The following is a 119,282-nucleotide window of genomic DNA, read 5'->3' on the forward strand; positions in this document are numbered from 1 at the left end:
GAACGACTGATGGACTCAGCGCACCTTGGTGGGGTGGGATGTTGCACCAAGTGCACAGCTCACCAGAACTATTTTATCATTTTTTCCTAATTCTGTGCCCTAATTTGACCCCCCCAGTGGCAGACGAGCTGTGCTTGCCTGGTCATGGGAGAGGGGACACAGGAACCCCCAAGGGCACACCTCTCCCAAATAGAAAATTCAGCTTATGGGATGGAGAAGGATACAGGCAAATGCTTTGTTTGCCTACCCCTTGTTTGCACCGTTCTAACACTAAGGTGAGCCAAGAGATGTGACGGTGATTTCTGAGATACCTTGGCATAAATTTGTGAATTAGTATTTTTGTTCAACACTAATGTCTGGGATGTGTCCCCATTTGCCCTTCATGCTGGGTGCTTTTCAGGCATGGGCTGCTAAGGACCACCACCCCCGTAGCTAGCACCGGAATGACTGCGGCTGGCGTCGTCTTGCAGCTCTCACCCGAGAGTAACATGCGAGTAGGTGCAGTGGGTGCCGGTGCTGGTGCTGCCGGCAGGCGCCGTGCCCAGCATGCCCGCAGAGGCAGCGCGGCCGCCCGTTGTGCCTCCACTCCGCTGGGAAAGAATGGGAAAGGAAGATGGGTTAAAAATGCAACCAACTTTGCACTTTTATATGAAGGGACTGTAATTTTTGCATTTAACACTCCGTTAGATCTAATGGAAAGCTGATATTTTTCTGTAGGTGTGAAATTAACCTTTCAATAAAACCAAAAGCTATCTTGAGCATTTTCAAGCTGAAGTTTAAAATAGAGCAATTATGAAACTTGCTGAAAGACTGCCAAGTTTTCATGTTGAAAACTGCTGCAAATGAATTATGTTTCCCTTGTGATTTACAGCACGGTGTGAGGGAACTTTAGTTTGTATTTAAATTTGCTTCCCTTAAAGACTATTTTCTGCTTAAAGAAATTTTTTTTTTTTTTTTTTGTACAAAGTTGTCAGACTCCACCAGAGAAAATTCCTTCCAAGGTTAATGCTACAAATTGCTAAACATGGCATTGTTTTTATGAATGCCATGTGTAGTAATTGTATGCCTTGATGAAAGAAAATTTTCTTTCTGAGCAAGAATGGCTGATGCTAAACAAAGTAGTTCCCCTTCTTGTGGAGGCTGCTGAAGGCAGGCAGGGGGGTGACGGGAAGTTTGTCTTTCCTTAAATCCCAGCAAAGCTGGGATCTTCCACACCATGCTCCATTATCCTTATTTAGGTTAAAAAAGAGAAGCTGAAACATGTATAGGTTTGGTACTCACACATGTACGCGTGGTGTCTGTGCAGAGGATGGTGTATGCCAACGGGATTGCTATGGGACACTGGAAAAATTATTGAGTCAGCATCCATTCTGGAAATCCAGCCAACTTTGCATCCTACTCCTACAAATAAGGGCTTAAATACCCATTGAGAGCTCGCTGCTCTCTTTTACACAGTGGCATTGTGTAATTTCACTGCAGACCGCAAGGAAGAAATTCCTGGGGAAATGGAGTGTGGGGAAGATGGTCGCTCCCAGTATCACAGCTATAGAGAAGTGGAAGCTGCTTCACTGGCCAGTTTTCTAGGAAAGGGATTGAACTTTCTGTGAAATATGGCTTATGGATATGAAGGATAGCAAAATAAGATGGGTTTGCAGAGAGGATTTTTAAATATGGAGTTACCATTCCTGTATGGAAAGGCCTTGTGTCACCCTGTACAGATACCATCATTCCACATATGTTGACACCTGGAACTTCAGTTGAATTCTCATAAGCTAACTCGGTGACCCTGAAAGCTTGACAAAGCAAGCCATACCACTAGTGCTAGGTTGTTATTAAAAGTATACATGCTTGTAATCATATATTCCACGTAATGACAAGGTAATTCTTTGAGGTATTCATACCTGAGGTCAAAAGCAAAAGAGCCTTTATCTCTTTATTTTTCTAATTGCATCCTGAAAACAGTATGGATCTCCTGCTCAAAGCCACCTCCATCCCCAGTGGTCCCAAGGCAGGAGCGGCAGGTCTGAGGGCAGGAGACCCGCCTGCCCCGTGGGCACCGTGTTGTGGCAAGTGCTGCTCCTGCAGAGGTGAGGGTGCCCACTGCCGCTCTCCCCTGGCCAGGGACCCAGCACCCGCCCCTTCGGAGGTGAGGCCGTGCCCACAGGCTCCCAGCTGGCAGCTGTGCCTGGCAGCCTCCTCCAGCCCTGCCAAATGCCGACGGGTATCCCCCAGCTTCACAAAATCAAGGCATTTTGCTGTTTATTCTGGTTTAAATAATGAAAGATGCAACTGCCGCTCCCAGACCCACAACACACCGTACACAACTGTGTGTCCCGCATGTGTGGGGTTAATCAGATCACCATGACCTGCCAGGGGCTTCCCCCCCGACCCCCATATCTCTCCTCCTTTCCCTGCTGCAGCCCGTGTCCACCCAAACCCTGTAGCACCAGCTGCTTTCTGCTACATCCACCTTGCTTCCAGCTAGGGCTGGGCTTGGGTCAGGCTAGACACCACCACAAACGGGGCAGTTTATGGCAAACAAGGCACTCGGGCTCAGTTTTACTGCACAGATGGCATTCCCAGCCTTGGTCTTGCTTGAAGAGCTTCCCCATCCTTGATGGACTGCTCTTTGGTGTGGAACAAAGCATATCTGGGGACCTGTCCTGGTAGAGACACATTAGCTCATCAACAACTGAATTATTTGCAATCACCTCTGTGCCTGTGTATCTAATTAAAAAGAAACCATTAACATGTCAAAGTAACTGATATTCTTGCAGTCCCCGTAATTAGCCTCCATAAACGTCTGTCAGCTGTACAAGGGCCGTATATTGCTATCCATCCAAACAGGAGATAGGCTACTTGCCCGGCTCATGCAGATGGGCTCGGTGCTACCAGCTTCAGCAAGGTGATGATGATTTACATCACTGGAAACCTGTTTTGATAAATGTAATAGCTAGCGGATAATTGATTTCTTGGTAAAATTCAGCTAAAAGTGTGTCATGATTCTTGAAAAATGCAGCAAAGTGGCTTCTAAAAGTGATGAATCACATTTCTGATCTCATTTATGTCAGCCTTGCTTCAATGTAGTGCTGCAGTTTGTTGGGGGTAGGTTCAGCTGTACCGGCACTGGAGTCAGCATGGATCTAAAGGATGCTGCATCTAGCTCTGCTGTCCCAGAGCTGTCTGTGCAGCCCCATGAGGGGCCGGCTCCTGAAAACACAGGGGACCTGGTCCACTGTCGATAGCGTTTGAACTGGAGTGAATCAAGCATCCAGCATAGTTACTGAGGATGGGAAGCAAGACAGTCCCTAAAAGAGCAGGAAGACACTTTTGTCATGGTACTGTTGGTGTTGGGTCAGTATAAGAAAGGTCGAGGTCACTCATGGTGTAGAATTGATTGCTGAGGGCAATGCTGTCCATCGGGGCTCCAGCACGCAGCAGTGGGCACACGGGGACACCAGGTTTCACATGCTAGAAAATCGCTAGCGATTGTAAAGGGTAGAAAAATGGAAGGTTTTTTCCTTAAAGGGGAAAAAGAAAAAAAAAGGTGCATTTTCCCCTCATGCACGTGCTCTGCAGGAACTTGAACGGTGGGAATGCTCTCTTCTCCATGGGTGTTCGGATGGGGAGGGTGCTGCCCCCGTGGATAACTGGGAAATTACTTGCTCTTCTGTCTGAAATCACTTGACTGCAGTTGCAACCATAATTATAAGTTGTCAAAAGCTGTAACAGATGCTGATTTTCTGCCAAAGTCATTACCAGAAAAAAAGACCTATACCTGGGCTTGTGCTACAAACAGCACCAAGAGCTCATCACGGACTCCTTGTTGTAATGAATATCGAAAACACTGCCGCACCAACGAACAACCAGAGCAGCAGCCACACGTTTGAACTGCTCTTGACTCATGGGGCTTTGTCAGTGCCAGGGGGAGGTTTTGGCCACCACTTCATATCTGGGAGTTTCCCTGTAATGCTTCTGTCTCCCATTCTTTTCCTGCAGCCTTGTCAGAATGACGAAATGAGCTCAAATTAGTTGCTAGGTTTTTGTGTATCTACTTGGACTGAAGAGTTTGCTATTGCAAGATGCAAGGGGAGATGTTTGTGCAGGATCTCTGAAAGAATTAGATTCTTGTAAAGCTATTAATCTTGGAAGCTGATAAAAAAGTTGGAAAATCCCATTTCCTATTTCAGGGTACAGCACTATTCTTTATGTAGTCAAGAGCACAAGAGGCCTGATGTTCGTGGAAATCACAGTTTTAAGTGTGGCCAAGGAAGCAACATTTTCTTCAACACACCTGCTCTCCCCAAGGTCCTTCAAAATTACTGTTTATGTGAAAAACCTTATTCAATAAAACACAGTTGAGAGATTTCAATCAGCTCTTGTTTTAGCCAAATAAATTAACGGAACTCTCTTTACCCTGTAGAATAAAGATGTCTTTGGTAGCAAGTTACCTGCTGCTGCCAGGTCTTTCTGGTTTTGAGTTTCTTGGGAGTATTGGTGGTGTTTGGTTGGGCTGGGCTGTGTGAAGCTGAGCTGTGGAGAGGGTGAGGGGTCTCTGCAGGGTTCTTCACCCCCACCGCCTGCACCGTTCATGGTTGCTATTTCTTATTCCCACCGCTGGATCCTGTTTATAAGCACACGTGTAACCGAGGTGAGAGTTCTGCTGATTAGATTACCTCTCCACAAAGTGGAGAAGAGGGTGTGCAGTGTGAAAGTTTCTGAATCTCCCATGGGAACAGGGGTCCCCACGGAGCTAACCAGCCTGCCTCCACTCCCCGGCAGCAACAGGAGGCTGCTTGGGGAATTTCACACGCTTTTTGGAGGTGGGATAGCTCATTATCAATTATTTCGTGGCTACCCCTAGGAAAAAAAATGCCAGTTAAAAACGGATTAAAAAAGAATAGATTTCTATATTTAACAAGGCCTGACAATATTAATATGCAAGTGCAGGGAAATGGCTAATGAATGGGACTCGTTCTTACTAAGGCAATCTATAACTTCTTTGAGTGCCACAAGTGGTGGGGAAGTCACCGCTGAAGTGACTAGAATTAATGAGCTGTCTCAGGAATTTTATCAAGTTCTCTGTAAAAGTCTTTTACCTGCTCCTGAGGAGATGTATATATTCAGAGAGGCAGAGAAAAATTTTCTTTGTACCTGCTTAAAGGCTGAATGATCATGAAGGTTATAAAACCCCTGAGCTTACGAAGCTCTTCATGCTGAATTTTTATGGGAGCTTTAAACAGCATCAGTCCCATTACTAAAGAAATACATTTAACCTCTTCAATCTGCTAGTTTACCTCCTACAGCTCCAACCCATCAGGATTCTTCGGGGTATGAGCACATTTAAAATGAGAGCGGTAGCATGAATAGACCAGACTGGGCATGGGCTTTGATGTAGGTTTTTAATAAAGACACTACTCTGCAGCTTGTACAAAACTGTTGTTACTCAGTGTTTTCCCAGGGTCAGATTGACTGAACCATCCTACAGTGAACTGATTATTTATGTAGCAATTATAGGAGTTTTAGAGGAAAACAAAAGCTTGATGATCTTAACATGTTTTGTCAGTGGCTGGATCTCAGGTGGAGCTGCCTCATTTCTTTGGTAGGTCCATTTAGGGTGGAGTAGAAATGAAACGCTGCTCTTCCCTCCTCCAGAGGAAAGCTGATGCTCACAATTGCCGTGTGAAGTAATTACCTCTCCATATGTCACCTTGCAGTTACTGGAGGGTAAATGCATATTTGCTAGAATAGCTGTGCTCTGGCTTACTCAAAGACAACTTATTCACATGCCCACATCACAAAGTGATGTGCTCTCTTAGATCAGAGCTCGTGAGGAGGGCTTGGGCACATGTTCACCCCTTTCTTTGCTGCTGAGCTCTTGGTTCAGGCATCATCCTTCTCTAAAAGTATTTCCTTCAAGAAACTGAAAGGTCTCAAAGGCTCAGGGTGCGTGTTTGAGTGTGTGTATATATGCATGTATTCATAATTTCCTGTGGCAACTGTCATCCTCTTTTTATTAAAAATCCCTCACACATATCTACAGATATATATAAATTACATGTAGGAGTTGCTCTCTCCTGTATCCTAAGAGGAGTGCAGAATAAGTAAGGGAAGATACAGGACAGAAATGTGCTTCCCTGACATTAATGTTTTGTGCCTGTGTGTAAAACACTACCTATAATTAGACAGTGTGAGCAAAGAACAGCAATCTCATTCCTGTTTTTTGCTCCTCTCTTACACTCAGGACTGTGGGTCACTTCCCAGCAAGTATAGAATAGTTGGGGATGGAAGGGACCTTCAAGATCACCTAGTTCCAACCCCCCTGCCATGGGCAGGGACACCTTCCACCAGACCAGTTGCTGCAAGCCCTGTCCAACCTGGCCTTGGGCACTGCCAGGGATGGGGCACCCACAGCTGCTCTGGGCAGCCTGTGCCAGCGCCTCGCCGCCCTCACAGAGAAGAAATTATTCCTTGTATCTAACCTAAATCTTCCCTCTTTCAGTTTAAGACTGTTCCCCCTTGTCCTATTGCTTCATGCCTTTGTAAACAGACCCTCCCCAGCTTTCTTGTCAGCCCCTTTATGTACTGGCAGGCTGTTCCAAGGTCTCCCCAGAGACCTTCTCCTTTTCTTCTCCAGGTTGAACAATCCCAACTCCCTCAGCCTGTCTCCATGGGAGAGGTGCATCAAACCTCTGATCATCTTCATGGTGCTCCTCTGGACTCACCCCAACAGGTCCCGGTCCTTCTTACGTTGGGGGCCCCAGAGCTGGATGCAGCACTGCAGGTGGGGTCTCATGAGAGCAGAGCAGAGGGGGAGAATCACCTCCCTCGACCTGTCAGTCACATCTTTTGATGCAGCCCAGGATACGGTTGGCTTTCTGGGCTACAAGCACACATTGCCAGATCATCTCGAGCTTCTCGTCAACCAGCACCCCCAAGCCCTTCTCCTCAGGGCTGCTCTCAATCTGTATATGGAAGTACAGGAACCTGCTAGACCACAGCAGGTGAGTCAGCTGAGGATCTCCCCATCCCGGCTGGGGAGTGATGCTGGAGCAGCTCTGCTCCAAACACTGCAGAGATGCAAAGGCAGGTGCCAAGGGCAGGTTTGCAAGGCATGCCCTGTGCAAACAGCACAGACACAAGCAGAGAGGAAAGTAAGTCTTTTCACAGGGTTTCTTCTTGATTATTTTTAAAATCTGAAATAGGAGCCTTGAAAAAAAAGAGTGGAAAGTAGATAAGAACCATGTGATACCTGAAGAGCTGTATGTGCAGAACAAATGAATGAATTCAGGGTTTGCCACTAGCTTTCTAAATACGCAACTTCAGGGTTCAAGGGGGTTTCTTCCAGTTAGAAAAAAAGGAAGAAGCTGTTTTCAACAGCTAGTTTCAGAAGGGAAATGCAACCTGTCACAGGAAGATTCTCTGAAGAGTGGTAACTACTTTGGTGGAACTATCTTTATAAAGAGAGGATAAAATAAATACATTCTGGACTGAAAGAAAATGTCACAGAAATTTTTAAAGTATCATCAACAGTAAATGCTTTGTTCCTGCATAAAAGCTCGAGACGGTCCTGTCACAAACATGGAAAGGAAGGATGCTGCAAATCCTGTGGGCATAACCCCAACATTCAACAGTGTCCTATACTGTAAAGAAGTTAAGACCAAGCACAGGACACTTATCAGTAATAAAATCCACCCCCCACACCCCCTGCTTTACCCTTCGGAGTGAGTATATTTGCTACTGGCATTGATTGTCACTGCAGCAAAGCCTGAAGTAAGACCTGCACTGGAAAACTTCATTATAAGGTTTCAATAATATGAAAACTAAATTCCATGGCAAATGTTGGAACTGAAGGGAGTTCTGAGATGTCTTTATGCAAAAACTGCTGCCAGTTCAAATTAACATCTGGCATAACTCACCCTGAAATGAGAAGTGATCGTCTGAGCAATGAACAAGCCCCAGTTTCTGCCCTTGCCTATGCCCTGTCCTGAGGCTAATCCTCTCTCCTTCAGTACAACTTCTAAAAAGCCTATGGAAAAGGTGTTAAAACATGGTTCATAAGGTTTAAGCAGGAAACAAAAGTATTTTAACATAATTTAAATGTCACTAGTGCCTGCTAGAAACTTGTATTTGTAGCTTATTTGGTGCCTGCATCCTTCTGCGGGAGGGAGGTGGACTCTCAGCTCTCTTGGAGAAGTCCTGCTCCGAGCCCTGACATTAGCTGTGTCTGCGGACAGCAGGTTACCACACATGTACGTGTCACCCCTGTGCCAGGCACGATGCTAACAGCACTTGCTCAGTTGCGTCTGGGTTAAACCGGGGTTATTTGTGTGGTCAGGAGTGTTGTGGCATACCCCTGCAGGTTTGGGTACTTGAGCTCTGCAGCATAGAAACCCATGCTTAGTAATCTGAGATTTAGAAAAATATATCTATGCAAAATGTAAGTAATGGAAACAAATCAGTGTATTTGTGGCATTTAAAATCACATGAAGCCAGGCAGCAACATCTGCTTCTGCAAAGGGCCACCCTCGTCTTTCGGAGGTGCGCTCCTCAGGCAAACTGCTGCAGGTGCTGTTGGTGTAAGGCTGTTGCCTCCATCCTACGACAGCTCATGGGACAAAATTTTTCAAAAGCCCTTTAGTGCCTGAGTGCAGAGGCAGGTCTCCAACCGGGATCTTCAGTGTGGTCAAAGAGGGAGGGAGGTCTCATGATTTTCTCAAGACATTTCTAAAAGTCTTGGTAGGTGGTGCTCTCTCTGCATGTAAGCATCTGAAATCTTTGAACAATTGTCCTGTGAGGCTGTGGAGGCTGCTGCAAAGGAGGCAGGTTTTGTTTCTGCTGGTTTATAAGCGAGCTAACTGGAGAGGAGGGGGCATGGTGCCCAGGGGGGCACAGGTGCATCCAGCCAGGGAGGCAGTGGCAGGTGGAAAAAGCCGAGCCGCAGGGGCTGGAGGAGTAGGAATGAGTTGGCTGAGTGAACTTGCTGCCCCAGCAGCTCTTGTGGCTGGGGTCGATGCCTTGCCCTTGCCTGCTAAGTCACGGCTCTTCCCTTACCACCCAGTCTGATACTGGGGTGCGTGATGCTGCCAGGGCGGCGGGCAGCAGGCTGTGGGTGAGAGCAGGGGGTCCAGAGCTCGCCTGCCAGAGGGACGCCTGCACCAGGTAGCATCGTGGTAGACTCCCTGCCTGACAGGCATCACATCTTATCTTCCAGTGCAAGTGTCGGCAGTGCTGGGAATACCAGTTCTGTGTAATTAAGACATGGAGCGTCTCATTCAGCAGGTTTTTATTCCCAAGTGTTCCTTCTGCTGATCTCTGCGGGGACCTTTCCCTTGATCCAGGCCTGAAGGGTGGAAATATGTTCTCAGAAATGCATGTCAGGACGGGGGATTTTCCAGGCAGTGAACTCTCTGCAAAGCCTGAGCATCCCTGTGTGTCCCCAGGCAGGGGACGAGGGAAAAGCCTCTACACCGGTCCTCACTGGAGACCCATGCTGGGAAAGGCAGGGAGGTGAGGAGAGGCCATGTCCTGGCTGGGTGGTCTTGCCCTCTGCAGCGAGGGCAGGGCTAGCTGTGTGAGCGCTGCTTGTCATTCCTGGGTCTGTCCCAGGACCAGCCAGCAAAATCCCAGTTAGCCAAGGCACGTCTGGATGATCACATCTGGATGATGAACGGCCACAGTCTGTGCAGGCCTCCCGGGATCCTTTTCTTCAGCCTGGGCTTGGCTTGAAGCAGCCTGACCCCCCAGCACTGCTTGCTGGGGGCATTTCCATCGCAGTCCTGGGATGCGCAGTGGCTGCTGCAGCATAGGAAAGATTTCAGCAGAACACTGACTGGGTGCTGCTGGTGTGTCTGGTGCCTGTACGCTCAGAGCCCATCCCTGGTTGCCACTTGGCCATGTGCTGTTGGCTGCTGTGCTCCCCTCGGCCCCTGCTGGGTCGAACAGGGGCTTGGAACGTGTGAGCCCGTGCAGGGACAGTCATTGCGGGGGGGCTCTGCGACTACAAAGTTTGGACGCTTGGTGTGAATTCCTGAATGAAGGAAGAGAACCACAGTTTGGTTCCACAGTGGCTCAGAAGCTGGGAAAGGGACAAGCTTCATCTTGTCTTCAATATTTTTGATATTTCAAACTGGTGAGTTCTTAGCCTCTTTATGCTTAATGAAGTTTTACAGCTTAAAATATATTTTTAAATGTTAGGTAATAACTAAATAAATCCCCACTGGTACTTAGGGCACCTTCTGAACAGAGTTCAGCAAAGTTCCTCGGCAGTACTGAGCGATAATGGGCCCAGTGCTTTGAAGGTGGGAAATGTTAAAGCAGCGCTGTGTCAGCTTCAGGGTGATGGGAGAAAGGGTAGAGACGCGCTGGCCTCAGGATGTCCCCACCCCACCCTGACGGAGGAGTCATTGAAAGTTAAAGGAAAGGCCACTACTCGTTAACATAAGGACTTTACTGAAATTTCCTCAAAGCTTTTCATAGGCAAGAAACACATCTCCATAAGCAAGAAGTAAAAAAGACCCCCACTTTAACTTCTGTTTTATAACTCTGCAATTGGCAATCTCACTTTTAACAGGTCTGCTGTACAGCTGAATTGTCAGCCACTGAAGATACTACTTTATAATTAAAATGCTGGCAGTCCCTTAATTATAGGCACTGTTACAATATCATTCACCACTGTAATTGTTTGGCTTTCTGATGGGGAGCATGAATAATAATTCTTCTTCAGGATCTTCAAATAAAATATTATTGGAAAGGATATGGTCAGCCTGCTGGTGGCAGGAAGGTGCCGTGCTGGCACGATGCACAGCATGAGTGTTCAGCAGGTGACTGCAGGCAGAACTGCTTCCAGAAAGAGAAGGTTTGGGGTGAGGTTTTCAGCCATCTAGGCTGATGGCAGAGTAGGATCTGACATGACAAAAGCCGGGATTTCTCTCTCCCCTTGGCTGCTGGAAAGCTGGGTGGCTGTGCTGATGGCAGGGAGGTAATAATGCTGCCCATGAGCTCAGTTCCCATCTTATGTGAAACCCTACGCAGTCTCCTATTTTGCTGCAAAAAACCCCAAGCACCAACAGAGGAACTCTTTTAACCTGTTCAATGCTTTGGCTAAATGAGCAGCACAGAGCTGCATGCTAACTTCGGTGGCCAGATCCTGGCACACAAAGTCCTGAGAGTGCAGCTGGGCTGGGGGGCTGCTGCTGAGGGGAGGTCACATCCAGGCAATGCTGCTTGGCTGGAAACCTCCAAAGATCCTAAATCATTCAGTGATCCTGTATGGCCAGTGCAGGTACCTTACTTTTACCTGTGAGCTAAGAAAAGGCAAAGAGAAGCAGGTCACCCAGTGGGCAGGAGGGGACAGGAGGGACAGGCACCATCCGTGCAGCGTGCCCAGGTATGCCAGGTCCCTTACATACACCCCAGGAATCAACACCTCAGGGTGGTTCAGTGTCTTTCTGGCTTGAGCCCACCGGCCAAGGAGCTTTGGTGCATTTCAGCACACAGACACAACCTGCCCCCATTGCTGTCACCGCTGCTGGAATTAATGAGCAGGACGGGGGGCTGAACCCAGCTCACTGCAGCTGATGTGGCTTATCGCAGGCACAGCAACAGGCAGGCAGCAATTTGGAGATAACGCAACTGGGAATCTTCCTTGTCTCATTTGCACTGACGTATCCATGTAATCAGTTCATTTTGGTTGGTTACTATTATTTCGTGGTAAAATTGCCACGCTCTGCTCTGCGTGCCTGGTCTCTTCCCCCGCTGCTCCCCTGAGAGATGAGCAATGGTAAAGCAAACAAACGGAGGGAGTTTGACAATGGGTGACAACAGGACAATGTGAAACAGCAAGGTAGCCCAACTCTCCAGTGCTTCCCAAAGTGTCAAGAGAAATAATATCGTGTATTTACTCCTGCACTGTGGCTCTGTGTTTGTCTCTCGGGTGGAGGTGTGGGAGTGGAAGCAGCAGTGGGGGCTCTGGGCTGGCTCTATCAGGAGGCTGGATAGCGATGGGCGTGCGGCTTTGAGCCACGGTCGGAAAAGATAGGAGCCACTGAGATGTGTGTGTTGATTTAATCAGTTTATGCTTCCAGAAGTGCTTTTGTACAGTGCACCTGGGAGTCTGCAAGGTTTGCAGTTGCAGGGGGGTGGGTGGGGGTGTGCGCACATGCATGTCTGCGTATACATGCACATGCAGAAGCTATAGGTCTGGTCCTGGAGAATGGGAATAAGGCAGGGACAATCAGCTCACAGTTAATTTTCTTTGCTTTTCCTTTCCTTTTTTTTTTTTTTTCCTGCTTTTTTCTTCTTTCTGCTCTTCCAAGAAAAGAAGCCCACTGGTTTCCATCTCTTGCGTGGTCACTCCCTGCAGGCAATGCAGTGGTTTAACGCTACAGCCTGCCTCCGGGATTCCTTATGTTTTAGCTGTTTCTCCCTATGGAGCCATGTCTGTCCCACAGTTTCTTTTTGCCCCCCCAGCCAGGCTCGCTCTACAGCTGGCTGCATGCAGGTTACAAGGTTTTTAAAGTCCTCTGCTTGCTGCTTGCATTAGCAGGAGAAAGTAAATATTCCCATTGCTCTTTAGCGATTCTCATCCTCAGGCACTGTTAATGGCATAAACCATCTATCAGTTGGCAGCAGCCTACAGCGGGAATTGGCACACTTGAAAAACCCATGACATGGGATTAAAAAGCATCCACAGGCCAAATAAACACTGGCAGAGCCCATCCTGAGGGAGCAGGCAGCTCCGGGCAGAGCGCGCAGTCCCTTGCCGTGTCCCAGGGCTGGGCTTGCACAGCACAGCCCTTCCACTGGCCCTGCACCCGACACGCTGTGGGAATGCTGGGCTGCCAAATGACCCTTTTGCTTTCCTTAGGATTTTGCCCTCAAACCACGATATGATGATTTTTTTTTCTCATTTTATTTTTTGTTTGTTTTGTCTGAGTGGTTTTGCCACCTCCCTGCATCGTTTTCAGTGCAGCCCCCTACCCAGGTGACAGGAGCAGCATCGTTTCCTTAAGACTTGCCACCACTCTGTCCCCACAGAACAGTGCCTGTTGGATGCTAGCTGCAGCCCTTACACCATGTGTAGTAAATCAGCATCACGTGGGAGGCCTGAAATACAAGTGAACTGTTTTGTTTTGTTGCACATTATTGTTAGCTGTAGGACGGTATAGGCATGCCAGTGTTAGTTGATGCGCTTGTAGGATTGGGTCTGGATTTAGTCCTGTCAAGCTTAGGGAATGCCTCTGCCTGCATCTTGAGAGATGTTGCAATGGAACACAAATCCCCATTTTACATCTCTTTACGTTCAGTAAATATGCTGGCTATTTACTGTGTTGGAGCAAGGAGATTACACGAGGGTTTTTCCTCGTGTACCTTGAGATCCTTTGCCACTGCCTGGTGTACTTAACGAAAGAGCTGGCAGGTTTGATGAGTTAGGCAGCAAGGAGGAGAAAGGGAGAGCACTTAAGCACAAGTTAAATACCAATATAATCTGTCTATTCAAAGAGGGATTTGCTGTCTCTTACAGCATCATCCTGAATGAGTAGCACTGAAAAATCAAACCCAAACACACCCCAGATACACATCTCTGCTCCCCCAGCTTTTTGGCACAGCCTTTAATGTCCTGGCAGGTCCTGGAGACCGTGCAGACAGCTCAGCTCCCCATCCCCCCTCGCTGCCGCCTTCTGCCCCAAGTACACAAGCAAAGGGATCCATGGGCATTGCCAGAGCCCACACGACATACAGGGAGACATCTTCCCTGGGCTTCTTTGGTTTCTGTGGGGCTGGGAAAGGCTGGTCCTGGGGGTTTTGTTCTCTCCATCAATGTGCCAAACAGTGGTGGGGAGAACTTGCTTTTATGTATGAGAAACTGCATGAATACGTGCCCCTGGCAGGATGAGTCCTGAGATGCAGGAGCTGTCTCGTTCTTTCAGTGAATCCCACTGCTGTTATGTACCAGCAAATAGTTTTGATGCTCACGTTTTATTTGACTGAGGCACAGGTCTACCCAGGGAGGATTCTGTCACCAGGACCATCAGTTTGCCTTCAATCACTCCTCAAAGTCACCTCAATAAAATGTTACACAGGTATGTCAGAAGGGCAGAGATCTCATACAGCTCTACAAGCTTTGAAAAATAACCAGTATGTATCAGTCACCCCAGGGCAAAGCTCCAGCATAACCTCTTCCCCAGCACCAGGGCATTCGTGAATGTGGGTTCTCCCGCTACGGGAGATGTTCCTACTGCGGTTTTGCACCTTGCTGGTTACTGGGGACACTAGTGACATGGGGTGTCATTAGTGCTCCATGGCCCTTCCCATCTCTAGCAGTCACAATAACAGAGTGAAGCAGAATTGATCTGAAAGTGAATTCATGCAGAATGAGTCAAAAAATACCGATGCTAACAGGCACTAAGCAAAAGAAAGAAATGAAGACATTTTTTTTCCCCCAGGTTTTCTGTCACATAAGTTAACCATCTCTACCTCCGAATTTCCACCACGTTGCAAAAGTTTCCTGAACGTATTTTGGAGAAGCAGCTCTGGACAGTGGTGGTTGTTTCCACTTGTTGTGTCTGAACTTGTCTCTTGTGCTTTGTGATCAACCAGAAGTTTTCGGTTTCAGCTTTGAAGTTTAGTGTCATTTGGGAGTTTTTTCAGCCACAATACAATGCTTTGGGGAAAGTACTTGGTTTGGAATAGGAGGCAATGCATGGGGATTTTGAGGCAGCAAGCTCAATGGAAAGATGAATTTCACGTAGGTTCACATAAGGAGATTTAAGCGTGGTAATACAAGAGCCATTGGAAAGTGGCTGCAGACAACTTGCCCTGCCAACTCATAAATTATATGTTGTTTTTTGTTCCAAATGGGCTAGTAGTGGGGCCTATTTGTTACATGCAGTACATGCTGTAATTTCCAGCATGTACCTCTGATGAAAGTGGTTTTTGTTGAGCAGAGCACGATCCTTTCCTCCTCGGAGATAAGCTATCATTTTAAATTCTCTCAGCGGTGACTTTTCCATCGCAAGCAAACTGGCAAAGCATAAAAAAGGTCATTTAGTTGGTTTGCTATTTATTTTTCCTTAATGTGCAAGCAATTTAAAAAATGCGTGCATCTGGGCTGTTGACTATTTTAGGAATTCTCACATGGTATAACGCTTTTAGGAAACTTTTGCCAAGTTTCTCGCCATGATACTGCATATTCTGAGCATCTCGGTATTGCATGATCCCGAAACATCTCTCACCTTGGCCTGGGGCTGCCGGGGCTGGGTGTGTGGGTGGCAGGAGAGCCTTGCAGGGCGCAGGGTGTCACCCTTGCTGCAAGTACAGCCAGGCTCTAGCTCAGAGGGTTTGCTCTCCATCCGCTCTTCAGTGTCAGGAGGAGAATTAAGTATCGGTGACCGCCTGCCTGTGTCATGTCACGGGGTGTTGCAGAGGTTTCAGCATTGCACTGGTTGCTCCTTGGCAGCTTTACAGGTTAAGGGCGTTTAGGAGAGGCTTTAGGAAACTTGTTGCTCCTTGGCAGCGTTTGATGTATTTTGGGGTGGTTTGGAGGCTTTAGGAGATGTTATACTCCCTAGCAGTGTTCTACGTATTTTAGGGTGTTTTAGGGGAGGCTATAAGAGACCTGTTGCTCCTTAGCAGCGTTCTATGTATTTTGGAGCAGTTTAGGAGAGGCTTTAGGAGATGTTTTGCTCCCTGGCAGTGTTCTATGTATTTTGGGGTGGTTTAGGAGAGGGTAGTTCAGGCGAGGTACGGAGCTAGGCACGGGATGTGAGCACACTAAAACCCTCTGTAGCATTCAACCACTCCTGGCACCGGTGTCGCTGTCCGCGCGTGGAAAATCGAAACCTAAAAACAGAAGAAACGGTTTAAAAAGGACTTGCGAGGCGGCGACGGAGGCAGACCGGAGCGCTGGCAGCCCCCGGCCCCGGGCAGTGGCGGCAGCGCGGTGCCGGCCTCTGGCGCCCCCTGCCGGCGGCCCCGGCTCCGCGCCCCGCGGGGCTCCGGCGGCCGGCCGGGGGCTGCGCGCCTGCGCTGCGGGGGGAGCCCTGCGGAGCGGGAGCGCGGAGGCTCCGCGGGCGGATGGAGGGCAGGGAATTAGGAACTAGTTTTGGGCCCGGGGGTGGAAGCTAAATGCTGCCTAACTCATCCTGCCCCTGCCGCGCTTCGGTGGCTGGCTGGCAGCCGTGAGTCATCCCGGGTGCCAGTCTCAGGGCTGTCAACAAGCCCACGGGGCCAAACCCTTGGGTGGTGTAAGTCAGCGCTGCGCCTCGCCGGCAGCTCCGGCCTGCCCGGGTACCCCGGAGCTGCGGCAGTTTGCAGCATGCAAACATGCGGCCCCACACAAAATCTGCACAAAACGCGAACATAAATGTAGAAAACCGAGTTTGCTTCAGAGTTCTTCCTCGCGGGTCCCTGGAGTAACACCAGCTCCTGCTGTTCAGCCGGCAACACCAGCAGCAGCTGACCAACACACCCAGTTCTGCCGGCAGCCCTCCGTCATCTCAGCCTGCACAGCGGCGTAAGGCCCCTCATCCTTCCCTCCAGGACCCTGCCAGCCTGGACAACGCCCACGGCATACTTCATCCCTGGCTTTAGGATTACTCCAGGATACCTGGGAAGCTCCTCAACATGAGGATGCCAAATCCCACCGGTGGGGATGCACCAGGTCTCCAGCCCTGGCATCCCACTCCCCAAGCTCCTTTCACCGCATCGGAGCAGCCCCCCGCAGCGATGCCGTGCCAGCTCCCATGGCTTCGTGGTGCCAGCCGGGGTGCCCACCGGGGTGCCCGCAGGCAGGCTGCGGGGCGCGCTCGGCTCGGGACACACTGCTCCAAGCCTGGCTTTGCCTCCCGGCTGCGGTGGTGCTGCCCGGTACGTGGGGCAGAGGAACAGGCTTCTTGTTCTGCCCTTTGCACAGTGCCTAGCAGCAGGCGGGCCCTGGGCTAGGAGTGGTGCTTCTAGGGACTTCTGCAACACAGATAATAACATTTATTAAAGCAGACTTAGGAAATGAAGGCTGAGGTAACCCAAGAACAGTCTGACAACTAGGATAAAGACAGAGAGCTTCTCTATTGCGAACTTGCTTTCCCTGGGGTCTGTTGCAAATATATATATATATATATATACACACACACATATAAAGTGGTTCATACACTTGTAACTTATGTTCCTAATGTGTATATTCTAGAAAACAAAAATCATACAAGTTCCCAGAGCAAAGCTAACAGTACTTACCTGTATTTATTTTTTTTAAACTCACAAAAAAAGACAACTGCCTGAGATTTGAGTAAAGGAATGGGGGGGAGGGGGGGGGGATGATGGTACAAGTCAGCTGTGACAGCTGGAAAACTTATGACAAGTATCTAAAATAATTAATAATTTCTATCTCATAAATCTTCAGGATATACTTCTTGCAATTTTCTTTCCTGGCAGCAGCTGCCTTCAAATTACCATGGTTTCAAAGATACCCCATCACTTGGCAGTGTGTCACTGTGACCGCCTTTCTCCTCCTCCTTCCATCCCTCCACAGAGCTCACTAAACCTCTCCGAAAATATTCTGCCCAAGTTACCAATTCTGTCCGATGTTCCACTCTCCCTCTACTGCTCTCACTTGGAGAGGACAGAAAAACAAGTCCTGGCATAGAAAATGTCAGCTTATCACTTCAGCATCTCTTTTTCCGCTTGTATTTTTGCATCCACATGGCAATGGCATTAAGATGGGAGTATTTAAGCATGTAGTATCTTTCAGCTCAGATAGGGACAAGGCAATCATAAAACCAGGAAAGATTTCTTATTTAAATACTGTAATTGCTGAGATCCTGAGTTTACATATGTATAGGTTTTTGATACGTGTGTATTTAAAGTCAATGCAGGCAAGCAGCATTATAGAGGACAGCTTTGCAGGCAGGGATGAACAGTGACTATCATCTATGCCTTGGAAATATGACAGGAAGAAAATTTCCAAGAGAAGACTAAAGGGGATGCAGATACACATTTCTGATATACACAGAGCAGATTTGAACTGGAACTCGGGGCTTAGGAACAGAACAGGTTAAACGTTACCTGGTATTTGAGTTTCATTTGGTTTTGTTTCTCTTTTGGTACAAATCTAATGTTCACAGGAGCAAAGATTTTGGATGTCCCACTGAGGCTGCATTTGCAATGAACTGATGTAGCTTTTGGGGGGGGGGGGGTTGCTCTCCATGGTAGTATCATGACATCACCCTTTTGCTGCCACATCGTGCTAGGACGACTTGATTTGCTAGGGCAGTAATTTCTTTTCAAGATTGCATCACTGTAATTCAAACTAGAACATACTTCTTTCTTTGCCATGCTTTTGTATTGCTTACTTTCCATACAACTTTTGTGTCTGCATATGTCTTCCTTACCAGAGGGACACACTCGTGCACTGGCATGTTTCTGGTCAGGTCAGCAGTGCAAGTTCTGAGATAAGATACTTGAGTACTTGAGTAATTCAAGTAATTTCCAAAGAACTGTGTAAAACAACGAATGGAAAAATTTGAGGTTTTCATGACAACGAGGTTACAGAGATCATTTTTAGCTGGTAAATGTCATCCACCTCTGCACCAAAATACAATTCAGGTAGCTCATGGAGGGCCTTTCAACCACAACAAATGTTAATATGCTTTAAAAGTGTCTCGGAGACTGTGATTTATGATCTTTGTAATTCATACGTTCATGAAAGTGACTCCTCCTTGATTTGGCAATATTTTAGTACTGCTGCTCTACAAAACATTTTACTATTCACTGTTGTTAGGAGGGGAAAAAACACAGAACACTAAATACCTTTTGACAGTGTATTTTTCATATTAAATCCCTTTTGTTTGCTTACCCACCTCCCTAGTCTGAAAAATTTGCAGTGCACAAGAAGCACTGCACGTCTACACAGGCTCTATCAGGCAAACCTGTGCTTCCCCTGTGTTCCGAGTTGACCAGCTGTGAACTAGGAGACTTGACAGCTTATTAGTCCAGGACTGCACTGCGCTACTGAAGCTTCTCGTTCAGCTGGCTTGCCTTTAGCAAACTTGGAATGCGAGCAAAACAAGCTCAGATATGTCTGTTCAGCCCAATGCACATAGATGTACTGCTACTGAGAGTGGGAATTATATGCATCTAGACTACAGAAGTCCAAAATCACAATCCTGGAAATCCCCCTCATCTGTCACCTAGTTTGAGGAGACTATTCTGTACATCATTATTTTATTTCAACCATGTATGCTTATGACTCAGTCTCAGCGAGATCCAAAACGCATTCCTTTACCCAAACCACTGGCAGGCTTGATGTAACAGGTGTTCTTAGAACATGGCTAACAGGTAGAGACATGATCTACTACTACCCCTTGTTCCTTCCTCCCTGCTTTACAAAACCTTAGAGCATACTCAGTTCTCTTCTCTCGTTGGGAATGTTGAAACTTTTACTTCCTACCTCCCAACAGAGTGCTCAGACTGCAGGATGATCCAGGTGGATAGATCCACCCTCCCTCTTAATAATAAAAGTATCAGAGATTCTTTATCATCACGATTGCTGCTCTACTGCTTTGGTTTGTCATCATGAGAAAGAAGGGTTCCACTGTCTGTTTAAGGACCTATGATGTATTTCATAACAGTCAATTGACAGATAAAACCCAGAATCAGATTATAAATGGTATTAGGATTAGATTCCTGGTTCTGCAAGAACAAAGCTTTTAAATTGCAGTTTTAAAGATGTCATTTCAAAATGTGACTTTTGATGTGGTTGCACAGAATACATGGCATAGCAAGGCTCGGGGGACTGCGGTTCTTTGCATCACCTTAAGGAAACAAATAAAGCTAGTACAGTATAATTTTTTTTGTTTTACATCCCTTGACAAGCATTAGAAGTAATTTGTTTTATAAGAAACTAGCGCATTCTAGTCTAGTCAGAGTAAGTTCTAAAACAGCAGCTACTTTGAAAAATTAAGACCCTAATTAGTTCAGTTTTAGGTCCCACCTGGACTAGGGTACGGAACCTGGGACTTACGCAAAGATGCACTGCCCCCAGTTCTATGTCAGGTAAGAAAAGGAGCCCTTACTATTAGGCTCAATGCCTACTAAAAATAGGACACTCTTTGTAAAGACCGTTTATTGACAATGTTTTGCAGACACCTTAGTTCACAAGCACTGTGCAGAAGCTTCAACCTTTGTAAAACAAAATACCTTTCCTGTCACAAATTACAAAGTTTGTGGATTAACACAAAGTGCCTGTCTGCACAGACCTGTAACTGATTTCTCCTGAAGCATAAGCAAAACAAGTATTTTTGTATAAAAATTTGTGGAAGCAGTAGAATACTATTTTTTGGCTCCGTCTCTCTTACTGTCGGTTTCAACATGAAGTGAAGACGGATATTCTTCAAGAGTATAGTCAGTCTTCATATTACATCTACTGTTTGGTCTCTGTTTCCATCTGAGTTTCTTGAGATTCTTCAGCTTCTGAAAGTTTTTCGTCATCTAAAATGAAATATTACTATTAATCAAACATGCTCGGTTATATTTACAGACCATATTGCAGAGCTGTCCCCCACTTAATTATTTTATGTTGATTGCCTTAAATGTTTGAGTATGTCGTCACACAAAATGCTATGTTTTAACCAAAAATAATCCTTCACTTTTTAAGGTTTTTATCTGTAATGGCTATTACAGGAAACATGGCGTAAAGCCTGTAATATCAATTCAAGGAAACAGAACCAGATTGCGTCAAAGTACATGCCTTCTCTTTGTCTATTAATGGTTTATTTATTTCAAACCAAAGCTCTGCCTTCCACTAAACTGTTAACTCCTTCACAAAGTCCTAGAAGCTGAAAGGTAATCTATACATTCATATGAAAATGTATTTTAGAGACTAATACTTAATCAAGTGTTAGTAACACAACAATAACCTTCTGCTAAAGTGCACCTAGGATTAACAGTTCATTCTGCTTAAGAAGATCTAGATGGCCTTAGAGAATGAAAATCTCCTCTTATAGCCATCTATGTATTTAATCAGGTCATGCTCAAAGGCTATACCAATTATTCAGTCTTCAGAAGACATGGCAAATATCCAGCAAACAATATTCAAAATAATATTATCCATATTAGAGCACGAAAAGCACTGATTTGAAAATACTATTTGTATGACAAAAGATGAGTATGTCTAAATTCTTGAATTTAGTTCTTGCATATGACAATTTTAGTCCCTGCTCTATTACAGACTCACTGTCTGAGTAGGCAAGTCATTTATCTTTCCTGTATTCCAATTTCTTTGTAGTAAAGCCCCAAATGATACCATGATGGCAACGATGTGTTCAAAACTACCGGAACAGGAATTACAGAAGTAAGTTTAGAAATATGCACAACAATACTTTTCTGTAAGAAATACTTTTGCTGTTAAAAAAAAAACCAACAAGTACAAAACAACCTCAAATTGCAATTTGCCATCCTCATATTTAGATAAGTCTACAGATTTAAGATTAAGCCTCCAGATTAATCTGACACTGGTCAGGAAAGGACATAGTGGCTAGCTTGTAGAAGAAAAAATTCTGAGCAGTCTCAGGCTCTGGACTAACACTGGGGGAAAAAAAAAAGATGCTGCCCATGCAAGAGGGCAACAACCTCAACTGCCCATAGCTAGCCCACTGCTGGAAGCTGTGTTTCCTCTTGATCCACCAAAACCCAGCCCAGTTATGTATTACCTAATAACACTTACTCTCCAAGGTTTGCTGAAGTTCATGAATGGTGCTCAGGAGAACATGAAACTGCTTTCTTCTCAGCTCCAACTGCAATGATAAAATACATATTTTAGGAAACTGAGAGCACATACAACTAAACAACCCATAGCAGATTCTCCACTAATTACGTTCCTCACAAATTACTGTATGAAAAACCTACCTTATCTTCAACATTTTCTTTAATGTGAGAAAGATGTTGCAGTTCTTTTCCCAAAGCTTCTAGCTGCCTAAAAAGGAATTGTCATAGTGTTTTTAAAAAGTTCTGTAAAATTCTTGCAAAATAGATTTGAACTAAGTAGAAGAAAAAGAACCATTAACTAAAGAGCATAGGTAAACTAAGAATAGCAAATGAAATGACAAAGCTAAAGCCACTTCACACAAATGTTAAACTATCATGTCATAAACTCGTACTTTCAGGACTTTTACAGAAAACAAGGCCTCCAAGCTGGAATACAGCTGTGCATCGGGTGTTTGGACTGTAACAATTCAGTCCTGCCACAGATGTATTATTTATTTGAGCATACAATGACAGTTAAAGAAGTAGGTTACATTAAACACCCATGCCATTTTCATAGGCTTTGCTACTTCACAGATTTCTTTAAAATGTTTTTATTTATTCTACTCATGTCAACAGCATCAACATGGAGAACATACTTGATAAACCTACATACCCAACACACACACACAATTACTAGACACAACAGTTGGCCAAACACAGCCAAGTACCTTATCCCTGCCAACGGCCTGACCAGACAAGAGTACTAGGTAACAGGTAGACTTTACAGCAAACATATGTAGAACAATCCACATTTTTGATGAAACTACATGATATAGCTTACACCTCAGCACACATCATTAACTCAGTGATCCATATACATACTCATTTCCTTCTCAAATCCCAGTTTTTATTTTGACTGACTGCCTCTGGCATTAAGAGATAAAGGAAACATTCAACACCTGTAATCTTCATTATTATTCATATCCTTTTGAAATACATAATCTTTCAACACGTCTCTGGGATCTTCCTGCAAACACTTGCTTTCTATTGTCATTGGGACCCACCACGGACCACCACAACCCTTTCTGAGGCAGGGCAAAGAGTAACAGGTACCATAATGTACACTAGCTTTCCAGTGAGGATGGAGCATCAACTTTTACACCCAAACCTCCAGTTTGGCCCTTCTACTTTTTATCTAATGCCTACTGTAATTTATGCTCCGTGCAATGAGAATAATCTGTTTCTTTAAACGTGAAGTGGATTGAGGCTGATGATCCCTGATTAAATAGCTGGCAGAGCCATATAATGGTCAGTAAGGAAATAAAACTTTTTTTTTTTTTTTCCTGAAGCACTTACAGCTGCTGCAACTAGTCTGGGCAGGGAACCACAAGGCCTCCAGTCCTAAGTAACTCACAATGGCTGGGAAAAAGGTCTGTTTTAGTGCTGCCTGAGGGTGTTGTCTTTTTTTGAGCCAATATGCTTGGTACCTTGAAGAGAATGCCTGAAAGAGGGTTGGGTGTGACATTATCCCTCCCTTTAACAGGAACAGGTTAACAGCTTACAGGCTCATACAGTGACTTTGCTACTATTTGGTTTCTAGTTTCTGAAACACTTCCATTTGGCCAAAACTTGGTTTACACTGTGCTGTCAGGTATAAGCAGACCGTGAGAAGACGTGCAATTTTTTGCTAGTAACATCCACGCTGTATCTGGAATTTTACTACTTTTACTTTTCGCTCCAAAGAATCTTTGCCTAGCCTTCTCATTTTTGTATCTGCTTTTCTAAGATCCAGAGTCATTTCTCGGTCTCTTAACAGCTCTTCTGATACTGCACCTAATTATGCTGCAGACACTGCTATTTAGTAGTTCAGCTCCTGTCACTTCCTGAATTGGCTCCTGTGCATTACTTGTGATTAAGCCGGTAACAGCTGCTTCTTCTTTTGTGCTGTATGACTGTTGTTCCAAGAAACAGTCCCTTAAAAGCAGAGAGAAAGTATTTTTCTGAACTTTGTCCTATTGTGCCTTATAACCTACAAAAGCTATAAATGTAACTCTCACAATAAGCCATGACATTTCTCCTCACAAGTGTTCTCAAGTGTTTTTAGTGATTAAGAGTTCCACAAAAAGCGTGACATTGTTAGTGAGGCTCCCTTCCTCCGTTCTGATTAAAGGGTGGTCCTTCTTGGTTCACAGTACGATTTTCTGTATACTTTCCTCAAACTGGAGCGAAAGGAAGCCTTGTAATTAAAATACTGGATGAAAACTTAATCTAGTACCTATATTTAAAGTCTATTCACTCAGAGAGGTCAGTTAAAGCTAAAATACTATCTATGTACCAAGCTCCCTTTAAAAATGTTCCATTCTGCTACCGTGTCATATTTCCCCATCCTTAAAATGGGGGATCATACTTGTTATAGTTCAAGTCTGTGTCTTTGACTACAGATATGGAGGACTAAGGACAAAAAGGGCATACACTGTAGCCATTCTCCCAGTGGATGAACATACTGGTATTTCAAACTGTAATATATCCTCCCAAACAGATTATAAAATTAAGTTTAAGAGAAGACAAAATGCCAAATTTACTAGCTGTAACTTACCATCATTTCTAGCTTTGCTTGAGAAACTTATGCTTGGATGTGTTAATCAAAATCAGAACAACCCCCCCAAACCTAAACAACCTGACATCCTCTAAAAAAACCCCATACTATCATTTAGCTGTTTCCATTCTTAATCAATTGACTTATCTGAAAAACTTCACTTTTGATAATTCTTTATTACGAAGCTCGGCTTGATAAGCAGCACATGCTGACTAATGAAGTTAAGAAGCAGTCAAGCCTCATGAGAATTGCCTGTAATAAAGTTGTGGCAATAAAATCAAGGCACAGCAAAACAACATACAAGAAAGAAATGTGTGAAATATTCTCAGTGGCTTATAGCTATAAAGTTGCTATTATTAGGATAATAATACAATAAAAAAAAATCTTTCTTTTGTTATGAAAGACTGTGGAATGTGAAAAGACAGCCTCCCTCTGCAATTTCAAGTGGGAACAGGATAGGCACAAACTGTGCTTAGATGAGACCAGTAACCCCATGCTTTATTTTTAATCATGTTACGAACAAAAACCTCATAGATGCAGTAAGTCCTGGAATGTTTCTGTGTATCTCCCCACCACTTCCCAAAATGACCCAAAAGCACAGCCAGTGATCCAAATCCAACACTGACACAAGCAATACCGTAAGTTACACACAAGGCGAGTTGGACAACAGGTAGGTCTAACCTGCGTGCCAGGGCAGGTTGTATTGTAATACACAACATGGTAATTTATAACCGGGCATGCAGGAACAACTACTACAAGGAAAACAAAGAAAACCTAACAGCTTTCTCCTGCTTTCTCTCATCCTGCCTTACTTGCTTGTGTGCTACATATTCTGCATGACTACTGAATCCCTTGCTGGTGCATTTTACAGCACTTCCCCACTATCTCTCTTTTCTGAGCAACTCATCCCTGGTAAACTGACATTAGATGTGCATTTACATCTGAGTTCACTTACCTTAACAATGGAAAAAATTCAAACACAAAACGATTAGCAATGCTTCTGAAGCCATACAGATGGAGATTAAGTAAAGAAATCTGATAAGGGCACAATTTTGAAATGAAACCAAAGACTGTCTTGTGTCAAAAGAAATTATATAAAACTGAGTAAAGGTCAATCTGAAACCAAGGGAATGTCAAATTTTGCGACTTCTAGATTACTGGATTATTATAATTTAATGCAGTCTCATACTTACTTCAGTGTTTCATGTCTGTCTGGATGATGCTGTATGACTTTGGCCAATGCATCATATTCTGAAAGGAATTTAAATAGTTAGTCTAAATAGTTCTGAAAGTATCGAATCAAGAACCAAAAATCAAGTACCATAGAATGGTACAGATTCTTTCTCCTTCTTGAAAAAACTGTTTTAACATTATTCAAAGTTCTACATAACCCCTTACATATATCAAAACATACCTCCAAATAGACACATATAAAAATGTAAATATACCATACTATAACATTTCAAAGTAGATTACATCAAAAGAGATTTTTGAATGAACTACAGATATGATTGTAGACCATTATCTGATCACTCAAACTTACCCAGTGCTAGTGATTCGTAAAGGATGAGGCCAGAAAACACGACCTTTAGAAAGCTCTGCATGGCTGCACACGGTCTTTTATGTGTGATTCATAAGCATTGGTTTTAGATACAATCTAATGTATATGTACAGATAATGGTGCTGTAAGATGTTACACATAACATTTTTAGTGAAAAACGCTGCATGAGAAAAAACAGGATTTTTTTTTTAAACTGTATTACACATTAAGAACAGTATTATGGTTATATAGGCAACTAACAGAGCCATTGCCTGATACTAAGATTGTACGTATGCCAACTACCTCATTCACATGGAAAAATCTGTGCTGCAGGCCAGACAGAACATACCAAAAAGCAAACACTTCAGACCTGTCTTTGTGGAGATGCAAGAACTCCACATTCCTACTGGTCAAGGTTCCTTCCATTTCCAGTTGAGTTTAAAATTACAAATTTGCTCAAACAGTTGTATTTCAAACCTTTCACTTGTTACACTTTAAAAAATTTCTTTTTGCATTTCATTTACCAAGAAAAAATGAATTCTTGCTTCTCAATTGCTAACCTTTTGACAAACCAGTATCACAGGGAAATGCTTTAAGTTTCAACTGAAATTATCAGCACATACTTTTAAAAGCAAGGAAAAAATACATCTCTCGTAACAGGTATTCAGAAAGGAGACGTACAGAGTTGTTGGATGTGTAACTGGCACCACTGCCTCTGTGTATGCCAAGGCATTTACCTTCCCTTAAAAGCTGCACGCACATACTTCCATGATCTTCAGGGCTGGGTGTAAATCTTTTCAACCCTTGTCTTGCTGTTAATAATGTACTTTAGTTCTTCTCAAGGCACCTTGTGACAGAATACTTTTGGGGTTTTTCTTTGGCCTGAAAATGCCTCTCTGAACTACTGTTTCAGGTTTTCCCTATGTTGCATGTCATTGAGATCTAGTGGTCCAATCTTACCTGCCTCATCCATCAAAATCTTTTAGTAGTGGGTGTGGAGGCCACCAGACTAAATACAGTATTCATGATGCCAGTATATTCCGTTGCACTTTCAAAAAACTGGCATCTATTTTCCAATACAATATATTTTAAAAGATAACAAAATCATGAAATTGACCAGTGTAAATACACATGTTGCTCCTTACCCTGGCGATTTTTTCGAATCCTTTTTGCTTGCAGGATTTGTTTTTTGCATTCAGAAATCTTCTCGTGTGCTGCAGCTATACTATTTTCTTAAAAAAAAAAAATTGAGTTGTATTGAAATCAAACAATACATGTGAAGAAGCCATTCTGTCAAATTATAAAAAGATAAAGAGCTGTTTGTGACATGGTGGCCTGCTAGCTCTGTCAGCTTCAAAACTACATACGCTTCAATACGTTTAAAAAGCTTTTATTTTTATGTACTTTATATATTGGTAAGATGCTTACAGAATTTTTATGTGTCCTATCTATTAAGAAAAAAAAACCCAAATCATCCATCATATGTATATATTATGTTCACTAGAACTAGCACGAGCTTGTTCATAAAAAAAGAAATTGCCAAACAGAAAACAGTAATATTTCTCATCTTTACCTATATCCTTATAGATTTTTTCATAATTTTCCATTTCTCTCAGGTTCATATCATACACCAGAAGGGTTTTTCCCATTGAAAATTCACACTGTGATAAAGTACTCAGCATTCGTTGGTACTGGCTGTAACTGAAAACAGACAAGAAACAGCATAAAAATAAATATATATATAAATAAATAAAGATACCCTCTACCTTTACGAAGCAAGAAAACAAAGCCTCATGTAGCACATGGAACAGTTAAGTAACAATTATGAAATGAAGTGTTTCAAAGATTCAATGTATAATTTTTTGAAAGTGCAGTTAGAAACATGGCATCTATTCATTCCACCATCATGTCCCTATAGGTGTGAGTATTAAAGCAAAGGGCAAATTGATCCAGGGCTTATGAACTTCCTAGTCAGGGCTGGCTCTGTGACTTCTGAGATTAGCGTTTTAATACTGCAGTGTTATTATATATTATGTCCCATGGGAATTTATATCCGGTACTAGTACAGACCCCACAGCACACCACCATGCTGTCCTTCATCCCTTACTACTTTAGCCTGGTGTTTTTTAAAAAAGAAAGAACCACACCAGCAGAAATACCAGCAGTATTACCCTTCCCTAACAGAATAAATGCAGAACTGCCAACTAAAATATTCAAGTCATGATCCTGTTATAATAGCGGGACTCCCTGATGGATCACGCAGCGGCAGAATGATCCTGAGGGCATTGGAGCGGCGCTGGCACGTTTCATGATACAGCCTGCAGCCTTCAGTGATTTCTGACCCGTCTCTCGTCCTCATCTCCTACCACCGTGCTCAGCATTTGTACTAGGAACACCACAGAACCACACTGAAAAGCTGATGTATATATATATATATATATTTTACAACGGATCTCTTCCAAAGGGATCAAGCCCAGTTTTCCACTGAAATGCAAGCTAAAGAGTTTCAAGACTAAAAACAAAAAACAAACAAAAAAAACAACAACAGACCACCAACAACCAAACAAAACCCAGAAAATAAATACCCTTCCTCTTGAGATCCGGAATTACACCACTTAATGAAACTCTTCACCAACAAATTGATCCGCCTGTCGTCACCAGCACCATCGCCATCGATCAGGAGTCGCTTGCGGATAACTTCATCTGAGGAAAAACTCCTGTTTAATGCCTCCCGCTACGGCAGCCGCATGCCGGGGCCGAGCGCGGGACTCCCGCAGGCCGCCAGGACCCGGTTCCCCAGGCTGAGGCGGGAGGCCCCGCCGCGGCGCAGGCGGACCGCGGGCTGAGGGACCCTGGGCCCAGGGCGGGGGGCGCCCCAGGCCCGGCCGTGCCCCGCCATGAAGGGCCCGGCGGCGGGGCTGTGGGGCCGCGGCCCGCCCGCGGGGTGAGAGGCCGGGGGTCGGCGCCGGGGGGCCGCGGAGACAGGCCCTGAGGCCGGGGCACGCTTTCCCGGCGGGCGGCCGGGGCCGTGAGGCGGGCCCGGCGCTGAGGGGAGCCGGGCCGGGCCGGGGTCCGGGCGCGGGGCGGGAGGGAGGAAGGAAGGAGGGAGGGAGGGAGGTCTCACCGTCGGTCACGGCCCCCATGGCGGCGAGTGCCGGAGCCGGCGGGGCGGCGGCAGCAGCGAGTGAGGTCAGCTTCCCACAATGCAGCCGGCGAGAGCGGCGGCCATGGAGGGGGAGGCGGCGGCGGCTGGGGCCTGAGCCGGCTGGCGGCGGACGCGCAGCCCGGCGGCGGCTGCGGCGGGGAGGGCCGGCGGGCGAGGCCTGCGCCCCGCGTGGAACCGGCCCCCTGGCGAGGGGCGGCCCCGCCAGGTGAGGGGCCGACGGGGGAGGGAAGCGGCGGTCCCCGCGCCGGCAGCCAGGCTCCACCTCCCCGCCCCCGCCACCGCGCCCCCGGCCCCGCCGCCCCCCGCCCGGGCCGCGCCGCCATGCCCCCGGCACATGCTCCCTCGCCCTCGACGCGCCGCGGTGGGGACGCCGCTGGGCCGGGGTGCGCCACGGCCGCCCTCCCACCGCGCTCCCTGCCTCGGGGCGTCGTCCCCGGGCCGCCGCTGCCATCGCCCTCGGCGGCCCCATCCTCCCCTGACAGGGTGGCCGCACGGCCTCGGCCCTGCAGTGATGGCGGCATGCGCGGGGGAGCAGGTGGTCGGCCCGCCACGGTGCCCGGCACTGAGGCGATGGCAGCACGAGGGTGGTGGGACCCGCGGCGGTGGCTGGCCAGGCCCTGCGGCAGGGGGGTGCGGGAGTGCCGAGCGCTGGGTGCCGGAGCCCTGGCGCGGGTGCAGGGGACGAGCCCGTGGCACAGCGTGAGGGGTCGGGCTGGCCTCTCTGGGGCCACCCGTGGGTGCGTCTCCCGCTCGATGCTGGGAAGGCAAGCAGCAGGGCCCGGGGTGTGCAAAAAGTCATTATTTTGATGCGTTTCCTGGCCAGTCTGGCTGTCACCAGCAGATAGGAACAGAAATTGTTTCCTCCTACCCTGAAGAACTAAGCTGGCACTGGAGAAGGAGGCTAGAGGTGGCTGGAGAAAGGAGATGTTAAGGTGTTACCCAGTGTTGACTTTTAGGCTCTTGGCCACTGGCCTTGACACTCGGGCAGTGCCAAAGCTGGCCCTGTTATTGTGGTATATATCATGCATGGTATGTGAGACACATGTCCAGAGCCTGACACCCTCCTATTCCCTCTTCGTTTTGGTTTGGACACTGAGGTAGGAATGGACTTGTTCTGCTCAGCACTTGGCGTTGACAATGTTAGGATGGTGGGGAAAACCAGGGTATGAAAAAAACCAATGAAGGTGTGGTATAACCTGCGCTTTCCTGGTTTTAAAGCTGTGAGTGATTGGGAGGCACTTTTTTGTTCTGGATAGCGGCATTTAACAGCTATTTATGGATTTGTGGAGTGTTTCAAGACAGTACTTTGTTTTCAGTAGACAACTGGTCAGATTCTTTGGAAGGTGCTATTGGGAAAGCGTTACAGGAAGCGGTCATTAAAACCCTGCCTGAACTTTTGGAATAAAGACTTGCTAACATAGAAAACCTGAATAAGTGATTTCTGACTTGAAAGTTTTTGTATTATTATGTGACTTGTGAGTGACATAATTTTATGTGCAAACCTAACTCTCTATTCAGTTATACAAAGTTTGGGCCAAAGAACAGGCCATGAATTCATGAGGTATATAAGCATTATTAAAAACGCTCGCTTTTATGAACTCTGAATTTGTTGCTATAGTTGGTTTGACAAAAACTTTTGTTTTTCCTAAGGCTTTGGTCACTATGATACAGTACTGAAACTAGTATTTTGCCAAAGGGTGAGAAGACCTAACTGAACTTCCCCACACAAATTTTGTAGAGTGAGGTTTGTTGCTGCCTTTCCTTGTTTACGTACTGGTTACATCTCAGAAGTCTTAAGCATCTTGAAGCATCCAGTCTTATCAAGACAGTATTTTTCTTGCCCTTCTCTGACCGCTTTCCATTTTGTGAGTCTTTTCCGTTTCTACCAGAGAGAGAAGTTGATCTGAAGACTATTGTAGCTGAAAATCCAGTTATTTATTTACACAATTATTTATTTAATCATGTTAGAATATTTTTGTCGTTTAATCCAGTGTAATCTTTTCTCAATTTTTGTTCATCATTCCGGTGTTGGTCAGATAGTCTTATTAAACTCTACTCAATGACAAATAGATAGTCCTTGAGTAATTAATTTAGAATACAGCAGTCCACATGATTAGTTAATAATGTTTAATGACTTTTGTGCTGTTCTTGTCTTCATGTGTGTTACTAATTACAAGATTCTTATGAAGTCTCTGTTCTGAGTCTTTGGCTCATAAGAACAATTTTGAGAACAAAGCCATTATTTTTCTTTTTAAGACAGGGCATCATCAATGTTCATTAACTTTTCTCTTTTAGAATGGGAAGTAGAACTTGGTAAATACATCATAAAGAATCTCACTAAGGCTACGTATTGATGTAATAGCCTGTTCTGTTTCCTGCTCTATTTTGCCATTTTAAATATCCATGAGATGTTTTTGCCCAGGAAGCCATTTCCAGCTTGCTGGATTTCTATATGCACATGAGAATTTCCTGCGTTTGGAGTCATCTTTTGATTTGCTCCATTTCCAAGTAGAGCTCCTCATCTTGTAAGTACGAAACAACCCTTGTTTCGCATGTATGGAGTATGTGTTGCACTGAGCTGTATACAAGCATGTTTTTTCCATTAACTTGGTGTCATGCGTGATGTAGATCTCTAGAGCAGGGTTGACCTACTCTTATTTGTTTGTCCTTCGTCAGTTCGTGTATTGTGTGCAGATTCTATCAAGCTATAGTCTTTTATATAATCCTTCAACTGACTGGCAGAAATACTGAGTAGCGTTGGACTTTCCTTAAGGCATCAGTATTGGAGATTCATGCAATAGGAAAAAATGTCTTGCACAGGGTATAGCACCTTACTCTGTGCCAGCTCTTTTGGAATAAGTACCTGTGTGTGCAAACTTTCAACCAAGCTAAATGCGATGTCGTTTTCCCTCTTTCCTTAAATTCCTTTATGTGTGCCATATGGTAAGGCCCTGAAGCAGCTTATACATAATAATTTGTTGCACACCTGTCCTTGTCAAAAGTGTTAAATGATCCTCTGTAATGTTTCCAGGTGATTCTGGATACAAGAAGTATAAGCTTGGTTAAGTTTAGTACTGCAAGATGTTACACGTGTGTGGAACTGGTTCAGATTTTTCATTACTGTCCTCTTTTTGTTGAAGAAATGGCTTTTAAGTACACCTTTTCTTTTTTTTTTTTTTTTAATTGAGGAAATATGTTAATGCTGAAGTTTTCTTTCCTGAAAAAAAAGTATGAGAGTCAAACTTTAAAGTGACTTTATACCTTCTCCCCTTTTCTTTAACTGTGTATATATATTCTTTTTTCCAACTGCAGAAAAAGTTGAAGGGGAAGAAGCTTTTTATAGTATTCCAAGCTATAATGAGCTATGATTTTTAGAGCCAAGAAAACAGCTTTAACTATTGATGAGGTGGATTTAAAATATTTTCCCTAAGCCTCCCTAATAATTTATGAGGTGGTTTTAGATTCCAGGTTTTCTTAGTGTTGAATAACTTCTAAATCAAACTGTTGTGTGTCACTAAATCTTACAGAGATCTAAGTATAGTAGGTCAGAAACTACAAGGTATTTTTATCCAGTCCAACCTATATTCTTGTCAGAAAGCCATACCAAATTTATTTAGTGAGACCTATTTTATGTAAGCCTATGTTTAGCATTACTTTTTACTACCATCCTTTATTTCTTTGTTGATTGTATACTGTGATTTTCTGTAAGACTGATACCAAGCTAATCTTTTGGTGTCACCCTGTTTTCTTGTTTTAAATTATGTTAGCGGTATAGTTTCTTTGCAGTGTTCTGTAGCTTCAGCATTTACTGAAAACTGGCATCAGTCTTTCAAGAGCTTGTTACCTTGTTCTGTAAAAATCTTTAGACACTAGCTGTCTAGTTCTGCAGATGTTAAAATATTCACTTCTGTCAGATAAAACTGAAATTTTTCAATCCAGTGATTGTGGTAAACAAGTAGTAGTGTTTTGTTTTTGGGGTTTGCTTTTTGGGGATTTTTTTTTAGATACTAAGCAGTGTGGTTCTTAGCCTTGTAAAAAGCTTTCCTAACATGGACCCTTGTGTTTCTGCAGAGCTAGCACATTTTCATAGAATTACAACATAACGAGAGAAGGCAGAGTGAAAATACTTGTTGCAACTATAGTGACAATAACAATAATTTAAAAATGCAACATTTTGTTATCCAGATAGTAATCAATTTTGTTGTCTACTGCCTGTGTTACCGAGATTGATTAAATGTACTGTTAATACCATACTTTAGAAACCAGGCTTCTGTCAGATAATAATTTAACCACAAGCTGTGGGCTACAGGATTGTTTTTATTTCTTTTTCACTTTGTAACTGAAAGAAGCATGTAAAATTCCAGAATTTTTTGTCAGAAGCACTTTGCAAAATACAAGTCCTAGAAATGTTTTGTTCATTAGAAAGATGTTACATGACCACTACTTTTGTCATGAAAGGAGACAAAAGCTTATCTTAGTAATTCTTAAAAACCCAACAGTGCTGCACAGTCCTTTTTGCATAACTTTTTCCTAAAGGCTCTGTCTCTTGGTTAATCTAGGTTATACAGGTAGCATTCCGATACTGCTCTTTTTCAGATATCTTCACAGGAATTATGTAACAGCTTTCTACATTTCATATCTGGATCCTACTGAATATTTATGAAGCTTGAAGATCAATTATTGTACATTTTAAGGTGATCTGTCACTATTTCATTAAAGCTTGTCAAACAAGCTAAAACTACATGATACTGGAAATTTAGGTACTCAGTGTAGAAAACAGCTTGCAAGGTCAGGGATGTGCCCAGCAAATGAAAGCATGTCTTGCATGTGTGTCAAAGGTGCTTTAATTGAGGCAGTGGAATAACCAAAAGTTAGAAGTGGTACACTGGATCCATGATACCTATTCCCAGTGGCTTGGTAGGTTCCTACTTTGCAAGGAAATCTAGATATTTTTACAGGTATGTTGTGAAACTCAATGTCATGAAACTGCTGCAAGATGGATTAGATGATTAGATTTTTCTTTTAATCAAGAAACCATTAACAACTGTAGACTTCAGCTGCCTGTGTGATGCCTTGGAGATTCCGTGTGTTGGAGTGCATTCTGTGATTTAAAATGGCTGTCAGGTAATTCTAGGGTGGCATTTAATGTATTTTGTAAGGAAGCAGCCATTTATTCTTTTGGAATTATTTTTGGCAGGTTCGTCAGTTATCTAGTACCCTCTTAGTTTATTGGCAGGATTTGTTCAGTGTGGCTTGCTATATTTTATTTTTTTTATAAAAAAGATCATATTTATATTTTTCCTTTCCTAATCCTTCAATTCATGGGTATGGTAACATTTACATTGTGCCCTGAAGATCGTAAGTGGCGTGCCAAGAGTTTTCAGGGGAAGAGGTGGATGTTGAATGAGGTTTTAGCACTAAGACGAGACTTTGTTGGCATTGGGCCAAATGGTAAATGTTTGTATTTAACTGTGGCTTGAAACATTGGATGAACAATAGGTGAGTTGTGAATATGGTATTTACTTGTGTCATGTTTAAATAAATAACTGTTAGTGCTACTGAGGAAATTTTGCACAAAGATTACAAGGGAAAACAGGCATTTCCTCCTTTGGAAAGCAGCTCTTGCCCGACTTCAGAGCCGTGTTTTCTGAATCACGTGGCCAGATGCTTTGACTTGGCTAAGAAAGCTGAATCAGAGCTATTGCGCAGCTTCTGAGTCAGCTTTTCAAAGTTTAATAAAAGTTGGTTGGTTAGTTTTGTTTTGTTTTATTATTTTTTTTTTGTAAGGAAGTCCAGGTCTGGAAAAGAAGACCTGGAAATTTTACAAGGCTTTGAGCTTGAGCGTATCATAGAGACATACTGAAAGAAATGCTTCTGTCTCAGAAGATGAAGAAAAAGAGTATCAGGTCTATACCGATAAACTTGTTTCTCATTTTAAATTGGGTTTCTATGCTGCTTTGCATTATTTTATGGTATATTTTCTTTTAATAGAGTAACTCTGGGTAGTATTTAGGCACAGCTACAATTTACAGTTCCCATAAAACATGATACACTGAAGCATGTTCTCACCCTCTGATTTCTAAGTGAGGCACAAGCCTGAGCAGTGAAACAGAAATAATAGGAGGCACGGTCGTATGTTTTGGTAACACGTGCTCAGTTTTAGGTTTTAGTATGTCAAATGTGGAATGAAAACACTGACTTGTTTTTCTGACCATCGTTATCCTACTGATAGTGACTGGAAGCAGGGTAAGACCCCAAAGAGAAGTTGTAGCCTCCTTAGGAAGAAGGCATGCCCTTCTCATTTTCTTGAGTGGGCCAAATGTATTTTCAGTTGCTGTCAGAGCAGACGGTTTGAATATATACTTCAAACCATGGTTAATGAGAAGATACCTGGTCTCTTCCAGCAGAGACTCTCAGATCCAGCAGAGGCAGATCCAGGCTACGGCACTTCCTTGCTGTTCTCAAGCTGGATGTACCAAAGGGAAGGCTGATCTAACAGAGTCCAGCTGGGTCACGTTTCCATGAAGTGGAGGGGGCCAAATGCTTTAGTATTTGCTGGTGTTTCATTAAAATTATACCAGCCAGAGCACCTTGAAGGAGATGATGAATCTGCACATTTTCTACACAGTAGCCAAAGTAGGAATGCTTAAATCCTGCCTATATCCAGGGCTAAGCACCTTTCCCTAGGGAGCATTTTGGATTCATGCTCTCTTGAAATTAGGATCATAAGCCTTTTCTTTCAAAAAGGGAGCAAAGGTCAATCTTTGCTTTCAAAACCCAGGAGGTGGCAATGGTTCTGGTTCCCTTTTCGTCATTAGCAGAGCTGTTATCCGCTACACTGTTCACCACATGTGTGGGAGACTTCAACCCAGCTATCCTCCTTCCTGAGGGGATTAATGCCCATAATTCTTTCCATCAGAGTGAGTTTTCTAATCACTAGGCTGTTGACTAGTATGAGGTAGTGTTGATGTCAGAAAAATAGACAGAACACGGTGGTGTAGCCCAACACAGAAGATTTTAGATGACTGAGGACTAAGGAAATAATCCATAAAAGCAAACTAGTAGTTTCAGAAGTGCAAGAGAAGAACATGGAAGATAATTTTTGCATTGCAGATCAGATTATGTTCAAAGATGTATGAGTGCCTTCCTGGTGATTTCCAGATTTTATTTGCAAGCAGGGATAGAATTTGGACTTGAAAAGCATAGGCAAATAGAAAAAAAATCAAATTGTGGAATAAAATAATTTGCTTCATAAACTCTTTTGGTGAGTTGCAAAAGTTAAATAGGAAAATTAATGTCAAACATTGGGAAAAAGAGAAATTCTACACTAAATACATTATCTGTGAAGTGTGTGTATATGCATATGTATTTATATATACATGTAGATTTTCAGTTGAGATACGAAAGTGCTTATATGTGTGCTCAAAACAATAAGCCCAAAATGTTACTTCTTTTAATAGTATTTACAAAACTCCCAAGGTAACTTTTCTTATAATAATGTTTTAGTAGAGGCTTGGTATAAACAAGCATTTGGGTTTGCTTGTTGTTTTTTCTTTTGCAAAACCTTAGTGCAGAATGTTTGAAAACAACAAGGAGTTCTTTTTGGTCCTCTGCCTTTTGTCTTTGTTTTAATAAAAATCTAAATGTTGATTATACATGGAGAGAATTGAACTAATCAAAGAGGCAAGGCAGATAAATTGGATTTTATAACTTAAATTAATGAAGATTGACTTGTAAGAGAGGGGAGTAAAACAAAGCCATGCTAATGATGACTGCAAGCATGCACCTGTGATTTTGTGGTTCATTGTAAATATTTTCACTTCAGTTTCATTCCAGCCTTGCTTTGGCAGTTACAGTTTGGGTTTTTTTTTTCATTTTTTGAGACCTGCTTGTGGTTTGTGGGGTGTGTGTGTATATATATGTGTGTAAAGTTAGGATGGTGTTGAACAATAAGATATTCTGAAGTAAAATTGTGTGCATGTATATTAACATAAATCACATGGTTTGTTTTTTTTTTAAGTCATGAATTTGAAATTTATTTTAAAAAGTACCTAAATTGCACTTGAGATGCAACCACTTTGTCCAAATTGGAATAGGAGGATATTTACAGTCAGGTTTTCTGGTAGAGCTTTTCTTTCCTGTTATGTTATGTTATGTGAAAGACTTGCACAAACAGGAGCAACTGACTGTAACTGTAGTTTGTCATCAAACAAATGGAAGGAAATAGCTCAAGAGCTGCTATTTTCAAATGTTTATGTTAATGAAGTCTGTCCTGGTCGTGCAAGCTCTTGAAAGGATTTTGAACTTTACTAGCCCTGTCAAATGTTGGTGTAGACTGGTAATATGACGATAATGCAGGTAACAAGTTTCCTAATTACTAGGTTATTCTTATTGAACATTTATTTGTAATTGCCTCTTTATAGAGTCTGTTCCCCATTGTGCCTTTCTAGGACTGGCTTACTAAATTTGGCACAGAGTTACGACTCTAAGACAGCCATTTTGCAACCTACATTTTCTTTTCTTTCTGCTAGTAGCAGCAAGTATAATTGCTATTCTGTGTCTTTTTTCTGGTGGTGATTCTTCTTGTTGCTCTTCTGTGGAGGTGGGTGCTAAGGGAATGTGTTGCTCCCCTGAAGAGGCCTCTTAAACTTATTCGGCAAGTATAGTTGTCTATAACTAAGCCGTTGTTCTCTGTTAGCTTCTGTGCAGGTGGTGTCTTTTCAGCAGCTGCAATACTGCTATTGCTTGGGGAAAAAAAAGAAATGGGTAGCTGTAGCACAAGACAGCTTCTAGTAGGTATGAGTAGGGTACAGGACTGTTTGTTGTGGTTGAGAGATGTATTACAGTAATTCACATCAAAATGTGAATTTTGAAATGGAAAAATCTTATCTTAACTATGTGTCACTGTAGTTAAAGAAGAATAATTTCTGCTAATCCAATTGTCAGCAGGGCCTAGGCTTCGCTAGGCTCCATTATACCTTTTAGTAAGAAAGGAGGAAAGAGTCACTGGAAGTTCTGTGATCTCTTTTGCCAAAAATCAATAGACATCAAGTCAAAAATCTTCCCAGGCAAGTGTCTTCATCAAGAGGAATGTTGAGACTGTGATACCGTTGTCTGTTCTTATCAGAGTTTAAGAGTAAAATTTGCTTTAGAAATACAAATACTTCAAAAATAGAAAGTGTAACTGTTGAGAGTTTATGCACGTGAATATATATTGCAGGATATATAAAAGAAAAAACTCACTTTTATGTGGTCATATTTTGCAAAGATTTACTTTGATACTTTCAGATTAATTTTTGACTCTTTATTTTTCTTGCCATTTGGTGAGTATTTTTCTGTTCCTAGTTCTTGAGCAGCTCTTTGTGCACCATCTCTGATATGAACAGGAAAGTGCAGAGTTTTACTGCAGGGCATTGGGGCCAACCTCTTTTTTCTATTTGTACTCACACCATAATAGTGACATTTTATTATCTCAGGAACATGGCTTGAATTTTTAACGAGATAGCAATATCTCGTATACTTTTTTTTGGTTTATTTGTAATTACAAAACACTGTGTAGTGAAGGAGTGCCTACTGTGGCCATGCTGAACTTCCTAAACTTTCTTAGACAAAAAAAATTTGTACATTACTAAGGATCCCAAGTTTGTGAAAATCAGACTGCTTGGTCTGCTTTAGTTTTGAAATGAAGTATTAACAGCACGCATGCAGGACAACAGCGTCTGTATTGAATGAAATTAGGAAAGAGGAAGTGTGTAGATGTCAGTGCAATTGCTGAAAGATCTGAAAACCGTGATGTATAACCAAGTACCAAAACAATGCAATTCCTTAGCTTGGTAAGAAGGGACTGAGAGAGTGAGGAGGCAGGTCTATTGAAGAGCTTGCAAAGCTGCTTCTGGGCGGTGGGGGAGGCTCATGGCAAGTAGGGGAAAAAACCAGATCAAATGGCAGCAATGAAGATTCAGCATGGACAAACACAGTTCTCTAGTGGAAGTATTGAAAGGTTAGAATAATCACCTGTGGGGACAACGGTGCTTCCATTGCCCGAGGTCTTTTAAGAACAGGTTGGATTACCTGTATTGTTCCCACCAGATAGTTCAGTTATCATGCCCTGGGGACAAGTGATGGACTCTCTGGCCTTCGGAGGTTCCTTCCATCTCTACTTTGGTTAACAGATCTCTAATTACACATTGCACAGATTTTAATAAGATCAGAGTACCTAAGTGATACATGCTGAAACCTATTTCCCGTGTCTCTAACCTGTTTAGCAGTTCTATTTTAACTGGAATTTGTTAAATCTGTAAGAAAGGCTATGGTAGTTGTCAACAAAAGCTTATGTTTTTCAATGGGTTTGATTTTTGGTGGTGTGTTTCTTGCATGTTATTATCCCCCAGGACAATGCTATAGCGAGTACCTGTCATCCTCCTGTTTAAATACTCTTATTTGCTGTGATGTTGCATCCAGGCCAGTTACAGAATTGTTAATCTACTTGGAAAGACTTAAGAGGATTCATGGAGTGCCTTGTGGGAAAGTGTGGCCCAAGTATGGATCAGAAAGAGCAATTGCTCCAGCTGGCTGCATGCATGCATGAGGCAGAAACTGCTGATTTCAATAGACTACAACTTGACATTTGGTTCATATGCAGGTAGCCATGTTCAACAGCAAGTTTTGTAATCCCACTTGATTTCATTTTATCTGTGAACGTTATCCCCTTAGAAAAAATTAATTTCTTAGTGGGACAAGCAGTAAAAGGACGTGTACTGTCTGACCTGGAGGTTGTGTGTCTGTTGCAATGATAAACGTGAGAAGAAATCTTGTGTTTTGGTAATGCTTCATTACCAGTCATCTTGACCGTGAGCAGAAGAGTAAGGAAACTGGAGAACTGATTTCTTCACAAGACATTATTAGCCATAGCTAATAAATTATTTCAATAGCTAAAGCTATTTCAAAAGCTAAATTTACACAGCTGTGGTTTCATATCTGTGTATGGTTTGCAGAGAAGGTAACTGCTACTGGGAATATGTTAAAATGCAAATTATTATATTCTCCGGGTAAATAATAACAAAAAAAAAAATCCTTTTATTCAGTTAAGGAGTATCTGGTGGTTGATTAATGCTTGGTATTGAGTACCCTGTTAATAGCTGCATAAGTAGTAGTAAGAGAAAGATTTTATTTTTACATAGTATAATAAAGAGCTGTGAATTAATGTAGTATATAAAGATGTGTCAAATTTACAGTGTGTAAGAAGTGGTGTTGGCTTGGGTGGGCTTTCGTAGACATTTAAGCCACTAGTATGTTTGAGTCAGTATGAATGTGTTTCTTAAAATGAAAATGTTAAGGTTTTTAAATTAAGTTTCATGCCACAAGAAAAACGTCTTTCATCTCATTAGTATCACTAATGTCATGAATGTTAAAGCTTTGTCAGCATTTTTACACAGGTAATTTTTGAAAGGTGACCATCTTCAGCTAATGACGAAATTTTGTATTCAATTTCTTAGCATAGCCTAGCATATTTCTTACAAAATAATATGAAACACAGGATTTACTTGAAAAGCGGTATAGTGATATTTTATATATATTTTCTCCACATGTACAACTGAACCATTTGTTACAAAATGCAATTGCAGGTTTTGGAGAAAAGCAGAGAGGCATCGGTCAAATGCTCATTAGTCAGAAGCCGTGCTAAGAAGAGAAACCGAAATAATTTCATTTTTTAAGCTAGTTGTAACTTTCTGGAGTGTGAGTTCTTGGTTTTTTTGAATGGGATTAACATTTCTCTCATTGCTCCAACGTTTTTCTCCTTGTTCCCAGTCCTGTGTTTCATGTGAGGCAGCGTGCTCTGACTCTAGGTGGCAGTCACTGGTAGGCAAAGGAAAAAGTCGTTCTGGGTTGTTTGGCTTGGACTCTGCAAGTCTCTGCACTTCTAGTTGGCTTCTCTAGCTGGAATTTTTATGGTGTTGGACAGCAATAAAAGTGTCACCTCAGCCTCTCTCCCTTCTGAACTGCAACAGAGATATTATGAAGAAAGGGGAAAAAAAGGCAAAAAATAAGAGAAACTGAGAAAATGTTGCAGCGAAACATTCAGAAAAGAAAGTTTAGTAATGCTGACAGTAGTGAAGAGGGTTTTTATATCAGCAAGACTCTTGTCCTAGATTAACAGAAATAAATTTGTTTATAGTGGAAGAAATACCAGTTTCTCTCTAGATTCAGTGTCAAAGAGTAAAATAGATTGACCAAGGTGCAACCAGCGATAATAGGAGTGGAGGAATGTGTGATTGTAATCTCGTTTAATTGAATGAGGATTTCCTCACAGTCTCATGGGCATGTATTGTTGGAGAAATAGTTCTCTTTTTGCTTAAGACCGTGTGTCTTCCTCCACCCCGGTGTCGCCCCCCGCCCCCCCCCCCCCCAATCCTTCCTTTGCAGTGTCCATCCTCTCTTTTAATTTCCAAACTACTTCCCATGATTTTACAGGTCATTCCTTCATATCTGTTAGCAGTGTGTCTTTTGACTCTCCACTCTGTTCCTTCTCTATCAAGTAGGATGGGCTTTTAAGCTTTTTCTCTCCCTTTCTTTATATAGGTGCTGTTTGCCTTCCTAACTGGTCACTACTGCACAGTTTGATGTAATATTTCCGTTAGAAAAGGCAGCAGCACTCAAGCAAATGAACAGCAGTTTCTCAGCACTTACTGTGTAGCAATGATTGCACTTCTTAAGATGAGTACTGCTTGATAAGAAAGCTATTGTTATAATAAATACAGTTCAAACCCAGGAATTAATCTATATATTTTATTGATCTCTGGTTTCAAACACAGTGCCAAATTACAGTCTTGTTTATGTATGTGCAAGTCCCAAGAAACTCTTTGGAAAGCACTGGAGCCATTCTGGATTTGCAGAGGTATACTTAAGATCAAGTTTTGGCCTTCAGTTTCAATAATAAGAAGATGATTTACTGTTACACTGCGTATTGTAATAACTACCAGCATTAGTAAAGGGACTGTGATCCTGTAAGCCCTTTGCAAATGTTCTGCAGGACATCTTTTGCACTAGGAAATAGTAACTGAAAATCAGATCTTGATTTTTGCTTAATACAATCCTAGCAACAAGCTTTTAATTTTTAATGTACTAGTTTAAGTGTGGAAAACTAACAGTTTTTGAAAGGGTGGCTGCTTTAGTTGCAGAAGAATGAAAAAAGTAACCAAAGCTTTAATTAGATCTTTATTTTTACATATTTATAATGAAAAATACCATTGACATTTTATGCCAAGTTTTACAATTCATAGTCAAGTACATTTCCAGAGCCAGCTTGAGAAATGTGGACTGTCGTTTGTGAGGGACAGTTTTCTGTGTGAAGTTCATGTGCAAGAAAGACAAGGTAGAGATAATTCTGGTATTATGTCAAGATTATATATTAGGATGACAGGTACCACAGGCCCTAATAGATTGCACGGTACAGAGATAATGAAGAGTGATGCTTTCTGTTCCCAGCCCTGCCTTGAGCCTGGTAGGTAACGGTGGGCAAATCACTCCTCCTTCCTCAATTTCTCTGGCTGTAAAAATGGTGATAACAATGTGAATTATTTTGTATTTCGTTTTGAGATCTAAAGGGAATACATAGAAACAGAGTGTTAGGAACATGATGGGAAATACAAGGTGGTAAAATAAGCATCTGTATTACAGACAGCTTTGTACTGGCAACTGATTATAAAATTATTGATTCTACTGTTCTTCCCTGTTGAGGATATTACTGTGTACTTGTTCACAGGGTTTTAGAAAAAAAATTTGCTATTTCTTATGCCAGCCTATCTTTCAGCTTCTCATTCAGAATTTATGATAAGGTTATTCTGCTTTTATTCTTGCTGATTACCATCCCCATGAGGGACAGTTAAAGCTGTAGTTAATGGAGGATAAGGGCAGCAAAGGTCTGTCTGTCTTTCTTTTCTCTATCTCCTCCCTTTCTATCTCTCTGTCTCTCTTTGGCCGTTGAAAATGTAGGTCATATTGCATCACCATAAAATGGAACAGTCAGAAAGGTGTTTGAAAAATGCTGACATCCTTAGCCTGGGGTGCATGCCAGTGTCCTTTGTTTACATTGAGAATAGTGTTGTACCTGTGTAGGAACCAGCATCTCTGTTAAGGTTAGTGGTATGGTACCTAAATTATGAGTCAGATTTTAAGATGACTTTCATCTGCCTGCAGTAATTTAAAATTAAACGGATAAAATGCAACCACTCACAATAATGATATACATGAGGAGCTAATTTGAAATCTAATCTGCAATAACTGTGATGGTGTAGTTTGAATAATATTACCTTTTAACAGAGAAGCTCAGTAATAAATTTTGTAAATCATGTTAATCATGTACTCTACATTGTTTTGATTAGCTGTGCCTTTCTGTCTTGAAGAGTATGTTTATATTATACATTTGTATATTCTTTTTAGCATTACTGTTTTACTTCATGCACCCTTTTAAATAAGCCAATCAGGATTTTATTTATTTAAAAAACCAGAAAAACCTGATGTCCAATGGCTTATTGCTTGCTACCAGTCTTTTATTGTTTGTGTTTCTGATGTAATACAAGTTGTAATTGGTATGAAATATTCCTTGGCATAAAATGCAGAACATACCTTTTCTTCTCTACAGATGTATATAAATACCATTTTTAGAGAAATGTGTAAATATAATTTCAACTGTCCTTATTTATCTTAGTTTGCTGCAGTAAGTTAACGTGGTTTAAGGATTGGACTTTCAAATGGTGGTATAAATCACACTGCAAGTTGCAGGTGTTTTGAAATATAAGACAAGATACTCACTTATAGAATACCCGTCATTATTTCTGAAAGTAATTTTTTTTAACGTTTCTGTTCTATGCTTTGTGTGGTTGTACTTAAGCAGTTGAAATGCAATATGCAAAGGCTTCTTATGACTTTGTTAATCTTATTGCTAAAGAAGACTTCAAAGTTAAAAGACATTGTTGGAAAACTAACATTAGCGATTACATGGTTTGTTGAGCAAAACGATGAATGCAAATCTTTTCCTGTTGCCATTAGATGAGGGAAAATGACTAGTCAAAGTTAAGACCCCTCAAGTGCACTTTGCTGTGTGTATTTACTTTGCAGTTTTTATCAGTTTATTTGGGATTATCTGAAAGGTGGTTTTGCTTCTACATTGACTAAGAGATTAGTTATGTAGTAACTAACATATTAGTTATTTATGTTTGACCCTTCTCATTATCTATGAAGATACCTATGCATGTTTGAAATAATTTCAGGCTAACTTGTATCATTGTTATATTTTGCACCCAATAGTCTGTTGCAGTTGTGTTTGCACGAGTAATAGTAAATATTTAGGTAATGCTGAGAAATATTTTATGTTGGTATGCTTAGGAACTATATGAAATCTTGAGATGCTGCAGTTTTGTAGTTGGTATTTACAGAAGTTTGCTATCTAATCTCTATGTGAAGCTTGTAGCTTGTACTTACTTTTTAATCTGCGAAGATGCAAAGAATTGTGTCTCCTGAAGGGAATAGGAGGGCCAGTTATCTAATTCTAGAGCATACAGTTCTTATACCATCTTTGACCCCCTGAGATCCTCTAGCTAGGGGTCCCGAGTCAGTCTCCAACACAAATGAGATTAACCTGAGAAGGGCTCTGATTTACTCTTGAGCTACTACCTAGCCATTACAGCAGCACCCAGCCTTTGGCTGGCCAGCTTGTGTTCTTTCAACACACACCTCCTGCAACCATTTCTCCAAGGAGCAGAATAAGACCTCATTAGGTTATCCCCATAACTATAAGATGTCTAAGTGAAGCCCAGTATCGGGGTGATTATACCTGGCATGTCCAAATCTTTGTTTATATAAATGTAGACATTGTATTTTGTCTTAAATCTGGGTATTTAGTAGCTAATAAAGGAGAAAGAATGTTCCAAGATTTAGGCATGTTCTTTGGCGTGTTCTTCTGACAGCTGAAAAGAAAAGGAGTTAAATGAGTTTGGATAGCTCAGACATTAGTTTTGATACTAATCAGTTTTAAAAGTTAGGGATTATTTATCACATACATGTACATTTTTAATACGTTGATTTGCAATTACAATTTTCATGTGAATATGCTTCCCCTTAAAGATAATACACATTAGTCATTGTAACTATGCCTTTATTAGGTACGTCTATGTAGAAACAATTTTGACTCGGATATAGCTTTTGCTCTGCCAGGCTGTGGTTTCCTGTCTTGTGTATGAGTAACTTCTCAAAGTATTACATAGCATTTGCAACTGTTTCTTTGACAGTCAGGCATCAAGAATGACATAAAGCTAAGTGTGCTTCGCTGGTTTGAAAATGCAGGCCTTTTTCAATTTTCTTGGATTGCTGTTTTGGCTATTTTTGTCATCTTTCCATCTTTGAACTAGCTCTGCCTTTTCGAGGGTGCCAAAGTGCTTGCCTTCTGGAGAGAGAGCTCCTCCCGGCTTACTCTCAATCATCCCATCTCTTCCTTGCATGACAGTTCTGGTTGTAATTGACCTGCTGTAAATTCTCAGCAAGAATCATTCCTGTTCTTTGCCACCCATTATCCAGAGAAAGAGTTCTCTTTAAAGGGTTGTTAAGCTGTCATTTTACTCTTTTGAAACTTACTTTCTTCCCTTCCTTCAAACTCAACTCCAGATGTAATCCCTACAGCAAAATTCACAGGTGGTGACATAGTATGCTCTGTTCTCTCTTCTATATGAGTAAAATTTTTGCTGATCCTTTGTTCACCTTCATTTGGTCCATTTTCTTGTACTTACCGCTTATTGCCCTTTTTCTAGATTTTTAAGTCTTTGGAGAAGTCTTCTGTTTTATGGGTAGTTTTTGTTTTCATTTTTGTATGAAACAATGTAACTTGCCTTTTGTGTAACAAATAATATTTACATGAGGATAAAAGAAAGCATTTTGCATGCAGGGCTCTCATATCCCCTAAAGAAACTGGGATAGATGTGAAGGACGGAGTTTCTTCTACAGCAGGGAGGTCATATGCTTGAAGGGATTGGGACTTTGAGGCTAAACATTGAATGTTCTGTGAAGGGGATGGTCCATATGAATTCAGAGTCTCCTGTCCCAAATGAATGAAGGAGAAAAAGAATTTTTGACACACACTGCATTGCCTTTCCTGGTGAGCAGCAGCAGGAGTTGAAGAGAAGGTTTTATACTGTAGTATTCAATGAGATTTGTATGTGTAACAAGGAAATACAATGTTTTCTGAGATGTCTACTAGTGCAGAAATTTGTTAATGATCAGTTTTATTAACTGTAAAGCAGAACAATGACTGCAGAGGAGAGAGAAAATAATATTGGACTTGCTCTCAAGTACTGCCCACTGAAGACAAGAAAAGTTTGTATTTTATGGAGTAACTAGAATATAATTAATTTCCGATGTGCTTCTTAGGATCAGGTATGTCACTGAGTAGATTAAAGCTTAGAAATAGTAAATATATCTGTAGGTGATGTCAGCCAAGATAGTGTCAGCTGCTAAGCTGCAGTTTAAAAGAAAAGAAAAAAAAGGAGGTTATCTTCTGTGCGGAAGACTAAAGACATGAACTCAGTTTGCTGACAGCTTCCCAGAGGAGCAGCAGAAGTCAGGAAAAGCTTCGTTCTGCACCTTCCACTGGGGCAGAGCCCTGCAGTCTTGAGGGATGACTTGGGTGCCCTCTTGGACTGCATTCCTCTTGTCTGGACTTTAATCCTTGGAGGGTAAAAAAATAGTTTTCTCTGAAGTGTCATCTGGTCCCAATGCTAGATTGGCTTATTTATATCTATGTACATGACTTTTAAGTAGATCCAAAAACCCCACCAGTTTTAATTTCAATGCATTTATAAAAAGCAATTATTTGATCTTTAATATAACCTGTGCAGAAGGATGTTGAAAATTTTTTAAAGTTTTAACAGGGCTTTGGTTTACCTTTAACCAATTAGGCATTGATTTATGCTAAACCAAAGCAAGCTAGGCTTTAATTTGGTTTATATGAACAGTAAGTTTATAAGCATTGAATGAAAGCATTTTAAAAACCTGAGCTTGAGATGATAAAAGTTCCTTTTGTGGGAAAGGCCTCAATCTGTACATCTCTCTGATGTTTGTTAAATTCTTCATTAGCAATACAGTAATAGTCCCTAACGACTATTACGTGAGGGATCATTTTTAGCTATCTGCGTTCTATGACATGGTGGTAAAAATGTCAATGACTGCGTACGAGAGCCCCTGTTGTTGGAGTCGTGCTATATTCTAGAAAAATCCTGTGTAGAAAATCCAGCGCTGTCGTGTTACCAGCTTGTGATACAGACACAACTGTCTGCTTGGAAATCTGGTCAGTAATAGTCAATGTAAGTGCAGTAACTGGGCTGAAGATTGAGATTTCATCCAATGCATACCTTTCTGGTAATGTCAGGCTGCCATTTAAAGAGCTGCTCTGTACATAAGTGCATAACAGCTCCCAGCTTACCTTTCAATTTTAAATCCGTTGCAGAAACTGTATTTGTAAAATTGATAAAATGCTTCATCTTAGTTTTTAAATAGATACCTCTATAGTTATGAAATGGAGATAAGGTTTCAAATGTCTTACTGCTATACTCTTTTTGTTTTCTTTCAGAATTAATCAGGTACAAGTTAGACAAAGCTTCCAAAATCTGAACAGATGAAGATCAATTGATAAATCAACCCAGCGATTCACCATACTTTCAAGGTACTGTGACATGCTTACCCAAATATTTTCCTTAACATAATATTCACGTACTTTACATGTGAGAAGTATGGAGAACAGGATATTAGCAGGGCTACAAAGCCAGTCTGAAGTGTTACCAGATGCAGTGGGGAGAGCTGGGTTTGGTTTTTTTCTTAAATGCAGGTGTTTAATATATGTTTCAGTAGGAAATAAAGCAACTTTAAAATCAACCTAAAGGGAGTTCAATGCATGGAATAGTCAAACTTAGAGTAAGCTGGATTGTGTCTCTCAATCACATAGATGAAGTGATTTGGACAAGTAAGATGTGGCAGACAGGCAATATTTTTAATTTATTCATTATATTTTAGAAGAAGTAAAATCCTTTTTCTGAATAATTATTTTTTTCTATTTCCGCGTTTCCATGATACTTTAAGGCATCTGGAAGGCTGTTAGGCTCTGGTATGTACTGTAGCCTATCACTGCATCAGTTTTGTTATCTTACAAGTTCAGAAAGTAGAATTGTAAACTAGGGCAAGGACTGTACAGTTGCCTAACACAGTGGGGTTATTCTCCATGACTAGTGTTCCTGGCAGAACGTTAGCAAAAAGAGAAAATTATGATGATAAATTGAAATTTTGGCTAAACATCTGCTAGTGCAGATTATCAGGTACTGCTAATTCATTGAAACAGATGCTGTTTCTTTCTCTGTTTCTCTCACATTTGTCTCTACTCTATCATCACATGCATTTTACTATTTTGTATATTTCTGCTTGGCATCATGAAAGACTTCACTCTAAGTTTACATTTTTCTTATGCACAGACTTGAAGAATGCAGTCTGTCATAGCCTTGCTAGTGTTTGCTGTGCAAATGATCTTTTAATGGATTTACAAACAGATTGCAGCAGAAAGGGCCATCACAATTAGCATGGAGCTGGTCTGCAGAACTTACTTAAGTGGCAGAGTTAACCTGGGCTCAAGAAGAGTGACAAATGTTTGTTGTGGTGTGGCTCCTGCAATATGTAACATTTGAAGCTGTAATATCTGAAGTTTCTATAACAAAATGCTTCCTTAGATTTTTCCAGCAGCCTGAGAGGTGGCTATGTTAGTGAACCAGAGTGCCTGGAGCTGCAAAAACTGGCATTGTTCTCGTCTGTGTCCTTGCTCCTCATCACTAAATAGGGCCACAACATCTATCAGATTTTCATATAATCATAGGAAGGTCTAGATTGTAAGAATCCTCTGGATGTCATCTGGTCCAACCTTCTGTTGAAAGCAGGTTATTCAAGGCCTGGTCAAGCCAAGTGTTAAATATTTCCAGCAAGGGCAAGTCTATCACTTCTCTGGACAAGCTGTTCCAATATTTAATTGTTTGTACAGTGAATATTCTTTTCTTGTATCCAGACAGAACTTCTGAAGCAACTTATGCCTGTTGCCTCTTGCCTTGGCACTGTGTTTCTTGTGAAGGGAGTACCTCCATCTTCTCTATAATTATGTTTTACTTATTGGAAAACTGTGATTACATCCCACCTGAGCCTTCCTTTCTTTAGGCCAAACAAACCCAGTTCCTTCCTATTTCTTCAGTAAGGTTTCCAGCCTTTTAATAATTCTGTTGGTGGTCTGCTGGACCCTGTCCAGTTTTTTAATGGGTCTCTTGAACTGGCCCAGTCCTCCAGACTGTCAGTCTCTGTACATAGCGACCCTTCCTTCAGGTGTATCTACCAGTCTTCCAAGTTTTGTGTCATCTGCAGACTCGGAGAGGATGCATTTAATCCCATTATCCAGATCATTTCTAGGGATACTGAATAGGACTGAGCCCAGTATTGGCTCCCAAGGAACTCTATTTGTGACTGATCACCAGTTTGGTTTTGAACCTTTACCACCCTTTGAGCGCAGCAGTTTAGCCAGTTTGCCAGAAATCTCATGGTGTGCATTTGTAACCTTTCAAACTAATGCTCTTAGCACGCTTGCATGCATCCTGTCAAGTCCCATAGACCTGTCCATGTCCAATTTACATGATATTTTGTTGCTAACTTGCTAAGCATGTGGTCAGTGCAGGTAGCATCAGCAAGCAGCTATCACATGTGAGAAGAATGGTATAAATTTAAATTTCCTTATGCCAGAGTTCTCAGGATCCTTGATCTGATGTTAATCAGCACGTCAAACTTCTGAGAGTATGAGGACTCAGGCAGCTTCACATCATAGGTAGGAATCATTGTGGTCTCAAGTAACTCTTGAGTCCTGCCTCAGTGAATTGCCAAGGAGCCGTGGAGACAAGCTGGCAAGAAACCAGGCAGGGTTATGAAACCTCGCGTGGTAGTTCGATTCCATCAGAAGAGTGTTGATAGCAAACTGTTCCCATTAAGTACTTTGATTTCAATAAACAGAAATTCAGCACTAATGTTTTGTTGCAATTGACCTGAATAGCTGTGTATTTTAATTATTCTAAATTCTAATATTGTATTCTCTGTGTATAAATAAGAATTTAAAAGGTCATGCCCATTTCTGATTCCTCTGATTAAAATGATTCATCTGCTTGCTTAGGTTGCTGAAACTGTTTAATCATTTTCCAAATTCTAGGGGTGATTTCAATACCTTAGGTAAAATTAATAAACATCAGTTTGATTTCCAAATAATTAACTGCATGGATTTTGTGTAGTTTTACCTACTTATCTTTAACCCTTGAAAACTTTGTGTCACTATTCAGCATTTTCTTTGTAAAACTCTCTTCAAGAATTGGCATATTTAGTGACATCTAAGCAAGGCAAAGATCTGTGTTACTGTGTTCCTTATGCTCCTTATTCAGATTTAGATCGCTTTGTCATCAATTCTAACAGAATTTTGATTTGCATTTAAGACACATTTTATAGTTAAGTAAAGAAGGAAGTGGTTGCAGTGTTTTGCGGTGTTTTGCTAGATACTGTGTGTTTTATTAACACATGGCAATTGGCTTATAATTTGGGTGTAAAAATGTTATATTATCTTCAGTAATAGTCATTGTGATGTTTGGATAAATGGATGGGGTACCTATTGCATTCTCATCTGAATGCAGAATTCTTTGCAGATTTACCTACATTTATTAGCCTCTTTCTCCTCAGAAAAGGATACTTTTAAGTTAGTCTTCTACTCGTAACAATATTGTTCTTTCCCTTGGTACAGGTGGTTTATAGTAGGTCTCCACAATAATTTCATATTCCAGTGTTTAAAGTAGCTGTATTCCAGTACTTCTGAGCATCTTCATCTCTCCCTTTGAAGCGTTGCTCATAAATAAAATTACACACATCAACCTGTTCCCAGGATCTGTGGGAAAAAGGATAATAGACTGCCATGGTTTGTTGTATAATTTTTTATTGTGTGCTGGTCACGATCATTATTCTGCATGATCACAGTCCTGTGTATAGTTGCAAAGGGAGAAGTGGCTTGATTTCACTGGAGGTGAGAGTGAACTACAGATAATGTGTTTTTCTTAATACATTATTATTTTTCTGTAGTGGGGCTTAAAATGAAATGGTCTGTTTTGTTATGGCTGGATAGTTCTTTCATCATGTGGATGTCCTGTTTTATATGAACTTTTTCTCTCTTGCTTCCCTACTTACCCAACTATATTCTTACACTTGTCGTATGGGAGATGTTTTAAAATGCACAAAATGTACTCCCAGTTCCACTGCTGTCAGCAGGAGCTGACGGGAGGGTCAGGACTTCACTTCAGCTTATCAGCTACTTGAGTTGTCATTTCATCCTGAATCTCATCTACCGAGTCTTCACTAATAATATTTGTTTTTAGTTTTTAAGCTGTTCTTGGTACTTTCATACCTTTTAAGATAGAATTAACTATTTGATTTCTTTTAATACAATAATGCCCATTAAGTCTTTTCTTTGACAGACTTTTTGGTGAATTCACTATTTTTTTTTTCTTCTGAGTACTGATAAAGTGACACCCTCATAGGTTCTCCCCCTCTCTCCCTTCACACTTCAGTTCTTGCATCCTTTCACTTCCATTGTGGAAAATCATCGGTGAATCATATCATTGTACTTCTGTTCTTAAAAGAGCTTGGCTGCAGATTCATCCTTCCTTTTTCATTCCAGTTAAGAGTTATCATATCTCGGGTCCTATACAGAGGCTGTCTTACAGATTCTTAACTGAACAGCTGAAGTAGGTGTTCCCTGTTTGATCGGCTTTCCCGGACCACCTGGCAAAAGAATGAAACTTGCTGGTACAAGTGAAAAAATGCCTGCAGTGTCATGCCACAAAATAACCATCTTCTTTAAGCAGTTGCATGCTGTTTGTAGGCACACATTTGATCATAGTATCGCCAACCATGTTTAATATGTTGCTAAATCTATTTAGTGACTTTAAAACGGTGAGTTTTCCTTTTTTGTGTGTGTTGTTTCTTCTTGACTCCTTTCTTTCTTTGCTTTTGCAGGCTGTGTTGTATTTTTTGTTTGTTTATGCTTTCTTCACCCCGTTATTGGCTGTTTTTCATATGTTACCCACTGTTTTCTGCTGTTTTCCTGCCTCACATTTTTCCTTCCCTTCTCCACTTTCTATCTGAGCTTAACTCCTCCCTTGTTTTTTCTCTCTGTTCCCTGACTACCTGTTTCATTCACATGTATGAGCAGTCTATGATTATTCAGACTCTCTGAGTCCCAATACTATTTCTTGGGCTATTTTGTTTCCTCAGACCTTTGAACTGGTAGTGTTTCTGGGCACCTTTTTCTTCTGTTAAAGGAGCATTGGCAGTACTTTCCACACTTGAGTGTTCTGCCCGCTCCTGACCCGATTCATCCCACTTAATTCTAGGCGCCTAATTTATGTGCATGGTCATCCTTGACTACTTTGGCAGTCAGTGGGAAGAGAATGGCTTCTTCAAAAGGTGCTCTGGACCAGGAGGGACCACACTGATGCCGGAAGCATCCCTGGCTCTCTGCTGATTGCCAGGGGAATCGGAGGAGCATACTCCTAACCTGGATGTCTCAGATTTCTAACAGTTGCCTCTGCTCAAAGTCTACAGCTTTTTACACATATTCTCAATTCTGATCTCCTTCAAACATGATGGATTTTTCAGGGTTTTCCCTAAAATCATCAATGCATTCATGTATAGCACCATGGAAACAATTTAAGATAATTGTGGACTTGTGTGCTTAAAAAACCCCAAACACATATTCAGCCTGGTGAGTTTGTGGGAAAAGAAAATTCTCTGCACTTCCAGTCCTTGTAAAAATAGTTTTTCATCTGCCCCTATTCCTGCTCTCAGACTAATCAGTCTTGTGCATTGAACTGATGAACCGATCTTTCTGCTGCCGCTTTCCTCCCTCTACTGGAATACTGATGTATTCACGGCGAGGTGGGAAAATGCTTTACCAGCGGGAGAAGGTTTACTAAAGGACAGCCTGAGGCCCAGGCTGCAGAATTCGATCTTGAGTAGGAATATGGGGGGGGGGGGCGAGGGGAAGAAAAGCTGTGAAAGAGGAAGGGGAAAAAATGCAACAACCAGTTTGAAATAGCAAGAAAGGGGATAATGAATTTGTATCAATAACCGTGATGTGTGCTTTACCTGTTTGGCTGGCACTTTTAAGGCAAAAGGTGCTTTGAGTAACTTGATGAGTGTCAATCTTAGAAACTGAAAAAATGATAATATATTGGATTGTTAAAGTAGTTAGCTAATCAATGTCGTTTTGCCAAATTAAGCCATTTTACTTTAGTGTAATTTGACATACCTATATCAGTAATGTTTAAAGAAAAGAATCATGTGATGTGTGAACATTAAATTGGTACGCTCTAGTAAAATCTGTCGCTATTAAAAGGTAGATGATGGTGTTCTATGGCTCTGTTTGGTCACCCATCACTGTATTTGGTTTATGATCTATGTAAAATAAGTAATAGAAAAAGCCTTTATGAATTTGATGGGCACTCAGACATATCAAGGATTCTTTTTCAAAGTGCAGCCAAGGCAGCTTTCTGACAGCTTTCTCCAGAACAGAGGAGAGCTGTATGAATTAAGTTTGTGATAGAAACTGGAATATTTGACAGAGAATATAGTTTTGTCTGTAACTTGCCTTACCCTATGGCTGGAGTCTGAATTCAGCTATGGATGTTATGTTAGACACTGAGGAGCACTTGAAGAACCAAGCTTGAAAGAAATCAGTCATAGGTTTATTTTTTTTCCCCTGTCTGGCTTCTTCTCTACAAAAAAAGCTCAGCTTCTGTTCAGAAATCGTTTAGCACCTGCCATTTTTCTTCCACTGATGTTCTTAGCTTTAATTGTATGTAGTTTTCTGTATTATAAAGTGTACTATTTGATAATTAATCAGCTATAATGCCCTCTATTCATCATTCATCTTTAGACTCTGGTTCCATAAAGACCTTTACTCATGCTCAGACTAAGATGAAGAGTTATTTCACTGTTTTGGGAAGCTACAGTACAGTTAAAGAGCAAGTCTGAAAGAACTGCCTGAAAGATCAGGGCGCAGCTCAAGAAGCTGATAGCCTTTGTTAATTAATCCTGCTACAGATGTCTGCAGTAGGAGTCATTGTCACTCTCTTTACCGAAATCTCACAGTGTTTGCCTTTTATTAAGGAGTTAAGTTAGACTTGCAGTGATCAAGAGGAGAGAAAAATCTCACTAGCTCTTCTGTATTAGATCCACAGTTTTACAAGGTACATTCTGAGTGTGACATAAATTATCAGTTGGGTGGAACACTGAAACTATTCTTATAATTACAACCTATCCCATCCCATATGACAGTTGTCTGATGAGCCTGTATTTATACATCTTCTATATGCATAAATTTGGAAAGAAACACCTATGTCTTGTGTAGTTCCACACTTCAAATGAAAAATACCGAAGCCCTAGCTGAGCCTGCATGCGTATGCACCCCTGCAGGACTGGGACCATATCCCAAACAAATGTATTTGCAGTTTTGATTTCTGCTGTCTAGTTTTGCAAATACATGTATGGGATCTGTGAGCAGTTCCACTGATGGCAGAGTCCCCTGCTCTCGAGCTTACGCATGGGCTCAACACCTATAGAGGAAGCAGCAGGCCAGATGTATGTATTTTTTTAGCTGTTCACCCAGGATATAGTTACTGACAGTGGCATCAAGCGTGGCCAGAAATCTTTGCAGATCATGGCCCGAGAGTTTATCTTGCATTGGCACTTGGGCGTTTTAGATTGAATTGGAGAGAAACCCCTGTAATAAATGGCTTCTAAACCCGGAATTTTTTAATGAAGTAACTCGATTTTGCAAAGCTTAATGTTTGTTACTAGGAGTTTGCAGGCACGAAAGCATCCTTGAATCCTGGCTTTTAACACCGCTCAGCGTCATCCCAAAGTTTAGGGAATTAAAAGAAAAAAAAAAAGAAAGAAAAAAAGCAAAAAAGCTGTTGTTTAAAAAGAAGTGGGGAATAACAGTGCCAGGCGCCACCCCCACCACCCCCACACCCCCCCCGGGAGACAGGTTACCAGTGTAACGAGGGCAGCAGCGAGCAGGAAACTCGCTCCGGGCGGGCGTCGTCGTCCAGCCCCCCCCCCCCCGCCCCCCCCGGCGTCCCCGTGCCGGAGGGGGGGGGAGTTGGGGCTGGGGGGGAAGGACGCCGCCCGCCCGGAGCGAGTTTCCTGCTCGCCGCTGCGTTTAAGGAGGCGCCGGGTTTAAGGTAGACCGGTGAGGAGAACAGGGGCGGGGCGCGCAAGCTCAGCTCCGCCCCGCCGCGCGCGTCGGTGGCCCGGCCCCCCTTCCCGGGGCAGCGGGTGCCAGGCGGGGTTGTGATGCGGCCGTTGTTTTTGTAGGGTCGCGGGCCGCGGTGCGGAGAGAGAAAGGCGGCCCATGGAGCCGGGGAGCGCCTGGCGGGCGGCGTAGCCCTACTCTCCTCCCCGCCCCGCCACCCCTCCGCCCTCCCTTCCGCTGCTTTGTTAGCGCAAACACACAAACGCGCCTCACCTACACGGTGAAGAGGAAGGGAGCGCTCCCCGTACAATAATGGGCACCCGGCTGCTGCCCCCCGGGCCGCCGCAGAGGTGAGTGGACGCCGCCCCAGGGTCGCAGGTTCCCCGCGGGGAGGAGAGCGAGCGGGCTGACAGCGCCGCGGCGCTGCCTTAAAAACGCGGCGCCACCTTAAGCGCCCGATGACTTTTTCTCGTTACATTATAGCAGCGGAAAGAATGTCGGCGCGGGCCGCGGGTGACGTCAGGAGGGAGCAGCGCAGCGCGGCGGCGGCCAGGCAGCGGCAGCGGCGGCCCCGCCACGGCCAAGGAGGCGGAGGCGGAGGAGGCGGGAGCGGCGCCGGCCCCGCCGCCACCGCAGCGGCAATGGCGGCCGTCGGGGAGCGCAGGTCCCTGCCCAGCCCCGAGGCGATGCTGGGGCAGCCCTGGAGCCACTGGGTCGATGCTGCTAAACTTCACGGGAACGACGGTGAGCGGCCGACCCGGCCCCCCCCCCTTCCCCCCCGCTCCGCCAGCCGGCCCGGCCCCCGCTCCCGGCGGGGCTGGAGGTGCCCCGGGCGCGGCCCCTGCCGCTGGAGCGGCCGCGGGGCGCCGGTACGGCGCGGCAGGGTGCCTGGCCGCAGGGCGCCGCGGGTCCCGGGCCCTGGGTGGCGGTTGGGTCCGATCCCCCCGCCCCCTCCGGCGCTGCGGCCGAGTCCGATGTCCGGTACGCGGCTCGGCGGCGGCCCGCGGCCGGGGGCTGGGGAGCGGAGCGGGCAGCGCCTGCCCCAGTTCCTGTAATCCGGGACACGGTGCGGGCAGCTCGGAGGCAGTCCCCGGAGGCCGGCACCTCCTGCCCTCGATTCTGCCGGGGCCGGGATGGGGGAGCCGCAGGTGAGGCACATGCCCCGGGGCTGACAGCGGCGCCGGGGCCGGCCCGGCAGGTCCCGGGCTCCTGCCTTGGCTGCCGCCGCCCGGCCCTGGTGTCCCGGCGTGTTCCCGGGGGGGCAGTGGGTACGGGTCAGCAGCGGGGAGCCCGCCCTGCGCCCCGAGATCGGCACGCCCTGAGACCTTGTGGCTTTTTGGTTTTAGGAACAGCATTAGAAGAAAGTTTCAAGGAATACGGAAGAAACCGAGAAGCGATGCGACTTTGCCGAGAAGGTGAGTGCGATTCGTTCCTGGAGAAAAGTGCACGGGGAAGTTTTCCTGCTCGGAACTAGTTACGAAAGGACCTGCAGGGAAAGGGAAAGGCAACTTGCAGTCTGGTCGCTTTGCATTTGGGACTTGCGGCCTGTCAGTGAGCGGTGGTGTTAGCGTTATTATTAATATGTAATCTCAAAACTAGAAGGTAGGGGCATAGGTTACTGTCTTTCTAGTTCAATTTTCTCTGGGTTTCTTTAGCCTGTAAATAGTCCCAAGGAAGCTGTGTGACCGGTGCTGACAACATCTTCTCTTGAGCTAAAGTATTTTGATCCTTAATATAATCCATGTCGGTATTTGACACTGATCCCTTTTTCTGTCATGTCAATGTGTTATGTTTATTTCTTGGTGTACTGCTAAATGAGAGTGACCTTTGACCTGTGATTAGCAAAAGCCCATTAACGGCCCAGTTCATTTCAAGAGTAGTTGTAAGCAGGTGATGAATGAAAGCTATAGCGTATTGGTAACATTGTAACAGGGAGTGGACAACAAACAGCCATGAGTCTGAGTTGTGATGTTCAGTTTGTTTATTTGCTCTCCCACTTTAACAGCTGTGTTATAGCAGCAAAACATTCTAAACCTTTCTTAATATTGAAGGCACTAGCCTGGTTCCATCGGACTTTCTGAGAAGGATGCCATAGAATAGATCTCATTTTAAATACTGGATCAGTTAGACCCAAGTCATTCATTTGATGGTGTTAGAAATGGAAGACTGAGTTTGTAAACTTGGTTTACAATCACAGAAGGCAGGACTTGCTAGGGACCTTAAGAGATGATCTGATTCAGCACTTCTGTACTTGTGAGCTACAAACAGCGTATGAAATCTAAGGCAAGGTGGCATGGGCTTGTAAGATTGGGTGGCAGTGATCCATATTGAGGCCAAATTAAAATGTAGATTTATTGTAGAATTCCTAGTGGTGCTAAAATTTGAAAAAAAAATCAATTTCTAGGACTAGTCAGTGATTGCTGACCTGTAAGAACGATGTTGTAGGCAGCTATCCTGCAGTGTTTATAATCACTTGTGCAATTTTGCCATCTTCTAAGTGTACGTATAAGTTCTTGGGCATTTGAAAAATCACTTTATTACTTCATTGCTGAGTTACATTAAATATCCACCACAACTATTAGATTGTATTTTTCTGAACAGGCAAATCATTCAAGTACTAAACCAGCATTTGTAACAGTAAGCATACACATTATCCTAGTAAAGATTTCACTAATAAGGATTTTCAAACATTCTTTCTTACTTCTACCTCTTAAAATACAAGCATCTAACGTTTCCAGATTTTAAAGATTAGCTGGCAGGGTGAAGAATAATGTTTCTTTTTTGTTGTTCTGGAGAATGATAATAAAACTGGTTTTGTGTAGGCTGACCACTGAGACACAGCTTCTCTGCACTGACTCCAACCATGTGATTGATTTGTAGGGTTATGAGTTGAAGGAAATTCATAATACACTTTGAGAATTAAAAGTGCAACTTACTAGTTCTGTCAGGTTTCCAGAAGTGTGTCTCTTTTGGTTGCTTTATGGCATATGAATGAGACACTGACTTGTGTATACCTGTAGCTCATGTGTCGGGAGCTCAGCCACTGCAGAAGAAAGAAAAAGAAAAAACAGTATTAACTAAGTTTGCACTTAAAGAACTAGTGGAGCAGCAAAACATGCCACCATAGGTATGTGTTGTGTTATCAAATAACATTTTGAGAATACTGTAACTGATTCCTTTTCCCAGGAAGTTTTGCCTTCAAAATTGGGGAACATTTATTAAATAAATGGACTGTCTAAACCATGGATCTCAACACAGAAGAGTGAACCAAAGTTAAAAATTTTCTCAAATCTACTCTAACTTCAAGATTTTTGTCATGGTACCACACAGTATTTTAAATACGGTTAACAACAGAACTCGTTGTGTAAGAAACTTATTTCTCTGCAGATCGGGAGTTGACTCAGAGGCCCAACTTCACAAAAGGATTTCAAGGTTATTTAGGCTAATTTAACCTTGCATTGCAACTCTTCCAGTTTGCATAAAAGAACTAAATATTCATGGCCCGGAGAGGGAGCGAAGGAGAGAACATGACTTTACAGCCCACTTCTTAGAGTTGGGTTCAAAACCAAGGACTATTTTCTTTATTTAACGATTGTCAGCTTTCAGGTCAGGCTCCCGCTGGCCTGTGTACCCACTGGGTTATGGGTTGTAGTTGTTTCCTTTCCCACATGCTGTTTCTCTGCACCTTCTAATAGGAATAGTTTCATTGTCAGCCTGCCTGGTGGCAAGAAGTGGATTTCAGCCTTGCAAGCAGTAGAGTCAGGGTCTCCTGAATGAAGAGTGAGTGTTCCTGTCATCATAACGCAGTGTAATAAAGGGGCTTAATATTACCAGCTTCTCCTTCTGTTATGCTTTAAAGAAAAAGAATGTTGCCAGTTATTCTTTTAAAGGAAATAACTGTGTAATTCCAGGACAACATTTGCAAGCTGTGGAGAAAGGCAGGATTTCAGACACACCTTTGTCACTGGCATTTCCTATTTGCTGATGAGGCAGCTCTTCTCTCAGCGTGCTGGCGGTTGTCAAGCCTGATGGGTCCTTAATACCTGTCAGTGATGCTAGTTCTACGTAGGGATCAGGAAACTAAAATTAGTTCATTGTCCAAACACTTTTTTCTGTATCTAACTCTCCTTGACATAACCAAGCTCACATCAAAGTAAGAACTGGAAATTGAAATTTGGCTTCCCAAACTCCCGATTTTTGTGTCTCGTACATCCCTGTTTCTTTTTCACTGCTTTTACGTGCTTTCTATTCTGCTAATCCATAATACACAGTCTCATTCCTGCTGGGATCCTTGCAGACCTTCAGCAAAGTGAGAAACTTGCTGGATGCTTTCCTGCATGTTGCTTTTTGAGGCAGTAACAGTCCATGCTGAGCTTTGATGTAGGAGGTAGAGCTGCAGAAATTAGGTATGGGCCCAATGGACTGGGCTGGCTTTTCGTACAGAAAATCGCCAGCAGATGGAAATGAGAAAAGGACATCCGTCATCATGGGAAAATTTTACTTTAAAGTACCCTTTAAAATTGACTTTATACACTGAAATCTTGTGGTGAGCAATGCTGTCAATGTAAGAGCACGTTAAGTGCAATTGTACTTCAGTTATTTTTATGTGTAGTTCACATGACAGAATCTTTTAGCGCATATAGTCACTTAATTACTTGCAGCTTGTGAACCAGCTAAAGGTGTGACTCCCCTGCCACACAGCTTTTGCTGTGATGAGGCAAGTATAACATGTTTCATTATAATCTGTAAATGCATTCTAGAACAGCGAGGCAGAAAATCTAGTCCTCTTCATGCATTTTTCTTATATTTTAAAATGAAATTTTGCTGAAGTGTATCTTTTAAACTTGTTCGTGTGATACTGGGAGCGTGTGCCACCAGTTGTATGCGATCACGCTGGATGCACTTAGCTCATCTTGGAGATACAGCAAGTCTCAAAAGGAGGTTGATGTGTGTGTAGTATCTGATACTTTTTCATCTCAAGAAAGTTATTCTTAGTATCAAACTTTGTGATCAGTGCTTGAAACATTTTGGCAAACAAGTTCATTTTTCAGGAGATTCTTGCTAACCTGTGTTGAATATGGTTTGCTGTTAAAAAATTTTTTAGCCCGTCACTGTTGTGAGGATGATCTTTAAATAGAACTGTGTTTTTAAGGGTAGAGTTCATTCGTGGTAACTTTGACAGGCTTCAACAGAGTGAACTTTTGCTTCTTGCAGTGTTTGGTTTTGTTTGTTTGTTTTTGTGTGTGTCACATCCTTTTTTGTTTGTTTTTGTGTGTGTTACATCCTTTGAGAGGAGAATCGCTTGGTACTGCCTCTTACCGATACTTCCCTAGTACTGCCACCATAGTTTATGGCTAACTGGCAACAAAGTATAGAAGGAGAAGGACAGACCATTTGCGGTTTGGGTCTTGAGCTTGACTTGATCAACTGCCATTGATCAAGATGGTTGAATCTTGGCTAAAAAGAGGTCTTTGCCACCCTTAACAGCATCCATATGGTCTGCCAGTGATTTGTTCTGAGAGTTTGTACTTGGTGCTTCTTGGAATCCCAAGGAAGTTTTTGATTGCTTTCTTTATGTAACTGAGCTGTTTCAGGTGAGGTAGTCCTCTTGATGGTCATGCAGGGAGATGCAGAGGAGGCACTTGGTTTATCGTAGGTTGAGGTTAGTTGGGCAGTAGTCACTGATACATTAGATGGTGCTTGGAGGTATCACAGGTCAGAATTGATGCTGGCTATGTGGTCATGTAGCGTGGTACCGGTCTTACAGTTTTTAGACTATACTGGTCTTAATGAAGTGTTGAATTTTATGTGGGAATGCAGGTGGTCAGTTTTTGGTAGCCACCTTCAAAAGATGCTCCAGAAGGCTTTGACCGTAGGAGTCTATCAGAAGAGCAAGTGGGAGCAATTTCTGTTCAGCATTGTCACCTGGTAACAGTTGAACTTGGACAGTTAATGTGTCTGGGGAGGGCTGGAGGGGTGGGAAAGAGACTGCATGAACCTCTAGGGCCTTCAGCAGAAGCTTTGAGATTTGATTATATTAATTGTTATTAATGGAAGTTACCAGAGCTGTGAGGGTACTGAGAGCTATGCAGTGAACCCTTGTTCTTCTTGAGCCTGTGCCTGGTAGGGTTGAACAGTGAAACCCAGGACTGGGTCAGGAGGGCTCACTAGAAGCATCTTTATCATGTAGACCCACAGTCTAGAATTTTCGCAGCAGCAGATTCAATAAATAATTAAAGCATTGGTGAAACTTCTGTTCCAATAATAAGTTGTAAATACAAGTAAGAGACAGCATCTTATTTCAAATTTAAATTTGTTTTTATTCAGCCTTGGGAGGTGCTCAATTGAGTTGATTTTTGTTGTGTTAAATCATGTCAAAGATGCTTAGAGGGCTCTATAGTCCTTGACTGCCTGCAAATACACTGTGAGAATTTTTAATAGACTGAAATAAATATTTTAAGGTAGCAGTACAAAGTGCCATGCTTCTTTTTTGACATTCTGCATAGCTATTCACAGTCTATAATCAGATAAATCTCCTCTTCATTTCATTGCATTTTAATTGACTATTTACACAAAGCATTTTAAGGATTTGTGGACTGGTTATCATAAAACAATTACAAGGAGACTTTAGAAGTGCATTGAGCTGTTTAAGAAAATTGTAGAGATTTTATGAGATAGCATCCTTTCAAATTCCATGCTTTTCAAGCTACTTTTGAGATTATCTGCAGTGACTGGCCCTCTTCTTCTTGTTATTTTTTCCCCTTAAATCCAAGTTCTGTTTACAATATTTAATTATTTCTGGTGAGATGAGTCACATGTTATAAATAGAATATTGTGATGTTAGACTGCAAGTTAGAACTGTGTCATCTTTTATGCTTTAAAGATACTTCGCATGTTTTAGATATTATCATAGTATTAGCATGATATTGCAAGGCCTTGGGGACTTTCACTGGAACTGCAGCCACAAAACTGCCTCAGTCTCTCTGTAACGTGAGGATTTTGTTTTCAGTTTTTTATAAGAACCTTTGAAATAGTTGTCTGTACATGTATGTAACAGTCAGGAATTCACTGCTATCTAGTGCTTCTTAAGTGGTATGTATGATTAGCTAGGTTATCCCTATGCAGAAAAGGTGATGTCTCGATAATACTTGATTAAATATTGATTTTGTATAGTTTCCATTCTATATTTAACAACAAATGCTCAGTAAGAGAAGAACAATGAAATGAGTATTACGTAGAAATGACTTTCACACAACTTGATAACACTATCATCTAAGTAGAGCAGGAAAGACAAAAGGCTTAGTGAAGGGTCCTTCTAAATAAATTGGGTTAAGAGGATGCAGATTACTCTCTCCAAGGTAACTATTTTAAAAGCTATTTCTTCCATTGCAGTGGATCTATTAAAGAAAATACACACAGTTCTTACACCTTTTCTGACTATGCCTGGCCTTCGGCAGTTACAGCCATAGGCTGGCTGGGGATATATGTGATCTCTTACCACTTACAGGACAGAAAAGATTTCATCATTCAAAAATAATTATAAATTATTTGTAATCAAGTATTCTGAATAGCCTGTTAGATGCTTACAAATTGTTTCTCTCCCCTTTTAATGAATAAAATCACTACTGCTGTGGAATTTGCCCATATATATGATACTCAACATTAGACATTCTTACAGTGTAGGTGACAGTACAGAGATGCATACAGCTTTGTACTTGCACTTTAACTTTTTAGCAGCAAGTTTAAAATCTGGCAAAGGGAATTCAGATTTTAATGGGGCAGAGCAGCATGACTGTAAAAGCACTTGTCATGGAAGGCAACAGATTTATTGTAGTTGGTGTTCCTGTTGCTAGAAGGCTTTGCACAGTCAAAAGTTCTTCCTGCTTATGCAGGCTGTGTGCAGCTGTGAGCCAGGGCTGGTGGTGCAATGGCTGTCAGACTGAGTCTCATGGTAAGTCAGATACTCATCGTAGCTCCGGATACTACGGGGTATGAATTCATCAAAGTAAACTGCACACACAGCTGGTCCCACATCACTTGGAGTCATGATCGCTAGCTTTGGAAATGGTCGCTGTAATGGTAAATATTCTAGGTTATTGGCTCAAGTAGATTAGAAATACTCAAATGCTCAGTTATTTGTGTGTCAGACACAAACACTACTTGTCAGCCCCTGTGGAACAAAATGTTTTGTGGTAACCTGTTTTCCCATGAGAAAGGTTGTTTATTTACAAGCTTGCCCTCACCCTGATTTTGACTTTTGATAGCTTCAGTGTAGCCAATAAACAAACTTCATTGACAATAAATGGTGAAAGGGATAACTGGTTATGCCTCCCTTCTCTTCTGGTGGGATTGTAACAGCTAGAAAATGTACACGGTGTTCTTAGTCTGCTTTTCTGTGACTGGGCAGGACTTGCATCTTTCATCGCCTGTTCGCAGTGTAATAGAAAATGCGGTCTTCTCAACTGGCACTGAAGAAATGTATACAAAGTAGCTGAAGGTTAAAATGCAGTGGGGAGCAGCTTTGATGCTGTAAGGCCATGATGTACACTTTTGGTCTGAAATCTAGAGCTGTTGTAATTTTATTTACAAGAAAGTTTGTTGGACAATTTCATGCTGATCTAGTTGCCTTAAAGACCTATAGCAGCTTGCATTAAAATGAAGTGTAGAAGCTTTAATGAGTTAAAATTGAAAAGTGGATAATATGCTGAATACACAGTAAATTGGATGTTTGTTTTCCTTTAATGTCAAATTCTGTTGTATTTTGCCCTTCATAAATTCTGTTTTCTGTCTACAGGTTTTTTCATTGACTGCATAGATGACGTAGTAGATGTCAGTGGGGAAAATGGAGTTCTGCTATTTATTAAGTGGTGTCTGAGGATGTGAGGTCCTGTCACGAGCCACTGAAGTCAACAAGGGTTTTACTTGTGACTAGAGGAGGATGCAGGACCAGGTTATGGGGCTCGGCAGGTGGGAGAGTTTGCATGGGTGAGATAGCAGTGTTCACTGCAACCTTGTGATCAGACAGCAGGCAGAGAGATACTTCGCTATGCAAACATTTTAATTGTCAGTCCCTAGATATTGTAGCCGTTGCTTTGTCAGGGTGTATGTAGCCTAAATTACACCCTCTGGCTATTGTTTCAGGCTAAAATACAGAAGAAAATCTCTATCAGTTTACACTTGGGGTGCGGTTTTACAATCTTTTTTTTTTTTTTTTTTTTCCTTCCAGTAATGCTAGATTAAGCAGCTCCTCCATCTCTGCTGAGTGAAACATTTGTGAAACAACAGTTGCATTCTAACTTTAAAGTTGTTTCCAAAACAAGGTGATGGTTGCTTAAAGCAGATTCTGAATTTTGCAGCACATATATAGTCTAGTAATCCTAGAATCCACTGGACCGTGCTTGATCATGTATCTTTTCAGAGTGAATCTGATTTTTTACGTGGCTACCTATCATGGTTGTGTAGCATAGTAGATCTTGTATCTTGGTTATTTATATAATAACACTTTAAGAGTGTTAGAAAAGCTGTATCAGTGAATAACTGCAGTGTAAATCAGGATCGGTTAGAAGCAGTGTATTGTGAAAATGAAACAGCAAGTAAGAACTTACTTATATTATGTAAGATACTGGTTAGTATTTTTTTTTTTTTTAATTATTTTCAGTAATCAGCTATGTCAGAAAGCCAAGTAATAGAAAGCAAAAGTTTCTTTGACTGAAACTTGCAAGGTGTTTCCCAGTAACCTTGTGAACTGGAGAAAATACCATTTGAGAGTCTGGGTTACTCTGCTGAGGAAGAGTTATGGCATCATTTATTTCTCTTATTGGAGGGCTGTTGCAAATTATGCCAAAAGGAGAAAGAGGCATCATCTATACAGTATATGTGAATGTGAGCCATACTATACGTTCTTCTTAGCCCTTCAGAACGAATCTGTAGTAGTGTGGAATATCCGGAGGCTTGAAACTCTGCAAAGGTTTGGGTTAACTGGCTGTAGTTTTGATAGGTATGTGAAAGGAACAAAAAGCACTCCCAATAGTTAGACAGTGGGTGTTGGATTATTGAGACAGTTGTGTAAAATGACTTGGAAAGTAGCTTTCAAAATAACAAATTTTCCCACTTTTCCCAGGAAATGTTAAAATTGTTTCATTCCTGTTCGATTAGAATGACTCTAGAAATGTATTAAAGGAATTTAACTTGGCTCTGACAAGTAGGAGGCTTTGCTGGGCTTTGGTTTGTAAGGAATATAATCTTGGGGTTTAGCATGTTTTCTTCAGATAATTTGTTTTTAAAAATGCAGAATCTGTGTTTGAATAGATCTGTTCCACTCTGCTGAGAGAGATGGCAGTCATCCTGCTCTTGCTGGTACTAAATGGAAGTATATGAGAAGAAAAGCTTAAATGAATTTCCTTATAGGCAGCATTTACTTCAATAAAGTACTTAAAGATCAATTTCAGAAAGCAATTTGGTTTTTAATTTCTGTGTGAGGTGTGTTACTCAAAGCAAGTGTCTAGAAATCATGTTTGTTAAGGTACTTCTGTTCCATGTTGTAGTTCGTAATTTACAGAGAAGACCTGAGCCAAATTCAATGTATCTGTGTTGTCTACCAAAGCTACTGTAATATGTGCTGATATAATAGATTGCAAAGTTTTGTCCTAAATACCCTCCTTCTGTTTTTTTGGGGTTTTTTTTTGGTGGCTAAGTGATTGAAGGAGGGCTTGTAGTACTGGTTGCATTATGGGACTCTGGGGGAAGTACTGATACCTGAACTATACCTGGTACGGTTTGATTGTGTTTTGTATCTAGGCTGGGCAGAGCCCTCTCCTTATCTGTTGTTCCTTCTGTAGAACCTGCTTTAATAGACAGCTGACTTGGTTTGCTTTGCCTGGCTCTTTCAACACTGCTGTTACCATGAGGTACTTGGAGAAGTCCAGAATGCATCAGCCCTTGCTTGGGAAATTTCTTTTTAGTTCTGCCTGACTGTCAGCATGTGCCCTGAAATGTAGGGGCATAGAGCACTGTGTCATTTGCTGGAATAAAACTTGCAAGTCTCTCCTCTTGTTTTTGTGGCCTGAATTTAATGATCTGAAGTGTTGGCTTGATAGCGTCAGAGATAAGAGTGCTATTTTTAATTTGCATAGTGGATAGAGCACACAAGAAAAATCTTCAGTGTGCTGTCAGTGTCTCATCTGAGGTTTGTTTAAACTGCTTGGGATGCAGAAGGGGTTCTCTGTGCAACACTGCAGTTCTCTGTCCTCCTGCCGACAGGTTTGAGAGGTGTCATGGATAACCACAGCAATGTGAAGGAAAGGCCCCTGGTCCTGGGAAAGGACCAAAATCATAGTCTGGGTAGATGGTGCTCTTTGTTGTGAAATGGGAAGACGTGATGACAACGTGCAGCATCAGCAGTTTTATTTATAATTTAATCATGCTAAGAGTTTTCCTGCACTCTTATGAGTAGTGTTGTGAGATAAAGGCTTCGCAGGAAGCGTTTTGGTGTTCGTCATTGCAGTGATTGAGGGTGATGTCACCATCTGATGGGAGCATTCAGGGTGTCCGTGCTGTTATGGTGGCTCTGCGATACCCTTTCTTGGACTCCTTTGGCATCTTTCCCCAAGTGCTCTGCACTCTTGCTGGAAGCAAAAGCTTTTGAGCAATTTCCAAGCACAAAGCGGTGCATTGTGGGCCAGCACTGGCAAGACTGGCTCAACAAGTTTGGCAGCAGTGGCTTTGGCGTCCTGCCTACCCTGGATAGGCACCAGTAGAGGCTGCCCTAGTCTCCGAGCGGGTTGGAGCTGAAGACCTCAGCCTAGGACCCGAAATTCACGCATGTGCAACTGCTGTGCCTGGCAAAGGACCCGCTTCCGTTGTAAACCACGGTTTTGTTATCCTAGATATGTTTGTAGCAGTTATCTTTTGCTTGCTTTAGGAAGGTGGTTGCGTTATTTGTTGTCAGTGTACTGAAGGGTGGTAAACTCCACAAATTTGTTATAAAATCAAAGGATCCTCTTCACCTTCCAGTTTTCTGTTATCTATTTAATCTTAAGTACCATTGACATCCTGAGCCATGTGGGGCAGTTAACTAGTGCTCCAAAATGTTCTTTTCCATGCTTTTTTTTTTTTTTTTTTTTTTTTTTTTTTAAATAACAGCTCCGTATATTCTTTGCTGTGCCTCTTGCTTAATACTGACTCCATATATCTTCTATAACATCTCTACAGACCTTTGCAAACAGGCCTGGTCTTGTAACTTGATGCATTGGGACCGCTGCATGAGGTCCGTGGGGATGCAGGACACCACTTGCCTGTGTCTCATTGCACAGTCATACACTGAATATGTCCAATCTTCTTGTATCTGCATAAGGATGACTTTGTCTTGCTGCTTGGATAATCAGGTTTATTGTTATGTCCTTTTTTGACATGAGGTGTCTAAAAATTAAAACTTATGCCCAATTTGGTATTTTTTCTAAGAGTAGAGCATTTTGCTTCCTAGCTGGCCTACAAAAGGGAGAATTCTTTATCACCCCCTGTGTGTTTAGGTCCATTCATACATACCCATATACCTTTTTCCTAAGTGTAACAAGAGTGCTGTTAACTGCAGAGGGACGAGAGAAGAGGAGTATGTAAAAAATGTGAGTAGGACCAAGCCGACCAAGTCAGTACATTAAGTAGTTTGAGAAAATTCTCTCCTTTTGATTTGTTTTGCTGAAGGCATTACCTTCTGTGTACATCACAAGTGGGCTGGTGTTCTGGTTGTGTTATAGAAGCCTAGACCATGAAAAAGCAGAGAAATAACTTTCAAGCATGTAAGCCCTTTCAAATCTTCTGCATGTATAGTATGATCTAAGTGATCTTCATTTTTGAATATAGCTAAACTTAAAAATAGTAAAAGTTGCAGTCCTTCCCAACCTGTTTCTATTTAAGAGTGAAATGGATTATTTCAGTAGCAGAGATCTAGTGCCAGATACAGAAGAATAATACCCAGTACAGATTTGTTCACTGAGTGTTTTCAGAGTCTGTCTTTTTTTTTTTTTTGTTATTATTCTTCTGTAACAGGTATATATTTTATGTGTAATGTTTGGACATGGAATTCTGGAAAATTTTATGAAGGCAAGGCTTCTAAAATAAGGCAAATCACTCTTAACAGTGAAGTAATACGTCTTGAAATAAGGATAGTGATGGATGGGCTTATTCTAAAATGGTGATGATATAGAAAAGCAAAACCTAAATTTCTTCAAAGAAGAATTTGAAATTCCATAACAATAGAAAAATGTTTCACTTCCATAAAGATTATTTTAGGCTGAACTGGGTTTGTGTTGTATCACAAAGATCCGTCAGTGGAATTACTGACCTTTACACTGTAAACAAGTAGCCTGATTTTCTTCAGCACTTACCCGTTTAGTTAATATAACTGTTGGAGGACAACTAGCACTGGTTAAAGCCTAACATTTCTGAACAGATAGATCTCCTTTCGGAAGGAAAGCTCTGCCTTTAGCGCTGTATGTACTGGAATATACAAATTGTGAGAAGGGAAGACTTAGGGTTTACTGATTCCTCAGCTAGATAATTGAAATAGTCATATCCATTTATCAAAAGGTATGCAATAGCCCCGTTTAAAATACTTTGTGTCACTACATGTGTGTTCAAATACATAAGAAGTGGGTTAGCTTTTTTACTGCACTATAACAACAAAAACATTGTTTGTTTTCCACTTTATCTTTTAATCTTATTACATATCACAGTACTGTTGGGTTTTTTTCCCACTATAGTACATTTATATGCCTGTTGCTGTGCAACTTGTTGGGTTTTTTTAAATTTTTTATTTATAATATCAAATCAACTGCTAGTAAATCTGTAAAGTAAAGGAAGTGAATTTTAATGCAGAAACTAATAGTGCCTGCCAAATTGAGGGGGTGCGGAAATGTAAGTTGGTATGTGAAAATCGACAGGCATCAGTTTCCCTTTAGCTATATTGGACATGACTGAAACAGTCTTTATTTTTGAAGTGGATGTTCCAATGCATGGAGAATGGGAGTGGCAGGGGTGGGGTGGTTTTAGGTAGTTGGGTTGCCTAATAAAAGAAAATACTGAAATAGAATTCAGTTGACAGGTCATCTGTATTATTTTCCTTAAGATTTATGTTGTTGTTTGGTTTTGGTTTTGTTTTTTTTTTTTGCATATGCTGATTTGCCTCCTCAGGTATCAGGTTCATGATGTAAAATGTATGCAGTGCATTCCTGAGCAAAGGTGCATCCTCTTTGCACAGTTAGAGAATAATGCCATGCTGCTGTCACCCAGGAGTTGGTGTGGTGGTCAGCAGGGAAGAGGGTGGAAGAGGCTAAAAGACGAGCACTATGTGTGTCCTGTGTAGCAGGGAAAATAATGTGGTTTATTATTACTAAATTTTGTTGCTTTTTCCTATCACAAAAGACATAGTTATGGGTACACTGGATTCTTCCACTTCTCAGTAAGAAAATGTGTAGATCTAAGTGAATGGTTGTTACCACTCTTAGTTCCTCAGTTACTGGGTGGCGAGATACCAGTACCCAGTTGTGTTGCTGTGATACGGCCAGTTACGTAGGGAAAGATGGCAAAAAACATGCACACCAAATTTTTTTCCTCAAAAGCATGTCTAGATAGGCGATGGAAGAGGGTGAGGAGCTTGGAATATGTTCACCATTTCCAGTCACGATGTATCAAAATACTTCTGCTGCAATGAGCAGTTTTATGTAAACTGTGAGTTTAGGTTTAAATAAAACAAACTTCCTTTTTCCTACTACAAAAGTACAGCTGCTGCAAAGTACACAGTGTGCTGTGTGAAAGAGGAGAAAAATACCAAACCTACTGATGTTAAAACAATTAATAATGGTAGCATGCTTTAGGGTATATGACTTAAAATAGAATTTAGACTAATCTATGGAAGATGTATTTAATTTTAATTGAGATTATTTGTGGCGAGTTGCTTATCCAGAACATTTTTCCTTGCTTAGATCCTGTTTTCTGCATGATAACTGAAGTGTTTGTGTGTACATTTTCATATTAAATAAGCCTATCTTTTAATTTTACTGTGTAAACTCTATTTCCTGAATTCTATTTAACTTTTGTGTCAGAATTGCAAAGTTAAACTCAACTTTGAGGGTTCCTTAAGCTATTTTAGGATTGGTTATGTAACAAATAGGGTATTTTTTTTTTGACACAAACCCATAAATAATAATAATAATTTGTTGGGTTCCCTAAAATACAGCAGTGGCACAGTGAGATCACATCACCTAAAAATAATGCATGACTTGTCATGTAAGAAATCTTCACTCAAAATTGTATGTTTAGCATTTTTAAAATATTATACAAATTGCCTGGAGAAATTTAAAATATCTTCACCTCTGAAAACTCATTAATGAGTAAATGGAAATAGTTTTTGCAGATGACTGACTTCAAATTGCTGATGAAAACGTGGTATAGCAATACAAGGTGTGGCGAGGGACTTCAGCTGCTGAAAAGCTTTATGTTTCACTGAGAAATGCTTGTGTTTCACTGAGAAATTTATTAATCTTTCTACAGACAATCTTCTGTAAACTTGCTCAGTGAAATTTTGCATTGTTCTGTGTAGTAAACTTAGAAAAGCTGTTTAATTGTTTTGAATGAACAATTTGACATATGTTTTGTGTTAATTTTCCAAAAGGTTGTGTGTAAATGAATTGGTATACAAAAATGTCTGCTTAGATGTCTGCTTTAATATGTGTTTTGTATAAAATTACAGGAACATTCAAATCTTGGGAGCCTAAAATTAGAACTCCCAGCTGCATGCTAGGCAGCAGGTGCACGTGTGCACGACACACTTCTCTTTAGTATCTGCTGCTCAGTTTTTATGGGTGGGCATGATATAGAAATTTCCCAAGACTGTTAAATTTTAGGGAGGAGACGTAGTGACTGTCAGTGTTGCGTTCTGCATCCTCGTGGAGAGAGGAAGGAAAGGCAGTGGGAGAATTCCAGTGATTGTGTGCTCGTAGCCTTGCAAAAAGACTGGTGTTTGGATTTGCCGTGGAGGACTGTTACTGCCTGCAGCATGTGGCCGACCTTTTTGCTGCTGGAGGCGAAGCTGGAGGGCACAGTGCAGGGCATGGGGTTTTGGAGATGCAGAATGGCTGAACCCATGGGAAACACAAGCCAGGAGAGGTAGGTCTTCCTTTACTCTTTCAGGTTTTGCTGGGCAAGATTTTGTCTTAAATTTGGGAAAGCAAAGTAAACACTGCAGAACTGTAGCTGTCTTGAGTTTCGCAAGGAAACTGGACAGAGAGGACTCTGCTTTTAGAGATAAAGCCTTCTAGCTCTAGTAAAGATTTATGACAGTGATCAAATCTCGTAATGCAGCTCCTGTGCCTAGTTAAACTAGACTGTGGGGCTTTTTGGTCTTGAAGTGAAAGTCATGTCTCTAAGCCAAAACTTTGAGGTTTGGGTATTCTTAGGACTTAATTAAAATGCTGTGTAATGGCTATATTTGCCAAAGTGGAAAATGCAGTAAAAACATTAAATAAAGTCTTCAGCTGGTCCTTCCTTCATCTGATCAATCAGCAACTGCACGGTGAAACAAAGTTCATGCACTTGTGCTCAGAACCCAAGGAGAGCTGTACCTTTCAAATGCCTACTCAAATAGCTGGGCTCTCAAAGCTGTATGTGCAAAACTTGTAAGGTACTTAATGTACAGAGTGGACTTGGCAAGGAATTTAAAAAAATAGGTAACCTTGCAGAAAATACTTCAGCAATTCTTCCCTCTGAACCTAAATGACACAGCTTGGGTATGGGAATGTCCATTTGTTTTGCTTTATTTTGTATTAAAAGGTTTTTTTCGTATGTGAGGCAACATGAGCACAAACAGTATGGGACATAACTCCTTATGGGATTTAAAAAATCCCTGTTTCTGTATGTAAATTTGATCAGTTTATGTTTGGTTTCTTTGATTATGCATATGTTTTTTGCAGGCACTAATTTTTATGCTTGCCCATATGGTTCATAAAATACTTGTGTTCTATTAATAAATACGCAAGTGCTCATTACTTGAAATTTTGTAGAAAACCTTCAAGTTTATGTATGTTAGAATCTCCTATTTTGGATTAAAAGTTGTGTAAACAAAGCACTCTGAATATTATATGGTTCTAGTTATTTTGTTCACAGTATCCGTTTAGCAGTATTATTTTTTATCATCTTGCATAGTAGAAAATTTGCCAGTAGTTTAATTTCATATAAGCATTGATAAGTATACAAAACAACATGTGTGTTCGTGAATGATAAGCACTTGAGTGTTTCTAGAAAATACTTTGGAAAAATATTGTGTAGAAAATAGTATTTTAGTTGCAGAAAGTGAAGTATTTTTATATAAAAGGCAAGTTTTGAGATGCTAACTTTAATTGGTATGAATATTTTTAGGAAAAGGCGATTTAAGTAAGGGACTATATGACTTGGAATTGATGGGAACTTTACTTAAGATAACTAAGTTCAGATACTTTGTGGTGCTGTTTGTGCTGAAAGCTTGCTGCCTCAGGCTTATATCTGAGATCCTCCTTGCACCTGAAGATTACTTGTTATTGACAGCTAACGTCAGCAGTAGATCCAGCAGCACTTGCCTGGTGTGCAGATTTGTTGGCAGAATTTTAGCTTTTGGGGCTGACTATAAGCTGTTGGTCTGGTTGTAACCAAGCTCAGCTTTCTGACTGAAATCTGCCTGGGTTTGGTGCGGGCTGTTTCATGTGGTCCTCAGTGCTGGTTAGTCACCTTCCTTCTCCTTCCTCATGCCTCTTTCCCCAGATCACAAGCTCTTAAATATAGTAATTTGGGAGGCTTTGTCTGCTTTCAGATATTAAAATGACATTTGTGTTCTCCACAACCAAAAAGGGCATAACAATAAAAATATTTTTATTACCTTAACAGGATCTGACAGTACCTGAGACAAGTGTTATAAGCAAATTACAGGAGGTGGCTCAAAACTCCTTTTCCTTCAAAATGTGAACTAAAGTTACTGCAGCTGTGTTGTTTCCTCCCCTTTTCGAAACTTGTTCAGATGCTAGTTATGTTATCTTAAAGAAAAGTTCTGATAAAAGCATTCCTTTAGAGAAGATCTACTGGTTAAGTTGAAGCAAGGTGTACTCGCGGTTTTGGTTTTTTTTTTACCTTAGTGTGATCAAGACTAATTATCTTCTAATGAGAAAACACAGTTAGCATGGAGCAAATCTGTCCAACATAGCTGTTGTGGACCTTATTTGAACTTGGTCCATGAAATAAATAGTTCAAACAATCCAGGTTAGGCAACATTTCAAAATAATGGGATATATTTACAAGTTCCTTATATAGTACCTTCAAAACAGTTCCCTGATGTCTTAGTGGAAAGCCTAGTGAATTGATAAAAACTTGGTACGTTTACTTAGGATGGATTTGGATCAGGCCCCAGTAGAAAGAAAAACAAATTCCATGTTTGGGGAGTTGTGAAGATAATAGGAAGTTATCTGTTGTGAGTATGAAGTTAGTAGTCTAGGGTATCATGTTTTTATACATCTAATATTAACTATAGTGATTAAAAGTATTCTGGAAGTATAATCAGGTTGGTTTGGTGTTACGCGATGTCGTGAGGATCATTGTAGTCAAAATATTTTACTGTTCACACTGGGCATCAGCATGAAGTGTACATTGTCAAATCACACTAAATGGCAAGAAGTGCATAGATATTTCTGATGAATCAGACTCAAAATTTTAAAAATAATCTCAATAAGCTGATGCTGGGCATGGATAGGGAAGAAGTGAGTATTAGCAGTGTTCTGGCTTAAAAAGTATTTCTGCACTACTTTTATGTATTCTTGTCACTTTTTTGATCAAACTTTTGTTCCTTTGCCCTAGCTTTAGTAGTTTGTTCTTTGCCTTCTCACTTCTGGCCTTGCTAGTTTTGCTTTCTCTTCCTCTGTTTCAGTTTTCACTCTCCTCTTCTTGTCCGTAGTAGTGAGCAGACTTCTGCAAAATAGGAAACTTTTGTTCTGGTCTCTGCAAACAGCCCAAATTAGGGCTCCTTTTACCCTCTTCCTCAACAGTTCGCTGTCCTGGAGAAGATGTTGACCTCGCTTTTTTTGGTGTTATTTAATTTGATTTCTAGGAGGGATGTTGTCTTACTAGATGCTAGGGTAGATGGATGGTGCAATGGTCCCAGTCTGAAAGGGACAACAAGATTTTTAGAAAATCTGTTAATTTTGGGGAATTAAAAAAAAAAAATCCAATAAAAACATGCGTTAGAGCTGTGGTAGTCACTGAATCTAGTGGCTTGATAAATGCAAACTGCCGACCTGTTCTCTAACTGCAGGGTTTTTAGCCTGTTTTATTTGTTCTGTTGCCTGTGACATTAAGTAATAGCACTGAGAGTACACAGACACTGTTACTTTTTAACGACCACGAGCATGAATTTCTGTAGTGTAGCTGTCCTGAAAGAGAATGCTGGAAATACTAATCGTTTATGTGGCTTTTGCATCCCTCTGGAGAAGAGGAGATGGCAGCTTAGTTAAAGTTTTTTAGTGTAGACATGCTAAGCCTCATGTTACTTGATGTTTGGCTTACCAGACTGTCCATTATGGTTTTTCCTTTTGTTATTAGAAAAGATGCTATATTGGTCTTTTCCAAAGAAGCAGCATTTCCCTTATTATATGCTCAACAAATAATGCAGTGAAGCCTCAGAATTGCCTATGGCAGGGGTTTGTTCTAGTCTTGCTAAAGAGTACAGCAACGTATGGTTTAAAGCTACCTTTTAAAACCACTGTAACGAAGTTACATTTGAAAGGAGAAGTGAATTCTGGAGGTCACTATGTTCAGAGGTTTCATATTATGGAGGTAAATGAAGTTCTTGATGGCATTAATAGAATTAATGTAACTAGCAGCCCCTATAACAGTATTTGTATGTTGATACTGTATAAATACTGCATTTATGGAAAAATAATTGGGAAGTTTGAGGTCTTGGTTTAATTTTTTAGTTTGACCTTGAAAAACATTCCCAGATGGAGAGAGTTAAACGAGTCCAGCTTTGAAAGAGGAACATATGAATCATGGTTGCTAGGCTTTTCCTTGTGAGGCACGGCTGTACATCTACAGTGAAGTATTTCAGAAAGTAATCTTTAAACTTAGTGCATTTGAAATGACACTGGTGAAATACTATAAACTTCATTAGACTTTTAAATACAGAATTTACATGTCATTAAATGAAATAGGTATAAAGGATTAGACTTTAGAATATCAACTGCCAGACTTGTGAAGTTTCATAAGCGGTTGAGGGGGAGACAGAGAAATTAGGCGTCCGTCTTCTACTCTTAGTACGTACTTCTTACATAAGTTTTGTTAAACTATTCTGTATATTATTTTCTAACCACTTGCGTGCTCTGATTTGTCATTCCCATAAGAGTGCCACATAAGTGTTTGCCCCACTGGAGCACAGGAACAGAAATAAGATCTCCCTGAAACCTGCTTTTGCTCTGCTCAACTAAAATGACAGTGAAACACCTTAAACGCGTGGGGCCTTACCTGCCTAACACTGAGGCTCCTGGGTTGGGAAGTGTGCATTCAGGTCTCTTGCAGTTGTCTTAACTGACGTTGGTTGGATCAGCCTCCTTACAATTTCAAACCTGTTGTTAAAACTAATGTTCAAGTCTCTGAAGTACTGATACTACTTTTTGCACACTGGGATCTTGCCTGTGGCCCATCTCGTGTTTCTGCAGTGCTCAGCATACTCAGGTTCCAGCGTCATTTGGGGCCCTATGGGTTTCTCTAACAAAAGGATTTGATTGTATCTATTTTAAATAAATGGTTTGATAATAAAAAAGCTATAGTTTATTTTACCTCATATGAGAAAACAGAAGGAATTGCATTTAGGGCTCTAACCTTCACTCTTGCTGGTTACATTTAGATGCTGCTCTATTGTAAGTACTGTGGGGTAGAAGATCATTTACATTGATTTGTGTGATCTGGCTAGAGTTTTGTGTGTGACGTCCTTTGAAATCAGGGTTGTGATTTTGGGTGTGCAGCAAATCCTTTTTTCTGTGTCAAGTGGTTTTACTCTTAGAGTGGTTCTTTAGGAGTTTGTGTATTTCCTAGTATTTTGCCATTACTTTCTGTCACTTGGAGCTTTGATTTTGAAACGCTGAAGATGTGCTTCACAGTGCAAAGGACACTCGTAAATTGCTCGGGTTACTTGTGATGCCTACACTGAAATAAGAAAACATTTTTGTTTACATCAGTTTCTGCCAGTTTGTTTTGCTTGTTTAAAATTGCAGCACTGTATTGCCAGCAAATATTCATAAAAGGGTACTTAAATAGAGTGAGCATGATGTCTCAGACTAGTGTCAAGGAGTGCTTTATCTTGCAAGAGACACAGAAGCAGGCAATCCTTTTCTCATGTCAGCGATTTCTCCCCTCTGTTCTGTGCAAGCTGGTGTAAAGTCTGCGAATCCAGTGTTGTCTGAAAGGTACAGTTATGAGAGCAGGTTACAAGGTGTGGATTTATAGTTCGTTAGACATTCTACAGTAGTAGCCTGTCCATGCACTATTAACAATGTAAATAGCAGATAGTGCGCATTGTTATTGTCCCATTCATCATGGTGTATTAGCAGTCCAATGCAAGTCACCCTGGAGTATTTGCTTGCCATGTGGAAGCTTTTTTTATGCAGGCATGCCCGAAGAGCTCCTGAATGAAATACTAGTAGTGACGTTTAAGTTTATGCTTTTTGGTTTTCCTTACCTAGCTTAATATTACATCAGAGAAAGTAGATATTGGAAAATAGAAGTTTATTATTCCTATCTGATTCCCTCCCCCGCATATATTTACTAATTTTGCCTAGTTGGCAGTGTTAGGTATGCCTGAGGTCTTAATACCTTTTTTATTTATAAATACCATAAATAAGCAAGTGTCTACTTAATGAAGAGCAAATCAGATTAATTAATTATTTATTTAATGTGACCTTGGTTGCAAAAAGGTGCCTGTGACTTCAACGAGTGTAGCTCTGATCTATCACAGCCACGTCAGATGTCCATCATTACTGTATTTGCGTCCAACTGCAAAATCCAGTTGCAGCTGTTATTGCAGGTTATTAATAAGCTGTTATTGCTTAACTTTAATGTTTCACTGGTAAGGTGTTTTGGAAATCTGGAATAGACCTTATTTTTTAAAGAAAAGTAATTAAATTCTTACAGTGAAAGTACTACAAAGGGAGCCCTTAATTCTGGAAGCCATTTGGTGTGGATACGTTCTTTTGTCTGCCAGGAACAAAGTGGAGTCCGTAGGGCTCTACAGGGCTGACAGCGTCATTCTGCCACTGGTTACCTCGTGGTATAGCACATCCACTCTTAAAATGCAGTCCACCTGATTTATTTCATAAGTGGTGTTCCATCAATGGGCAAAAATATGGATGTTGTTAAAAACACACATAGGCAAATATAGTAGCTTTAAAACGAAACTCTGGGGTCAGTTCTAGCACAGTAGTAAATAAGTTTAACTTAATTTCTAGGTTGCTGTTAAGATAAATCTATCACTTGAGTATTTTTTTTAAAGTAAATTTTCCTAAGTCGGTTTTAAACCTTTAAACCATTAGCCGCATGCTTGGCAATAATAAATTTATACTATGTTGTCAGTTTCCTTTTTTTTTTTTTTTGGTCTTTTAATGAGTAACATTTTTAGTTATGTAAATGTAATATACCTGTAAGTTGTGTAGTAAATGTTGTATTCAATGCTCTAGTAGACTCTGAATGCAGTTTTAATTACAAAAGTATATTCTTAAGAAACTGTATTCTTAAAAACAAAATTGTAGAAACCGATTTTATTAGTAAACGTCTGCAAGTATGTGTGTTATCTCTGAAATCCACACATGCTCTGACATACTGTTATCTCTGTTCCTCTCTCTTATATAGCTGTTACACAGATCTCTGGCAGCAGATGGCTGGACTATAATGCACTGTTAAACAAATAAAACCATTAGGCATGTAATACTGCCTGGTAAATGAGTGTGTGTTTAAAATGGTTTAAAAAAAATTAAATAGAAAATAAAGTTCATTTTTTATTTCATTTAATGAAATAGGAATAAAATCCACCCCCCTTTCAGAATACATAAAACATCCCTCTTACATTGTGTTTGTCATTTGAAGTCAGTTTTTTTATTACATTCTTGCATCTGGTGTAAGATAATCAGTCCTAAATCAGTTTTCTAATAGATGTTTTCTACAAGTAATCGCTCATTTTGCATTTATCTTTGTAGGAAGATTTTTGCTTTTGTAATGCTACAGCACAAAATTATCTATTGCATTATATGCTGTTTTTCCTCATTTTCAAATTTGATACAAATGTATTAAAATTATGATTCAACACTAGTGTCATGGCTCTGTAATTAAACTGTTTTTCAATAATTGTCAGCAGCTGAGAGATGCCATTTTGTCTTTTTGTTTTTAGATATGCCAATATTTGGTCTTTGCCCGGCTCATGATGATTTCTATTTGGTGATGTGTAACCACTGTAATCAGGTCGTAAAACCACAGGCATTTCAATCACATTATGGTAAGTGCTTAACTATTTTTAATAATTAAGGGTGAGGTTAAATCAGGATTAAGCCTGGCAATTTTTTTTTTTAAATTGATGGTGCATAGATCATTACATTATAAGTAATGTCAAAGAACATAACCTGTGTTTAATCATTTTATATACATTGTAATGCAGTTATGTCAAGATCTTGTTCCTTTTAATTTTTTATGCCTTTTTGAAGTGCTGCATACATACGGTTCAAATTTGAAATGACATATATATATATAGTGTATTTCACAGACAGTATGTGTAGTGTGTTTGTGTCTGTGTATGTCATTTCTTGTATATTTATACAAATTATTTTTACACAGGTTCTGTTACAGTGTGAACTGTGGACTGGAGCTAAAAGCTAAACTTACAGATTTTGTTGTAAAACATAGTATGTTTCCAATGGCCAGTAAGCTTATTTATTTTCAGAAGTATCAATTTATGTTTGTTTTACTGGTCAAATGGTTTTGTATATAAACTATGCTAGGAAGCTCTTGTTGTGTTGGTTGGTGTTAGCCAGTGTTTATAGAGGACTGAGAAAATGCGAAGTGCTGTGCAAGTTCATGTGCTCAGTTACTTCCTACAAACCTAACCCCGGGGGAGGTTGGCAGTTCTTTTTTTCACACTCCTCTCAAGACTAGAAATTAACTTCAAACAATTTCATGCCAATATTTGGATAGGAGTTTTTTGGTATTCAGCCTTTTGTTTCTTGAGAAATTCAGGAGATGTTTTCTGACTGAGTGCTAATAAAAGGAGATGGACAGAGCATTTTCTGAACTCCTCCTCCTTCCTCCTGTGTGTGCCTATCTGTACGTGTTTTTTCTAGGCCAGTGCATCTACTGATTGCCTCAGTGTTTAAAAGCATAGGAGATGCTGGATATGGGCAGGGAAGCCTCTTCCAGTGTTGAAAACAAGGGATAACTTTTCTTGCATCTTAAATAATCCAGCCCTTTGGCAAGAAAAGATACACTTGCTTCTGCTGCTTTCTTGAGACTGGGAAAGGGTCTTCCTATGCTGCGCAGAGTGTGAACTTCTTATCCTTTCCAGATCTTGCTTGTTTGTTTTTGTGTTACAATGCCTTATGGATTATACCCCTACCCTTGCGGCTGGACTCTGCAGTTCTGTCAGAGTGTGACTTGCAGGAGAATCTGAATAGGTTTTGTGACATAATTCTTATTAGTTATGCTGTGGATGGCAGTACTAATGATTTTTTTTTAAAAAAAAAAAACAACCCTACATTTTGTGGACTCCAGAGCTGTATGGAGCCAGAAGAAAAGGGTATCAGCATTTCTTACTCTGGTTGTTGTAAGACCTTGTATCAGCCAGGAACAAGTCCACCCCTTGCCAGTGTGATTCCTCACCTGTCACTGAACATCAGTTTGGGATGTACAGTAAGTCCTTCTAAAATATCACATCAAATTGATTCTGACAGTTAAAAATAAATTTATGGGGGAGGACTGGATGGTACCCAGTTCTGAGTGTTGGCATATTGAATCTTCCATCTTGAGGTCAGTAATATGGAAGTGGTTCAGGTTGGCAGTGATGGAGAGCTATGGATATCTGCAGACGCTTTGGGTTGTCTTTCTGAAGTGTGCAGGTGATCTCCAAATACTGTCTGGCAAACAGGTATATGTACTGTAGAATCCAGTAGTGTAGTTGTTGGCATGACAGCCTTATGGACAGATTGAAGAAGTAGTTCAAGAACTGAATAGGTACACCATTGCCTTTTGACCATGGACATGAAAACACGGGGTGTTGTAATGCTGCTTGTACCAGTGTTAAATGTGTTATGTGAAGTCAATTCAAACTCTTCTGTAAGCAGTGCTTGAAATTTAAAATGGGCAGAGTGAAGGGGGAAGCACAAAATGAAGGTATGGAAAATTATGTTAAAAAAAACCAACAAAAAGCCAAACTAAAATAATGTTCCTATTCCGCATCACGTTGTAGGAGCGTGATCTCTAAACATGAAACTTTCTCAAATGTAAACCTTACATTAGTGACAGATTCATATTTTGAGAAAGATGTAGATGGAGGGGATGGAAATGACGAGGTTATTCTTAGTATTTCTTAAGCCCATTCTGAACAATGAGGACGCTCAGCAAGGGCTGCAGCGTGCAGAGGAAGCAGGCGGGGTCATTCTGATGAGAAAAACAGGCTTGGGTGGGGTGAATGTCATTAAAAGGACCTTAGTTCGCCAAACTAATAGCCTCAGAAAGGTAAGAAGGCTGACTTGGTGATTTTATGTAGCACTAGCTCTCACTGCTTTTTATCAGCCTTCACATTCTTGAAATCCTAATACAGTTGTCCCTCGTTTTAACAAACTGAATGTGAAAGCTGATAAATATGGCAGGTGATTGATTACCAGGCAATGGTGGGGGCTTTTTAACACTGTGTACTTCAGGAGAAGGAAATTGCTGAAGTCTTCAAAACATATAGTTCTTTTAAAACAAAAAGTATGCTATCGTGATAACAAGAAAGTAAAACACTCTTTGGATTCATCACAATCAGTTTGCCCAGCATTACATCTTTTATTTGTGGCATTATTTCAGGGATTGATACAGGAGAAGTTACTTGAACAAGTTCTGAAAAATTGCAGTGCATCAGTGAAGCTGTACCTTTTTGTGATGTTCTTAGGATCTGTTATTTTTAATTGTTACCAAAGAAATATTAATTTCTTAACATATTCTACAGCTTCTGGTGGTATGTATTGCTTGTACTTGGTGTTCTTTGAAACTTGTCATGTGGGATTTTATTTTCTCTAGTATTAGAATATACTCTTTTAAAATGTCACTTTTGTCAAAGGAAGGCTAAACAAACTATTAGCTAAACCTAATGTGAGCTAATTAATTTCTTCCAAAGCATACTTGTGATAAACTACTTAACTAGGTAGGCTGAAAGGGCATTGCAGGACATATGCTGGCTTTTTTTCCTGGACTACAAGTAGTCAGAAATAATTTCAATGTAACCTTATTTATCAGAATATCTGACCTTTTTAGTAAAATACTTCATTGATACAAATCACAGATTTTTGCGTGGGACTGATACTTTTATATTTCATGCGTTTGTCTAGAAGGGATACTAATTCAAAATTAAATACAGCTTTCTGAGGCAATCTAAGCGTGCATTTGGAGTGTGAATTGCCATTTTAAAAATGTATTCTTAACTGTTGGTGTGTATATACTACTGCTGATTTCTAAAATTCGGTGACATATTTGGTATGCAGAACACCACGTGTAGGTTAGTTTTTAAAAACAATCCAGTATAATGAGATATCTGAAATCTGCTTGTGGTATTCCTTCTAGCTTGTGTGCAGCAGCTGACTGTCAGAACACTCAAATGGCTTTACCCACTTGGCCTAGGGTGGCAGTGATGGCAGGGATCTGGTGGGGCAAGAGCAGGCTAGTCAGCCAAGGAGGAATTGTTGCAAGACAAACTGCTTGTCCAGCCCCACAAATGGAGCAGCTGAGATCTGACAGAACAGAGGGTTTAAGTCTCTTATTGCTAGTATTCTTGGTGATGCTTTTTGAGTGATTATGCTTGCATGGTATCAGTGTTTTCCTTGGATGGCTCAAGATCAGTTCAGAGGTGAAAGACGGAAAAAAGGTAAAATGTTCAGGCATTCAGTCTTGTGGGTGGAGCACCTGAGACTGCTTATCACAGTGACCCGTTCTGAGAAAACACAGTATTTTTCTCTGGCCTGTAGTATTTCTTTACACTGGATGATTGTGTGCCAGCCTCTCCAACTTCGTGCCACAGACTCTCCCTCTGTATTTAAATCAGGTATATTTCTTAAGTCCCTGCAGTTTCCTCTCTTAATATATAAATTGTTACAGAAAAATGACTTTGCTGTCTGTCAAATTGCTAACTGTCACACTCCTCAAGAGAGCGGGATGTGCCTGTGTCCTTTTATTTCCTCTCTCTCCTTCCCACAAAACCGTGCTAGGTATGGTTCTCATGCTGCACCGAAAGGTTGCTCTTTGAGGAAGCCATTGTTGACAGTTGTTTCAGCTTGTTCGTGGAAACCCTGAAGTGATGTGGTTTTTGGCCCATGTGACCTTTCATTGGTATTTCAGCCATCCCATGGGCTTATCGCATCTCCCTGTGGGTTATCGGCCTCCTGTCTGAGGAGGGCTGCTTCTCTGCACTGTCTGGGCTGCTTTGTGGGTCAGAGAGAGGAGATGGCTCAGCAGTGTGGCAGCAGCATCGGTGTACAGATGCGAGGTTTCTTCCTTCGAATTTTTCCTAGTTTTTTTGCAGAGGAGTTTGTTTCCTCTGCACCTTGGTTACTGTAAATACAAAGCAGAGATAAACTCTCAGCGGTAATAATGAAGGCTACCTGTAAAGCTTAAACTGCGAGTGTCTGAGTCATGTAGTGATTGTGAAAACCATTAATATACATGTTGGAAAGAGATGATGATGGTGTGTTGGGCTGTTGAGTCATTAAAAAGCTATGTCTAGTGTTTTGATTAACTTCCCTGGGTTTGGCATGCAGTGGCAAAGGTGAGTAACTACTGTGAGCTCTGCTTGCTGCTGCTGTGTGAGCTGGTGGGGAATCGCACACTTCAGTTTCCCATCAGTGCATGTTTAAACCTGAAGCGTAGGATTTGGAAACAGGGCAATAATACAGATTTGCCCACCTTTTGTGACTTCTAGGAGGTTGTGAGATTGGAACAGAGAATGTCATCACACAACCTTATACTCAACCTGGAGAGACTCAGAGGGCAGGTCCTCTGAAATGTTCATTTGCAGTACTTACTTGGGGCCATCCTGCAAGTCAGTGTAAGGGTCTCTCATGAATCTCCTTTGTCTAATTGTATAACTGTACTCCCTCCTTCCTCAGCCAGTTCCCACACCCACCTTTAGTTAGGTTTGCTACTTTGGCTTGTCGTAAGGGTTTTTTGGTGGTGGTGTTCAGTGCTTGGATTTGGAGAGAAGGTGTGATGCTTGTGATTTTAATTTGGAAAAATGATGTGTTAACTATCCCTGCCAATATGATGTTGTATTTCGGATTTTATATCATATGTAATTTAAGTATTAAAGTCCCTGCAGAACCACATATTTCAGTTCTTCTGACTTAATACGAATTGAATAGAAATTTGTCCTACCCTCTTTCTGTTACCTCAAATTTGGTGGCAGCTAGTTGTTCTGAAAAGTCTGACATCAGAAGTTGCACTGATGTTGCTTGTTTAGAATAGAATAGGGTGTTTAGAATGGATTACAAAGTCAAAGATAAAGTGCCTGCACAAGGCAGCATTTCAAGCAGATAAGAAAAGAATGTACTGAATCTTGTTCCAAAGCCATTGGGACCTAAGGATTTGTTGCTTGGTTGGGGGTGGTTTTTGTGGGGTGGGGGGTCGGTGTATTTGAGGGGTTTTTTGAGGGTGGGGTTCTTCCTCCTAGAAGATAGTCTCAGCTCATCCACGTTTTGGAGGGATAAGCCTTCTTTATGGCCTGCATACTTTTGGCAGCAAACAATTTGTTTCAGTAATTAAGTGTCCACCGTTCGCTAATGTCTTTTTAAAGCAGGTGAAAACATTTTATATAAATCGTAAGAATTTTCTTGGGTATCAGTAATCTTCTCTAGTAGTCTAATAACCAAAATAAAACTTGAATATTATGTGGTGTGTCACAGATGTGCTGAAGTAATCTGCCAAGCATATTGCCAAACGTGCACAGGTGGCATTTGGCATATTATGGCTTGAGTTAATGTATATGATTTAACAAATTATCGTTGGCAGCTTCAGCAGCTTCTGTTTAAATACACAGTCCTCTCACAGTAGTTCATACAGTCCAGATTCCAGCAGTGGGATCTTAGTCTCTGGGTCCAGAAACAACTAGTTTAATTTCTTGGCAGAGATTTGTGAAATTCTGTAGCTTTTGCAAGAATCATCTTGGCGTATTCCCAGAAGGAAATGGGCTCAGAGGTCAGCACAGGATTAATTTCAGAGAAAAAAAAAAAAAAAAGTTTTGGCTGTTTATTTAGTTATTTTTAAATGATGCATCATTAAATAATAAAGTATTACCACCTGGAAAGAAACTCTGTAAATATATTTCAGGCTTTGAAATGTGTACCCCAAAGCTGAATACCGAATGTGCCATGTAGATTTTAAGGAGCAGTGAAGTTAGGTGCTGTGGTTAACTGTGACATCACAGATGGTTCATGTGCGGAAGGGTATTTCTGTAAGCGTAATGGCTGTGGTCTTTGTTTATTACATGAAAGCATAGGGAGTCTGTCTGAGAAGTTGATGGCAGTTTTGTAGTAAAACTTCCTCCTGTTTTTGTGGGTATGTGGATTTGTCAAGCTCTGGTAGAAGACTTGAAGCAGTTTTAGGTATCGGCTAACAAAAAAGGTGCTGTTCAGCTTCAGATTTAAAGAAATTCATTGTTCAGTTTACTGCTTGCCATGTAACTCACGTTATTCTACCTCTGCAGCGCTGTGTGTGCCACAACACTATAAACTTGAAGTGCTTTGGGTGTGCTTTTGGCTTTTCTTACCCTTGGTTTGCATGAATCGAATTTCATGCTGTTCTGCCATAGCAGAAGACCTACATGCAGAAATGCTTATGGCTTCTTACTGGCTGAAGAGTGAATTTTTATTTTATTATTCTATTCTTACTAAAATGATAATTTAAACCAAGTCTAACATAACAAAATTATACAAGGGTTCCATGAAAACTGCTCCTTTGTAGTGATCTTGTTGCTAGGTATTTGGAAACTAGGACTGACTGCTCCCTTTTCAAGGTAAACATTGACAAGGGAAGAACAAGTGGAAAGGAAGAAAGACAAAGATATTTGTCTCTGGGGAAAAAGAGAAAGCAGTGCCACATTCACTGTCACTTACAGAAACAGTTGTTCAGCAAGAGGGAGAAAGTATGTTGATCAATAGATTGGAGTAAGATCTGGAGAGAACAAGTAGTTCTAATAAAAAGTAGCTGTTGAGTGTGTTTGACTACAGCTTCACTTCGGAAGAAGCCAGCTGGGACAGTTGAATCAGGTCTACAATTAAAAATTACTGACAGCGAGAGAGTTCACAGATCTAAAAGTCAATATTAAGTTTCATCATTCAGAACTCATTCTGAATGATGAAACGGTACGTGGAGCAGAACACAGCTCTCATAACCATCGTTTCAGATTTTCTGCAAGTTCAGGGAAGGCCGTTCTGCATCAGCTTATGTGTTCCACATCCTTGGAAGGTTTCCTTCCCAGCTAAAAGGGCTCTTTCTAATGCCTAAGCCACTCCTTCAGGCTGGAGCCTAGCCAGAGGAGGTGGCACGCATTGCTAGGGCAGGCCGTGGGCACGCAGGGCTTGGCGTGCAGCCCTGAGCTGAGTGCAGAAGAATGAAGCTGCAACCTGTTTAAGAGCCAGAGAGGTGGAAGAAGCCTGAATTGGAGTGAAAAAAGGGCAGGATTTATGCTATTGTGGAGGAGAGCTGGGAGTGTGTCAGAGCCATCGTGATGTGAACTTGGTGGTGGAGGGTGGGGTTAGAAGTAGTTCGATTTCAATACCTAACCACACGCAGATCAATTATTTATAAGGACTTCCTCATTTATTTGGGGGAGAGAAGTATGTGTTCTTACGAATTGTGTGGATTATTCCAAGAACTGCAAACCTCAGATGAACGCCACAGCACTTCATGATTCCGGGGAGAAGTGTTCTGGGAAGCTTGCAAAACAATGTCCAGTATTGAACTGTCACGAAGAAAATAGTTTGGGTTGGGTTTTTTGCCTTTTTTTTTTTTTTTTTTTTATGGAAGCACATAGTTTCAAGTTGCACAGACTGTACCCTCTCATCCCACCAGCCAGCTCTCAAACAACTGCTGCGTTTGGAAGAGAGAGGATTTGCACATAGTCTCTTTTTCTCTGCAAGCACAGCTACAAAGGTCAGATAAGAAATCTCATCAGTAACCATCAATTACATTAATTTTTTGGCCAAGTTACCACTGCTCGCAGCACAGAGCTGTGTGGCACCTGGCTGGGGCAGCAGTGCCCAGCTAGCGCGGGCAGGAGGACGGCAGCTTTGGCAGGGCTGGTTCAGCACAGCTAGAATTAAGTGGTTTGCAGTCTGGGTGTGTGTGTGTCGGAGGAGGGGAAAGAGAGGACATGGGGGAATAGCTAAAAAGGGAAATACAAAACAAAGAACTGAAGTAAAATACATATAAAAAAAAAAAAATGAAGACAATAAGGAGGAAGCTAAATAAGGAAGGTCGGAGAAAATGACCTTGCAGGAGGGAGGATGAAGGAGGTACAGTGCTGGTTTTATTAGTGTGTATTGAGGGGGAAAAGTGGAAGAAAGAAGAGGTTTAAGCAGAGCAAAACAAAGAAAAGCTTTTTCACTAGTTTTTCCTCTTAATGTTTTGGCAGCAATGTTATTAGCGTGGTTTGTGTAACGTCGTGGTATTCTTGGATTTTGCACATTTTGTTGGGTGGCAGAGGGAACAACAGTATGTCCTACTTGACATCTCTCCTGGTCCATCAAGAGATGGATATGTTTGTTTTCTTGTACATTGCTTTTACTGTTTCCTGATGGACAAGTTTATTTTTAAATTCTCATTTTCTGTATTCTAGTATTTTTTTGGAGAGTAGGATATACATGTGTCTTTCAGCAGCTTTTCCAGTGAGAGGAATGCCTACCAGTTCTCTACAAGTGGGGAGAAAAGGAGATGGAGTACTAGATGGAAGTTACCCATGCTGGACCTATGTAAAAGCAGTGTTTTGTAGGAATTCTTAATCTGCTGCCTCAGGAAAAGTGGGCAGCATTCTGAAAGCTCGGCTCTTATCTGCAGCAAATGGTAACCAGGTGTGTGTGTGAGAGTCACACTTTTGGGGAAAACTTGAGACTATTATTCTTACCAAACTAAAGAAATCAGTAACATTTTGGTTTTAGGCACAGCTACAAAGTAGCTGCTACTTCATTGACTTAGGCATTATGTCAAGTACTTTTCACCTGTTACTTATTTACTCATTTTGATCACCAGTTTGCTGGCTTTTTAAAAACAAACTTGCAGGTATTGACATGATGCTGCTTTGCTGGTTTTTTTTCTTCCGGGCAATGTGCTTGAAATCTGACATGTGATACACATAAAGTCTAGAAACTGTGTTTTTAAGATATTACCAGAAGAGGGAGTGTATAACACTTTGTATACCATGAAATCTGTAAGTTTATTGAGGAATAGCAATCAGTAGCGACATGCTTTATGTAGTAAGTTAAAAAATTGCAGGCTGACGTTCACTTTCAAAAGAACACAATTAATGCCAACTTTTTAAGCTACTTACTACGCTTAATTCAGTTTAACACTAAATGTTTATATTCATGTAATGTAGATGGCCTTGAAGTCCATTCAGATGTTGTGTTCTGTCTACTTGTAACAAAGATGCAAACAATTTCTCAATGGCAGTCTTAGATTAGCTCTTGCAGTACCCATCTCTGTGAGAGCTCCATAACAATGTGAAACTTAAGAACAATTACAAATATATTTATAAAATGTAGAATATAACAACAAAGAAATAAATAGGGTATGAAATTTTACATGAATCTGTGGTACTATTATTGACTAAATAGGCCATCATTAGCTATCTCGGGCTGTAACAGCCAAAATACTCCCAAACCCTATTATCTGCTATTGATGAAACAAAAACATGATACAGTGCCTTGTACAGAATGTCAATATTTTTACTCTGTAATTTATGTTGATGTTCCTGCAGTTCGTGCAGCAGGACAACAGGCTAATCCTTCCAGCAACAGCAAAACAATGTAGGAGAAAAAGCCATCAGTGTGTCTAATACGTAAACTCCTGATAAACTTTGCCTATTCTGCTGCATCATACTAATTCTGCAATGTCTGAGCACAGTGCTGGCCATAAAGCTTGCAATTACATTTTGTTTCCCCAGGTTTTATTAGAGAAAGAAGGGCCATCATCAAGAGATTCTTGTCCTCTTTTCTGTTCTCTGTTTCTCAGATAATGAGTTGCCCATGTTGGTATGAAACTCTCACTTTTTACACTTCTTTGTAAAGGATGCAATTAGACCAGACTCCTGGAGAGTTGAAGCAGTTCCTACATAACTTGAGTTTTCCCTCGTTGTGTGGCAAGGTTGTTAGAAGATCTTTAACTCACAGTTCTGTATAGAGTAGCTTTTCGAAAGGAAGCCTTCTCTTTTAGCCAGATCACCTTCTTCTGTTTCTGCTCCATAGGATTTTATTCCTCTGCCAGGCAGAAGCTGTATTGTGCCGTGTCCTCTATGTATGACCCCACTGGCTGCAAAGAACCTGTTTGTCGTGTCTGGCAGTGGGAAAAGCCCTGGTTTCTGCAGCGTGGTGTGGTTAATTCTGTGGGTTAGGTAGAAGGTGTACCCCTTTCTGTGAGCCCTTCCACCTTGAAGCCTGAAACTTTTAGATGTTTGTGGATTATTTGTAGAGCTAGATTTGAGCTGATCAGAAGTTTTGTGTGATATACTTTGGTAGTTTTAAGAGCTATTCATTATTGTCTGTAGATATTCACATGGCATCCTTGGCTCCTCTCCTTGCTAAGAGGATAAATGGCTGTGTCTCCTTTGTTAGTGCATGGCTGAAGTCTTCATTTGAGTTCAGAGGCTAAACATTTTGGTGTTCTGCTGCGTTGGGGTGGACTTAGTGAAGTAATTTTCTTTCACTTTTCTAGATCGTAATGAGAAGCCTTACAGTACTCTGTAAGGCTCTGGCCCTTCTCATCATTGGCATGGGGCTAGCTAGCACTCATTTTCTTCAGTTTCATTTTGGCTTGCAGCCTCTGACAAGCCACACGTAACCATGTATATCCCTGGAAGCATGCCATGTTGGCCCTCTCCTGGCTTCTAAGGTCAAAGGAAAAGTTTTTAGGCTGCCACAGTTCAGTCCCCTCCCCATCATAGTGCCATGTACTCTTTGACCAAAGGTCATCATGTGGGTCACAAAGGTATCCACCAGCCAGCTTCTAAAAATATCTGTGACTGCTTTGATAGCTCTAGAAATTACATAAACTTACATATCTGCGTCCTATTGCAAGGCTTGATGCTAACATCTTGCTTGTTGAGATTGAGAATGACAGCTAGCATCACTCTAGATTTGGTACTGACCAGTTCCTTTCTCAGTCCAACTCTCCGTAGGATCGATCAGTGTTCAGAATGAGGGTGGGTACTGACTGTTGGGACCATACTCATCACCTTCTGTGATGTACCCAGGGAAGCTGGAGGCTTGGCAGATAGTTAGGACGAGCTGAAAGCCCTGATGAGCTCCTGGGCCGCTTGCTATTTCCTCTGCCCTGTCCCAGTTGTCCAGGTGGCAGTGGTCCACAATAGCTGTGACTGTACGCTTGAAATCTGATGTACTAAATGTCTCTTTCTGGTTTTAGCCTCTGAAAATGGCATAAGTCTGTACAGAAGTCTTCACTGTGTGTATTCATGTGCTGTATGGGTAGCAGTTATATTTTATATTATGGTATAAACAAACACGTTGTGTAAGTGGAGTTGAAACTAAGGCATAAACTGCTGTCACTTGATTGTGCACCAACAAGCCTGTCAAGTTGTTCTTTTGTACTCTGTCATCCATTTTATTTTGGAGTCACACCACTTTTCTGAAAGCTGAGGAACTTCTAAGCATGCCCACTTGAAAAGAAAACACCAAAACCAGAAATCTTACCCGATATATTTGTGTTTTCTGTAGCACGTAAGGCACACTCCAAAGTTGCAGCTGCTAGAGAGAAAAATCCACTGATTTCAAAATGCATTGTCCCGTGGTTCTCAAGGTTCTGGAAATTTCATTCATGATGGTACTTTGGAGCACTTATTTCCATCTTTGGGGGGGAAAAAAAAGGCATACAAGGCTTTAAATATAAGTCAGTAGCACTTATTTTTATATGATTTTTGCCACTCCCTTCGCTAAGGCTGGTTTCCTGGTGTCACATATCATATGGCAGGGTTCGTCCTATCCACCCCCTATAGCAAGCAGCAAAGTCGATTTTCCAAGTGACCACACTGGAGTTCTCGATTGATCAACTTTAAGAAGTTTGGTGTTGGCTCAAGGCCCATCATTCACTTCCTTCCAGGAAGAACAATAATAGTAGCCAGTAACCAAACAATCTCTTTAAAGCAAAATATTTACAACAAAATCATTTTAGACAGTACTAAATGTAAACATAAACAGGCTGCAGTGTAAGCAAGCGTAGCTTATGCAGTGTTGATATCAATCAGATGAAATTCCTTGCATGTCTGAATTTTTTATGTACCCCTCAAAACTTGTAGGATCTGGCCAGGTAATCATTCCTGCAGCTTACACCCCAGATCTTTGTCATCCCCAGTTGCTTCTTAGGCCTCCAGCCCGTTCCCTGGGATCAAGTCACACTTTAATTCTTCCTAGGCCTCGCTCTGTTAATTGCTAGCTTTGGCACATGGAGGCTTTTGGTTTGTGAGACTGTCAGGTCTTTGAACGGATGGGTTTGCTCTTTGTTACGGAGAGAGCAGATGGTGCGAAGGCTCGAACTGAGCGGTCAGGATTGGGGGAGAGGGCAGGAATCCTCTTTGCTGTGGCAGTATTAGCTTGCACCAGCCAGCTTAAAGTGATTGTGAAATTGGTGCCTGAGATTGCTGAATTTTGAGAAAGGATAAATGAGTTGTTTCATGTGCAGTGCAGATAATGAAGCTGGGTCATCCATGGCTTTGTCGTGTGTGTTTTGCCATTGCTTTTCCTTCCGTTGCAACACCTGCTGCTCTGCGCACATACATAGCTTCAGGTTTCATGTCATGCTTTGCTGGTTTTTTTTGGTTTGGTTGGTTTTTTTCGTTGTTTTGCATGCCAGTTTAATAAGACATAGGCATGTCACAGGCTGGATTGTACACGTGATAACTGACCAGTGATGCTCTTCCTGTCTGCCTTCCATGAGAGCACTAAGAGGTCCTACCTTTGCTGTCTGAATGGTGATTTTAATGGTAATGATAAACCTAGCATCTTTAGGACCTGCCTCAGCAGGAGGGTGAGAGGGTACACCATCTCAAATCCAGCTCTTTGGTTTTCTTCAAATCAACCTGATTTCTAAATACAGAACACTAAAATGTAGACAAGTGGAAGGAGACGTGGTAGAGCTGTATTTATCTCTAGCTTCACAAAAACCAGGCAAGAAAATACAATGTAAGTAAAACACTAAAAATTCTCTAGCCAATCTTAAAAATAATTTTTCTGGCAATGCAAGATGTGTAGAACACTTCAGGTTATAGAATGATTTTTCTTTTTTTTTGGCGTTTCTTAACATTCTGCAATACTTACTGATATTAGGGAGCTACTGTATGTGCGTGTATAGTGATAAGATCACAAATTATATAAATAACTTCTCATGTTACATGTGTTCAGCGAGAACATGAAGAAAGGAGGGAGTTGATATCATTCTTTACGTTGTCTTGGGTAGTAAGAAGCAAACTTCCTTGCATTGCAATGTTTTCAACACAATTCAAGTTGACGTTCTTGGATGATCTTGCAACACCAAAGACCTGGACATTAGGTTCTGTACAGCGATTCATATTAAACTACTTCTCTGTCTCCAGCCCTGCCTGCACTGTCCTTCTGATGTTAGAGCAGGGGTCTCATCACTTCAGCCTCGTTCCCTGGAAGCAAGCAGATTGCACAGGTGTATGTATCTGCACAAAGTATTACCACAGCTTGCAAGGCTGATTTTAGGCCTCTGAAATGTACTGAACTATACGCTGATGGTATAAGTGTTTATGTTGAATCTAATGTTGCTGGTGGTTTGGGGATATTTTTTTAAAAATCACTTTAAGTAGTGCTGATAGAAAATAAAACCTCTTGCGATATTTAGTACCAAGAGAACTTCCTAATTTCATTGCCTTATATAACAATTGTTTTTACTACATTAAGGAAAATTTTGCATTTGTCAGTGTACACTTGCAGCATGTGACTTAACTGTGGCACATGCACAGTCCATTTCAAGATGAAACCTCAAGAATATTTACTGTATAAAGTTACTTAGAAGCCTTTAGTTATTGGAAAATAGTAAATAAAAACAAACGCAGAGGTTGAGACAGTTGGCATATATGCTGCTGCTATAACATAAGCAGGCATAAAATCCCGTTGCATTCTCTCTCTGCCATTGTGTGCCTTCCTGTGGGCCATTGCCATTTTCCCTCTGTGTCAATGTATCGTCATGCTTCTCCCTTCCATTCCAGCTCCTGCCTTGATGCCCAGCTGCTGGGATTTCTTAGTAGTTGGTTCTTTGTCCCCCCTTCTACTCAAAAGGAAGACAGCTTTCTTTATTGTTCCATGTGGGGATTAAATTTGCCTGATCTTAGTTTATTTGTGGAGCAAGCAACAAAACAGAAGTTACTTGCCCTCTTGGTCCTAAGATGAGAGTAGGCCAAATCAAAGACTAAAGAAAGAAAAATTCTAGTTTTTAAGAAGACAAATACATCAGTGCTAGTTTCCCACATAGTAGTTTAAAGTCAAGAATTTTGTGAACCACTAAAATCTGTTGGAGACTTACCCGGTTTTAATTACGGGTGTCAAGTAGAAGAGTGTACAATAGAAACAAATCCTCCAGACACATGTATGCCTCTGGTACTAATTTTAGCGATGGAAGGAGATATGTTTTTAAAACAGCATAATCCAAGGAAATGTCTTTGTATTCCTGAGTTGTGCTTAACAATTAATAGGAAAGTGACATGAGCTGTCAACTTCTCTTGAAATCCAGAGCAAAAGAGGAGCTGATTGCTGTCTCATATTCTGAGTGCATAGACATGGGAGGGTTAGTATTTAGTATTTGTGGCTTAGGATTTTAGTATTTATTTCTAAGCTTGTTAATGGGAGCAGCAGTCTCCAGGTTTCTGCGTTCCTTTAAAAAAAGAAAAAACAACTCAATCAAAACCCAACCTGCTGAAATGATGCTCTCTGCATCTGTTCAACCCTTCTTAATGAAAGTAATATACTAATACACAAAGGTGTTTGTACAAGCCAACTGCCTTTCCTCTTGGCAGCTTTTCATTTTAGTGAAAAAGTGATTTGCTTGGTGTTAAAGATGAATTTGGATGTAATTCGGTAAGTGTGGAAAGACCAGAAATTTTAGCTTTGGTTATGGTAATGTGAAACTAGCAAAAGCCACAAGCTGGTTTTTTCTGTTCTTTTTTTTTGTCAGCAGATAGACTGTAATTTTTATGAGTGATTACTTAGCCAATAGTCCAGAAATCAATAATTTGGTAAAAATTAGATTTTAACATGCATGCACTGGCTTTGGGTGGAAATCAGACCTTGACCTTCAAACCTTGGAGTCTGGAAACGGGATGTTGAGACCTATGTGGAAGTTCAGGACAGTAGATACTGAAGTGAATTTTTGCTGCTGAGGAAGCACACGACGAGTGTCCTGTGGTGCTCTGCCGGGGTGGCAGGACCCATGTCCCCTGAGCCGGCAGCTACCCATGGAGCTGCAGTTCTGGGATGCTGGGTGCCCCCAGGCTGAGTGATGCGGCCACAGGGAAACCGTCCCCATGTGGCTGGTGGGTGATGAGCATGTTTGCCAGAGGAACTTTTCTAGTGCCGCTGGCACGGGCCTGGCAGCTTGCTGCAGGACTCATAAGAGCAGCTGTGTGGGCCGCTGCCATGGCTGTATGCGACTGGTGCCAGCGCTGCCTCCGTGGCTGCGGTGCCCACGGTCAGCAGCAGGTTTGTAGGTAGACCTGAGGCTGGCTGAGAGGCCCGGGGGCCGCTGCTGGCCGCAGGGTGCTGAGGCTGGCCTGGAGCCCCAGCAGCGGTGCTGAGGTGGCCCAGCGTGGATGGCAGCCCTGCTCACGGGTGTTGTGGGGCCTCAGCCGAGTTCACCAAGCGACGTGGATAATCTCATAGCGAGGGATTAAGCGCTGCAAGCGGCCCGCATGAGCCCTTCTGAAATGTCACTGGAGCGGCCTGGCTCGACTCCAAAAGCAGGCGGGCGGCGAGTTCACCACGAACGAGGGCAAACTGATGGGCTCTGCGCCGTGCCGTGCCATGCCGTGCCATGCAGCCCCTGCTGGGCCGGCTGCGTGGGTCCTGGCCAGGGCCCGGGGGAGGCAGCCTCTGCTCCCGGGTTGTTTCCCTGCAGAAACTTGAAAATCCTCCAAAAGCGCTCTGAAGCCCCAGCCCCGATGGGGAGAGTGCAAGGGGAGAAAACAGCAATAAAAACTTCAACAGCTGATTGCCATCCTGCCAGGCCTGCAGAAGAATTGGCAGCTGTTAATCCAAGTGTTAATTAAAGAAAGAAACTATTAAGAGCGTGTTCGTTTTAGCTTGTTTTCCTGAGTGTGCTCATCCGTGTAATTTATAAATCAAAGGGCAAATACATTCCTTGTTACGGCTCTGTGGATGGCTGGCTGTGGGCAGGATGGTCCGTGCCGTTGTATCTCGGCTTTGGAGGAAACGGGAAATGCAGACACAGCCTGGATGTGTCAAGTGCAGTTGTGTTTTTATTTAAAAGGTTAAACTTGCACAAACATTTTAGTTAGCATATCCTAATTGCAGCATCGCTCCATTATTTCGAAGTGAAATGTGAAAACGCTGGTTTACTTAATTTGAAAGACTTAATTGTGCAAGCACAGTAGGTTTGTGCCCCCGTTTGACTGCATTAGTGATTTCTGTGAGACTTCGTGCTAATGCTGCAGTAAAATTTTAATTAGCATATAGTTAATGTGGTCAGTGTTTTTAAACATGAAAACAGTTGTTTCACACCAATTGTGACTGACCAGTGTTAATGAAATAAGCTGTATCGATCCTTTTTTTTGTAATTGAAAAATGACTAATGCCTAAAAATGGTAAATTAGGGTACAATGATGTAAGGATCTGACTTAGAACAAAAACCCGAATTATTTACTCTCTCTTTTCCATTGATGTTGCAAATAGAGTATTATGTTCCAAGAGACTTCAGATTTTGGAAGGTTACTCAGCTCTTGAAACATCTTTTAGAATAATTCTTTTAAAAATACTGCAATTCACCCCACCACAGATTTGCTTCCCATCTCCCTTTTCCATCCTGTAAAAGTTAAAAAAAATAAAATATTTGTGTTTAAAACCTTGGGACAGAAAACGGGGTGTTAGCTGTGCAGGCAAAACCCCAGCCTGGATCCCTCATACTGTTTTTGTTTCTCCTTGAGGTTTTCCTGCAAGTGGGCACTGCCCATCGGTATAGAGGCTTGGTAAAGAATGCTTTTGTCCTATTTACATGAGTTGTTGCACCCATAGGGCGTGCCATATGTGTGGGGACAGAGGTGAGAGACAGGCAACGTCAGGATAGTGCCAGGAGCTTCCTTCTCAGCTCCATCAGTCAGCCTTCTCCACTGTGAGCAGTAACACCTTGGGGGAGAGGAGGGGCTGTTGTAGGTGGTTAGTCCTAAGTAGCCACGTACATGTTTATCTTGTTTTTAATCTTACAAAGCTTTCATATCGTGTGCCTGTTGATGTCACTAGTTAGTTGTGCAATATGTAAGAAAAACAGTAGTGCTCGATGTCTTATTATCCTGTAGTTCCTTAATGACAAAATCAAATAATGTGATTTGCTTAGCTGATGCTATTTTTGTCTATATCCTATGGTATGTTCTCTTATTCCCCTGGTCAAAACAAAGTAAAATGTATTCTTCTTGATCTCTTTCATATGGAGAGCTGTCCATTTCAAGGCCTTTTTTTTTTTTTTTTTTTTTTAACACCCGTCTTCAGTTCAGAACTTTATCAGTTAGCCTGTAGCCCCCTTTGTGTTTTCATTTGCTAGTTTCAGTGTCAACTTTTTTTTTTTGTAGCAGAGCCGAGTCTGATGGTCAACATATGACAATCAAAAGTTTGCTACATGTAAAGAAAGAGGTACAGGGGAAAATATTAAAATTCCTGATTGTGGCATGAATAGAAGCATTAGCAAGATGAAGGATGTAAACAGGCATTTGGATACGTGAACTCTAAATACATGACACAGTATTATAATATTATGTGATTGTGTGGTTCTTCCCTTAATTATTTATTTCCATGCTTTCAACACACAGTTCTTTAAACTTACGTTCACTCAACTTTCTATTAAACATCGGAATAATTTTTTAATTATTTTTAATTTGCTTTAGGCTTGTTTTGAAATTCTGAAGCTTTTCTTTTATGTCATTCAGGCTAAGCGTATATGAGACAACAGTTTTTCAGCTGTATTTTTGAGGAAGCTGTCCCATACTGCATCTTGGTACGCTGATCTGTACTGGTTACCTTTGTCTGTTCGATGCTTTTGTTCATTATCACTGTAGCTTTTCTGAAGTTTATTTTGAATAACATTTTTTTTAATAGCAGAAGAATGATTTATTCAATACCTGCTTTTTAATCAGACAGTGCAGGTATTGTCATGTCATCAACAGGCTCCACAGAGATTAGTGCTCATAATGTGGACGTTATAATCTCTCCATGGCCCGATTACCATCTAAGACACTCTACTGTCCTTCCGTAATAACTTTGCAGTATTTATATTCCAGCGCCTGACAGATTTACAAGAGAGCTACTGACCGAAAGGGCCAGGGCCAGTTCCCTGGGAGAGAAATCTGTCCTTTCCCCCACCTCTTGGCAAGGTGGTTGGAAAAACATTGCAGAAGTTTGATCTTGGATGTTGTGGCAGAGCCTTTTGTTTGGGATGCTGAAGCCCTTGCATTTGGGTTTACCTGAGCAAAGAGGGGCATGGAGAAGGATGGAGAAAAACATCCTTTTCTGGGTGATCAAAGGGGACCTCCCAACAGTCAGTCGTCTTAACTCCATTTTGCTTGTCGTTCTGTTCTGTGAATAATATAATGTCCTGCCTCTATCAGTTTTCCCATGTTGCTCTTGAGAGTTTTACTGATCTCCGTGGGGCTCTGAATAGCTGAAACAAACCTGATGGGAGCATCCCTAATTCCAGTTTGCTGCTGCACAAGGGAGCTGCGTGACACAGCAAAACCCTAGTCTGCCTGCAGGCTTGGGATGACAGTATATTTGTTGGTGCTTCAAGGGTTATTTTACATCTCGTGGGGGCAAACCCCATGTATTTTAAAGAAGAATTTTAAATCCTGTGGAAATTGATTACAGAACTACTCATGTGCGCTGAATATAAGGGGGTTTGAAAGGATTAGTAACAAATGGGGAAAAATGGGGAAACTAGCTTTCGGAATGTACAGAGAGTTGTGGAGAGACAGCAGTGGAGAAAGGGATGTACTTGAAGGTTATTTATTTAAATACATTTTAGTGTTGCTGGGTTTTGCTAGGTTCTTAATAATATCTACTTGCAATCTGCTCCTCGCTCTCCTTTCTGTGGTGGTAATCTTGGAGACTGGGGAGGTGTGCTGGATTTGGGGCTGTTTTGCAGCAGTTATCATAGTGGAGGTGGCCATTCCTGCCCAGTTAAGTGTTGTGCTGCTGAAGAATTACACTGCTGTCCTTGCTACGCTGTAGTTGTAGCATTTTAAAAAGCAACATTTAAATACCCTAAATTGTAGTTACAGGATTGTCTCCTCTTTGAAATAGGATTTTAACGTATTGAAGTTGACGTGCAGAATATTAGTAGTGAAAATTAACTCTTTCCACTCCTCCCTCTGTTTTCTTCAGTGGTGGCAACAAAACTGACCCTGCGTACACAGAATTTCACAGTCCTTTATCAAACATATTTTGCGCAGGGATCACTAGTGTGAGTGGATTTTGGTTCTTGAAAGTAAATCTTGAGGAAAATTATAAACACATGCATTTAGAAATCAGAAGTTGAGTAATTGGGTTTACAGTTTTCAAAGTAGCCAGTGCTTCTCTATAACTATTCTATTAACTGTTAACAAAATAATTATAATAGCTAAAGTTTGTGTTCTGTTTCTGTTCAAAGGGATGTGGTTTACTAACTGTCATAGTACCTCTTGGGAGTTGAGTAAATAATTTGCAAATATTCATATTTAAATGTTGGGAAGGTTCAGAGGGTTGCAGTGGCACACTGAATGTGGTGCAACGAGGCTGGGGAAGGTGAAATCGAGAATATTCTCAGAGAATGTTTTCCAATTCCCAACTTTGCTTGCATTTCCTATGTTAAGTGCTCTGGTAAACCTGCTTTTAAAAACAAACCAAAGTGAAAGTTGAGCTAAAATCTGTCAGTCTGGGACTTGTGGACTGGTAGGTTATGTGAAACCTTTAGTTGAAGTAGCTATTCCAAACACATCATTCAAAATGATCTGTGACTTCTGGTTGCATTGAGGTTTGGATTTCATGAGGAAGATTAGTTGTGTGCTGCACCATCATAAACATCCAGATACGCTTTATTTACATGTCTTAAATCAGTGTGAATTACTGTGGGGGGATTTTGGAACTGGAATGATACAATGAAACCCAAATGTTTGTATATATGAGAGCTTTGGGTTCTGAATTGAGCATTTGTAACCAAAGTGTATCTAAAAAAAAAAAATAAATTCTTTGTAATTATGAGGTTTTGTAATAAGTCAGTGTACCCTAGCTAAAAGCAGAGGCAGATTTTACATGCTTTTTAGGGAGGCTTGTAGCATGTGTTTTGGAGGTGATTGACTAAGAGAATGGTGTGGGAATTCATAGCTGGAACAGTGGGATCCCTGCCCTGATGAGGAAGAACTGGACAACGGAGCAGGAAGTACACACACCAATGCTGCCATCGGACAGAGATGCAGAAAACAGATAACATGTAAAGCTTAATGGTGATACAGCCCTCATTTGAGAAGTGAAAACATCCTAGGAACTAGGAACTGACATATAACTATGGAGCGTACCCAGTCAGCAATTAGAAAGGTCTTGATGTATTTGTTTTATTTGTCTGTTGGCTTCAACAAAGGATTTTCTGAGAGGAAGATAATTTCCAGAGTTCTTTGTTGGAGAGTGTAAATGTTTCATGGCACTTACCAAGCTGAAGCCTCCACAGATTGCTTTAATATGAAAGAGCATTTCAAAGGGAATTTTTACAATTGTTGGTCTCTGTAGTTATATTTTGCTCTGTAATGTATGACTTCAACTTAAATTCTATTGTTTGCCCCTAACAGGGTGATTTTTATCTTCTTGGGTATTAACCATCTCTATGTAAATAAAGACTGTCTTTCAGCAATGCTGTAGCATGTATGTGGTGAAGGTGTAATGTGAAAAGGTAAAACCCAGCATGTTTAAAGGCTGTGCTAGGCAAAGCAAACCTGTTAACATACCAAGGTGTGGAGGTGAACTCAAGGTTTTAAAAATAGGCTTCAAGAAAATTGGCTAGATATTCAATTTTGGTGGATTTTTCAGAAGAGACACATTTTAAGTAAAGTTGTATCATTGTAGCTTAACTGCCTCTTCACATGGTGGTATCTACACAGGCAACAGAAACATTCTGTACTGCAATTGTGCTGAATAGTTTTGAAGTGAGGAAGTGCAGGACGTAAGGTTACATCAGTATTGCTAACTTGGCCCTAGTCTGCATAAAAGATACTACAGAAACCTATTTCTTAGATAAATAGTTTATACCTGTTACTATTTATTTCTAATAATGAAGAACTCTGGTCAAGATACGAAAGACCATTGTGTTGATGTAAATACATACAGCAATGTACTGCTTACGTATCTACCACCCTGAGTTACATTCAATGTGCTGCAATAGAAATGATACACTTCCTTTTTTTGTTTTCTTCTGCTAAAGTGTTATTTTTCTGTGAATGGAATGCCATAAGCATCTATGACTATCAGTCAGATTCTCTTCATGGTTTTGCTAACACTAAGTGATAAACAATAATATCAGCTGCCAGTTGCAAAGCAATGTTTTTTTATGAAATAGCAAGAAGAATACTCTCTAGAGACATGACAGATTGTACCGGTGCCAATCAAGCCTTGGCAGTCTGTCATACTGATGGCTTGGACTCCATAAATATTCTTTTCTGTAACTTTCTTGCTGGAGTGAAAAATACGACTTTGCTTAGATGCTGTCTGTTGAGCTAAGTGTGTAAGTTTAAACACCACACAATTGAAGATGGAGTGACCTCATCCTGATTTACAGTGCAAACAGAACTGATGGGATGATTAAAGGGACATCAGTTGAAGATTAAGGCAGAATCCTTGGTATCTAGGGCCCCTGATTAGAGCAGGATAATGAAGCAGCAATAAGTGAGTGAGCAGCAGATCAAGATCCGGAACAGGCGATTGCTCCCAAGCAGCTGCAGGCTGCCAGGGTGGCATCAAAGGGAGAGTAATTTGCCTGCTATGCCGGTGTTTGGTTTAGCTCCCAGGTTTCCCCTGCGAAATCCTCATGGATGTTATCTTTTTTTTTTCTTTTCTTCCCCCCCCCCCCCCCCCCCCTTTGTTATGGTGAGGTCAGAGTGATGGTGGATCAGAGCCCAACACAGGCCTTTGGGTTAGAGCCACAAAAGGGATTTTAATTCTTTGCTGGGTAAAATCTGGAGCTATGGTGAGGTGCCCTTCCACAGCAGTGTCCCAGTCTGTGCTCTCCTGTCACGTCATGGATCTGACCGTTCTGGAGAAATGAGCTCTCCACAATTACTCTAGAAATATAATAGTCACAGTGACAGAAAATAAATTTTATCCTCAAGTAAAAGACGTTTGGTTTAATATGGCTGTACTAGATAATTTCTTAAATGACAAGTGAAACAGTAGCTCAGTACGATGGGGGAAAAAAAGGTAGGTTTGCGTTAATGTGCACTTTTATCGTGCTTATACTTTAGGTGAGACAGATACATGAAATAATAATTTAAAGTGATCTTTATACTTCGTTCCAATATACACATTTAATTCTATAGTCTGAATGATACTCCTATATCTAGGCTAATCCATGCTGAAACTGGTTTTCAGAATGCTAACTGAAGTTGCAACATTTCACTGGACTAAACTTGTGTGTGTTCAGATGGGTGTGCTTCATTTTTAACGAGGGCTCTGCTAGCGCTGACACAGGTCAGTTTGACTTTTTGCCCAGTACTTACATAAGAAGTCAGCATTAAAAAAAAAAGTTTATGAAATTTGATCTGTACATCTTGTATTTGCTGGCCAAAGCTATTAATTGATGCCCAGAGAGAATGAACAGTGCAAAACACTTCCTAGATTTTTGGAACTAAGTGTAGACCTGGGAGGAACATTGTGAAAAATTTAAAGTGTTTTTACTCTTTATTTTTTGTTGTTAAGCATACAGCAAAGAAAGTGACATTTTATGAAAAAGAGTATTTTTCTCTGTAAAGGGATATAATCTTTTATATTAATATAGGAATAAGGATATAAATCACAGTGAGTCCAAGTGTTTACTCATTGATGAAAGAACAAGAATTAATAGCCAAACATAGTGAGAAGCTTTATTTTTTTTTCCTTTTCCCTTTCTTCCTTTTTTCCCCTGCCTGGTCACTACTTTGCATTTTCTCAGAAATTATTGCATGTTTAGTAGCAAATACACAATGGAAAATAGGAATTTAAACCCCCCAAAACTGGAAGCCAGACTAAGGGCCAAGTGAAGCTGCTTAATTTGGGGGGGGTTTGTTTGTTTATTTTGTTTTAAAGCCCTTGAAGAGATTTAAATTACCAGTATCTAATTTATCAGGAAGTCCCATGTGCTTTGGCAGTATGCATATATAATTTTTGCTCACCCATAAGTCTAGCAGCACACAAACTATCACTGTATGTTTCCAAATTGATAGTTAACAGATAACTCGGTCACTGAGCAGCAACAGCCTTTGTTGGGATGCCACCTCTTTTCACAGCTTTCGAACTCTCAGTACAGCCCTCTCCTTAGGGTCACAAAGATGTTCTATAAATATAAAAATATAAAATATAAAAAATTATATAAGGAGGACTTTATTTGTTAAGGTTTAGTGTTGAACGCAACTTTCATTTTAGGTCAGCTTCTACCCAGTGCTGTGCGATCAAGGAAGACTTTCTGGTCCTTTGTCCAAGGCCAATACTTATATCTTTCTTACATTTTTAAAAAACAAACAACACAAAAGAAATATCTTCCCCCTACATTTTAGAGTTTAGAACCATTTTACACAAGTGTAGTGTTTGAAATATCACTTTGATGTGCTGTAAAAGCAATCATGGCATAAAAAAAATTGTTTTTCTCTTCAGAGTTATGTGAAGGTAAGGGATGTAAGTACTAACTTTTAAAATCTGAAGACTGAACACCTGGAGGTAATTATTTTTAAATATTTTCAGGCTGAGTCAGAGTTAATGGCAAATGGGAACTGTATTAGATTGGCAGGTGATTAGTAGAATTTATCCTTATAATATGCTTAGCATAATAAGCATGGTGGTCTTGATTATTCAGTGACAGTTTGTGTAGTAATTTTTCTATTAAAAGACTATGTCAGTCTGTCAATAAATGTATGAATTAGCTCAAGTATGCCATGCTTAACACGTGTCTGGTTTCAAAAATAATATTGGCTTTCTCCAATGAGATGCATTGGTAGTTTCTGCTTATGATCTGTTTTGTAAACCAGCTGATTGCACTTGAAAACATGAATTTTATAAAAAAACCTGAAACATTAAATATAAGCAGATCCTAGTAGCAGCCCTACCTCTACTTGTACGTAGGTCAACATGAAACAAGTCCAGGCAGGTTACAAAAAATTAGCTGAAAAGCCTTCTCATTTGGTTGGTAAACTACACAAGTCATGGTTACGTACAGGAGAAAGTAAACATTTCACAGATATACAGTGTTAAAATATCTCTTTCAGAAATTGTCCCAAAATTCTAGAAAAAGCTTTTTTGTTGTGTGTGTTTGTGTTCTGACGCATATGTCTGTAGAATGGAAATACCTTTCTGACAGATCGAGTGTAATCTTGGTGTGTGATCAGCGGTTAGCCTTAGTTCTCTTGGGTGGGTGGGTTGGTTGGTTGGTTGTGTTTTTTTATTATCAGCAGTTTAACACACTTTCTTTTTATATTAATTCAACTTGTTTGAGACTGGTGCTGTGAAATATTCATGCAGCGGTAGTCAGTAACATCTCAATTTACTGCCAGAACAGTACCAGTTAAAGCAGCCAGAAAATCAGTGTTCATATAATTTGGATTAATAGCGGAGATTAATATTTTGTCTTGTTTATTCCTAATGAGGAGGTACTTGGTCTTATTCTAGTCCCTTTCTCTTCTCGCCTGCCAAGTTTTCCCCAAGGATGTAACACCACCCGCTCTTCCTTAAAAAAAAATAAAATCATAACAAACTCCCAAAGATTGCATTAGTCATCGACTGGATTATTAGATATTATTTATAACTGTGATAAGAACTTGGATTTTGAATTTTCTAAATATACAGAAGGTGGAAGAGTATTGAGCAATTTTTCTCATTATCTCACAGAGTAATCTCACAGGGTGTAGCATCGCTGAACTAATGGCCCTCAAATAGTAACTTATCAGACCTGCTCGGGGATTCTTGCCACTGCTATAAAAAGACATTTGGCAATAAGCAGTGTGTCATATTAGAAACGCAGCCATTTACTAGAACAGAAATACGCTAACATACTTCGCTTCTAAAAGTCTTCAATGGCATCTGGTTCTGGAAAACTAGGGTGATTTTGAACATCACAGACAACTAGTTGTTCTAAATGCTATCATTTTAAAGCTGCTGTTTCTTGAGATGAGTGATGAATTACTGCATTTGTTATGTATTTCTGTTTGGCATTTCAGTTGACCTCTCAGAGCTTTTTGGTAAATACCGATTAAGAAGTGATGACTCTTTTGCAGAAGATTAGGTATTTTGCACCCATTTTGCAGTTAGAGAGAAACATGCATCACTTGGTTCATCCTCAGAGATCATTTCTTGACTGGAGTTGCCCAGTCTAAGCTCTGTGCTTTTTCTTTTCTTATTTCCCACCCACCCCTAACCCGAGCTAACGAACATATTTACAATGCTGCTTCCCCCCCTCTGTAAGAAATTAGCTTGCCGGGTGTAAGACTCCTGTGTCATCTTCTTGCACTGCTGGAGTGGCTTGACCTTTTTTCCCCCCTGGTGATTGCTGTTGTACTGTGTTACGGTCCTGCTGGCAGGGGCTGTGCACTGGGTGATGTGCCCGATGACACTGGTGCAGGATTGGTGCTGTTTTGTTTGATGGCTTCCAGCTACAAAGGGAGTCCTGGCTGGTCATCACCTAAGGGGTATATGATTGCTGTATTTAGGACTGGGAGGGGGTGGGGTGGGGGTGGAAATAGGTCATATAAGCAGAACACGGATGTATTAACTTATATTTTCCAGAGCATTACGGACTTCCATACAGGTTGCACTGGACTTGACTTTCACTCGTGGCTGTAGTTGTAACTTCATGAGTAGCCAGCTCCTTCCACAGCTGAAGTAAATTTAAGTTACAGTCTCTAAGCTGGTCCTGGGATTGATCGCTGGTGGATTTGGGCACCTTTTACAATACTTGGTTGAGAAAGAGGTGGTGTCACTTTTGAGGGGAAAGGTGCCTTCCAACTCCCCTGGCAGACGTGCTCACTCTTAGTTCTCTCTTAGATCTGAGGTCTGCATATGCTTGATTGCCGGACGTGTCTCTTAAGCAGGTGTTGATTGCACAGATTATCGAGGAATCACAGGTGTCCGAGTATCAGTCGAGTAAATGGTCAGTTAACACGTCCGTGTGTGGGCAGAGCTGGGTACTCCCTGAATCTCTCAGGTGTTTTGTGACTGAGAATTAATTGTTCCAAAGAACTACCTTTACAAGATCGGCTATTTTAAATGAGTTAATGCGAGCAATATATTAATGTTAACTAAATAATTTATTTTCAAACACATTCACTGGTGGAGCGTGACCACTCTTTAATTCAAATGTTTAGATTTTTATTTTTTTTAGAAGAATATCTGCTGCTCCTGTAATTGGTTCCTAAGTAGAAATCCTATAGAATTTATAAGAGGGAAACAAAACAAAACAAAAAACACCCACAACACGCCAAAACCCAATGTAGGTCACTACCTGAGCTGCTGTTCTCAGGGGTGTTCCACAATGAAGGTCTGGTAGACCGTACCGAAGATGGTCATGAAGTGGAAGTTAAAATACTGGCTGCAATATAACTTTGACCATTAGGAGACATACTTACAGATAATTGTTAACGGTGTTTCAGCTTGCTTGGCCCGAGGCTAGAGATCTCCCTGCTTTGTGTCTCAGGTCTAGGTCTGATTCTCGCTTCCTTGTCCTTTTAAGATGGAGAGAGTGTGAGGGATGTTATTGAAAGCGAAGCTTTAGTGGTTGAGGAATGTAGCTCCCAAAGTTGAGAGACCTTTGTAACTGCCTGGGGACCAGCAGTGAGTGGAGCCTCATGGATTACAGCGAGGCTTGAATCCTCTGTGCAATGTGTGTGGCAGGGGACCTCCCAAGCCAATAAAAGAAAAATGTTAATGGAGTAAATGACAACATGTATTTAAGAATTGATTCTCTGTGGGAGCTTAAAACCCTCTTTTTTCCCCTCCTTTTCAGAAAGAAGACACAGCTCCTCCAGCAAGCCGCCTTTGACTCCTCCCTCCTCTTCAGTATTTTCCCTCATTTCATCTTTCCCTTCAAAAAACAAAGGTAGCAGTGCAAGTGGGAGCAATCGTTCATCCAGTGGAGGTACTAGTGCATCATCATCAAATTCCAAGTTGTTGAAATCACCCAAAGACAAGCTGCAGATCAGCGGAAACAACAGGTTAATGCATTCGGTACATAGCAAAGTTCCCCATGATAAAATGTGAGTATGCATTTTGGCAAAAAATTAAGTGTTACTACTTCCATAGACACTGCTATATCAGTAACGTTGCCTTTTGTTTCAGAGGGGGTTTGGTTTAGGAGATGATCACTTTAAACTCCTCCAGGTCTTTTACAGCAGCCTAGTCTTAAGATCATAGATAATACTCATGACCATGTTGAACAAGAGCTCATGCAAAGCCGCATCTTAAATCACTATAAATAAAGGTCACTTTACTCAGGGCTCTTAATTCTTTGATCTAATCTGCATACTTTGATCATAAGGGAGTTTTAGCTCTGATTCATGTGATTTGACCTGCACGTGTGAGATTGTAGAACTGATAATATAATTTACTGTCACACACCTCTCACTGCACATAACAAGCCCCTTCCAGTTGCTTCAGTGATACGCTTTATCTGTGAATCCAAATAACGGTTTCTGAAGTCCCTGATGACCCTCTGAAATACTTACAAGGAAATGGAGAAAAAAGGACGTAAGAGTTTATGGACATAACAAAAAATCCAAAAATAAGAAAGAATAAAAAACTGGAAATAAAGGGGGAAGGTCTACATTTGCCTTGTGAATAGATCAAAGTATTGTTGAGTAATAACGTATTTTAAGTACTTTTTATTATTTATGACTTTTTTTCATTTCCCCCCCTTTGTTTTTCATAAATAATAGTATGACTCCATCTGTCAAAGTGGAAAAGATTCATCCAAAGATAGATGGTGCCCAACTGAAAGCTGCTGTTGGTCCAACTTGTTCTACTACTGTGAGTTCCTCAATAAAGACTGGCCTTAATTGTCCCTCAATACCAAAGCCACCCTTGCCTTCCCCTGGACAGATACTGAATGGTAAAGGTCTTCTCTCTGTGCCTCCATTTTTGGAAAAGAAACCTGAAGAAAATACAAATAATAGGAAATTTTTACATAAAAGATTGTCAGGTAATTGTTTTTAATTATTTGCTGTATTCCTTTTAGCAGTGTACCTATAGAAATGCATATATAGCCTATATAGAAGTAAGTTTCAGAAGTAAATGAAACACTTTTATAACACAGAAACTTGTAATTAGGTATGTTTTATACACTAGAATTTGAATCTATAACTTGACATACTCTTAGAGGATGCAAACAACTTGAAAAGTGGCTATTGCTTTCAGAAACCATACAGACCTCAAGGGCCTGACAGTTCTGACAGTTTTAGAATTACACTCCTCTGTCTTTAAAGATTTTTCTTTTCCTTCTTACTATATGGAAGGTCCAAATATACACAGAAAACAGAACAACTAGCACCTCATAAATTAAAAAATGTAACCCCAGTCTACTCTTTTAAACACAATAACTTTCAGCATTAGTAGGATGGTAGAAAAGTTTTTAACACAAAAACCAACACAGAACCCCACCATTTGTCACAGTTCGTATTGATGGCGACCTCAAATCTTAACTGGCAGGATCCACCCCTCCTTTGAGGTCCCTTACAGCTGTAAATGTCTCCGTTCTGTTTGTAGACTTGAGATCTGTATTTCAGCACAGCATGAACTTGCTGAGAGTGTAGAAAATTTTATCTGTACAATTTTATTCATAAGATTTTATTGTGCTTTTTTATTTGAACACTTGCCTGTGTTACATTTGAAAACTGTTTCCAATATGGTTAATTTTTATAAATTAAATAAATGTTAGTATTTCAAAATGCCTTTTTGTAACTTTGCAATACTGTGTGCCTTTGACAGAGAGAGAATTTGATCCAGATATATACTGTGGTGTCATTGATGTGGAAACCAGGAAACCTTGTACTAGGTCTTTGACATGCAAGGTAGGCAATCTTAATCCAAATAAGATTATGAAAAGTTTTAATTCAATTTCCTGAGGAGTATGACAGAAAACTACAAGTTTTTGCTGTTTGTAATTGCCACTGTAAATAGTACCTCTCAAAACACATTGCCCAGAACAAAAAATAAATTGTTTTTGATGTTCAGTTAATTATTTATTCAAAAATGTATTTCTCAAAGAAACCTGGAGGTTTGTAATTCTGTATAAACCCTTTAAACATGGATGTTGACATGGGACAGATTATCCTACTTCATGTGTAGGTAGTAGGAGACCTGCATGACGTTCTTTTGAGGGATAACCTTTGGGTCATAGATCATGAATTTCAAAATTCCTCCTAAACTTTAGAAGTATTATTTGTTTCTGTAGGATTTAAATAATGAAGATCCTCCCCTGTCACAACCCCTCCTTTACCCCCAGCAGAGTCTGCAGCAGATACTTGAGATATTTCTGTAAACACTAATGCTGCTTGATGTAGCACTACAGTAGCAGCACAGCCAGCTCAGAAATGAGTCTTTTGAAAAAGCCATGGAGTATGCCTAGAGGTCAAAACTCTAAATTAAACAAGCGATAAAAACTTTTGGTCAGATGAAATGTGTCCTCTGGCTCAAAAATCTCAGAGAACAGGGGGATATCACTTAGTCCCAAGGAACCAAAAATCCAGATCCCCTGCAACTGTGTAACATTCAGCTACTCTCCTGCAAAGCAGCTGAACTGTCAGTAGGGGAAGCATCTGGTAAATAAACCATGTACAGAACAAAGGTAAATGAAGCTGGCACTAGTGACCCAGAGGAACTGCACATGTTGCCCTTTTGGAATTAAGGGGGGGAGGCAGGTATTTTGCTAATAGAGGAGGGAAAGGCTTCAAGATTTTACAAGAGAACTAGGCAAATCAGTAGTGTTAAAGAGAAAGATCCTAAATGTGTTTCTCAGCATTTCCTTATATTTTACCTACTCATAAAGTATTTTTCAGTATTGGTATTTGTCTGAAATATGTGATAATAATTTTCACCTACTAAAATTAACACAATCAAACCTATTATGCCATATGAAAAAAAAAGGTATTGTATGTGACTTAAACAGTTTAGAAAAATAATTTCCATCTACTTCACTTTGCATAGAATGTGTACCATATATACACATACATACCTTGCTATGTGTAGTATTCAGGACACTCAAAGGACTCTCTAGTTTTGTCTGACTCTGGATTCTGCTGTATATTTTTGTGCATTCCTTAGTATCTATTTGATTACATTAGTTTTCAAGGAATAGTTAGTATATAAAGGGAAGCAAGGTCTTTTAATAACTATTTTTCATGTCTGCCATTAGAAGTCTGATTGTCAACATTATTGTGTTAAATATTTTAGTAAGTGAAAGTAAATACTTAGGGTTTTTGGTTGTGCAGTAGTTGGCAATTAAAATGTCAATGTAAAAACACATTTTCAGTTCCAGTCTTAACCTTATAAGAATGTTGGCTGTTGGGTTTTTTGGGTTTTTTTTTCAAAAGAAATTTGAAAGAAGCCTTTTACTTGATAGCTAGTTTTTGTTACTTTGCATCAGGCAGGGATATAATCATCCACCAAGCAATTTTAAAGTTTGTTTTCTAAGTCCTTCTGTTGTTTGTTTACTAATCCGTGAGTGTGATGATTTTCTCTTGTTTTAGAGCTCTAGATATGTGTTTTGAATGTTTCCACTTCCACAAATCTAATAGCCTGGGCTTAATGATTTATTCATGGTTTTGCAGACACATTCCTTAACCCAGCGGAGGGCTGTACAGGGTCGAAGAAAACGATTTGATGTGTTATTAGCCGAGCACAAAAGCAAAACCAGGGAAAAGGAACTTCTTCGACATTCGGATCATCATCAGCAGATGCCCCCTCTCAGGGAACCACATCCCTCACCTACTAAAACTTCCCAGGAGCTGCACCAAAATTCTCATGGAGTTACTCTTACAGAATCAAAGCCTTTATTACCTAATAAACCCAAACCTCACCCCCCCAGTCTTCCAAGGTAAGGAAAATGTGCTGATCCAGTGGTGTGAAATTAATATTGGTGGCTTCATCCGGTAAATTTTGGAAGAGCGATACGGATCTGTTGAATGGGGCAGTATTTTTGCTCTAGGCTTGGTGACTGTCTCTCTGCAAGAAGCAATTATGTGCTGAGCTGTAACTCCTAGCAAGGAGGGTTTGGTGTTTGAAATAGTAAAAGCTGACTTGCGTCAAGGAAAGCAATTCAGCAACGATTGGGCAATGCTGCTTTTCCGGCGGTACCCTACCTCCCGTCCTTCCTCTCGGTAGATGCGTTATGAGACTACAGAAAATAACAGAAATCTGTTATTGTAGATTTCCTTCTGTCAGCACTAATAAGCACTTAAGCTTGGAATGTTTAACTAGACTAGGTGAAATAACACCTTTACTTCTTGCCTTGCCCAGGCCTCCAGGCTGTCCAGCCCAGCACAGTGGAAATGCCCCTAGTGAGTCTCCTTCTGTCCATGAGTCCCCGCACCCTCCCTTGCCTGCAGCTGAGCCAGCATCTCGGTTATCCAGTGATGAGGGAGAATGTGATGAAAAAGAAGAGCCTGTTGAAAAACTGGATTGTCATTATTCAGGTCATCATCCTCAACCAGCCGCTGTACGTCTTAAGTAAAAGTTAACCTTGGTCTCTTGCTAGCTCTGAACTTGTACCCAAATTACTTGGGGGTTTTAAGGGTGGTTTTCTATTGGGTGTGTGGCTTTTTTTCTAGATTTGAAGAAAATTATTTTGTTGCCTAGTAGGCAGTGAAGGTTTAACTGTAACTGCAAATTAAATGTGCTAAATAAATAGGTTTGGAGCTCACTTTCCCAATCCAAAAGAAATCAAAGTACTGAAGATTAAATTGGTAACTGCTCTAAAATGCTGTGGTTTCAGAGTAAGGACATGTGAACAGTGCATTTTTGCTGAGATTTTGTTATTGGACTTCCCCACACACATATGCACGTCTTTTACTCAAGGTGCCAGTCATCACAATAAAGATAGCAGTAATGTGGTTTCTAATACTTAACTCTTGGTGTAAGCTAGTTAGTCTAACTGAACGCACAAGCTCTATTGCCTAGCCTGTATATCAAATTATGTCTTTTTTTAAAAACAGACTATGAGCAGAGAGCTGATAGCTTCTCAAATGCAGATGTTATATATATGTAATATGTTTTTATACACACATACAAACACACACTACTGTCCTTCCCTGTTTAATCAGAGGGTTTCAAATTTGGCTGCTGCTTTTGGTCGTAAGTATGGGAGTATCAAACGGGAAGAAGTGATCCCAATATACCAAGGCCAAAAATTTTAAATACTTGTTAATATAGGCTAGAATTTTTATATATGCTATTTTTTTATCCTTGATTTAAACATCTAAAAGCCTGTTGATTTAGCAATATTTATTTATAAACAAGTGCATTCTTACTCAGAGAGTTGTTACTGAAAGTAGAAAACACCAATAAAAATCTGTCTTTTCAGTTTTGCACATTTGGTAGTCAGCAAATTGGAAGAGGTTATTACGTGTTTGACAAGCGGTGGAACCACATTCGATGTGCACTTGACTTCATGTTGGAGAAGCATCTGAATTCACAGATGTGGAAGTGAGTAGAAGTGAAAGTTCTTATTCTTCTTGGTATTTGTAGGAATACATGAAGCCCGTGATTCTAGTGAACGAACAGTGATCTTGTGTTCAGATTAATCGGATCAAAGGTTGATAAGTCTGTGCTTTAAACTTTTTGCAACAATTAACTGTTGATTTAATAAAATATTGTAGTGGCATTAATCAACCTCAAGATACGGTTGCTTTAATGTAGCATTATTAGACTGATTATTGTTCTGAAGAGTGGTAGCTATGTAGGTTTTTCTGTTCACCTGCAGGAAAATTCCTCCAGCATCTAGTAACACAGCATCAGTTCGTGCACCACATAGGACAAACTCGATGCCTGCTTCACAGTACGGTGTCAGTGCAGCAGGTTTCCTCTTACCCACCACGGTTATGTCATCGCCAGCATTGGTATCTCCTTCCTGTGTGTCTCTGAATAATAAATCGGTACCATCACATGGAACGACACTAAATGCCAATCCTGCTACTCTGGGTGCAGTGGATCCTGTCTGCAGTATGCAATCAAGACAAGTGTCTTCATCCCCTTCAACACCTACAGTGCTTTCCTCTGTACCTTCACCTATGCCCAGCAAACCTCAGAAAATGAAATCCAGCAAATCTTTTAAACCTAAGGAATCTTCTGCTGGCAGTGGCACCTGTAACAGTACCGGCAGCGTCAGTAGCAGCGGCGGCTCAGGAAAGAAGCGTAAAAACAGTTCCGCACTGCTAGCACCTTCTCATTCCACAGAGTCCTTTAGAAAAAACTGTGTGGTTAACTCTGGAAACTCTGGGACCTCCTATCATCCGTCGGTGACAGCTTCGTCCCACAGTGTTGGCCTCAACTGTATGACTAGCAAAGCTAACTCTGTTAGCCTCAAACATGACCAATCAGGGAGGGGTCCTCCGACTGGAAGCCCTGCAGAATCGATAAAGAGAATGAGTGTGATGATGAACAGCAGCGACTCCACGCTCTCCTTAGGGCCTTTTGTTCATCAGTCCAGTGAGCTGACTGTAAATTCACACAGCAGTTTTTCACATTCGCATACTTCCCTCGACAAATTAATAGGAAAGAAAAGAAAGTGCTCACCTGGTTCAAGCAGCATAAACAGCAGCAGCAGCAAATCAAACAAGGTTGCCAAATTGACGTCGGTGAACAATGTTCATGCAAAACACACTGGTGCAATCCCAGGGACGCAAGGACTGATGAACAACTCTCTTTTTCATCAGGTATGAGGTTTCGTCTCAGACTAAGCCAATATGAACATGCCTCTTCACATGCTTATATTACATCTGTTCTCTTAATTAGTAGCTAGCCAGTTCCAGATCCTATTCAAGGAAAAGGTAGTTCTCTTACTTGTCCACTACTCATTTTGAGTATTTTTGGAGTACATTTACACAAGATTTGTACAAACTCTCATAAAAACTCTCATAAAATGTGGCTCATTGTTTTTAAAGTATCCTTAAATATGACATTCCAAGTCCCTTAGATGTTGCCCATGAATTGCTCTCAGATTAAATTCAAGTCCTCACATTTTAAAAAAAAGTAATTTTTAAAGTAAGTCTTGCCACCCAGCCATGGAACTGAGCTGCGTGTCTGAGCCTGGCTTCTTGTTTCTGTATCTGTAATAAACATTCTACAAAGCGGAGCATAGTGATGCTGATAACAGAACTGTGATACTAAGATAAAATAAGCCTATTATCCCAAGGTGTCATTGACTAACAACTTCGTAATAACGAGATTAAATGTTATAAATAAGACAGGAACCTTTTTGGTCGGTAAAGCAGATATTTACTATAAAGGAAGCAGATCTCATGAATATGTAAGATTCCATTTTAAAAATTTGTTTGTTTGTTTTGGTTTTTTTTAAACAAATTGCACCAGAAAAGTAGTGTATGGGGGGAGAGAGTTCTTGATAAGTTAGGATGAGAGGTAATTTAGAAACTAGTAGCTCAGGCTTCTTAATACTACTATTCAAATGGACTTGGAGGGGTAGATATAATTTGATACAGCTCAAGTATAGAAGATGGAATTTTAGAGAGTAGCTTTAGAACTAGGTTTTTCAAGATCAAAATCCCAAGAAACCATTTGTTTCCTCTGGTGCTAATAACCTGAAATCTGTGTACCTGGAGAGCTAGGAGGTCAGCAGGAGTTTTTTTCAGAATGGTTTCTTAATTTCCAGTTTCAGCCATAGAGGAAGAATTTTACCATTATGTTGTGTTTACCATAACAAAAAGCATTCAGATGGCACTTATTTTTGAACTTATCTAATAGTAACTATTTCAACTATGCAATATAAATGAAGGAGAAATGTAATTTGAGTGATTAAGGAAGGAAACGTGTCTGAAATCTTGATAACTTTAAAGAGCCTTAGCTTGAGAATTGTCGGGTCTCAGAGAAGCCAGCCGCGTGTTAGTGGTGTTGCATTGTGTCTATTTATTCTCCCCAAAAGATGCTCTCATTATCCAGAAAATGTCTTTGAAGGGTGTCTGCTGTAACAGCCTGGCTCATTTGTTGTTCTCTCCCTTTTGCTTGCTCAAAAGCCAAAGGCACGTCCCTGATAGCTGAACGCACCATGGTGAGAAACGAACTGGACAGTTTTCACTACAAGCAAAACCTCCATCTGGATTTCTGGACTCCAAGATGCCTTGAGTTTTCCCAACTTCCCATGGTCCTCAGGTGTGGAAATCTACTGGACTGTCACTTAAACAAGGAATTTCCCTGAAGCCATGTCTGTAGCAGCGAATATACTAGAAATGGACACTGGATGAAGTTCAGCCACATAATTGCTCTTATCAGTGTTAACAGTGGTCTGGACTGTGCTACAAATCTGTGAGATTTTACTTACAGGAGTACATCATCTTGCCACTATTTGACATAGATTGGCGAATGTTTTCTGGGGGGAAATAAACGTTACTGTGGACTTATTTTTATACTGATGGTGTCTTTTGTAGGTGATAGCTAACCAGACAGACACCCTCAATGGAGAGGACCCCGTGACAAGGGGGAAAAAAAATGTGTGAGGCACAATGGAAAGAAGCCCTCAAGAAGGGAATATGGCTTTAGTGTTTTTATAGCAATGTTCCTTTGATGGAATATAAAAATAGCACAATTCAAAAAATAGTCTGTTTTGCCCAGCCTTTTGCAAGTAATTTGGGATAAGAAGCTATCAGGAGTTTTAAAAAAAACCAAACAACAGACCCAACAAAACCCAGAAAAACTTGTTTGAGGCCATCGCTCAGAAAACAAGTATAAAAATATCATACTTTCATGATACAAAACCTATTTTCTATTCTTTTGAATAAGATTTGATTGCAGAAGAAGATTAATGTTAACTTTGTTTTTTAAAAAATCCAAAAACATCAAACAGACAAAGGCAAATAACCTTTAAAACTATATGCCCAAAGAACATATTTATTGACCTATGCTGTATATGATAGGCCTTTGTTATTAAAAAAAAAATAACAACTGTATTGGTTGAATTAGGCTGGATTTGCCTTCCAGCCTGTAAAAATAGCCCTTTTTAAACCAAGTATTTAAATATTTTCTCAAAAACATAAGTCAGTTTTTATGCCTTGTTTGTATAACTGAATCGTTAACATGTTACGCTTTCAACCATTCAGTAAGATTTTTATCCCCCCAAAATTTGGGAATAAACACCAATTTGACAGCAGAGTTCCCTGTAAAGCGCAGATGTGTGCATCACAGTCATCCCACACCCACCCAGGCTTTATGAGTAAAGGGGGCTTTACACAGTTTTGTATAGTCCAGTCAATTTTTATGAAATACTTTGTCTTGCTTCAAAACACCTCAAAAGTGAATTCCGCTGAAGGGCTTAATGTATTATGATTTGGTTTGTCTGGATGTTTTTAAGTTTTTAAACATCAGGTAAAGTCTCAAAACTGACTAAACTTTTATTAAGGGGGCAAAGCAAAGGAAAACAAATTCCTAACCAAGAAGATATTTTTTTTCTGCCTTAAATGGCACCAGCTATTGCTGAGGAGAGACAATCTGAGCCTGTCCAATTGTTCGCGTAGCCCAGCCTTCTCCCCACTTCTGGTGGCAAGTAGTACATCAGGGAATCCAAAGCCACTCTGAGTAGCAGTTGCTTAGTTGTTTACCTAACGATGCTTTCAGTTTAACCTGAACTGGCTACGAAATCATTGTTATACAGCAAAACAACAAGAAGCCTCTATGCAGACACTTTAGCTTTGAATCGATACAAAAGGTCACACTGAGAAAGCAACCTACTGGAGACACTTATTATGCAAACTTTAAAAAAGGACAACCTTTCAGGAACAAAAGGATTCGTATTTAATAAGATGCCCTGTTGAAAGGATTTTTAGAACTGCAATTGGTTTAACGTAAAAGGAACCAAAGTGATAAGCCACAAAGAGAAATCAAAACGTATTAAGTCCTGCATGTTTGGAATGAAATCCACGCTCTGATGAAGTCCCTGGGGCAGAGCTTCCATTCAGGATAGCGTCAGTCACAAGTGCAATTTGACTCTTGATAGACACAAAAGTAAAGGGAAAAAAAAAAAAAATTGGCAAGATTGAACGCTAGCGAGTTTGTGATCAAACTCTCTCTTTTTGAAGGTTCTGTTGATCTGAAAGCGTAATGGCAAATTCGTGCTCCTTTGAGAGCGTGCAGGCGTGTTAACAAGCGAATTCCTGATCGCTGCTCGTACAGAGCCGGTGTCTGCAGCCACTGCGTCGTGTGGGTTTAAGCCATTGGGAGTAAAGAGTGAGAACGTCGTAACTTCTGTCTGCCCTTGAGCATAGACCTGCTTACATATTGTGTTTTAGATCTCAGTTCTAAGCAGAACATTGTTCCTGATGCTTTTATTGTCACATAGTTCTTACTGTAAATAATTAAGGAAGCTTAAAATTAATTTTCCTTGCAAAATTGAATTTGCAGTGGCTGGGTTGTTTCTAGACAGATTTTGGTATTAATTTAAGAGATACAGTTTTTATAGTCTTTCCAACTTCTCGTTATGACTCCTGCAGTTTTCTTAACCTAAAAAATTGCTGCAATGATGAACAAAGAATTATACAAGAAAAAAAAAAAAGACATACTTTTGTATCTTTATTTTGGAATTTCTTGTTCTATTATAAATATTGAAGTATCCCTATTTCAGAAGACATATTTTGTTAATTGATTGTACATATTTAAATATGTATTTTTGCACAGGTCTTTTTTTCTTATATCCAGTTTTGGTACAATTGAGATCATCTAGTATTTATTTATTAATTAATTAAAAAAAAAAAGCAAATACCTTTTTATAATTTGAAGTGGTTCACTGCCAAGCCAATAGTTAACATGCCTACTTTGCAACTTAAGGGATGCCTCCGTTTTGTGAAAGCTGTGTCCCTTTTCACGTCTTGGGAGTGGATACATGCAAACTATTGCCCAGGTCCTGCGGCCGGGTTCTGCCCCGGGAACCCGAGCGCAGGATTGGAGCCAACATGGTTGATACGGCATTGCTTATCAGTTGCCTGATTCCCAGAAGACTACATTTAGTTAAGTGACACACTGCTTCTCTTTTTTTAGTGTTTGTGTGCGTGTGTGTGCGTGCGCATTTGTGTGGGTCTCGTGGTTTAAAACTAACGGAAAAACTGAAAGTGCCTGATATAACTAGTTTTAAGCTTGGACTGTTTAGACAGCTTCTCCTTAAAAGACTTGAATGTTCAGTTGAAATTTTGGAGCTTGCTTTTTCCACCTATATATATGTGTGCGCATATATATATATATATATATATGTATGTGTGCGTGTATATATATATATACACATACATATATATATTTTCTGAAATTAATGAGATGGGTTGACGAAAAGCGAATGATGCTGGTAACTTTTGTAAAATCTTTTAATTAGAATACCTTGTGTTGGAACAATCCCATTCATAATTCATATTTAATATAATGCCAAGGGTTTGAAATATGGGTTTAACCAGCAATTTATTTAACTGTCTCATTTTAGGAAAGGGGGATGGGGGGGGCAGTATTCATAAATTAAATACTTTAGAAAATGTTCAAAATAGTTGGTATTCCAGGAAAACATAACAAAAAAAAAAAAAAAGTAAGTACCTCTTAAAACTATTAAAAAAAATAAAGATGTGATTTCCAAATGACATTTCTAAGGCAGTCGTCTTCCTGTAAGAGTTCTCTTGCCAAGGAATCTCTCTCTTGTCTTTTATTCATTCTGTCCTGGAGGAGGGAATTGGGCTTAGAAAGGGTATTAAATGTTTCACTGTTCAGCACGAAAGAATCATTTTTACCTTTTGTGCAAGATATTTTACATTTTAAAGATAATTTTAAAATGAGCACTACATAATGTCAATGTGAATGTAGGCCTTGAAAGCATCTTGCTCGGTGTTGAGCCTGGTTCTAAAAGCAATCTCCTGTGTAAAATGTGTGAATAGTTTGATAATTTGTATACATAATCAAGAGCATCTGATCAGCTGAACTCTGTGTTGGCTGCTGTATAGTACATGAACAAATGTCATGGGATAGAAAAATTACTTTGGATATTTAAAAGAAAAATAAATATATAGTCTATTTGTTTTGTAACAAGTTTCTGTAAATAAAATAATTTATACTATTTATAAGAAAAAGTTGTGCTTTGCTTCATGAAAAAGATTAGTTTGTTGAACAAACATGTTACTAAACAAGGCAATAAAATTAGGACTTTTCAATAAATGAGGTTGGTTGCATGGAATACATTATATGTTTCTGCTTCATTATAAAATCATTCACCATTAAAGGAAAACATTATCTGTATTGGTGCCTATGTGAACTAATTTCAGAGAATTGGATGTGCTCAAATTCTGTCACCGTACTCAGCATCGCGAGGGCAGCTATAGTCAGCCTGGTAGGGTCGGATTTTTACGACCTGCAGCAATTTTGGTACCTGTTTTTGAGAGGTGCCTGTATCAGCTCTGTATCAGTATTTTTCCTGTGCAAAGGACATTTTGTTACTTAAGGTTCATGCTTTATCTTGTTTTCTAAATAGAATAACTAGAAGCAGCTTTTACAACCCCAAATGCAGTATGTTCAATGGCAATTACTTTTTTTTTTTTTTTCCTTCCAAAAAAAGGGATCTTCCGTGTTTTCACAGTTTAAAGATCCCGTGTGTGAATCCGACAGGTTAAAATATTCTTGCAAGGCTTTTCTCTGCATGTGACTCAGGACTCACGTGTGGTGGATGACCTCTGAGGAGCCGTTTGTAAAACGGGTAAAACTCC

The 119,282-nt window shown here is 40.8% G+C and overlaps 2 protein-coding genes across 8 annotated transcripts; one reads left to right on the plus strand and one right to left on the minus strand.

Moving 5' to 3' along the window:
* Positions 1-20,104: 20,104 nt before the first annotated feature.
* On the minus strand, positions 20,105-29,131 carry THOC7 (THO complex subunit 7). 2 transcript variants are annotated; one of them, XM_055710291.1, is made up of 8 exons: positions 28,999-29,131; positions 28,460-28,577; positions 27,448-27,575; positions 27,020-27,106; positions 25,528-25,585; positions 21,901-21,967; positions 21,719-21,788; positions 20,105-20,484 (listed from the first exon to the last, which is right to left on the minus strand). In XM_055710291.1, the coding sequence occupies exons 1-8, from the start codon at positions 29,015-29,017 to the stop codon at positions 20,417-20,419; spliced, it is 615 nt and encodes a 204-aa protein (XP_055566266.1). In that variant the 5' UTR covers positions 29,018-29,131; the 3' UTR covers positions 20,105-20,416. The 2 variants fall into 2 exon arrangements, with proteins under 2 accessions (XP_055566266.1, XP_055566267.1); XM_055710292.1 differs by lacking the exon at positions 27,020-27,106.
* Positions 29,110-118,760, plus strand: ATXN7 (ataxin 7). 6 transcript variants are annotated; one of them, XM_055710289.1, is made up of 13 exons: positions 29,110-29,245; positions 47,657-47,749; positions 55,874-56,134; positions 56,737-56,805; positions 78,834-78,938; positions 106,346-106,595; positions 107,274-107,536; positions 108,322-108,404; positions 110,163-110,428; positions 110,851-111,049; positions 111,914-112,035; positions 112,313-113,264; positions 114,579-118,760. In XM_055710289.1, the coding sequence occupies exons 3-13, from the start codon at positions 55,885-55,887 to the stop codon at positions 114,594-114,596; spliced, it is 2,577 nt and encodes an 858-aa protein (XP_055566264.1). In that variant the 5' UTR covers positions 29,110-29,245; positions 47,657-47,749; positions 55,874-55,884; the 3' UTR covers positions 114,597-118,760. The 6 variants fall into 6 exon arrangements, with proteins under 6 accessions (XP_055566264.1, XP_055566265.1, XP_055566263.1 ...); XM_055710288.1 differs by lacking the exons at positions 29,110-29,245; positions 47,657-47,749 and adding an exon at positions 55,410-55,740; XM_055710290.1 differs by lacking the exons at positions 29,110-29,245; positions 47,657-47,749; positions 78,834-78,938 and adding an exon at positions 55,408-55,740.
* Positions 118,761-119,282: the final 522 nt, after the last annotated feature.

Source organism: Falco cherrug, chromosome 4, assembly GCF_023634085.1.
Source record: "Falco cherrug isolate bFalChe1 chromosome 4, bFalChe1.pri, whole genome shotgun sequence".
Classification (NCBI taxonomy): Eukaryota; Metazoa; Chordata; class Aves; order Falconiformes; family Falconidae; genus Falco; species Falco cherrug.

Excerpts from the sequence above, each read along its gene's own strand:
- THOC7 (XM_055710291.1), bottom strand. Across the intron at positions 27,576-28,459 it reads TCCGGATCTCAAGAGGAAGG|TTACAGCCAGTACCAACGAA; the intron begins GTATTTATTTTC and ends GTCTGTTTTCAG. Across the intron at positions 25,586-27,019 it reads GATTCGAAAAAATCGCCAGG|AATATGATGCATTGGCCAAA; the intron begins GTAAGGAGCAAC and ends AATTCCTTTCAG.
- ATXN7 (XM_055710289.1), top strand. The coding sequence starts at position 55,885 with ATGTCGGCGCGGGCCGCGGGTGACGTCAGGAGGGAGCAGCGCAGCGCG. Across the intron at positions 56,806-78,833 it reads GATGCGACTTTGCCGAGAAG|ATATGCCAATATTTGGTCTT; the intron begins GTGAGTGCGATT and ends TTTTGTTTTTAG. Across the intron at positions 108,405-110,162 it reads CTAGGTCTTTGACATGCAAG|ACACATTCCTTAACCCAGCG; the intron begins GTAGGCAATCTT and ends ATGGTTTTGCAG.